We start from the raw sequence: 144179 nt of genomic DNA on the forward strand, positions 1-144179 counted from the left end.
TTTGCTGAGAATATGACATTTTAATTGGTTCCTCACCCTGCCAGCCTTCTATCTTTTATGAATTCCTGTAGTTTGTAAAAACCAACCAACAAACAAACAAAACCATCATCAGACAAGGACCAGTTCCTTTAAGTGTTTATTTGTGCAAGGTGGGCAGGGTGGTGTGACTGGCTGATGGTCAAACATCTCACCTGGAGCACCGCACACATCGCTGCAGCGCTGATAGTCGATAGCATCCACAGCAAAAGTCAATGAGGTTGATGTACTCAAAGGCAAGCCCTAGCAGAGGCCATACAACCAGACATAAGGCTAAGCTCTAAGCACAAACTACTGCATCAATTTGAGGTAAATATCAAGGTTCTTGTTCACTGCAGCCAGCAGAAAAATCATATTTTCTGTGAGAGTATTTTATGTCTCCTATCAAACCCACGTGGACATTTTCAGCTTTTATTGTATCAAAAAATCAAAATTGAAACATTTTACTCCTATTTTTCTTTGAAACACAGACAAAAAGCATGTTTTCTTAAACATAAACAAAGGAAGGAAATATTGGCCTCCAAATTTTTCATCTAAAAGAAAAAAATGCAAAAGCATTTACATGTTAATAAAAGCAACTCCTTCTACTCGTTATTATACTCCTTTCTCACTCATGCATATTACTGTGATCCAAGTGGAGAACGAGCAGGCTTTCAGACCTTCCTTAGCATGCAAATGAATCATTGGCTTTTGCATCACCCTTTACATCTGAAAGCAACTTGCATGCTGCAGCATAACCTTGTTCAGAAATACTGGGGGTCTTCCTCTATTCCTTCAGCACAGCCAGGCAGCATTTTCCATCCCTGATGTGCAGGACTAAACCTAATCCAAATGGCAGTAAAACTGAGACAGGAGAGCAGGCGAAGATAAGGAAATAAATGAAAATAGATGCTTTTTTTATCGATACGTGTTTCAAAAAGGAGGAATTACAGCATCTCCCTCCAGCTGTACACTCAAAATCAGATATGAAGGACTATCTGATTACTTCCTAAAGTGTTGCCTGGGAGAATTAAGCACAGGCCATGGAGCAGATCCTCTGCATAGGCAAATGACTGTACGCTTTTACACCAGCTGAAAGACTGGTCCTTCTGCATCCCATCTGTCAAATATGCACAGATGCAAAACAGGTGCCTGCAGTCCTCCAGAGCAGGTACATCCCCTTTCTCCCAGTGGTTTTTTATGAACCCAGTGAGTTTCAGTACTCGATTTAGCTCTTTTCCAACTTCATTTCATAGAGAACAGAAGATGGTTTTTGGCAGTGACACTTAGCTGAACTCTGCTTTGTGTGCAGTTAGATTTACTTCTAACACTTCTGAATGTCGTTGCACGCATTGTTGCTTTTGTCCCAAACGCTCTTTTTGTTGGTTGGTTTTGTATTGAAATCACAGTTAAGCCATTCAGCATGGTATTTTCTCTACAGAGTGAAAAGTGTGTGAAAGCAGTTGAAGGTCACACGTATTATAACAAAACAAAAGAGAGAAATAATAGGGCATCCATTCTGAAGTCCTCAGACATCCAACATATTATTGCCTCAGTGATTTCAGTGCGGATAAGAAGACTTGCAGAGGGAAGGAGGCATCTTAATCCAGCTGCTCCTTTCAGCATGCACAATGAGAGGGATGCAGGGGTGCTGCTCCCCAGAGCCTTCCTGCTATTCTGTGTCACACACCCAGAGTGGTCTCTAGAGAATATACCTCTCTGCCAGGGTACCACAGAGGCAAAAGTTTAGTTTGTGGGTATCTGCAGTGGCCCCCTGGTAGGGGTCTCGCTCAGAGGGACAGAACTCCTCAGCTCATCTGTCTGGGCACCGCAGCCACCAAGTCCCGTTTTAACTGTACAAATGTTCTTACCTGGGGCCCATGACCAGAGCTAAATTAAATGGCTAAACAATCAGATTCCTCCAGTAAAGAGATGGCATTTTCCTCCACCCCAACAAACAAAAAGCCTGGGAATAGGGCATAAAACAGAAGAGAAAGAAGGTAGAGATATGTCTCATTACAGTTCCGTCCTCTCCCCAGGTCCCCAACACCTTAGTCAGGAAGAACAGCCTGCATTGTCTGAAGTGTAATGAATTTATGTCTGTGTGCATCTTCCCAGCCTGTCAGTGTACCAAACACTTTTCTCTTTTCTTAGTAGTTTTAAGGTTTTAGTCCTTCTTTATTTTTATATTTATCCTTCAGTAGCACAGGCCAAGGTGTAACAGCTTGAAACAAAAAAAGGGTAGATTTACACTAGCTATGAGGACACATTTACAATGAGGATGATGAAACAGTGGAACAGGTTGCCCAGAGAGGTTGTAGATGCCCCATCCCTAGCTAGAAACCTTCAAGGTCAGGTTGGACAGGGCTGTGATCAACCTGGTCTAGTTGAGTATGTCCCTACTCATTGCAGTGGGGTTGAACGAGATGACCTTTAAAGGTCCCTTCCAACTCTAATGATTCCATGATTCTGTGATTCTATGATTTGGAAGCAGACATTTAACACCTTTGAAGCTGTGAGCAACACAGGTTTTAAAACATTGTCTTTACATCTCCTTGTAATTATAATGATTTTTGTACTGCACCTAGTCACTGATGCTGGTACAGGAACATATAGGGAGGCTGTGGTACAAGTCAGGCAGAGAAGATCCTGCTGAAGTCTGGTTGTTTGGGGTGGTAGATAGTCTATCCAAAGAAGCTGTGCAAAACCTCTAGGCATCTCTAAAGACATTGGAACTCACAGATGTAAGAGTTAAGAAGTGCTCATGCAATTCAGAAACCCTCCTGCAGCATAACCCTACAGTTCAAAATAGAAGGGGAACAGAGGGTTGAGCCTTTGATCTACCTGGCCAGGGAGGGGGCACAGCACTTGTCAGTCACTGCAGCTTGTTTAGTAGCAATGGGTTCCCAAACAGCCCTTGATTTCTGAGTCCTTGTCTAAGTTTGCATCTCTCGTGGGCACCATTTTGCTCTTCTGCCTGACAGTCTGAACACTGGTAACAAAGCCCTAACTAAACATCTAAACAGTTGAGCGCAGTCATTAGCACCAGATTTTTTAATTCCTAAGGCCAGACATTCCCTAAAATAAGTAATATAATTCCTTTGGAATGCAGGGTCATAAGATAGCTTGCAGACCAGAAGAATTAAAGTCACTTTCCTATCTATACAGCATCATATATATTGCATTAGCACAGTGCTTTACCCAGGCTAATAAACCCAGCTCTGCTTTGGAGGTAATAAACCTGCTGGCTGGAGTGCAGCCAGTCTCATATTGTAGCTAGCCTAAAAGAGGTACCAAAGCTAGCTAGTGACAGAACAAACTGAGTAAATACTTGGGTGCTTAGCCTCTATTGAACTCTATGCTGCTGGAGCTCCAGTGCTCTCAACACCTGAGCTAGCAAGTTTAAAGCTTACTCAGATATGTATTATCAGCTACTATGACAGAATATTAATTGTGACCTAGAGCAAAGCAGGAGACAATAAGATTCTCCTCCTTTTTACCTCCCAGAAGGAGAGTTATATATGAGACCATTTGTCTGAGTATATATGGTCTTGCTGTCAGGACTGGCTGGCAGAGTGGCTTTGTTCTTCCACGCAGAGCCCTAAATCATCAATTCTGGGTCCACCAAATGAGAGTATTTCAAACAGGGAGTGTCAATATTAATATCTCATTTCATTGTTTCTAATCAGCTAAAATTATTTGGTCAGGGCAAATTCTGCTCTCTATTATCCTGGTGCAATTCATTGATTTCACAATGGCCAAGTGTAATTGTGTGCAGAATTTGGCTATTAATGTAATTTTAATAAAAGTTTCTTCATGTATATTTCATAAATCTATTGTTTTGCAGCGAGAGTTTTCTAATCAGAGAGAAGATATCTCTAGAGATTGTTGCTCATTTGGTAAGGTAGGCAATAGGTAATAAATACCACTGCATTACAAATGTAAGTGAAAGTGAAAATTGGAAGTTGCTTTAAGATGAGAGTAGATTAAATATGGTACATTTGCTTAAGTATCTTTATAATGTAACTTGGCTTTTCATCTTGATCTTTGGTTAAAATGACTCTCTGGATTTAACTCTTCATACATGCTAGAACACCTCTGCACAATTGAATAAACAAGACTCTTAAATGCATATTGTGCCAAAACCTTCCCTCAGCAATATCTGTGCATAGGAATTCATAACAGGATTTAAAATCAGAGGTGAAGGTCACCTCTTTTGTATCACAGGTCATTACATTTCTCTCCCGTAAGTAAATCCAGTAACTTTACTCAAATTAAAATATTTCAGCCCCCTGGAGACCTAACTGTTAAGTGCTTCAGACAGAAATCAGCTGAAACCGAGGTATTTGCAATGCTAGATAACAAAGAGGTGCAGTACTCCTGTACAGCAGTAAAAACCCAGAGTCCCTGATGCTCTGAATTAGGGAGAAGCCACCTTTGGCTCTGAGTGGGTGAACCTGACATGGTGGGCAAGGATCAAAAGCATAAGGGTTGTCTGCACATAGGACCAGTGCCCAGCTCTGCCCTGGGGGAAAGTTTTGCTGACCTTGAAGACAAAAATCTGTTTGCTTGTCATCTATCTTAACACGGGTCTGTAAGTGTTAGTGGGAATGCCTGGCTTTTTCTCCCTATGGCCTCCACAGAGATGAAATGACTGGGGAATTTGTCCATGCTTCATGGTATTTGTCTAGCTTGATGTTCTCCCCAAGTGCTAGCAATCTATGGAACTAGTCCAGGAGTCCTAATTCCCTATGTGCCCTTAGAAATTGCCCTAGTCTTATTTAAAACCCATTGCTACAAAGTTACATTTTGTTATTTATGGATGAGCTCGTCTAACTTCGGAATTCAGATGCAATGCTTCATTTGGTGTGGGTCAACAAGACTAAGCCCTTCTCTATCACTCCCTCCCAGCTAATAGAATTCCTTTCTCTAGAGAAGCAACTAAATCTAGTTGCCTCTCAACCACTTTTTCAGTAAATAGAAGAGGGTAAATTCTGCTGTTATCCCTGTTAGATATTCCACATTCTCCTTTAGCTGAGGATATCTCTTCATAGTACCCCTAAAAATGCTCTGTACAGAGGAAGGATCATTGCACTAGTTCTGCTCAGCTATCCCTTCTTACATATACAAACCCATCTTTTTTTCCCCCACAGCATTATATAGTATTCTGTAATTATTCAGAGTAAGTCCTTAACACCCATCTCTGACAACTTAGGCTCATGTACCCCAACGTAATTTGCTTTCCAGGAAACAGTGTTTCATCTGGTAGGTTTTGCCTGCTTTCTGAAAGGCAAGAGTCTAAATTCAGGTGTGAAAGAAGCCAAGAAAATGACTCTGAGGATTCCTTTATGACAGAAAGATTGCAATTAATTTCCTGGAGTTGCTGAGAACTGCAGGAATAATCTTGCTTAGTGTAATTTGGAATTTGAGAGAAGTTCCTCAGCTCGGAAGAGTTTGCATTCTCTTCAGCTGCTTAGTGTTGTCAAAGGGTTACAAATATGGGCTAAGGGAAAAAATATTGTTATAATACTTGCAGTTGCAATGCTGAGACATTTAGGGCACTTACAACCTAGGCACTTTTACATCATCCATGTGATAGATATTCAAGACTGTTCTCAGGTACCATCCAGAAAAGCCTGTTATTTTTGTGTCCTAGGGAAATGGCAACAGAGTTTACATTATCAAATTGTCATACAAATAGATCAATTAGGAAAACAGAACTTGCATGCCTAGAAAGTGAAGGATAAGTAAGCATAAGAGAAACCTTGAAAAAGGGACATTTGTACTGGATCTAGCAACATGACTGACCACAATTAGCTTAGCAGAATATCATATATCATATAAAGTGCCATATTGATAGGAGAAAGTACTCAAATGTGTCATGTACCACACAGGAAGGGTGGGACCAAACTGTGAAGTGCTGTGAGATATAATGTTCAAGGTGCAACACATGACGAGCCAGAATAGAAAGAGATGACAGCAACCAGACAGCAGACCAAAATAAAATAAAATAAAATAAAATAAATGACATGCTGTCTTTGATCCTGTTTAGAAGAGGAAAGGAGCCACACAGTAAAGCTTGCATGGTATCACAGAATCTGCAAGTGTAGGAGAGATTGCTTGTGAGAGAGGACTTGAACCTGAAAGTTTGCGTGCAGCTCTGCCATTAACTTCAGCTAAGAGTTCAGTGCACAGAGTGACAAAAAGATTAGGGTCAAGATAACTCAGTAAGTAACTTGAGGACAAGCAAAGAAAAATACCGTTGGCCAGTAACAACCTGCACTGTCCTTCTTTGCATTGCATTAGCTCACAAGCTTTGGAGATAAAGCACATTTTTAATGAAGCTTGAGTTTTATATAAGGTTTTACTATCTTCCAAAAGTAGCCACATCTTTTCGAAAGGGTTTTAGGATTGCTAGGGAAGCATCAGCCCAGTTCTCTGTAAGAGGCAGAAGAAGGGAAGCAGTAATCTTGTACATGAAAAGCAAGTTTTAGAGGGATCAGCAATGTTACTTCATCTCAAAAGAGAAACTCTTTTTCAAAAACTGAGTTGTATTAAACAGTATATTAGCTCTTGAAGTCTTTTACTAGTCAGAGATTTTGCAGCACCTGTACAGGGAGATGGGGAATGAAGGACAAGCATTAAAATACACGTTTTCTAATATTTCTAATATTTAGCTTCTTCTGTAGCTGAGCTAGTAACCCACATTTTTGCTGGTGCTGCTGTAAAGGAATAATTCTCTACAAAAATTTTTTTTAAAAAAAGCAAGCATCGTACTGGAAATTATGAATAGCTGAGTCATATGTAAGGCATATGAAGTAAACCTCACACTCTGCTTAGCACCTGGTAAAGAAAGCCTCAAGGTAATGTCGTGTCAATCCCTGGATGTTCAGAGTTCAAGACAATGGTTGGCTAACATGAAAGTCTACAGAGGAAAATAAAAATGACCAGAGGTCTAAGTCCATCAGGGAAGATGGAAAGATTTGGGTCCATTTACTCATAAGGACTAAACAGCCACCATTTTCAAACAGGTAAAAGTTTGCTGCATAAAAAGGGAAGGGATAAACTGATCTCTATGTTCATTATAGGTAGGACAAGATGTTATAAGTTTAAACTGTTTCAAGGAAGATTTAGACCAGACATTAGGAAAACCTTCCTAATGTTAAGGATTGGATGAGGTATATGGGGTAGTCTCACCACCAGGATTTTTAAAAGGGATACATTAAAGAAAGAAACATTTATTCGTAGCTGATTTTGCCTTGAGGCTGAGGATGGCTGAAATGGCCTGTCAAGGTCATTTGAGCCTAGATGTATGAGCCAAGATGCTGCCTATGAAGCAAAATATGACGTATTTGCTTTAAAACCACACTGCAAAGTTTAAGGAGAAAAACTTCACTTCTCTAATTAAAACTGTGAGAGTAGCATGAATAGGAAACATACTTGGAGATTTGGCCTATGTTAAAACAACTTCTCTAGTGCAACCTTCAAGAGGCATTTTAATTACTATCAACAGTAAATATTTCGGCCACTATCTCTCTTTTGAATGTGGAAGATGCAGAAAACCTCATTCTCCTTGAGGCATTTATGGGGCACTGTTTCATCCCTGTTTATTCTCTGGATGGAGTAGTTTGTTCTGGTGTATTAGTTGATTAGCTTTAAAAACAGTTCTTTAGAGAGAGGGGAAAAAAAATGTTCTAAAGCCTTTTCTCTTTTTAGAGGGACATACTGTTCCAAATTGCTTGCAGCTTTTCTCTCCATATAATGATTATGGAGTTAAACATTAGTGAGCCTATATAAGTAGAATAATGACAATAACTAGAGCAAGGAATGAAAATGTTAAACTAACAAATAAAGAGGTCAATTACTGAAACAGATGAGAAGACAGAGGGCAAATTCTAATAGCAAGACATAGCTGGCACAATGACTAGACCACAGGCAAAGCTTACTGAGTTTGGATTCAGAATGCTAAAGCAGCAACAGTGGAAAACAGAGGACTCACAAAACAGAAAGAGCACAAAAAATAACTGGAGGATATATATGAAGGCAGAAGGGAAAACGGTGCAAGTGAAAAATGTTATGAGACAGAAAGTCCAGGAAGAACAAGTTTACCTGAGGATGAGGAATTGAAATGAGCAGTTGCAGGATCCCACTCAGCCCTCCCAAACAGCCTCTGCTGACCCAAGTCCCTGAAGACATAAGCACGACAGCAGTGCCATGGTTCCTCAAATCGCTCAGAAAAATGAATCTCTGTGCATCTACATTTTCTTCAGAGAGGACGAAAATTTGCATGCAGCACACATGTCACTGACAGGGCTTCCAGACCACCTTCTAGTCTCATTTATAAGGGATCTGGGGACACTACCCTTTCCTAAGGCACAGTCTCAGAGCAGGCAAAGAAAACCAACTGCTGTTGAAAATAACATGGTGAGGCTCGTGCTGTGCAGGGTTGATTGATCCCAATTCAGTTGGTGATGGAAGGGAGCTTCATGGATAAAATCATTCCATGGCTACAAGGGATCTCTGAGTTGTGGTAGCAGGAATAAAGTGAAGTCCTTTGGTTTTATTTAGGTTAGAACAAGCAAGGCAGAGAATGCCTGAAGGGCTTGAGTCGAAAGGCAAACTTTGTTAGTTTCTATTTATTTTTACCATTTAATATCTAATGCTTCATAGCTCTTGTGACATTTCAGACACATGCGACGATTCCACTAAAAGCTAAGCCCATAGAAGTAGGCCAATTTACAGCAGCTGAGGAGCTCATTCTTCTAGGGACTACTACTGAGACAAATCATTTTGATTTTTAGGCTTTCCTCCACCAATCAATATTTTTATTGCTTTACTTGAGATAGAAAACAATCATATAACAACAAAAGTTGTTGGTTTTTGTTTCGGATTGTTTGGTTTAGATTTCACTGTTTTGTTTTGAGCACAGTGGGGTATCTTCTCCTAGAAAATATGAAAAAGAGTGGAAAAAAAAGGTGAAAAACATTGAAAACCAAGGTTGTACTCTGAAAGGAAAGAAGGGAAAAGACTTCAGTGCACTGCAGATAGGCTGATCCTCATAGTGAGTTTATTCAGCCATCAGAGGCTGCGTTCTCGTCCATGCTGCTCTTTACATGTAAGGACTTGTATTCCTGCACAGTCATATGCTGCTGATGATGAGTCTCATTTTGCTTTCTGTTCCTGGTCTTGATTCATCCCGTATAAGAATTTGTGTTCCAAACCAATTGCATTGATATATCTATAGCTGTTACAGGCTAAGTTGCTTTCCATCAGAAAATGAATATAAGCCACCCAGCAGGATTAGAAAGCACAGTGACATGTTCACTGGAGTCAGCTACCCAACTTGCCCTATCCACAAATTTCTGGTTTTGCACTTCATATGTCGCAAGCAAGTGAGGGATGGGAGTAAGAGCAAATTATATAATCATGTCCCTCTGGCCTGGTGTCCACAGTCCAACCTTAAGAATTTTTGTTGTACTTTTTATCACTAATCTAAAATTATTCTCTCTGTCAAATCTGTTCTTTGAGGAGATTTTCAACATATCCTCAAGGTGGGCAAGTCTTCTTTTTCCATATATATCCCATTTTGCTGACATCACAGGCATCAATATCTGTGTAACATTTGAAGGAAGATTAAATTCATTTATCAATTTCACTATTGAATTCTTTGAAAGGAGACGGGTCTTTGTGTTCAGAAGCCTAAAAAAAAATTCCCAATTATTGCTTCATTCCTTTTGAAATTTTTGGCAGGAAAAGATTAACACAAAAGAACAGATTAGTTCTCCAACATTTATAATGGTTAGCTAAACTAGCTTTACCTACGTAGCCTCATGTCCAGTAAAATTGGTTTAAAATTTTGTGCAGTTAAATAATTGTAAACATAATGAGTTGGATCTATTCCTGGTGTTCTTCCTCATTACTTCAATTTACTAGTTCAATTTAAAAAAATAAAAGGGAAAGATGCAGAAGCTTGTGTAAATTTTGCAACAACTTTTTAAAGCCTGGAATATGCAAGTGATGGAGTCATGGAATAAAGCTCCCAGACAGAAGCATCTATACAGAATTACCAGAAAGACAGTATGGTAGCACAAGACAGATCCCAATCAAAGAGAGCCCAGAACATCCCTGTGCTGTCAATCAAAGGCAGGGTTTTCTAATCTCAGTTCTGGTATGCAGTGATTCTCTTACCCTGAGCATCTCTTTCCTTCATTTCCCTAACTATAAAATTATAAACTGTCAGGATTAGTTATTGCCTACAGAGGGCCAGTACCTTGCTAAGTGTTTATGCACTTTTCTGTTGAAAAAAAGGAATCATATTATATTTGTGATGGACTGAAAACCAATAAGCATTACAACATTCTATTGTTTTATACTTACTTCTTAATAAATATTTCATCTGCTAAGATATTGCTCTGACAGCCTTAGCCATTCACCAGTTTGATGTCCCTTTGTAAAGACTGTACTGTTGACACAGAATCATCATTTCCCTCTTCATAATCATATTTTCATGCCTCATGTCATTCCCACCTGTGGCTTTTTAGTAATTAATGATGTTGCAATGCAAATTCTAATCAAGCTGCATATGTATTTTGTTCATTTGTTTCCTTATGGGAAATATTTTAATTTCCCCTGGCCTTTATGCAGCAGCTGCATGTCCTTCTGATTATTTCTTCTGTTGAAAAGTGGTCAAATTGTTGTTAAGGCCAAAAATCAGTCCAGCTGTAAGCACATGAAACTCTTTTGGCCCAGATAGTCCTAATCCACGTGGCATCCAGTTTTATTAAAAGTGAGGCAAATCATAGGATCCATGAGATGTGCAGTAGCAGCAAGAAAGACAGAGGGAAATGAGAATTTTGGGGCTACCGAAGCAGAATGTTGTAGTAGTGGGTGTTCTGAAGATTACAGCAACTCTAGTAGAGAAAACAAACTTTCCTGTAACACAATGTTGTCTATTGCAAATATACCTATATCATACCCTTTTCATCTATGTCTATGAACTAGATGAAAGCATTAAAAGTAGAGTTTTCTCATTAGCCTACAATTAAATGTATTTTGAAAGGAATTTTAATACATATATAGCAACTTGTCTGATATTTTAAACCTCTGTTTTGCTGCAAACAAAGACAGCCATGCAGCTGAAGCATAGGCTTGGGAATGGGGTTGTATACTAATATCTGTCATGGGTTTCCCATTTATTTTACCTCAGTCATATGAATCTTTCTAGGACATATTTTAGTCTTATGTAAAATGGAAAGAATAGCTTATACAAACATTGCAGGGAGTCTGGGAGGTCTATTTCTTCAAAGCTCTTTGACAATCTCTGATACAAAGCACTATAATGCTCTAACTGTTGCTTTTACACATATCTTCTCTTATACTTCAAAGAGCGCTGAAGATGTATCTCCATTACTGCTTAATGGCCTGTATATTTTTTTTTTCTCTTGTAGCTAGGAGCGGTGTTTTAAATTAAGTTCAAAACACTGAGAAAAAAACATCTTCCGTGGCCTTCCTGAGTTGTCCACCCTGCCTTTATCTTCTTTCTCACCTTCACACAGTTTCCATATGTGAGGTTTCAGCTCAAGTGAAAAAATATACGTGAACAGTTCTTGCAAACTAGTGACCTATCCCAGACTCTCATCTGTTCTGCAAACCTTTTGCATCCAGAAGATGGTAATGAAATAAAATCTTTATAGATGGAAAACCCCAGGTTTTAAATTTAACTGAATAGGAAAGAGGACTCGTGCAATTCATTCAGGTGGGCTTCTGTTAGTAAATAAACAACTATCGTGCAATAATGGAAACATAGCATGTGATCCTATAGTTTTCCCCCAGAATAAAATTTTCCTGTCTTCAGATCTTAACTGTCTATTCAGTTTTAACTGTCATGCTCACTTGTCTGCTTAACTATGGTAATACATACACTGCAATAATTCCTGGGCACTGAAACAGAAATACTGTAGCTTCCTGTCTGTAAGAGCTGCTCCCAACACTTAACACCAAATTTCCCTTGCAGAGCTACCTTAAAGGTTCCTCCCAGTGAAAGCATGGAAATTCAGACCTGTTAGTGCTCACAGCCATCTAAGACAGGTGGCTCAACTGAGAACATCCTTGTTCCATCCTCCTCATGGCAGTATGGGAACTTGGCCAGACTAGAAATTGAACAGGCACATCCAAGGATATGCTGCTTCACAAACTAATAAATGCTTTGTTGCTTCTGCAGCGTAGATTTACTGTAGGCACCACCAGTCTTTGATTCCTTCACCTCTCCAGAAATCTTCTGTGTGCTATTTTCCCCCTATCCTTTGTTTTAAGGACTTGCTGCAATCTTCCTTCCTGTGTACCAAAGATCTGTAATTCTTTTCTTCTATTGAGTAATGGCTTCTTTACGCTTCTATATCCACTCTTCAGCACCAGGATCCCCCATTCTTCTTCCATGTCCTTATTCACCTGCTTCGTCTTCCCCAGTTCCAGTGCCTTTAAGGATCGCTTCATTACTCTGCACCCAGTACATCAGGGACCATTGCATTTTCTGCATTCTGTATGGGGTTCATGTGCCTCTAATTTCCACCTACGTCTCCATTTCTCATTATCTGTTTCCTGTCTATGAGGATAGCAGAGTTTTGAAATTTGGTTGGGACTGACATTTATGTAAGAAGATACTTCTCCACAGACTTGCTTTGTAATCTGGAGAGAACTTCGAGTTTGATAATAGTGGGTGGATTTACACAACAGATGCCAGGTGGATGGTGTGCCACTCATCCTGTTTTCCAGTTGCCTGTCACTGAAATCAATCGAACTCTGCTCCAGCCACCTCAGACACCTTGTTCCTGAGCTTTTGCAGTCAGTGGGATACAACTCCCAAAGAGTGTCATGTTATTTCCAAAATGAAAAAGAAAAAAAAAAAAAAAAAAAAAAAAAGCTGAGGGCACATTCTTACTATCTCAGCCAGCTCTCCCACCTCTGTAAGTGCATGACTAGATGACTAGTAATGCTGCTCTACAAGTAGATGACGATTTAGACTGTCAGTTTGTTAAGTAGAGCTTGTGAAGAACCGAGTATGTAGCTAAGCTGTCCATAGCAATATTAACAAACAACTACCTTGCTTTGAAACTATTCAGTGTATGTTTTTTCACAGCTTCTCTGCAATCTCTGCTGATTTCTAGTGTATTCAGTGTTTCTAGAAACTTCTGTCCTGCTGGGAGACCTAGAGGATCTAAACTTTAGCTCAGTAGCTCTAAACCCCAAAATGTGCACTCAAACAGGCACGCATGTATATACAGACACAAGGGCTCACATTATAAAAGAGTTTTTATTCATTCTACAGAGCTCTGTCATCATAAATGATCACTAGCACTTAAGAACACCATTTACTTTGTGTATGGATGAACAGAAAAAGTCTTTGGGACAGCAAGATCACTTAACTTAAAATAATACAATGAAATTTTTTTGAGTTGTAACCTCTTTTTTAACTGAAAATAGGACTTTAAGAAAAGCACTTAATTTCTGTGTCATCATTTCTCTCAGCTGTACAATGGAATAATAACATTGCTTTATCTCACTGGGATTCTGTGAAGAAAATTCATTATTCTTGTGAGAGCCTCTACTACCAGAGATAAGGGTTGCAGAAAAGCCTCTCAAAAACCAGTTGCATTTGGGCTTATCTTTGGTCACATGAGTAAAGTTAAATACATTCATAAGTGCTTGCTGGCTTTAGACCTAGGTCAAGACAGGTGCAATTAAGGCAAAAATCCAACATTTGAAGTTCTTAAAATGAAAAGGTGATGTTCCAATTCAAGAAATCAATCACTCTGAGGTTAAGAAACATTGCCTACATTTTCAGAATCTGCCTCTCTCTGTACATCAGCTAGCACAAAGGGAGAAAACACATTCAGAAAACAGCCTATGGCATTTTCATGGTGCTGCATAGACTTATTAGCTTATTGTGAAGAATTTTGTTAACACTAGAATGAGGAATTCTGTTCAATGCTCTATGGCATGGTTTTGATATGTACTGGTAAGGATACATCCTGCCCCAGGCTGCTTTGGAGATACAGAACCCTTCACTTGATGTTGCAGTTAAAGGCTCAGTCTGACCCTGTGGGAAATACACGGTTACTTCTTTTAAAAAAAAAAAAAAAAAAAATATTTTTTTTTTTTTTTTACATAAGTAGGGATGGTATCAATGTTCTTCAGCAATCTTCATCACACAGCTTTTCACAGGAAGAACAAAAGGTAGAACAAAAAGTACAGGTTGTCAAAGATGCTGTCACTTGGAACATATTTCTCCTGAGCTGTATCTGAAAGGGGAGATAAAAGAAAAGATACTAAAATATTTTATGTGTGTTTGAGATGAGCTCAACGCAATTTCTGTTGTTTCTCTGCTAAAACACATCACTGACTAAAGCAACATAAAGCTCAAAATGCCATCTTTGAAAACAGTTAGACAAACACTACTTAAAGGCTTGGTTATTCGGTCATTTTTTAACATTGTTTTAGCTTGCCAAACTCAAGAACTGTCTCTCTGCCATTCGCAGACTCTGCCTCTTGCCCCCTTGCCATTTACAAGTGTTTAGACATCTATGGCGAGTTCTCTTCTTTAGTTCTGCTATAAATAGCAAGGTTGGAGCAATGAATGTTCACAAATGCCACTGTAACACAACGGAGTAACGCACAAGGACTGTACAACTTACAGAAAAAAAGAGCCAGTCATCCTACAAATTCATCATTACTATGTGTCTGTGCATCTGATGGGCAAGTCACACCTCAGTCACTGCTGCTCACCCCCAATTTCTCCTGGGCTGTATATAGCTTTCGCTTTATATGGATGTTATGTTTATGTCTCCTTCTTGGCTAGCAGCAGGCAATGGGCGGCAGTCTGATCTGCAGGCTGAACTTCAGCGTCGTAATAGTCACAGTGCCTGAGAGGAATGTGGTATCCACTGCAAGAGGCACTGCTGGTTACAAGCTGTTGCATCTGTGTTTCATATCTGCAGTCTACTTTAACTTGTGTCCTACTCCACACCAGAACTGCCACAGTTAAGGACATTACTTTGCAAACAGTAAAAGGCAATTTCATTTCCCAACATTGATTCCCTTTTTAATCACAAGGAGCAAGAGAGCAGGGATCCTCCAGGAGTTTGTACTCATACTCCACAGGCATGACACCATGCAGATAACAAGCGTCCTATTCTTCTCCCTAACTGGAAGCGTCTGGTCTGAGCAAGTTGTCTGGCATCCACCTGTAGTCAGCAAAGAAAGAAAAACACTGAAGAGACTGATTGATCCAGTGCTAAAGCAGGTGTCTCAGAAAAGCAGCATGAATTGCCCTCTGGAGCTTATCTCCCCCCGTTAATTATAACAGTAGCCTGGAAAACTGGTTTAGACTAGAAACTGGACTTCCAGGCAGCTTAAATTAGATGAGCTGACTTCAAGCCCTGGTTGAAAGGAGACTACATCGGAATCCTATTCTCTCTGCCTGTATCAGGCTTTCTGCTGTGCAGAAACTTCGGGCAAAGCCCTGGCTTAATTTAAGTCCATGGCAACACTCTAACCAGATGAGGATTTCCCCCATCTTACCTGCTTCTGATGCCTGCACTATTGTACTCGTACAAAACTACCAAATGGGATTCACTGCAGTAAAACCCTTGTCCAAATATTTCACGGTATAAGAAAATAAATACACATTTTGGAGAGGTACAAAAATTTTGTTTCAAAGCTTTTAGCAACCTTGCATTTATTTTGTAATAATGTTCTTTTGCTTGCCATAAAATAATGCCTCTATTGTTAAAGTGGCTCTTTTTTCACCAGATGCCATAAAAAATCGAGTGAGTATTCACCAAAACCCCAAACACTATTTGTAACACTGAAACAGGCTGTGGGCAGAAATGGGGTGGCTCTGGGTAAATTCCCAAATACCAAGTTTTGACCCAGTTCCTCCATGGCTTACTGGAAAAAGCTGTTGTGTAAGATCAATAGGGAAATTGGGAAACCACGAGGGAAGCCAAGAAAGAACCTCAGACAAGACACCTCTCAACAAACACTTAGGGAATTTACAAATGCAGGAAAAGGAGACGACAAAAGATTTCTGTGATAAAATATGACTCTTTCTGCAGAAGGGGGTAGGATTTTCATAGGCAGGTAAGGGAGGGAGACAGACAGAGGTTATAGCTCTAACCACAGCCATTAGGGCTGACAGCAAACAGGAAGCCTATTTAGTAGCTCTGTCAGAATTTGTCAACAATCCAAGTAAGATAGACATGCAAACTGGCCTTTGTTGTTTTAAAATCCTCTTTCCTTTATGTCACCTTCTGTCTCTGCTGACTTACCTACTCCCGCAGCCTGGGACTGGGTTAGCCATCAATCCTTACCTCAGCTATGGTCCTGCTGCCCATCATGCACTTTTGTTGCATCGTGGGAGCTGCACTAGAGCTGCAGGTGGGATTCACTTGTCTAGATGAGCCCCCAGCGGGTCCTTGGCACTGGCATGCTGCAGCACTGTCCTTCAGTCACCCAGAATTTGGACACCTCAGGTCATGAGTTTGCATAGATCCTCAATACACTGTGAAGGGCATCCCTGGGAGGGAAAGGGATGAGAGATTCAGCTAACTACAAAGAATTTTTTTGTAACTATATATTAATACATTAAATACACATATTGTGCAAATATATTCCTGTGTAGCTGGAGGTATCAAAAAAGGATAATTGTAGGTAACAATATTTCATTCAGCCTCAGTGCATACTTTGCTCACCAATTTCAACCTGCCTCTACCTCCCCCCCATTCACAGTAACTGAACATGCTTCAAACATTAATGAGTCAATGCTCAAAACAGCCTTGAAAAGGGCAAAATAATATCAGCCCCATCTTGTTGTGGCAGAGATGAAGTCACACCTGGGTTTCCCCTAGTTACTGAGACAACCTGGAGGATATGTGTGGTTTGATATCTTTGTCTGGGTGGTCAAAGTACCCACTTGTTAGAAAAGCTGCTCCTCAGAATATGTAACTGGGCCTTCACTCAGCTTTGGGCACAAACCAGTCAGAGGCATGCTTTACTGCAAATGGCGGGAAATTATTCTTTCCTGTTAATGACTCCGTACTGCTAGCTGTATGCATTCAAAAGTCACAAATTATCTCTACCACGGGTTCCAAGGAATAACACTAGCCAAAAACACCCTGAGATTTTTTAACAGTCTCATGAATGTTTGTTTCTTTTATTGAACTATGAGTTTCTGAGACCATAGGGTGCACTCAGGTCAAGTTATCAAAGGGTTTCTGAGGTATCACGAGAACTATAAACCTGTGCTTTTAAAAATGAAATATGAGATATGCCCCCAGAATCTGGGACTTAAAGTTAAAAAAAAAAAACAACAAGTATCATGAGACTCCATTAAAAGCAGGAGCTGACAACACTGTGACCCAGAAGTGACATGGAAGAGTCAGCAATATTTCTAGGTACGGTGAGACATTGTTAACTTCTGAAATGCCTTCTAGAACAATCCGGGACCAAATTAATTGCTGACATAAGTAATTTCACCTGAATAAGGTGAAAATTCACCCAGATAAGGAATTTTACCAGTCTTGTCTATGAAAAACTTTGGCCCTGGGTGTTTTTTCTCTGTCCATTTGACTGGAGCACAGGCAATTTTCATATCAGCAGGGCATCTTTTCTGAAAAAAAAGAAGGAGCAAACAGATTTTGGAAACAAAATTATTACTTGCAACTGTGACAGATACCATGGTGACACTTACAAGAATTTTTCCTATTAAGCTTTAGCAAGTGCTAGTGCCACAATAAATAACCCTTCATATATGGAAGCTTCAGAAGGAGCAAATAAGGAATAATACAAGCAATTCTAGAAGAAGTTTAAAAAAGAATTATATCACTTCAAACTTAAACCAATAATGTAATAGAAAAAAAAAGTAGCTGAACTATATGGAATTACTTACCAGGTTATCCTCATTCCTAATCTATAATTTATATGCACATTTATTTTACATTTCTGTAAAAATAATTAGATGTACTTGGATTCCAAATGAAAAATATCAGATTATATAGATTATATATAAGTCAGCACAGAAGTGTCTGAGGTTAAATTACACTCCCAGTGAGATGTCTATGAATCTTTTTGATACCCAGTAGTCAATAGGGGATTTTCCTCCCAATTTTCTATTCTACTGAGGCTTCAATTCCTCTTCCTCTGAGAAATTTAACTTTGCATGGACAGGAACAAAAAATGTTGAAGGTGGAAAAAAATGTAAAGTCAACCTAAGTGTTTTCTGTACAGATGAAATGTGCATGCAGCTGAGTTTACAGAAGGATTTCATAATATCAGGACCTACAGAGATCAAAAGTAATAATAAGGAGTCTCTCAGAGTCTGTAGTGGCATGAAAGGATCATGCATTCAGCAGAAAATTTACATTCTGTTTGTTGACATCTTGTAGATTGAGCTATGCCAGAGGGATATAAATCAATGAAGATGCTGTTGTAGTATTTGAGTCCATTATTAATACAGTCCAGTACATATTTATATGAATGAGTAAAAAAAAAGGTGAATAACATGTTTAGGTTTTTTAATTCTTTGAGACAAATTCCATTCCCTACTGTATACATACATACGGTTTATATTATCTGAATGTTCTCCATTTTCAGCTGTTCCTACTCAGGCATAGATATGTAAATAAACACTATATATATTCACTAGTTAAGATGGCAACTATATAACAAGAATCTATAACTACAGCTAGAATCTCCCTATATAGGAACACAGGTTCCCTGTCCCTGGGTATCTCCCTGGTGGTCCTTTAATCTCCCTTCTAAGCAGCCATCATTTCAATCCTTAGATGTGTTCCAAGGCTGAGACAGAAAAACAAGTATAAGCCATGTGGTGTTATGGTCTAGGAAAATATTCATTATCTCAACAAGCAATAGTTCTACAGTGAAGATACAAGTTGGGTTTCGAAGACAGAAAAGGATAACATACTCAAAACATGCCAAAGTATAAAATATTCCTGGGCTAACATGCTAGGTTGCTATATTTCAGGGGGGAATTTCCACTGATATATGTACAGAAACAAATATCTAAATCCTTTTGAAGTTAACTATAGGATTCAAGAAGCAACTACCAATGTCAGCAGCTAAGATTTCCTCAGTCTACAGTAATGTTTACAGATAGAAAAGAACAGAAAAAAAGAAAAAAAAGAGAAAACTGAAAGTAGTGACTACTGGATGCTTGTATCCAATGGAGTAAAGAATGAGTTCATGTAATAAAGCAGTATAAAAAGTTTTCAGTTCTGGAAGGATGCCCCTGGAGAATTTAAGTAAGCAAGAGTTCAGTCCTGAAGGCAGAACTTTCATGGAAATCAAGGAGGACCTGGTGTGTAGAAGGCTTACAAAAACAACAAGTTACCAGGAAGAAATGAAAGACCGCATTAAAATCCTCCACATTTTCCAACTCTACTGTGATTAAGAATCTCTACACTTACATGAAAAAAAGAAGGAATATGGAGAATAAACTATCAGATGGACCAAACTATTATAGGAGGTTAAAAAAAGTCTATTATATAAGAGGTGGGAAAGCAGCCAACAAAAATATAGTCATTTAGTTGGAGAATTCTGTAGAATAAACAAAACAGAGAAGTAAAATATCAGAATTTATCAGAAAAATTAAAAAAGACCTTTACAAATACATTGGGTGAAGGGGAAGATACTGCAGAGAAAGAGACCTACAAATACATAAGGCCAAACAATAGATGTGTAGAAATGTCCAAGAAGATACCTCTTTAGACATCAAAATAAAAAGCTATTTTAATGAATTGAATGGATGCAAAGTTTTCTGAAGCATACTTTGAGCACCACTGTATTACATGAAAGAGAGGTGGGGGCGCAGCAGGTCTCAGGCAATATCAGGACGGTTCCAGACAGGTTAGCAGGGAAAAATAGGGTGATTTTCTACTCATATGCAGAAGCACAGGAGTAGACATGTGGAACACAAACACTATATTGCCTGCGTCATCGCTTGTTATTTAAAAAAGCATGGCTCTATTAAAGTCAATGGAGCTGCAGCAGTTTAAAACAACAGCGGTTTTCTCCCTGTGTAGCAGTATGGTTGAAGGGTTCCCTTATGTCAAAGAAAAATACATTTCTCCCTCATAGTCCATTGAAGAAACATTCCTAGCATAACCTATCTCCTAAAATCCTCCATGGAAAGTGGAGAAACTTAGTCATAACTGATGAAAAGAGGTTCTCCCTTCAGGGGAATACCTTGAGAATGCGTGTGAATGCATGTTCCTCTTAATCTCTTCTTTTTTTGAGACATCTTTTTTTAAGGTTTTTCAGGTGAGACAGGTGTATCACAGGTAGGCCACGTACCCAAGGCCCAGGGAGGAGCTTAGCTAACTCCATGAAGCACAAACTGTGCCAGATACATCAAGCAAGGCTCATTTACAAAAAGATAGGGGACCACAGCTCTGACGAATATTTCTTCCCTGGATCTTGATTGGCAGAGACAAACTGGGAATCCTGTTGGGCAAATAAGAGGAAAAATGTCCCATGAAAGTAGCATAAGACTTCTACAAAAATAGCTGAGTAAAAGTATTCCAAAATCGAATCTAATAACACCGCATAGAAAAATCTATTCTACCAGTCTGGAATTCAAAGTATCATAAAGCTAGGGAACTGTGCAAGCAACATTAAACAAGACAAGCAAAATGTAATCCAGAGCACTTGTAACAAAAGCATAGAATAAGGAATGGGAGAATAAAAGTGTGAAGGCAGCCTAATGCTTCCACAATTAATAGATCTACTTAAAAAAAAAATCAATTCAGTGCAAAGTTAGAAAGATGTCAGGAAGGAGCAATTATTCATGGCTAATTACTTTTTAGAGGATGATGACAATGGGTTAGTTTTCTCTGGTATTGATGAAGAAAACCTCTGGGGAAATCATTTGCAAAGGTTACCAAGGATATGAATTATTCTCTGGTATGTATGAAGTACAAGAATATGAAAGAATGAGTAAAATACTAGTGTAGTGAAGGTCATCAAGACAACTCAGCTAATAGCATAAATTACCGCTTTAGAGATTCAAACATGCCATCAATATGTCTAATAATGAATGATCTTCTGGAAGGGATGATTTGTTATGAACTGTTCAGATACTCACCAAAAAAGAAGACTTTAAAATAATTTGTTTCAAGAGAATATAGCAAAAGACAAAATTACAGAATTCAGCCTGTAGTTGTCCCTGTGAGTGAATTAGGGGGGAAAAAATACCTTCACACAGGAGAGTACTGAAGACTATTATCTTCCTGTAATGTGGGGTTATGTAGCACATCCTCCTGTCCATTCACATGCTGTCCTCTTCCATTCGCTTCCCCATCCCTCTCCAGAACAGCTACCATAGTCTTCTCCATTTTGTCTTCTCTCTCTTTTGTGCTCTCTCTTATCCATTGTTGTGGCTTCATTGTTAGCTTCCTCTTCAATATATCTGCTCACAACAATCTTGCCTATACTAGTCTCTAAGATAGCTAGCAACAGCTTTATCTTCTAGAAAATTAGCCTGTCTCACAACTCCCCTACCCCAGTGGACTCTCCAGCCTAATTTGCTCACAGCCCTTATTAGTTGTTCACATCCCTGCTCAAAGTGCTCTATAACATTTGAAAATCTGATTATAGAATCCACAGCACTCATTATAAATTCTCCTCCTCATCTCTCTCTCCTGCCTTTAAGCTGCCACATCACCACCTTTGCCATTTAGCCTGTCCATTATACTGCTACATACCCATTTCTGTGGAGCTCTCCCTTCGTGTTTTCATTTGTTCCGATCCTGACTTTAGTAAGTAGGATAGCCACACATACCACTGTCACATTTATATGCAACCTTCATACATAGCTGAGGGGCTAGATATTAGTTATATTAGCTACCAGTTCCTCTATAAATGCTAGTCTGATTATGCAATTAGGCAGCAGTTCCTAGACTCTAGGTCATGAACATACGTGAAGCCTGCATACATTACAAGATGTTACCAAACTGTCAGCTCTTCTAATAGAAGACAAAAGAAAGTTGGGGCTTTTCAACTTCAGCATGGATTTATTTAAAAAACACCAGTCCTATTATCAACTGTGTATAGACTTCTGTTATAAGACAGTTTGTAAAAATACCCTCCCTGTATTTACAAATACGAGTGAGCATGTGATACTGTTCTAAATGATGGGATTAACATTCAAATTATAAGGCACAAAGATAAACAAAAGGCCTAGGCTGTCATTTTCATACATTTTGATTATCAATGCTATTTATCTTGCAATAAGCCACTTGCCTCCAGACATGACTTGAATATGTCATCAATTCTTTCCAAAACATCTTTGCTATAAGGGAGGCCTCATCCCCCTTATGGTAACAAAAAAAAAAGAAAAAGACCTTGTGAGGAAGAAACAGGCCAGCAATAAAGCCAGGGAAAGGAGCCTGATGCACTTTTGAAAGCCATTGCTGTGGAGAAGACTGAAGGCAAGGAGACTGCAACTGCCTGGCAGGCAGCGCAGGGAGAGGAAAAGTGTTTCACGAACAGCTCACCTACATTGGCAGCTAATAAAATCAGTAGAGTTAAACTGGCGTAAAAGTAGCATGGGGAGAACCAGACCTTTGTAGCAGAAATAAAATTGTGTTCAACCTGATGAAAGCTGATACATTTCTTGTCATCTAAAATCATGGCCTCCTTAGGGCTAGGCTGGGTGCAAAGGGCAGGAAAGTTTTAATGTAAATATTTCCTCTACAAGCAATCGGAATCAAACAGCGATGAGTGAAAAGGTTGATGTCCAAGAATAATAGCAAAGGTTAAACCTGCTTTCCTGTAACAAGGATCTGAGACTGCATTTTTCTGCCTCTTGGATCTGGTCTGATCACCGATTCCTGGGAAAACAATGCTGGAATGATGCAAAGAAGAACCACACTTGCAGAGCAGTCATCATTTCAATGCTTTTGAAGACATCTAGCATACAATGTTGTAAACACACAAAGAACTAGTAGGAAGATCAATAATAAATCAGGCGGTAAGTACAGAATTGATCCTTTTTTATGCAATTACAGATTTTAAATAATGCCATTTGTATTAATTTTTTTTGTTTAGTTCCTCTGAGCCACTGAACTGCTAGTCTCTAAGAGTATTGTTTATTCTCTTTAGATTGGCAGTCATTTAAAAGGAAGGAAAGAAAGAAGGAAGGAGAGAGAGAAAGAAAGGGAGAGAGAGAAGGAAGGAAGGAAGGAAGGAAGGAAGGAAGGAAGGAAGGAAGGAAGGAAGGAAGGAAGGAAGGAAGGAAGGAAGGAAGGAAGGAAGGAAGGAAGGAAGGAAGGAAGGAAGGAAGGAAGGAAGTCCTCATGTGTATGTGTATGTGAATGTGAATGTGTTTGCAGAGTCATTTGGACTTCATTAGGTATACATTCATTAGGTTCATTAGGTGAAAGTGCCATGGTCCTAAAAAGAAAAAGAATAGATTTTAGCATATCTAGATCATCTATTAAAATGGTATCAAAAGTTATAAATTCCAAAGTATAATGTTTGACAGTAAGCTGTCATAGAAGCAATAGATTCATTATAAAAATGCTAGAAGTGCATACATCTCATTGACTGTTTATCATTAACTGCATGGAATGCTGATAGGAAATGTCTAGCTATAATTTATATTTCTGATGACTCTCAAATCTATTACTCACCTTTCTCCAGTTTTATAACTCCTCTGGACAGAATAGAAATTGAACAGGCAGAGTAGGTTCTGGAGGGGAATATTCTGTTGTTGCTGTTCTCTATTATCTCATCCCTCCAGCCTGAGCTGTCCTTCACATGTGATCAGACCTTCACTGCCCAAGTGTTTCTCAGAAAATAAGATTTAAAAATGAAATATAAAAGGAGAAGGGAGACATTTAACTTACGTCTCCATTTCAAGTCTTGCAGCAATTTGACTCTAACAATTAAACACACTGTGGGTAAAATCTTAAAGGAGCAGTCAGTAGTGGCACTGGGAAAATCTCTGTTAAGGGTAACAGGAGTTTTAAGAGTATAAAGACCTGAAAATTAGTCTCTTGGAAAATAAAGAAAATAACTGTGAAATGTTCAGTAAACCGAAGACTCATTTATGCCAAGATATGGGTTCAAGAAAACTGATCTTGTAAAAAAATCCTTATGTCTGAAGAAACACCATAACAGAATCAAGGCTAAAACTTGCATATGAATCCTTTTCAATTAACAATCAGAGATTAAAATTCATATAATTTTGTACAGAACATTAACTTCTCTTTTTTTTAAAAAAAAGTCTTGTAGACATTAGATCAGTTACCTACCTGGTAATTGCAAAAGATTTCAGTGAAGTTACAAAAGGAAGGGTTTATTCTGTTCCCCTTGAAACTAGTGTACAGGTTTGTACAGTTGAGCTTTAGAAAGCTACTAGAGCAATGGAACTTGTTAACCCTCCTCCATGCAGCAGCATCTAAACCCAAGCTCTGGAAGCACGGGCTTGCTACACAATTTCCCATGGCAGACTTTATTTCTCTTTTATTAACTACAGCTATTGCATTTCTTCCTTTTGCAGCACTTCCACAAATGTTAGAAAGGGGACAGGCAGTAATAGCAGAGCTAAGAGGAATATTTTTCATGTGAATACTGGTTTCTGATGTAGCACAATTTAGCAAGAGAAATCTGCATTGTCTGCTTTTCCCAGAGGAAGAAAGGGAAACAATTCTTCTCGTTTCAGGCCCCCATGTAATCTGATCCAACAGTTAATCTCAGAATGTTCCTTACATGATCAACATTCAACAATTCACTTTTATACAAGATGTTCGTAACAGTTCATGTAAAAACAATGTATGATAAAATCTTGGCAGGTGTCTACTGTAAAGAATGCCCTTGTTCTGTGAAGGACTGGGTGAGTGCAGTTCTGCTTCTGTACAAGATTCAAGCTGCATCTTGAATATTTTGCTTAAGAAATTATAATTTATATAAATATCTCCTGGCAGATCTAATCCAGAGTGCTGGATTTTACCTTGGAGAAAGTTGAGACTCTAGAACTGAAGTTCACACACATACACACATTTCTAGAAAAAACTATCTACACAAAAGATTGGCTCTTCTCCTGCAATAATATGATATTATCAATCTAACAAAAGATCTAATGTAACCGAGGAAATTTTTGTTACGAAGTCTCCAAGATCAGTCACTTTCTTATAACTAATACTGTTATCAAAACAGATTTTTTGTAAAACAGCATGTTATCCTGAAAATCTTCTATCTTTCCGTAAGTAGAATAATAAATGAAGCTTTCACTCATACCGATAGCTTTTCTGTGATCTGATGGATGGGAAGGATGGATCAGGTAGGTAAGAAAGATGTGTTATACAACTGAAATGCCCAAATAATGAAGACACAAATGTTAAATTACACTATAACTGCCTAAATCAAAGCTATTTTCTTTACAATATAAGAAAGGTTTAAGTGAATGTCAAATGTGAAAATAACTAGGCAGGAAAATTATTATTCAAAAATTGTGTGATGGCAGATTAAATCACATACCATAGTTAAGAAGAAATTCATCCTCAGTAGGTTGTGCCCAGGTTGCTACTGCTAACATTAAAGGTCCGAAAGCTGTGTTCTATCTGGAGCTGAGACATATAAAGGTGATATGTATTTTCCTGTCTCTTGTAACTTACAGTCATTTGAAAAACAGCCCTATTATTTTTGTACTTCCAGAACACGGTGATTATATAATTTCTGCTGTAGTTTGCATGACATCCTACCTGAAGTCCAATAAAGCCCACGGGACTTTAGTCAAAGGCCCCCACACAAAGAAAGATTGTCCATGGACTTTATGCAGCATGAAACACAAGTGCCTGATATGCACAAACCTGAACAGGAAAATAAAAAGGGCACTGGCTATGCAAAGAGAGAGTACTTCAGATTAAAAAAAAAAAAAACAAAACGTAAAACAAATCGGAGTGAGGAAGGATGAAAATGGAAAAGGTGCAGGGGTAACCAATGAAAAGACCCAGCCAAGTGCATAAGGGGACTGTAATACACGACAGGAAAAACTAATTATGTTGTGTCATTAGGCTGGACTGAAATAGGTGGAAGCAGGAAGCTGCAAAGGAAGATGAAAATATTGGACTGTTCATCATGACAAGGGGCTTTGCCGCAGACCAGAGCAGTAGCTACAGGGTTTCAGGAACAGAAAGAGATAGCAGTGCTTCAACCTGGCAGGGTTGGTGCTCCAAGAACCACTCCAGCTGTGGGTAGGACTGGACAGAAATTTCTTAAGTGAGGCACCTTTACCTTTCTGGTTATTGTATCAGACTGTCAAAACCATCTCCTAACCTCCAAGGGGAGTCCAGGTCAGGTGAGACCCTACCAGGAGCATCAAGCTCCAGTTCAGCACCCTCACTTGGTCCAAGAAAAAACACTACTCAGATTTGCTTCTGCTTCTCTCTCCCTTGCATATATGTCTCTTACTTATTTATTTCATACCACCATAGAGGATAAGGGATCGGTCTTTTTCTTTCTCATAAAATATTTTGAATAGTCCGATTTTCATTCTGATACAAAAAGAAAACAGTTTTCAAAACGCTAACATTTTTCAGAAAGCAGTATGCAGGGAATTTTAGTCAGCCTGGAGCCTCTGTGCTGGAGAGAATAGTGGTGTTTATCAGTGTTGGTGGGAAAAAAGAAGATGGCTTCAGGTGCAAGACAGAATTGGGTATCATTGCTGGAGGCCTGGTTTGAGTTTCATCTTGGGTAATTGGACATTTTCTGAGGAGTTTTTTTTCTTTTCATCAGAGCAGATCCTATTACAATGACACTTGGGGGAAAAAAAAAAATCTGTCCAGGTCACTATGTTTTGCAGGACTAATCATTACAAATCACCACCACCCCTATATCCAATAGCCTATCCAGTCTTCTTCTGAATACCTGCCACAGAGCCCAGTGCAATGCCATTGTAAATTCACCTCCTCCACAAAACATAGTTTTCCTCTCTAACCTGCAGGGAAATAGCAGAATTGCCAGACAATCAAAATACAGGTTTTTGAAAAGGTCAAAGGATTCCAGCAAAATACTATATTTCATGTAGTGTACAAACCATGAAAATGTTGGTATTTCATTATTGAAGAAAAAAATTGTAACAAAAACAGAATCTGACAACATTTTTTTTTCATATTTGGGACAAAAGACTATAACAAAAATGGAAGCAGGCAGCCAGCTAGCATAATCTGAATATTTTTTTTTTTTCTTTTATAGTCATTGTGTCTTATGAAAAAACCTTTAAACAACCTGAGTCTTTAGTTATCCAGCAGATCTTACTCTTTTCCATGGCAAAGCTACCTCACAGAGCAAATACATAGGAAAAAATGCAACTTGCTGTCCAAGACCCCATTCAAGCACAAATGAACCCAATTAACTAACTCTTTTTTTTTTTTTTTAATCTCCTTCATATTTCTGGGGCACCAAGGCTATTATGCTTGCTTATTCCCATATAGTTTTCGCCATAGCAGTAATGTACTCTACAAGGCATTGAGCCTGTTAATCAGAAGACCTTTCAGAGCCTCCTTAGTTCTAACAGTTATATTGCAGGTAAGTAAGCAGCCGAAACTGCGTAAATTCAGAAGCTGCAGTAACTCAAATAGCCAATCTGGAGTGGGAGAAAATTGAATGCACAATTCTCAGCAGCTTTGTCTAGATGGAGAGAATGGAATTATTCTTCAAGTATTAGCATGTGCCAGAAGAAAGCATTACTTAGGACTGAATATCAAATGTCTAATTGCAGCACTGAACCGAATAATTTGAAATGATAGCTATCTAAAGCCAAATTGTAAAGTGAATAGTGAACAAAGCAATAAATAATAAAATTACACATACTATATGTGATTGCTCATTGAATCAGATTGCCAGTCATAATAAAAGCCAAAAGTAACAATCATTCTCATTACTTCACAAAAGAGGAAATGCCATTAACTATTTCTAACTCCCGTTATCAACATATATTATGAAAACAACATGGTAAATCTGCTTTTGATTAACTGGACCTAACCTTAACCTTCTTCCTTTCTTATTCCTAATGGTGGGTTTTTTTCATACTTTAAAGATGGCTTCATCACTGTATTGATTGTGCATGAAATTCTTTGGTCTCTCACAATACTGGCTGTTTCTACTCAGAAAGCAAGCTGCAAAGCACACCCAAAAGGAAGGAGTACAGGCACTGGGAAACAGGAGTGTCACTTGGGGTCAGGGAAGGTGGTCTCAATTTGTTCTGGTAGATGAGACTGCATGTCTCCTGTGAGATCCCCCCCCAGGGATTTGGATGAGCTACAGATATTTGGCTATTTGCAATATCTATCTATCTATCTATCTATCTATCTATCTATCTATCTATCTATCTTTCTATCTATCTATCTATCTATCTATCTATCTATCTAAATATACATACATGTGTATACACATAAGGAACCCAAACTATGTCTCAGTTTGGGGGTCATCCTTTATTTGTGTTAGGTTTGAAAATGCCCAGTTCCAATGCTACACAAAATGAATAGACTAGAGATACAGTTTTCACTTTGTAACATGTGTAAATGGAATGCAAGTTTATTTAATTCTTTCCAGTACAGCAGCAGGGTAACTTGTAAGAGGATAATTTTGTATTTTGCTGTCTGAGGGCTTTTTCTGTATAATTGTTAGTATGTGTGGCAACTGATGTTCCAGGCACTGCGAGTCTATTGCTTTCCACTGTTACAAGCAATGTCAGAGGAGGTTCATATGTACCTTTTCCTGTTCTCACTGCATTATTTATCAAATGAATATGAAAGCAAAATGTTGATGCACAGAACAATATGTTAAACACTCTAATGTGCAATGCCAGCTTAACTTCATCAACCTTCCAACATGGGTCAAAGTTCAGGTTCATACTGGTTTAACCAGTATTTACCAGTCTTTCTTGTCCTATTCTAGTCTCTTTTTTTTTTTAAAGCTTTCCCAACTTTTTTTTTTTCCCTATCCTTTGTATTCAGCCAAAAAAACTATCCACATAAACTCTTGGTCATATATTTTATTTTATAGTTAATGACAACCATACCCAAGAGATTTCAGCACATAGGCCCTTGCTCCCAACAAAACTAGAGGCAGGTTGAATCTATAATTTACTTCTAACCTTGCCTGAATAGTGCGTTTTTAATGAAGGGCTTTCTCTAACTCCCTAATATTTATCTACCTATTTCGTGACATCTCGTATCTACTACTAACTTGGTTTTACATTCAGGTTACTTTCTGAGCAGTTCAGGATAGGATACCAAGGTCGCAAGGACTTAATGGACACCTTAAGTGAACAAATCACATTCTCACTCCTCTAATCATACCCTACAGTCAGGCTTTCAAAGTAGTCTAAGGGCATTCTCATATCATATAGGTTTAAAACCCCATCCCAGTCTTGAAACTTCAGCAACCTGTATTTCTCTAGCGGTTGTAGCGCAATTCCTCTTTCCCATCTGTCCCTGCTTTACTGAGTCCTTGTACCACCAAAGAAAAAATCCATGAGGACCAGGGTCTCACTGTTACAAGTCTTGGGGGTAAATAGAAAAAGGAATCACTGACCCAAAGACTACATTGCAGAAGCCCCACAAGAGAGCAATTAAAGCATGGAAGAGATTTGATCATCATTATAGACAATTATTTCAGATGATTTGCCTAACAGTGCCATGTGTTTGGGGGGCTTCAAGGCAAGTGAAGAATAGGCAGGAGAAAAAAATACCCATTATATATTTCTCTACAAAGTAAGTACCCATTCCCCATGGTGCCTGTTAGTTTTAGCCCAAAGTTACTGCCTCCAAATAAAAGGTCATAAATGCTCCTGTGTATAGACTTTCCCAAATTGCAGATTTTTTTCTATTCTATCCACATACAGAATGAGTGAATTACATACATTATGTAATTTTTACATTTAGCTTACAGAGATAAATTTGGTTTGTCTGGTTTTGGTCCTTTCTGTGCTAATGCAAATAAGCTTTCTTTTTCTCCATACTGCTTCAACAACTGCACACCAAAAACCTGATACCATGTTGTTGGCATTCAGACAGTTCTGAGAAATTCAGATAATACTGCTGTTATCTTCACTACATGAACTTATTCCTCTTTAGGTCCTAGGCCTCAGTGAGATCTAATTATTATTGGCATAAATTTTGCCTGTGCAATCCCAAGATGCATGTCATTTAAAATTGCCAGTGCCACAAAAAGGCACTGACATAAAGGAAATTAGGATAAACCAATTAGAACTGAATGTTAGATTGCAAATTATTTGGGAGAAGGAACAAAGAAAGCTTTGATCATGTATTGCTTTGATAGGGACCTAAGGACAGATACGAGCTCAGCTTGGACACATTAGCACCATGTCAGTGGCTTTTATGGAGTTATATTCATTGACACCAGTTAAGGAGCTGCTACTACATAGTTCCTAAACCAAATTTTAGGTATATTTGCATTTTAGACACTTTTAAATGTGCTGCTGCCTGTGTAGGCTAAAGGCTGTCCTTTCATCATCCAACTACAGACAAAAGCAAACAAATACAGAAAAAAAATAGCTACACACAAATAGACTTAGAAAACATGGATAGAAAAATCCAAGGGGAATTCATTGCACTAGCCAGGTTTCAAAATAATTCATTAAACAGCTACCACTTGTCCTGTCACTGACTATCAGTCTGGAAATGGATAATGTTCTAAATGTGTTTGCTTTCATCGCATATTCTCCCTCTATCACAGTTGGTCACATTAGCTATGCACAGGAAGCATTTTGCAGTCTCTCATAGCTATCTTATCAATACCACCACAAAACTAAGGAAATAGATGGGGAAAAAAAATAATCACAACAGTCTACAGTTATAGCTGAAAGCATAATGCTTCTGTCTAGCAGACAAAAGTGCTTGCCCTATAATCCTACATGACTGTGGAAAACAGAACTTTAATAATCAGGTTGAGACTTGCCATTTAAGTTTACAGCAGAAAGACTGTCATATTTGTTGTTAACATTCTGAATAATCCTTAAAACCAGTAATCTGTTTATCATTTATCTTTTAATATAGCATTATTATTTCAGGAAAGCATGCAACAAGGCTAAAATGGCCTTATTCCAACAACAACAACAAAATCAATCCCTTTCTACAAATTTGATATAGGCAGGCTGTGTACTATTTGAAAAAGTTCACTGAACCATGAAGACTGGCATTTGCACCATAAAATTCAAGCTTTATTTGATGAAGTTATTGAACATTGCATTTACCTCAACTGAGGTTTAAAGCAATCATACATATTTTTACTGTCCTCTCAAGAAGGAAGCTTTGAATATGAAGCAAATCAGATTGCTACTTCTGGGAATTTCAAAGGGATCTGAGGAGGGACACAGAAAAGATGCATGGTGTTTAATGAAAAATATCTGTTCAGTTCAATTATGATACTAGAGGCTCAGCACAGTGAAAAAGAAAAAAAAAGGATAAAAAAGATTAAAAAGACATAGTGCAATAATAACATGAAAGAATTTTGTTCTCTGGCTTTCTGATTAAAAGTGTATTTTCATGTCAACTATAGGAGGAATTATGTACAAAGCCTGTTTATAGCAGCGTCTGTTTTAATTTGTCAAAGGTTTACGTTGTATAACTCCATCACATTAATTGCAAAGATTGCCTCCTCTATTGTTTCACTCTCCTCTTAAAAGGCAAACAAGGAGTATCTAGCTCCAGTGGTACCACCAGGTGTGACAAGTTGTTTTCTTTAGACCAACACCTGGCCATCACAACTTAGTGGTAACCAGTATAAATAGAAGCTTGTTATATTCCAATGTTTTCGTTATTGTTAGTGTCAGTTGAAACATTGGAGGCATCAGTTTAATGATCAAATTCAGAAGCTTAGGAGACATGTCTTCCTCATGTGGCCACTTGACATTGACACCAACCTGACTGAGAGAGCAGGTAAATAGTTTGACGATTATATTCCCCTGCATCAAGCAAAGTGTCATATAAAAGACTCATCTCTCAGATGGTTACAATTAAGTTTATATTAATTGAGTGTTGCATAGGTTTGAATTCAACACAGTACATCAGGGCACAACAAGGTCAATGTGCCTTCCAACACCCTGCTCAACCGCAAATTAAGCATATTTAGTGAGAACATGCCTAACACTCTGACAGCACTGAACAAACATCACCAGTTCTGTGGCAACCTTTTATTCAATAATGTGGTCATTTTAGAAGTCACACAGGAGCCTAGATTTAATTTGCTGATCTGACAGAGGAGATTCAGAGTCACCTCTTCCTTCTACTCTCTACATGAGTGTCCTAACCACCAAGTGACACGGCAGGCTGAGAAAGGATGGGACCCTTCCCCTGCCTTTCCCCTTGCCCACAACAACCCACCATATAGCTGAGAAGGTGTGGTGGTTTAGGCCCTGCCAGGACCCGAGACCTTGGACCGGACAGGGCCGGGAGTGAGATACAAACCCCGGGGTTGAGATAAGGAAAAATTTAATACAACAGTGCAACAATTAATAAACCAAACAACAACAATAACAATAAGCAGTAATAACAGTAAACAGGGCAAAAGATATACAGAGATATACCAACAGGATAGACAGCCCTGTCACGGGTACTCTCTGGGACAAAAACAGCACAGAAACTGTTCCAGGCTTTGGTGCCTGGACCTGAGGTCAGCATGGTATCGAATAACCGGCTGGAGCTCCCTTCCCACTGCTGGGGAAACTTAACCCTATCCTAGCTGTACCAGGATAGAAGGATCACAGAGTTCTAAATGGAGTAAAACATAGAAGAAGAGTGAAACTCTAGTATAGAGGCTAGAGACATGCGAAGACTCCTTGTGTCCACTTCCTCTTATATGCCGTACTAAAAATGTTGGATTTTCAGCAGAGCCCAGAACACAAGACACCCCCTCTGTATTCAAAACACCAAAGTGGGCATTTAAGTGCTAACAAGATCTCAGCACCCTGGTTGATAACTGAGACTCTGGGAATTCTCACAATATCACAGCAACAGTATTTCATTACACAGCAGTGCATTTTAGTTTTAAGGGTGACAGAAGATCTTTTGAAGTGATTTTTATGAATAGAAAAGGTAAGGAACAGGTGAGGATTTTGGTAATTTAGTAGTCCTCGAAGCTGAGCAGTTCACTAGAAGCCATCGTAGTCCTAAAAAGACTTTCATAGACAAGCTGCTTCCATGGTAGAGACACAAGCAGGCACACAGCAACATCACTCTTACTCAGAGTCTTTGTCCACTCTGCTGAGAAAAAGAGGACTCAGCCTGAGTGTCCACTTTATTGTCTACACTACTTAGCTGTTAGTCACTCTTTGGCACTGCACCACGTCAACTAACTCCAAAAGGAATTTTCTACTAAGAGGGTTAGTAGTAAGTAGTGTTGACAGGAAATGAACAATGACACTTCTGAGCCAGAATTCAGTCCCTGACCATCTTTTGTACCTGTTGATGTACCCAAGAAGTACCCATCAGCGACTGTGAGAGCAGAGTCCTGTGTCCCTGGAGCAGTGCCGCTGTAGGAACTTTCCAGGTGAGTGAGGGAGTGTAAATGAGCAGACTCCAGAGAACTAACAAGAATGAATTAGGTGGCAGAAGGAGGTTCAATACAAAAATTAGTAAGTAAATAGATGGAGCTGCCTGGAAACAAAGCTGAATGTTTGACAGCCTACATTGTAAAGCACCAAACCTGTATTACACCCACCCCCAGATCCAATACACCAAATAAAGTGTTCCTTCTAGCTCTGACTGTTGAGTAATCAGCTGACAGAGGCAAGCAAATGCAGAAACAGCTCATGACCACATGTACTTTGGGACCCAGAGCTCATTTTTTATCCTAAAAAGCTTGCAGAATATGGTGATGTCCTTAAAAAAAAAAAAAAAAGGTTGTTTTCTGACTGCAGCCAGTTGGAGAAACTCTGCTTTGATGTTGCTGTCCCACCATGAATTTAAAGGATATGGATAATTTACAACCTTGATTAACAATCTCAGAGCTGCAATAGCTCATCCTCTTCACATCCCATCCTTTTTATTGAATGTGCTTAAGTATTCATGAACACATGATGGTAATCTTGTTAACACTATGAAAAGCAATGACATCCTCATTATAAACTGCTTGAAAATGCTCATGATCCTTTCATCAGAATGAGCTTTGTACAATTAGAAGCCTGAAAAAGTCACAGGTGCGCAACACACAAGGTGATAAAATTGTAATTGTAAGATACAATGGCATTGTAACATTCAGGACAGTAGATTTTGCAGCTACAGACAGAAGGCAGGACACACAAGCGCTCCTTGTAATACTAATTTCAGTGCTGTGCAACTGCGCCTTGCTACAATATTCAGGCTGAAAAAAATCAAAGGTTCAGGGGCAGGTAGGTACTTCCATCCAGATCTGATAGATGTGAGCTATTTAAGGCTCCTTGCCTTTGTCACTGTGGTACAATAAAAAGTTTGCTTTCTGGGATCAGAAAGGACCTTGGGATGTTTGACCATGGTCTCTCTTGGTTTCTCCAGAGACATATTATGCTACTTAATCTTTTTATCTTTTATTATAGGTTAACAGTATGCTATGGAAATGGGTGTTGTGGGGGTTTTTTGTTATGCAAAATGTCTTTTCAGCTATGGTCAACAGGAGGTTCAAGTAGAGTGTACAGTTAGTTCTGGAGTTTCAAATATTTTCCTTTTCCTTCCTTTCATTTTCTTACTTTCATGCATCAGATCTGTATTGCTGGAAATTGAGAAGTAGGAGAGGCTGAAGATGTATATTAAAATCTGCCACATTCCCTGTGCCTACAACTCAAGACAACCAGAGGCTGGCCCATAATCACACATACATGTGCTGTCACATGCACGTACCCAGATGCATAGGAAGATAGACACAGAAGAAAGGAAGTAGATTTTAAGGAACACTAAACCCAGACAAAGGTCGGTTTGACATTTTGTGGTACAAGTGAGGCTCTGAGATCTGAATCCCATTTATCATTTTGGCCTTTCAAGAACTGATAGGGAAGGAGAGAATTTCAGCTACAGTTCAGCATTTCCACTTAGCCAGCTAATCAAGTCACCGTTAAGTGGGATAAGTGGCAATGAAGGAAGAAAAGGTACAGCAGATGTGTCACACTCAGCCTTGAAGAGTCATATTTGACTTAAATACCTTCACTGCCCTGGTGTGAAAAGGGACGGTTAGCAAAAGATTTCATTTACCTCACTGGAGACTTTCTGTTTAACAATCTCTGCAGGCAAACCGAATGAGACAGCAATATAAAAAATGTGGTCTTTTAGAAAACTGGACCCACTTCTCTGCTGTCAGAGAAACCTGCATAAGCATAAACACTTTTGGAAAAAGGTGGGGATGTGGCAAACACTTCTGCAAACATGTTGCATATTACATTTTTTGGCACTTAGCCTGCCTAGATGTACATGAGCATATAAAGCAGTGCAGAATTCAGTCCAAGCACTCCCTGTAACGAGAGTATACTTTACATTCAGGAAAGCTTTTAAGTGCATGTTTAAGGTTAAGTGTGGGATTCGTCACCCTTCCTCAGCCTGGAAGCCATTTCTAGCAACATTTGGGTGCATCTCTGCCAATATAATCTGCTAGAGCTGGGCACATTTTTCTTCCTGTGAATGAACTATTCATATCCCCAAAAAGCAATTTCATCCATTCCAAAACAATTTATGAATTCAACATTAATTTGACAAATAGTTTCATCTGGGAAGGCTTTCTCAGACTTAGACTGGCATAAAAAAATAACTGAAAGAGCCACTTCTTTCCTCCAGTTGTCACCAACCCGGGTAGAGAAAACAGGGAGTTCTTAAAATGGGCTCAAACGCCCAGCTTCTATCTCTAAAGTGAGGTTCCTAAACAGCACAGGGTAAATTATCTAAAATTATGGGCTCAATATCTCTTCTTGATACTGTTCAGCTTTGCACAAACTGCTTATGAAATTCCCTGGAACGGGGGCTGGAAGCCAGGTGTCAGATCTTTTGCTGGCTCAAAGATGCTGCCGAGTGGTCTGCTGCAAACCAACATCCAACGAAGGAAATTAAAAAAGAAGAATGAATGCTTCAGTGTACCACTACCCTCGTTCCTAAAATTGGCCTTCTTAGATATGTAGATGTTTCACGCCTCCTGTCAGGACCATCTCCAAATAGCGTAATTGAATTCTGTTATCTCCTTTGTTTCTCACATCTGTCTTCTTCTTTAGTTATTTATTTATACTCTTTTTATCCAAGCTGGTAGGCTTGGATCCTAAAGCAAACTCTGCTGTCACTGACCCTTGCAAGGGGGGTCCATTTAATCAAACAGAACTAAACAAAAAGTACAAATTTGGAGTAAGATCCGTAGTTTGCCAAGGTAGTAAGGACCCATAGATAATTCTGTGATGTTATTAGCCATTAAACAGCTGACTACTTCACTCCCTGAGGCTGCCTACTTCACTGCCCTAATGGTCACTAATTCATTTATATACCTAAGGTCCCTCCTGAAGGCTCATCTGGATTTATTGTCCTCAGTCGTTAAATACTAATACAGAGTGATTCCATTAGGAAACCAACAAAAAATTTTGAGTGTGGAGCTGGAATAAAAATGCATAATAGTTAACACTAAATCACAAGTGAGAGGATTTGTGTTTTACATGTCTACCAAAACAGCAGATATTAATGTATTTGAGTAACTATTTTAAAAGGAAGCCTTTCTAGTGGATTGGTGGAGTTTGGGATTTAGGGTTTTTTTCACAAATTTTAACTTAACCTGGAAGAACTGAGGCTCCCAGAGAAAATGAGTTGAAGACATAAAATCGTCTCTCTGACAAGTAGTAAAGAAGGAAATATTTCCTCTGAGCTGATTCAGGGACACATTATGCCGAGCACCCACAGCAGCTGCTGTGGTCATGTCCAGAACAGAACCTTTTCTAATCACCAGTCAGCATTGGCCCTAAGATCTTTTGCAACAGCCACACCTCATCTCAGGCTTAAAGTCAAATTGTACAAGATGATTCATTCACTGAAAGTCTGATAAAAAGAAAGTGGTGGTTTATAAATATATCTATCCACTGACTTTTGTCTCTTCCTTTTTAAAGCAAGCATATTTTTCTGTTTGGAAATCTGGAGTCAAAGGCAAGATGCATTTCAGATGTAATAAAGCCAGCAGGCCTAGGCTCAAGAAGTTTCTCAGGTGAAGAAACCAAATCTGCTTATACAAAGAAAAAAGTCTTATCCTGCAGTGTCAGAGTAATATGTTTTTCAAGTCCTGACCATTATGCATTCCATTTATACCACTTCTTTAATCAAAGCTGAACCTGGTGAATTGCAAATGCGAACAAAAACATTAAATGTGAAAGGCCAACTCACTCATCTATATTTTTTGTCAAAATGACAGTTTTAAAATTACATAGGTAAAATACTTCACTAAATAGGGTTATAAATGTGTAATTCATCATGGCAGAACATTTTTATGTGTTTTAAAACTACTCTTTTATTTTAAGAGGTGAGGACGCAAAATGGTAGGCTCATTCTTCATCTTTTCATTTTGCAGTTTATTTTTGACATAGCAAAGATGCGGTACAGTTGGAAAAGCTCTTGGAATGGTATTTGTACCCCTCTCTGTCTAACTTGTTGCTTACTGGAGAGCATATTTCAAAAGTGAAGATAAATTCCCACCCTGGTTAGTGTATATACATACATACCACAAGCCTTTTACTAGGTAAAATACTCATTACTTCACAAAGGCCATATGTTGTTAAAATAAGGACACTATTCCCCAGCCCCCCAATCCTCTAGTAAGGTATTGTGTAGCTGTAGCAGGAGAATCAGATATCCCACTATTTATGGGAATTCCTGAGTAATCACTTTGCAGCATAGTGTCGGGTGTACAGTTCCCCGTGGCCATGGATTTGTTACCCCCTTAAACATGAATCACTGGGAAAACTTAGAGGAAAAGGTAAGCATTAAAGCTGAAGAAGTAATGCAAATGCTTTAGTAGAAACTCCCATTGCTTCACTGTAATTTGCCTGAAATCCTTGTTCTTCATTGCAAGTGTGAATTCACATTACTGAGATCGCAACGAAGGATTAAGATAAAACTCCTGGCACAGAGTCGGGAAAGAATAATATCATTGCAAGGTCATATAGAGAGGAAGATCGCTGCATCCAGGTAGTCTGCCGCATATGTTCTTTCTGAGAGACTGGCAAGAACAGAGCTTGAGGCAGGATGAGGAACTGTCACAGAGAGAAAGAAAGAAGAAAAGAAGATGTGATCTGCCTCCTGTTACATCCTTGGGAGATGGTCTCCAAATTCCACACCAGGACTGGGTCAACCACAAAGACACTGACCCAGAATTATGTACCTCAGGTCTAACATTAACCCCAGTGCCTTGTGGTTGGTAGTTCAGAGCATCTCACCCATGTGATTGTGAACATCTGTCAAGGAAGCAATTTCTTCCTCCCATTAAGATCCCTGGGTGTGAGATTGAGGCCACCATGGAGACCTGAGGAATACAGTTAACCAACTGCTGCACTTTGATTTCAAGAGTCTTCAGCTGTATATTCAGTCCCCAGACAGCCCCACTCCCAGAGGGCATTTACCAAAAAAACCTCAGGTCCAAGAAGACTGTGAATCTTCATGCCCCTTGCTACACAGAGGACGATGATCTCAGTGCTGCTTTTCTGAACCCACTGTGGGAAGGCATGATAGCCAGGTCTTTGAGAGACCTGCTGCCTTTCCTGAATCAACCAATAGTTTGCTCCCCGCCTCGGTTTCCCCTTAGTCAGGATTTGATCACAGGAGTGGTTTCCTGTGGAAGCAACCTTAATCTGGACTGACAATCTCAGGTGGACAGGATTTTCACTGTAGGCAGCAAGACTTTTCAAAGTAAATAGGTTGACATCACATGTTTTATTATGAAAGGAAAACAAAAATATTTTTTGTGTGTTTTCTGATGCCTTTTTACTTACCTCTGGTGAAAAAGCAAAACAAGCTGCGATGAGGGAGTTGCATAAACCCATAATTTGGCAGCCAATTAGTCTTTGATTTAGACAGTTGCTTTTTGAATATTTTTTTTTAATGTGATTCCTTGCAGCTGAGAAATTTACATTTTAAAAAGTGCTTAATGCCAAGACAGTAGTGGAATCCCACATTTGTCAAAGAAGTAAACTGAGACGAACCCAGTCCTTGTTAACATCCTAGGGTGGTACTGCTTTAACAGCAAATGAAGGAGAGGAGGGGAAGAATTTTTCCTCTGCTGATAAGAGCCTTGTGGAGACAAGCAGAGGAGCTGGATTCCTTGTTGCTTCTTTGCACTGGCTAGGATGGGACATACACAGATGTGCACAGCAGAGAGAAATACCTCCCACATAGCTTAGAGCAACTGTGCAAATTTGTTACCAGAGGTGGAGACAGGACAGTCTAGAGCATAACAGAAAGGAGGACAGTGAGACTGTGACCTTCTCCTAGTGACTGTCCAGAAACGCTGCAGATGCAGGTGTGAGATTTGAGCCATCTTTACATCTCCAGAAAAATCAAGGTAGCCTCTAAATTGAAATAATATCAGTGCAAGCATTTCATTTGCAGTCTGGCTACAGTCAGCTCTTTGGGCTGTGTACAGATCTAGTGGCAAGAACAAACTGCAGCTTATTTCATAAATGCAGATGCTGGAGCTTGCCTCATTTTAAACACAGTCATGTCAGAACCACACTGCTTTGTACTGAATACAAAAAGAGAGAAAAAATACTCACTTTCACTGTAATGAGACCAGTTCCTGGAAGAAACATCAGCCTTTCTGAAACACAGGAGAAACACCATGCATGTTGAACCCTGCTAAAAATAACAGTTTCTGAGTATGCAAGGCTATCCAGAGTCAACAAAAAAATATGGCAGCTTGTATATGGGTGTGGAGTTTGAGAAAGAATGGAGTTAGGGGTCTGCTGAGTTACAGTGGACTCACACGGTACATTTCTACTTTCTTTTTTTGTTTCTTAACTGTTTTAGAGGCCTGACACTAGAACACTTCCAAAGATTGGTCTTGCTCAAGGCCATGGTTCCGCACAACTGGGGCACATAGCACAGAGAGAGCACCTGGCCTTGTTTTCCACGGCCAAAAGTTTTGGGGAGAAAGAACAAAAGTCTTACAGACATGGAGATAAATACCTTACTTAATTAGTCTGTCAGCTGCTGTTCTCACATGGCTACTCTGTGAGATCAGGGGAGAGACGTGTGGTCCTTACAGCAGCCTGGGTGGGGTCACTGGGAGTCCAGGCTTGAGACAGCTCCTTCTGGGGACTGTGAGTGCTATTTTTCAGGCTGGGCAAGGGAACCACTAATCGACTCCTGCTCTGGTAGAAGTTCAACAAGGGCCGCTACAATGGCTGGGGCTGGAGCACTTGCCCTGTGAGGAGAGGCCAAGGGAGCCAGGCTTGTTCAGCCTGGAAAAGCGACAGCTTCGGAGGGAACATACAGCAGACCCCAGAACCTTTGAGGAGGTCATCAAGAAGACGGAGACAGGCCGTTCACAGCAGTGCATGGCAGGAGAGCAAGAACTTCTGAATATATATGAGGAAAGCATTTTTCACTCTCAGGCAAATTAAGCAGCAGAACAGGTTGTCCACTGCAGGCTTTCAAGACCCAACTGGATAAAGCCCTGTGCAACCTAGTCAGACCCCACAGCTGGCCTTGCTTTGATCAGTATGTCAGACTAAAGACCTTCTTAGGTCCAACACAATATGGATGATTTTATAACCTACCCATGAAATTCCAGAAGGATTTTCTCTGTCTCAAGCAGAGAGCAGCACCAGAGAAGTGCTAATAGCCCTGAAGCAGAGCTATCAGCTAGGGTTTTTTTCTAGATTCCTTCACAGAGATGGCATGGGATTCACTTCAACTACCAGTGACATGTTCAAAGTTAGGTGTCCAGTCTCAGCCAGCCAGTCAAGGTGAAGAATGGAAAATTCATGTTGTCGTAAGACAGGGCCTGAAATGGGGGCATGGATAGTCACCACCACTTAGGAGGTGACAGTATCTCTTATTTAGAGAGAGGAGGCTTAGATTAATAGCTTGAGCATGTACCTTTCACACAGCTAAAGCTGAAAGAAATGAGCCCTATCCTTAACCTGAGGGACATGCTGGCTAATCTCATACTTGCATTTAATCAGGGTACTGAACTGGCTTTGACAGGAATTGCAGGAGCTCAGAGCCACTCTGAGACAGGGATGGTGTTTGCTAGAAGTTTAAAAAGCACAACATGTGAGGGCATGACTCCTGCTATGATCCCCTCCAGCAACCATCTGCAAAGCAATGCCCTGGTTAAGCTCCCAGATTTAGGCACAGGAACATCTGTGTGGCAAGTGAAGGGAGAGTTAGAGAATGCAATTTCAGTGAATTGGCTGGGATGGGATTTGCCGGATTAGCACAGCAGGTATAACTAATTGCATTTATCCTGCCCAAGCAGCAGGCATCAATGTAATGTGCCTGGAGTTGTTGTGCACTCTATGTTTCTCATCCAGGTTTCCCCAATCCATCCTACACACACATCCCTGAGGGAATCTGTCTGCTCTAGGTGTAATACGCTGGTCTAACCTCTGCTATCCTTCTGCCAGACCATGCAACTCAGGTTCCACTGGAGTCTCCTGTAGCTTCATGAGCTTCCAGAGGTACAGGAGGGAAAGAATTATGTGTGCTCAGTTCTGTTTAAGTATATAAATCAATTTCTTCTGGGTTCTTATGCTGACCATTTAGGACCCATCCAAAACAGAGCTGTTAGTTGTCTGCAAGAAGCATAACGTGGTCTGTAGGGTGCAAAGACAAAACCTTTGCTCAGATTCTTCTGATCCCAAAAGTACCCACACACAATTTTACATCAAACCTCCCTCAGTGCCTAAAGATCTCTGGGTGTGCACAGATAAACCTTCAGTTCTTACAGCACCGATGAGCTCCATCTCACGCCCAAGACCAATTAGCATGCAGAAACCCACTCTAATTCCTCTTCAGTTTCATGTTTTTCACCCAACACACCTACACAATCAGGGCCTTTATCAAGCACCACGGTTTTGACAGCTTGTTTTGCAAAGGCAGCCAGAAGAGGAGGTTTCTGTCCCTGCCTTTGCACACTATTTCCAGCAGGCCTAGATCACAGAGGGGGAACCTGCCTCCAATCCCCACCATTGCTTGAGGGGACTCAAGACTACAGTGGCCTCCCAGAGGAGACTATGAATAAGCAGGCTTTTATACTCAGGTGGTTGGCTGCTTATAGTCCTCAACATCTCACTGAAGGTTTTCCACTGTGTAGGAAATAGTTAACTTCATAGGTGCTGGGAGCAGAAAGAAATTGAAAGCAGGAAGCAGCCTGGCATGCAGCCACTTAGAAGAGCACCAGAACCTACATCCCTCAGGGGATGCACTCATGTCTCTGCTCTGACCCTAGTGATGTCTTTTCTGTGCACCATCCACAGAACAAGTGAAAAGAGAGCTCCCACACTCAAGCACGCAGCATTCAGGTGTTTGCAGTACCTCTGAGGAGCAGTGAGATGTGGATTGCAGTCTCCCCAGGGAAAGGTGGGAGCTGAGCGTGGGCTGTTGTTTCTTGGGTGACTGCACTGGGCTATTACATAAGAGGGTGACACAGTTTCGACAGTATAACTGGATTTTAATTTTTTTTTTTTTTTTTTTTTTTTTTTAAAAAGTGAGACCTGTATATCACTTTGGGAGAGAAAGGTAAAAATACTTTGTAAAATACTGAGTTCTGGGCTCCAAGTGGATGGAGGCACCTGATGCCATAGTGGTTTATTAGGGGGGAGAAGATTGATTCCTGGCCTCAGATTGTGTCTGTTGGCTGGCTCACAGTGCACTGCTTGAAGAGATAATAAATAGCTCAGGTCCTGGGAGCAACATCACCACCCAACCCTTTGAAAGCTAATTTACCCAGACAAAGCATCACATGAGCTCTGGCCACTGCTGTTGCTTTGGAGCTAGCTCAAGTCTCTCTATGTGGAACTATACCTGCACCATCTAGACATACCCTTTTCTGGAGAGTAAGTTCTGGGTGTGATTGTTAGGATCTTCAACATAGCTAGACTGAAAACTGTTGCTCCATGAAAAATGGTTTTCCCTGATTTCAGGGGAGCCAAGCCTACTTTCCAGATTTCTTGCACTGGAGAGAGCACAAGCATCCAAAAATTAAATCAGTGATATGAGGTGATAATTTTCTTTGCACCCCTTTTTACTCACCTCTGTAAATGAATTTAAAAGGTCTCGCAGAGACCAAAAAATTGATGGTTTTTCAATCTTAGACTGAAAGCATCACAGAAGTGTCCCCATCATATGTTTTTAAATCAAGAGATATTTCTCTATTTTTGCCTTTTAAATATTCTTGTATGTTAGAATATTTTTTTTATTACCATTGAAACTCTGACTGGAAAATGTTTTTAGAACTCTGTTCTTATTTATATTTTTATTTCCTTTTTATTAATAGCTTTAATAGGCTCTTACTTTCTTATTGTAATTTGAAAAGATGAAACAAAGATTTTAAGTAAAATTCCTTTTTTATTCAGCTAATAATTTTTAGGTTTGCATTATATTTTACATATAAAAGGCTGAAGAAAAAATATTTTTGCAAGAAGCAACACAGAACAGTAAAGCCTTTGTTTTTCCATACATAGCCCAAATCTGCCACCTACTGATATAAAATAGAATTTAACGGCACCAGCTATCTCGATTTTTTCCTCTGGAAAAAGCTTGCTTACTTTCCAGCCATGCTAAACCAGTGCCATCTAGTGGCTATTTCCAAGACTACGCAGGCAAAAAAAAAAAAAAAAAAAAAAAAAAGAGTCAAATATTTATCAAAATATCTATTGCTCCTGGCTGCACAACAAGCTACTTAGCCATTTTGGAATAGATTCAATAGGCTTAGTGTCCTGCGACTCCATACAAATCTTTACAGCTATCCTCTGAGGTGATATATAAACCTGTACATTCATTTGTAGTTTATTTTAACAGCAACAAAAACCAAGACATTATGCATATTGCTTTTCAGGTTAAACACACCTTTCATTCTTGCTTACTTTATACTTCTGGTTTGTTTCTACTTTTATCTGTCCCTTATTGGATCACCTAAGCTTTCAAGGATTTTGAAAGGCTAAAAAAATATCGATTGTTTTAAGCTTGCTTTAAAATATAGGAGACCTAGCTCTTTCTTACAAAAGCAAATATAATTTGTAAAGTCAAATGATCTGTGCTTTGTAGTATGCCACAATAACAAACAAAAGACATTAAAAATATCTACAGTTTTGCTCAATTTCATATTTCTTCCACCATTTGAGGAGTATTGCTTCCAAATCACAAATTCATCTTGTTGAGCTCAGTAAACATAGAGTAATTTTTATTTACACAGAAGTCTCACACTTTTGGATGCATAGTTAAAAACAGGGAAAAGAGGCATCACTGTAGGCAAGGACTGCTCCTGGGACTCAGTACCTAAGTGCTTGAAGAATCAGTTAGTCACTCGGATTTTCTGATACTCACCTTCAAAATTGCTTTTAACAGTTAGGCCATCTTGCTTGAGGGCAAACAAATTCAGATTCAGGGCTGATGATACAGGTCTTTTAAATGTGCTTTGGTAATGCTTCCTTGTGGAATCAAATCTGAAGACAGCCTTATATACATGTGTTGATTTAGAGACCTATGAAAAGTTCACATTACTCCATAGTGTGCCACTGATCAGAAATAGAGGCTCACTGCTCACAAAAGGATGATGTGAACTCTATTCTACATCTGAGACAAGAGAAAACCCTTCTTCACTGGGTATATCTTCCTTAGCTTTAGGCTTGCAAAGAGCCAGATGTTCACATCTGATCAGACCACCTGAGGGTTCTTCTACTAGTTAAGAAAATAAACAGGTGGTTTTGACGCATGTTTCTTTTAGAATTTAGATACCTTCCCCTTCAAGGTGAAGTAGATTGACCCACAGAGATGCTTACTACCTCCCATCAACTAGATGGGAACATCTAGACAGTTGCAACCGATCAGGTGAAAAATCTCCTTCCAGATAGAGTTGGGCATAGGCCTAATTGTTGTCAGGAAATAACCATATTATTTTTGCTCTTACCACTCTCTCAGCATTAGTCTGGGCTGGTTGAACTGCTTTGCAAAATCTTTCAGTGTTGTACATGGGGGATGTTCCTGGAGATGATTCCTTTGAGATAAACACTCCAGTTAGATGCTAGACAGGAAATCTGAAGTCTTTATTTTAGGAATCTATTTATCTGGACACTGAAGGTATAACACATCATAGGTCCCTCACTAGGAATCACTCAACATGTTGAATGCCCCTTGGAGCTCACTGGAGAAGTCAAAGAAGCCTACAAAGAAAAAAAAAAAAAAAAAAAAAAAGCATTTTTATTTTACCATTAAAAATAACTTTCATGCAACATAAAGCAAAAGTGCATCTTTAATTCCATCATCAAATAGAAAGACATTGCAAACTCACAGGACTTGACAAAACTGTTTGTCATTTAAGCAAGTGCGACACCTTGATAACACAGATTATGTATGTGTATGTGTATTATGTATGTGGGACAAGAGATTATGCGGTCATGTGCCTTCACTCCTATGGAAAGCCCATCAGCATTTCCAAAATCCAAGCTGCATACGAAAAGGAATTAGTTTGCTCTGCCTCAAGGCAGAAAAGGAAACTGTCCAAAGAGCTCACACCAGGCAGGTAGACTAATACAGCTGCAGCATGGGGAGTGAGGACTGTTTTCATCCATCTCACAAGTCCCATCCCAGGAAATACTTTCACTCTGAGTGACAGACACTCACTTGAAATCTGTCATGCATTTGTTAACACCAGTGACAACAATGCCAGAGCTGTTTAAAATGTGGTCCCACAAAGACACATCCCATGGGCAGAACTATCCAGAATGAACTGGTGGAACATACTGGTGGAGAAATAGAGGTGAACCGGTGATGCAATCTGAGGAGAAGGGATGTCTGTACATCTAGTAGTAAGTAGTAACAAAAATGTGAAGAAAAAAAACATTCATGGCCTGCATGCCTCAAGTGATCACACAGTGTTCCATCAGAAAGTTGTCCAGAACGTATGCCACTAAGCTATACACCTAAGTGCGTTATGGTTCTGTCCAATACCAGGTGCTTAACCCTGGCATATAATGGAGATCTGTTCAGAGCTCCAGCACTTCCAAAATGCTTGCCTGCTGCTGTGAAGAGTGCCACAAGACATCTTTCTGATAGACCTCTTCAGCTAGCCAAGGTAATGCATCTAGTTTGCATCTCTTGAGTGACCCTCTAGGAGCGGCGCATTTTTAAAGCAATATGCCAACAGAAGCAGGTGTCTGCACAATTTTGGAAGGAAAACAGCTTCAGCCTGGAGGATCTTAAACCCTACATCCTTGGAGGGCATCCCAGGCACTATGGACTGCCCAGCAGTAAGAACTGAGCACAAGGGATTGACCTCCCTAATTGTTGAAGCTGCACCACTGGATGGGTAAGAATGCAAGTCTTTGGACAAGAAAGATAACAAGCATTGAAAAGCCTGGGTGCATAACCTGAGTAAAACAGTGGTTTTCATCCCTCTACTTCCTTTCTTGCCAGCCACCACCACCATCTTGTCTGATGCTCAGTCTCAGAGCTTCCACTGCAGTTTTGCTGCATGTTCAAGCAGCAGCTGTCATCTTCACCTGTGCCTCCACCATGACTGCGAAATGATGCCCATAAACTTTAGCAAGACCTCATTGCAGTTTATCTTCAAGATCCTCTCAAGCTTATCTTATTGCCCCTTTGTACTTCTCACTTGACTTTATCCACCTGTTTTCTCCTTTTTAGATAGAGAAGTGTTTGAGGGAGGGCTGTCTCTCTGCTCTGTGTTTGTATTGCAGACAGTCTGTGTGAATCCAAGTCCCTGAGCAGAGCTCCCAGGAGGGGAGTATTTGATGAATCAGTAGATATATAATCGTCATTCTGGACACTAAGGAAACATCAAGTTCATCCATATCTGTTGAACACTCTGAAATGAAAAGAAGGTTGGCACACAACCAAAGATGAAGATCTTTCAAAAATTGATGTTACCATCTCTCTTGTCTTCAAAGTAGTTTTGCATGAAATGGGGAGGATCAGCAACAGACTCCATATAATTTTGCTTGGGGCCAGTTTACAAAAAAAAAAAAAAAAAAGGTGAAGCATCACAAAGCCAAGTAAGTCAGAGTAAAGACAAATCATTCCTGTGGTGAGTAGCTCCTTGCAGAATCAAAATTCATTTGGAAGCATCTTAGCATTGAGTTTTCAGGGCCCCATGTTGATAAATGAGACTACCATCAGCAAACCCAGGGCAGGAGTTTTATAAATGTTCACTGTTCCTTCTGTTTATTGAAGCTTTGCTCATGCATCTAAATGACAGAACTAGAACTTGCTTGCCATTTCAGGACACTGCTGCTTGCATTTCAAAAAATACTTCTACAGTGACCTTGATCAATCAGTTTTCCACTACTCAGTGCTTTTATCTAATGATAAGTATTGTGGAGAAAATGTAATGGTACTGAATCAGTGACAAAATTACTACTGCCTTTCAGTGAGTTAGGATTTTTTCACGGGCCTCTGCTAAATTCAACAGGGAAAGGTAGTACTGGCAAACAAAAGGGACTATGACTAATTCAGTGTGACCCAATCTTTTGTTTTCCTGTGTCAATATGTTTCACTGTTGCTACTTTTCCTGCATCAATAGTTACAGGAAAACCCTCCTTTTCCAGCTTTCTTACCTGAAAAACATTTTAACACATAAGGGAATACTTCAATGACGCATGTACATAATATACTAAATGGATGATGCAATGGGGTGTTTTGAAATAGATTTGGCATGTCAAATATTTTTAACTGATTAATTTTTTTCCCCTGGTGTAATGAGTTAGGTGTTATACAATTCATCACTTTCCATGATTCACTGAGCTTATATAATACCCATTTGCATAGCACTGCTTATTTGAATACCAGTTCCACCCCTGCAACAAAACCTGCAAATTTCAAAAATATTTGTTGTCACACTCATTTTTTATCAAATTCATCTGATCTAAATAGGACTGTATGAAGACAGGCAGCCTAATAGAAATATTTATGAGAACTAGTGATCACAAAATAATAGTTTAAGGTGTGTTGAATTTTAATTTTGCCAAATCTTACCATAGGTGAAGATATACAGCTGAGACTACTTCAAAAATTTTAAATCCAGCCACCTTCTTCACCAAGAGAAAAGTATGAAAATTCTTTTGCTTTCCCTGAAAAAAAACCTGAAAGTCTTTTTCAAAATTTTTAAATTAAAATAGTGTCTTTTACATTTTAAGTTAAATCATAGCATAGTCAAAGTTTTTCCTTTAAATTTGGATTCTAATATACAGTTCATAAACAAAAAATACAGAATTACTGTTATATTTTTAAATCTCAAATTTAAATCTCAAAATGAATAGTGAAGCCACTGAAAGGTCTCTGTTATACCAGAAGTTGAGATGATGGACTTGGACATTCTTTTATTAGACATCTTCAGCCAGTTTCTCTGCCATCTTCAGAAGAGTCAGGGAACAACTGCAATTATCTTCTCACACCTCTCTAGTGCAGGTGTGGTCCAGAGGGCAAATCACGGAGGCTCAAACAGAAAGCCAGTGCCTTCAGCTGCCACTGATTGACTTCTGCTAATCTATACGGTACATGCAACTGAAAGCCCAGACAATTACCCTGGAAGAGATGCATAGTTTCTGAGTCTTGAGTGTATCTCTGTCCAGCACTGACTCCCAGCCTTCAGGTACACCAGGCCATTTGAAGTTATCCTGGAGATCTCTATTTCTAAATATCTTTTGCATCTTCCCAATCCAGTGCTACGATTGTGGAGAGAACTGGAAAAGCCCTCTGCAGAATTTGGACAATTCTGTCTAAATCAGGACATAGCTAGAGATGTCCTATAGAACCTCACACAACTCAGACTCTGCTCCTTGTCAGGGAGCCCCTGCAAACTACTTTCCAAGGATGAATAGGTCATATCTCCCAGTGTAAAAATCCTTGCTCTGGCCAAATTTGCTAAGAACTCTAAACTATGTCTATGCTACCAAACTAAAAAGGAACAGGAAACACTCTCAACCCTAAGGTCAAGGATGAAGTTCACTCTGCTTTGGATTAGCCTTTTGCAATCAGTCTTGCAGAGAACTGGCTGGAGCAATCTGAGACAGACAGGGAGTAAGCTAATAAATGTGGATAAATGAGGTTTACTTCCTTAATTTGTCCTCAAGCACTCTTTTTAAAATTGATTTAGACTCATTTCTAAAAGTTGTTCTTGTTCTTTCATCAAGCAAACATGGAAAAGGGACAAGCATCTTACCTAAATTAATTTCAGGGTCAAGTTGTATTCCCACTCATTCAATTTGAATGAGCACATCAGAAGAACATGTGTTTTTTCATATGTAGGACATTGTAGGGAAGTGTTTTGAGGCACTCACAGATCAGGGCTAGACCTCAAGTGTGAGATTAGCAGAATCTGCCTCCTTGCAGGTCCTGCCGGGGTCATGGCATGTAATATGTGCTGAGATGTCCAGAGCTGTCAAAGCTTAAGCAACTCCACAGATGCTCACCAGCAAAAATTTGCACAATACCAGATTCAGGCAGAGGAAGAAACGATCTAAATTGTAGATGCGACTGCATGTGTACCCTCTGTGAGTCTGTCCCTATGCTTTCACATTGCAAATACTGTAACCTTCTTCCTGCTCTGCCTATTAAGATCCCTAATTATATTAAAGACTATCATCACTTATTCATGAAAGCATCTCTTTAGCACATCCAAAGTGACTGATCCCCAAGGTTAGAGTTAGATGACAGAGAGGGACGTGTGTGTTTTCACAGAAGCACTCTTTAAATGAGTTTTCTTTTGTAACTTTTTCAGCAAGCAAGGTCAGTTCTATTGGTCTTGTTCAGCTGGAACTCCTTAGCACTAGAAAATTAGAATGTGTAATCTATATACTTTGCCACCTGATCTCCAACCTGAGTATGCTACCTAGCTCCAGTGATTTTCTTTAATAAGGTAGAAATGTATATAACAGTTTTAAATATGCAGGGTAACATTTCCTCCGTCTGTAATTATGTAAATCGTTATAGAGTTGTCTCTGCATGACAGAAGTAATAACATCTTATAGAGACCCTGTTAAAACTCACTGAAATCATCTACACAGATGGATATGATTTTATAGAAAATAAAACACGGACACGTTAATTAGTTACAAACCACCACTACCATCTCCTAACAAGCTATGTGACACGGGCTAAGGCGTGTACTGTATAATGATATAATTTTGTTTTGTTTGCAGTACATAACTGAAACACTCTCAAACAGTTAAGATCAAATGTAACAAGAAAAGTCACAAGCTGTTATTATTTTTCAAGATGTATGAGAAGTACCATATATATTTCACATATACTCTTGATTTTAAAACAAGCAGTACTGTATCCATCCTTTAGCATTTTCTGGGATGTTTCTTTTTCTCCCCTCCTTTCCCTGCTTCCTTTCATTCATCAACAGTGGTGGAGCTTGTCAATTTATTCCCATTTTGCACTGTTCCTCAACTCCTCAACTGATGGTTCTTTATCCAGGATTTAAGCACAGTCCCCTATTCAGGCACTGTATATAGCTGGGGCTACTTATACTTTCCAAGAGACCAGAAGATTCATTTTTGATACCTCTACTTCCACATGTATGTTTTGAGGGTTCTTTAAGATATGCAGGAAGCATCCCAAGCTCCCACACACATAGTATATTCATTTAAAACAAACAAACAAACAAACAAACAAACAAAAAGTCATAACTCTGTTTTTAAAAATCCACTTCATTTTAATTTAGTAGCAACATTTTAGAAGGAATTTCATGACATAAACATTTTTATAAACACTAGCATTAAAAAAAAGCATTTAGAATTTTGAAATAGGTCCCATGAGTCCCATTTAGAGCTCAGTGAGGTGTGAGTTGGTACCTCACACCTCTTCTTTTAACTCTAGCTTCATTTTTTCTATGAGACAACTCATGGTCCATCACAAGCTTTAGAAAAGTGCTAAAGCAGTCCCCTGATGTCAGTGTGAAGGAAGAAGAGACCTGCAATGGCCCCTTCCTAGCAATGGTAGAAACAGCATCTTGCAAGGAGCAGGGACACTTGCTGAAGACATAAAAACTAACCACAGGAAAACCTTCTCCTTTTCACTATACCCTCAGTAATTATATTTCCCTCTTTGCCCTTTTTAGACTTGTGGACCACCTTTTCCCATTAGGGGAGAATACACTCAGGGGGTTCTGGAAAAAAGAGCAACTGGCCTATGGTTCAGACCTTTCTGTGACTCCATGCCCTATCTGTTCACTCTCTCACCTGGAGAGGCTATAAAGAGGAGGCATAGCTGCTTCTTCATTATGGCCTTCAACTTGCTTCTGTTACAAGATGATAAATTCACAGATTCTCCCACCCTATCCCTTTGCCACCTGTCTTCTTTACCCATCATAAATTTGCACAAGCTTTATTTGTTACCATACAACCCTACACATTTTAGAGACCTGCATATTTCTCTATTTTCCCCTTTCTTTCCCATTTTAAGTTCCCGTTTCCTGCACATACCTCCTCTAGCCCATCCCTAGCCAGACTAGTGAAATCTAAGGGCACTTCATTTCACAGCTGCCTCCTAAAGAACTATTTAAATGAATATGACATGCCTATCCATGCAACAAACATTCACACAAGCACAAATACAAAGTACAAATACGTATCAAGCACAAGTAAATGTCCTCAAAATGCATGCAAATAATTTCTACATTGACTGAATTTTACCTGCACAGTTTTCAGAGCCATTCAGCAAGTTCCAGGCTGTGAGGAAATCTTCACGCTTGGAATGTGCTCCTTGTACGCCCAACAATTCAACAGGAAACGTGAGCAGAGGATAGAGGTAGGACACTAATGTCTGGGGACAGGCTGTTTCTGAGGATGAGATGCAAGAAATCTCTGCAAAAGGAGAAAGTCTGCACAGCAGGTGCTTGTTTTGCTCTCCATACCACATAACAGACTGAATATTCAATGAATGAGAGTCTTGAACCTGAATCTCCTTGATCCCTAAATTAACCTGGTAACTGAACCAGCTTCTCTGGTCTACTAAAATACACTAACTATTTTTACAACTTTTAGGAAGATAAATGCATATGTAACACACCTATTAAAAAACAAAACAAAACAACAAAAAAACCCCAAACCAGATATTTCTCTCCAAATTACCTAGTAACCTCATTGTCCAGTCACACAGCTGGGATGTGAAAAACACACACACAAAAAAAAAAAAAAAAAAAAGTCACTGTGGAAAGAAAAGAGTTCTGTTTGGTTTTTAAGGCACAAAATTTCATGGGACAGGAAAATCGCTTCTCACAAAGATGTATTAAAGCTGCCCTTTGTGAAGTAAAGAAAAATCCCAGAGGTCAAGTGGAAGAGAATATGCCTCTAGCTTCAAGAAAAAACCTACACACTTAATGGAGATCTATTGGAGGACACAGGAGTCTGCTTCAGAGAGACAAAGGGTATAAAGAAAGAGCAGTCTTTATAATGAGAAGCCTCTGTTCATTCTCCGAGTGTCAGGGACTTTACCATTGACGTGCTATTCCTCTTCCTTCTCTGGCTCATTCAGGCCAACTCCATTGTGCTGCTGTTCACAGCTTTAATAGCTATCTGCTTTGGACATCATTAAAAGTGTCATGGCTTGAGGCTGACCTGTTTATTAATGACAGAAATCCATAAACAAAAAGTTCTATTTTGCCTGGAGCCTTGCTGTGGCTTAAAAATGTATCAGAGGACTATTTCTGCTTTAAGTTTCTGATTGTGCCAAGTTCCATTAAGTCACAGGAAAATATAACTTGCACATTGCAGTGGTTATTCAGTGGTTAAGGGGTTCCCCACTGCTCATGAAAAGTCTTTCTATAAGTGCCCTCTTCACTATAAAACTTACATAGCTCCAAAGCTACTGATGCAGCCAGCTGGAGTAACAAGCTCCCGAAAAGTGGCAGATTTAAAGAAAGAAATAGTGTGTGGTTTGCTAGAGGCAAGTTATTTTAATATAATGCAGGAATGACAGCTCTCTGTGTTTAATCATGACACTTCTGATTTTCTCCTCAGCACTTGAATTTCACACAATTTAGGAGATTTGGGTAGATGCTATTTTATATTCCCCCTCCCAGCTGAGAGTACCTGCCAGGTTCATGTTGGGAGCCATATTGGTAAGTTTCCTAGCTATTTTAAACAAAAAAATAAATAATTGCATGCATCAGGGACAGGCCTCAAAGAGCAGCTGATACATGTTTCCAAGAACAGGTGACTGCTCTAGCATTTTCAGCATGGTTAAGACACATCAGTTTCACACTGTCATCCTTGCCTATCCAATATATCACTTTAATTCTTTAAAATATTTCTGTGATGCCCCTCAAATATAAACACACCTATTTATCTAATAGCTACTAAGAGCAAAGGGACGTAAGAGTCTAAGGCTTCTGTTCTTGAGTTTCCCAGAATTTATACTGCTAATCACTGGACTTCATCGTGATCTGTTATGCCAGGTATAATATGTGAGCATCATGGCTTGCACACCAGTGTATGTACATTTGTGGATCTCTGGATGAAGCACCTGTAGGGTCATTAAAAAACAAAATCCCCCTACATTTGGGTGGCTAATCAGAAAGAAAACAAAATGTGTTAAAAAAATTTTAAAAATTAGTGTAAGTTCCTCCTCCTGCAGCCCTTAGAACTGAGTTTGGGTAAATGAGAGTAAGTATCTCACTTCACCGCTTTCTGTGTTGTTTTGTCTCAGCTAGACCAGCTGAATAGACCAAGAGCTCTAATTAACATAGAATAAAACACTATGATACTTTAAAATCTCAGATGAATACATCTTAAAACCCCAAATTCATTACTTCATGCCTTTGAGGCAGAGCAGTGAGCAATCCACTCAAGCCAGAATGGTGGTAGTCTGCTTCTCGTATGCAGACCCCTGGTGTCCATGGTTCAGTTCTCAGCAGGGACAAATTACCCAGTATGACATGACCACTTTTCTTTTTGATCAATCATGCTCCAAGACATGAGGACATTTCTCATTTCTTTTTAGGTTGAGTCTATCAATTCTTTGAGATGTAGCATTTCCAGACTTCCATGAAGCATTCTATTCTCAGCAAGCCCGACCTCCAGACTCCTACGTGTACTGTCTACCTGCATCTCTGTTTTCAGGGGAGCCAGTCCCTTATTTCTATATCAGTTCAGAACTCTCCTTAACCAACTCTTACACTTTTGCTCAGAAGCATCATCACAAAATCTTTGTTGATTCTTTCTCTCACCTCCCACATAAAAAACGAATGTCAGATCATGCTTTCCCTCTATATCCAATGCCAGAATAGAAAAACCATGATCAAGAAGCCTTGCACGTTACAAAGGTGGGGTCCATATTGCCTATCCTTAGTCTCCTGCAGTGCAGACCTCTTCATCTGAGCCTGTCATTCTGGCTTTTCTTGCTAGACAATTATAAAAAATCTTTATTTAAAGGACAAGATCCATCTGATACATTTTTGCTATCAACTTCAAGATGAGATGCACTTTGTATTTCTCTCCATTGTTTTTAAAGGCCACAGAGGCTGACTAGCTCCAGTACCAACATGTACATTGTAGAAGTCTACACCCAAACCGCGTGATCAGAACATCCAGGGTCAAATGTGGGGCTTGAAACGGAAGTACAATCCTGGGAACACAATTAATTTACTGTCAGGGGAAGAGGAGATAATGGAAGGTTTGAACAAAGTGGCTATTTGGGTATGTGATTCCCAGTCAGGGTGTGGGGCAGTGGATAAGGACAGAAACAGCATGACTGAGAGAAGTGAATGTGAGCATGAGACAGCAAGTAAACTCATATTTGAAGCTAGAAATTCACCTTTGTCCAGAAATTTAGAAGACTGGATGACATTCTTTCTCTGAGAACAACAAAAAAAAATCAGAAGTCAATACAAGAATATAATAGAATGCAAGAAAATACAATAAGACTTTTATCTTAATGAATTCTTGTGAATTTTGAAGTCTGACTTGCAAGTTACTCTTTTTAATTTTTGAGGCTGGTAATACTAACATGTCTAATAGCAAACTCATTCAGTTTAAACAAAGCAATATATTGTTGGCAAATGAGAAACAGGAAGGAAAAATAAAACTAAAGGCAAACAAAAATAAAAGAAATCAAAGTCCACATGCTGAGAAGGAAGCTATCCAAAATATCGTTTGCCTGTCACTGAGCTCAGATTGTAAAATAACAATGAGAAAGGCTTAAATTCTCTCTGCTCCTGGCCCTCTGTGTTCCATCATATAACAGAGAAAGATGTCTACATCTCATCATGGGACTCAACAAATTTGATACATGTAAGCTTGTAAGCTTATATCTTCAGTTCCAACTCAGAGGAAATATTCTCTTGCACTGGTGCCCTAAAATGGAACAAGTACACAGATTACCATTTCCAGTCACCATGGCCTTTTTTTAGCACAATTCAGGCTTGTATATCTGGTGCCAAATCCATTCTAAGCAATAGAATAGGAGGGAGACTAGACTGCAGTTGTGAGACTTATTGATTTGTCTTTCATCTCCTCTTGCTGTTCTAAAACCTAACATCAAGGAAAATAATGTTTTTCCATTCAGCCCTGAATTCTGTCCTCTTAAAACTAAGCTGCCTGACTACTCTTTGACCTGCTCCTGCATGAGGATAACAGCAATTAAATCTGAATATCATGGGTTAATATCTAGTCATCATGTGAATGTAATTTTCAAATTAACACCCAGGATAAGACCAGCCTCAAAAAAGCTTTCATACTGTGAACAAGAAAAAGATGTTTAGTTCTTAGACTCTAAATAATCAAACACCATCGACCTTAATGTCAATAATGCTTTTTTATTTATTACTTAATCTGATTCCAGCCAAACAGGCTGACACAGAAAGTGTCTATTCACTTACGTTACTGAAGGTTAATATTGCACATGGGACTCACTTCACCTGACTTTGGCTATCTAAAAGTCTGGCAAGTAGTCTCAGGTAGCTACCTAAGTTTCATCAGTTCGACGATCTGGAAGATTCATCTAATTTGTCTTCAATATTTACGTACTGTTCTCTTGAAGAATGTCTACTCCCTCGAGAGGGAACTTGAGTGACTAGCTAAGATTAAGCTAATCATAAGGTGGCTAATGTTACCTGAGATTAATCCCTCTATACTCAAGACAATTTTCCCACTATCTATCAAATTCTCTCATACCCAGTTTTTCCCTTCAAACATAGGGCAGCACTGGGCATTTTTAAAGCAAGTCAAGGTTATGCAGTTGGTTATGCTTCACTAGTAAATAAAAAATTAGATAACCTGGACTTCACCACAAGTCTCTAGCTATAGATATCTATGATCTTTCATTCGTATCCTTTAATCACCTTATTCATGGCAGTTACAGTGTGGATAGCCTCGTTCTCAGTCAGTTCTAGTGACACATGATGGTTGGAGCTGTGGTCTAAGTGGTAGCTGATGAATGTGAGACACCACATACTATTGATAAAGCACAAAGTAAGTCCCAGACTGTTCTGCTGATTAAGGATACCAATTAAACTCAGACACCAGAGTGAAAAGAGCAGGCGTATTTTACTAGTGATAACAGTGTAATACAGAAAACATGCAGTAAAAAAAAAGCAGAATAGTGCACTTAAAGCAGCAAACAGGAAAAACAGGGTAATGCATTAAATCATTACTACACGAGAGAGAGAATGGAGATTAAGAAAAATACATCACCACTTGCATACATTACCATCACCCAGACCCGCAGTGGCTGGGAGCCCCAGTTACAGCGAGGGTTTGGGGAGCCTGTCCCGGCAAGGGGGAAATCCTACGCGGTGCGTCCACCCATAGGTGAGGCTTCCAAAGTCGCTGTGAGTGGGTCCAGCCTTATATACCAGAGATCGACAGGCCAGAATAGCTGGCACCTTTGTTTTGAGTGGAAAATTCCTGGTTTCATTCTCCTGTTGGATTCCACCCAAAGCCTGGCCAGGGCTCGGGGTGGGGGGGGGAGGGGGGGAGACCAAGGGAGTTTCTAACAAGGCCAGATACTTGGGTTCTCAGCCTTGAACAAGGCTGAACAAGGGAAGTTGGATACATTGTCTCCTCACTCCTGATTATATTTTGTCTAAGCTGCATCTTTCACTAGCGAGTTTACATACTTTGTTAATGATTACACACTAAGTTAGCAGCTTCGGCTTGGGGCCTGTTGTTCAGGCTTCAGTACTTCAAAGCTTTAGCACTTTTTACATCAGCATAAGTGCATTGTTATAACTTATAATACCTACTAGCACAATGGTTATCAGTTATAAAATATACAGGATTCATCTATAGGTCAACTCTGGCTTGGGCCAGTTGTCCAAGCCTTAGCACTTCACAGACCAAAGCTGATACTTCTTCAGAATGGTTCCTGATACTTGCAATGCAGTTATAAAAATTAGCCTGATAGTTTTCTCTACTCACACCACACACACAGATTGCTATCCAGTTGGTTGTTCATAAATACCAAGATCTTGATTTAGTTGCCTGAACATAGGAACTGGTGTCATCTGAGATGCCTTAGCATGTCCACAGCATCCAGACAGAGATGGCAGGTATGACACAGAACTTGTAGGACACCCTCTGTCATCAATACAGAAAGCTAGATGACACACAGAACATATAATAACATATTAAATGGCACTAGGCACCCATATTCCAACAACTGAATTGATCATCAGGAGTTGGATTTTATTCAAGATCCTCACACTTAAATGTAGCGTGCAAATGTGAGACCTGTCTAAGTTTCCATTAGAGGAATAGAAAGTACTCAGTATCCAGCAGAGCCCAGCAAACTGTCTTCTCACCCCAATGTAGAAGGTGGAATTCAGTCAACCCTACCTTTAAAAGTTATTCATCCCTTTCTGAAGTCCCATTTACTATGAGGATGTTTGTTAGGGTTCTTTTGTGCATATAAAAATTTTCTCTCAGCCTCTGGAAAGCCTGAAATGTTTAGAAGGTCCAAAACCCTGAAGCCTGTATAGACAACAGCAGTACAGATGCAACTGTTAAAGTGTGCAGAGCATGAAAAGGTGATTTTCAAGTACAAATGTTTTAATTCAGTGCAAGCAGGAGCAGCTCTTATTTAAAGATAGTGCAGTCCAGCCTCACCAACCACAGGATGTTGAAATAGAAATGTCCTGAGGTCCTTCCCAAGCTGAATTATTCTGTGATGCTGTGCTTTCATGATACTGGCAAATTCTAAGCTCTTGGCCCAAGACCAAAGTCAACACCACACTCTGGAAAAACCTGTGTCTTTAACAGCTCTCCCTTTTTGATTCTGTGTCTACGAGTGGAATGAATGCTTCAGAATTCATCTACTTGTCAATATATAGAGAGACATTAAGAATTACTAAACCTTCCAAAAGTCAGAATCTGTATTTAAAATTCTCTCTTTCAAGTCCATGACCAACTGCATTCATGTTCACTGTACTGCAGCTCAATATACAACCAGCAGACTACCTCACCAAATGAACAATTGTGAGAGGTAATAACACATTTGAAGCTTCCACACGCTTCCAAGAGAAAGTTATTTAGCACAGTTGTCACCATAATTTTGATGCATTAGGAAAAGTCATTGTTCAGTGGAACTCAGAGTCTTGCCTTCACCTATGGAGAAAGATGGCCTGCTGCCAATTTCTGTCTGCTGCCTGTTGAATGATACAGAAAGACTGGCTGACTCACAATCTTTTTTTTACCTTGCCTTTTCTTCTTTATTTAGGTAAATGAATTCTTTAATTGTTCCTTTCATTTGAAAATAAAGATAAAAAGGAAACTAACAAAGGTTCTCTACATGGCTAACTTTGGAAGAAAGCACTGGGGCACATTCGTGGATTGCTTTAAATGAATTCATATATTCTGGCTGTGCTTTACTCAACTAGGCATGGATTAATGTTATTTTATTCATACACTGTAGTGTCTCCCTGGAATTCTGAAACATTTTTTAAATGTATATTGCTAAGTAGATGAGGTTTGTAAGTTTTCAGCTAAAGCTGTGTAATACACATTAATTATGCAATTACTGTCTTGGGTCTGAATTTATATAGGCAATCAAATTACTTAGCTCTTTCTGCACCATTATTGACCAGTACACTACAGATGTACATTATACATGCATGTAAAATACTATTATAAATACATTAAAGGCAGAGCTTGCAGCATTTCCTATTCTGCTTGCATAACACTTCCTAATATTAAAACTTACTTTATTCAACTTAGAAAATTTTGTTTCAAATTTTCTCTACCATCTTAGCATCAAATATTCCAGAAAATCTGACAAAAAAAAAAAAAAAAAAAAAAAGAATAGTCTTAGAATAAAAACAGGGGAAAATGTGCGGGTTTTGTAGTCCCAGGACAGACCTAGTCTTCTAACAAGAGTCAATAGGATGCTACTTTAATCCTAGTTTATATCCAAGATATGGAGATTTCTGTAGCTTTCCTTCTCAAGCCATAACCCTTTAAATGTGCACAATCTCAATGCTATGACAAAAGTACACAAAGACCTCAGCAATAGCCAGTGTTCCTCAATGTGTTACAAACCCCAACTCTCTGCCCTGCAGTCTGCCACTGGTATTTCTAACTTCTGCTTTGTGCTGCATGAAAACACTGGGATGTGTTGTCACTCAAGTAACCCTACATACAAGTCATGTCCCACGTGTACCTTGTATTCCAAAAAAAATCTGATCAATCTACTCCCAAGACCACTAACTCTGAGGCTAGACCATATCTCTCTTATCTCATTTTATCAAACAATAAATGCTTATTTTTTAATGATTATTAAATGTTTAAATGCTTGTTTTTTTCATTTGAATGAGAAGCTTCTTACTGGGTGGTGGGATATGTGGGTTCAATTTCTTCCTAGCAGAGGAGCCACTGAACTCACTGACATCCAGAGCTCATCCTATGCTTTCAGCTAAGATCTGTCTGTTAGGCAATGCAAGAACACCACAGGATTAAGCTCTGGCCAGAAGCAAAAGGAAAGGATAAGAAAAACTCGTTAGCCCTATCAAGATTGCAATACTTCCAAGCAGTCCTTTTCACTTGCTGATGTCCAACACTGAGATGCTTTTGTAGCTTAGGCTCTTCTAAGTCAGAAAGCACCTGGAAAAGTATTTAGAATACTGCAGTTCTAAAGGGAGACACCTCAACTCAACCAACATCTCACTGTAGGTGCAAAGGTACCTTTTGAATTCAGGTCTAGTCCCATGTTTGGACTGAACTCAAAAATCCACAGTGTTTGGGCCTTTTGTATCTACTGATCTTTAGCATTTCTGTACCTGTTTGAGAAAACATCTGAAAGGTGAAAAGCCACAGACATCAGGAAGAGGATGTTACAGTGCAGAGAATGAATTGCAGATAAAGGACATTTTGTTTTGTTCCAGACTATTCTGGGTAGTATGCGATGAGGACACAGAAAACAGGTTTTCAAGACTCAAAAATCTTCACTTTGTATTATTTACCTGTCAAACATAGGGTAAAAGTTACCAGTGTTACAGAAACCAGTTTTGAGGTTCTGTGGTAACATCTGAAAATGAGAGCTAAATGCACATGTCCTCACTCTACACACCCACATGAAAGCTATGTCTAAGTGGACACGCTTTTGAGAAACTGAAGCTGGGCTCTGTCCCGGTGTAGGATCAAGCATCACTAATTTATGTCCTATTACACAATAAGACTACCCAAATTGCAAGAAACATTCTGGGATCTACAATTTATTTTGGCTTTCCTGTTTTTCTTTAAAATAAAAGGATCCAAATGCATACAAGGTAAACTCTGGGGAAGAGTGGGGACATGGAAGGAGAATCTGCAGCACCGCTGTGAGCCCTGGTTTCATTTGCCAAGACATTTTCTTTTTGCAAACCCTTTCACTCTTTTTGAGAGAAACAACAGGTTGTGAGCAGTGTGAGTACTCTGATTCTTTGTTTGCCCTCGTTTGTAAAGGTGCCATAAAAAAAAAAAAAAAAGAGACAGAAAAAGAGGTCAGGATTCCCCTGACTGAATGTATCTGTGTGCTGTGTGTATTAAAGTTAGCCATTTGGGCTCCCTAAAATAATCAGTCATGGAAAACAGGCACTGCTAGAGCATGAATTATCTTTTCCAAATTATGTCTCATCTCAGGCATCTAAAACTGGTCAGATGACCCTCTCGTGTGACTAGAAAGGGAGCCTACAGTGACTAGTTCAAAATATATCGACACAGCAGAGACCTGGGCATGGTTCAGTTCACTCTAACTCTAGGAACTGGATTCAGTTCCCCAAACGTTGGCATCTGAGGCCAGTTTAGAGGCCCTAGGGTATCACAGGTATCTGCACGGAGCTGGCAGACAAGACACAGGATGTACATGAGAACCATGCCCTGCTGAAGTGGCAGCTGGAAACCAAACAGGGTACCTAACTTACCTGAAGTAGCATTACCTGTGTGCAGGCAAGTGACTCAACCCAGGAGTCCTCCACCTAGGTACCTACAAGTATGATAGGTGTATAAGCTTCTGTTAAATATATCTAGTTAACAGATCTATAGCCATAAAGTCAAATGTCTATGATCAGTATAGTCAAGAGGACTTGTTATCCTAGAGAAGACCAGTTCTCACTGATGCTGCTTGGGATGGGACTGTCCTGAGAGTGTTGTTTGCCTAGTCCTGCAATCTACAGTCCTGCTTCCTTCCCACTTTGGTACCTTCCTTTCAGAGACAAGGGCATATCAACACGTACCTGCAGAGTTCTGGAAAACCTGGTATAGAAAAGGTGGGAGGACAGATCATTCAAAAGGGTGTAGAAAGGGCATGGTGGCACCGGTAGAAGAGCAGTTTTGCACAGACATGGTGTCACAACCCAGCCTGGGAGTGCAGAGAGTTGTTAATGGCTCTGTGATCCCTTCGGGTTAAACGGCTTAAACTTTGGAAAGGATAATAAGCAATGTAGTTATAAATCTATAAGAACGAAAATAAATGGAAGAAAATAAAAAGAAAGGAGGGAAAGAGAGTCAAAGAAATCCAGATCACCAGTACAGGTTCCAGTGTTGTCTCCGGTCTGGTAATCTTGGGTGGTGGGTGCCCACAGATCTAGCTTGGAAGGTGAGTGCACACAGAGCATTTTTCTGTCGCCTTTTAAGTTCATCTTACCAGCTGATTAGCATACTAGACAAAGATAGACATGTATTCCATGAACTCATTTCCATAAGAGACAGACAAAAGGTGGAGCATAGGTTCTGTGTGTGTCTTGAGGGGGAATGGGGTTTTTGTTCTCTTGAGTCGGTGGTCGCCATCTCCCCCTACCACCTTTACCTTTTTCTTAGTTTTTGTTTCTTGGGCAATTATCCAGTCATTAGCTCCATCTGGTGTCAGTTGTTTATCCTTCTTATCAATCTTTTAGCTCTTCTTCAAGGCTATAGTTGTAAATTAAAGTGTAGGCCTTAACCCAAACTTATGGTTTTACTCAGTCTATGTGTCCTCCCTTTGAGGCTTATCTAAGGAATCTGACTATACAACTGCGAGGGAGCATAACTGTGCACCCTGTGATACATCCTGTGCTTCCCTAGGCAGATAGCTCGTTCCTTAGAATAATCACAAAGGCCACAATTTGTCCTTGAGGTTCTCTGTGTCAATTAATGTTTGAGGCATTAATTTGTTCTGTTCCTTACACATGGCCATAGGGATTGAATTTCATGTGAATAAAACATGATCTACAGATGAACTGGTTTAGGACTGAAGTTCTGGATGCTTTTGCCAAACTCTGGCAGGGGCATGGATTCCAGGTCTGACACCAACCTCAGTAATCTCAGAGGGCCAGAGTCATAGAATCATAGAATCTCTCATGTTGGAAAGGATCCATAAGGATCATCCTCACAGGACTACCTAAAACTAAACCATATGACTAAGTGCATCATCAAGGTGCTCCTTGAACTCTGACAGGCTTGGTGCCATGAGTTTAAATGGCTTGGTGCCATTTAAAGCTCTGGCTTTAAATTTTAACTGACCAAATAAATGACCCTAGGAGTAGAGGTTGGGGCATGGGGGCATCGACTAAGCCTTTTTAAGGAACATTTTAGAGTTCAGTAATGAGTTAAGCTGCCAGCACAGATATAGCCCTGAGAGAAGGGAAGAGAAACAGAGAAAAAGAGAAGGAATACATACGCAACTAAAATTCATGTTTTCGCCTTTCTATTGTGGTCAGATTTCTTCTCGATTTTATTAAAAGTAGAAACAGGCCAGACAAGGATGTTTGAAAACTAACAACTTCTCGTGTGAATGGAAATGCTAGTAGAATTTCCATCATATTAGGATGACAGTCAGGGTCTGAATACCTAAGAATCATTAAAAACAAAGAAATTCTCTGCTGAGGAAGATCTTTGCCTCCTATTCAGCACATGGCATAATGAGAATCTTGCTCACAGAGCCACACTTCCTAAAACTAGATTACTTATAAAATCCATTGCTCCCTTAGGTAAAGAAAATTTTAAAGCTTTTCAAATGGCAGAATTAGCAAAGCTATTTGGTAGTGTTTCTCCTCCTAGGAGACTTCTCTTCTCAGCTGTTGCTTCAGCCTGGCAGCCCAGATGAAAGAACAGCCTAGGACAGAACAAATGAGGGACTCTGCAGGCGGGGGTAAAAAGATCATTTTCACACCATTCACAAGAATTGGATCCCTCCACTGCACAGGGAGCTAAAATTAGCCTTCTCTACAGGCCTTCGACTTTTCAAGCATTTCTAACATCTCACATACTAGAATCGTGCTTTATGGAGCTGCAAGAACCAACCCTACTGAAATTTTACTTGCATTTCTGAAGAAAGAAGTAGAAGGCTGTTACAATGCTAGCTTTTTGTCTGCTTTTTTTTTTTTTTCCCACTAGCACCTTGAAGAAGTTCCCTCACAGCAAGGTAAAACTTTGATTTGTCTCTCCCTCCCTGCTTCTCATTGTCCTGACTCACTGTCTCTCCACACAAGTAAGATATCAAAAAATCATGAAGATTTGTTGGAGTAAGTTGCGATCAAACAATCGCATTTCAGATCTTGGCAGAGATGAACTGAATACCCCATTCAAAGAGACATTTGCCCAGTCTTAAAAGAGCCTTAATGAGAAGATCTATTAATCAACAGTTAACGAACATTATCATAAATATTTTTGACAAAATGGTATGCGTGAAGGTTCATCTATTCTAGCAGCAGAAGCAAAATCAGATTAAAATCTTAATTAAAATATGAAGAAGAGGCTTGTCATGATCTTCAGCACAGTGGAAGATTGCTTTTTTGAAAATCAAGCTCTCTCTTGCTGTCACATTACACTATGTTGTTAATGAGCCCTTTCATTTCTCCATGCATAGCAATATATTTAATCTTAGCTGCATATTTTAAATGATTGATGTTCCCCTAATTACATTTTATGATATATTGTGCTGTGCCACCTCTAATGAGTAGCAAACATGGCATTACCTCACTAGTACTCAACCACAGAAATCAATAACTGACATTTATTCAATGAACTGCAAATTGTGATTCACTAGCTTCTCTTTGTGTTGAGTAAATTCAAACTGTAATTAATTTTCATGCACATCACAAATAGCAAGTGCATGTATGGGCTAACTTTAAAAGTGATTTCCTGCTTCCCTGGCTAATTACAACACAGCAGAAACTCTCAAGCCATCATTCAAAGGGCTGAGAAAAATCAATAGCTTGATAGAAGCCATCTCCTTAGATGGGTAGAGCACAGTCATTGTTTACGCTTTCGAGAATACTTCAGAGCCAGTTCCTAAGACATGAGGTTGTTCCCGTCTTCATGAATGAATGTGGCATCATTCACAAATAATCTTATCTCCATACATTTACTTGTGCACCTACCAAGAAACAAATATCCCACTGTAAGAAATATATAACTGCCTTTTAGGCTCAGTCATCAATAGCAAGGTCTCCAGCCATACCGCTCAAGTTGAAGAAGGCAAAGGCAGAGACTAGGAGAATGAAGAACATCCCACTGTAGAAGATCAGGTTCAAGACCATCTAAGGAACCTGAAGGTGCACAAGTCCATGACATCTGATGAGATGCATCCATGGGTCCTGAGGGAACTGGCGGATGAAGTGGATAAGCCACTATCCATCGTATTTGAGAGGTCGTGGCAGTCACATGAAGTTCCCAACAACTAGGAAAACAGAAACATAACCCTAATTTTTTTAAAAGGAAGACCTGGGGAACTACAGGGCCATCATTGTCACCTCTGTGCCCAGAAAGATCAGAGTTTCCACCTGGAAATTGTGTTAGGGCACCTGGAAAATAAGGAAGTGATTGGTGACAGCCAACATGGCTTCACTAAGGGCAAATTGTGCCTGACAAATCTGTTGGACTTCTACAATGGGGTTACAGCATTGGTGAATAAGGGAAGAGCAACTGACATAATCTACCTGGACTTGTGCAAAGCATTTGGCACTGTCCCACATGACATCCTTGCCTCTAAACTGGAAAGACATGGATTTGATGGATGGACCACTCGGTGGATAAGGAATTCACTGGGTGGTCACACTCAAAGAGTTTCAATCAATGGCTCGATGTCCAAGTGGAGACCAGTAACAAGTGGCGTTCCTTGGGGGTTGATACTGGGACTGGTTCTGTTTAACATCTTTGTTGGCGACATGGACAGTGGGATGGAGTGCACCCTCAGCAAGTTTGCTGATGACGCCAAGCTGTGTGGTGAGGTCAAAGCACTGGAGGGAAGGGATGTGCCATCCAGAGGAACCTTGACAGGCTTGAGAGGTGGGACTGTGCAAAACTCATGAGGTTCATCAAGGCCAAGTGCAAGGTCCTGCACATGGGTCAGGGCAATCCCAAGCATAAATACAGGCTGGGAAAAGCATAGATTGAGAGCAGCCCTGCAGAGAAGAACATGGGGGGTAGTAGTGGATGGAAAACTATGGGCCAGTAATGTGCGCACACAGCCCAGAAAGCCAACTGTATCCTGTGTTGCATCAAGAGAAGTGTGGCCAGCAGGTCGAGGGAGGTGATTATCCCTCTCTCCTCCACTCTCACGAGACACCATCTGGAGTGCTGTGTCCAGCTCTGAGGCACCCAGCAAAAGAAAGACATGGACCTGCTGAAGCAGGTCCAGAAGAGGCCATGAAGATGATGAGGGGACTGGAGAACCTCCCTTATAAGAACAGGCTGAGACTGTTGGGGTTGTTCAGCCTGGAGAAGAGAAGGCTCCAGGGAGACCTTATAGCAGCCTTCCAGTACTTAAAAGGGGCCTACAGGAAAGATGGAGATGGACTCTTTATCAGGGGGTATAGTGATAGGATGAGGGGTAACGGTTTTAAACTGAAAAAGGGTAGATTTAGAGTAGATATAAGGAAGAAATTCACTGTGAGGTTGGTGAGACACTGGCACAGGTTGCCCAGAGAAGCTGTGGCTGCCCCCTCCCTGGCAGTGTTCAAGGCCAGGTTGGATGGGGCTTTGAGAAACCTGACCTAGTGGAAGATGCCCCTGCCCATGGCAGGGGTTTTGAAACTATATGATCTTTAAGGTCCCTTCCAACCCAAACCATTCTATAATTTTATGATTTTTCAAAAGACAAACATTGTCAGGTGTCATCCAAAACTAGTTCTGAGAGAGCTGACTTGCTGCTATTCACAAATGATAGTTTTGCATGCAAGCAACATCAAATTTGCAAAATCTACTACTTGCCCCTTTCAAAACTCCTACCTGAGGCTTTAGTTAGCTTGTGATTTCTCTACTGAAAATGTTCACTCAAATCAGAGGACAGTACCAGGGGATTTTACAGCTAATGCTCTGTTGGCATACCAGTGCAAGGTCAGAGGTGTAAAAATCAACAAAGCATTAAAGCTGAAGGCTCTGAAATTGATTGTGGGTCACTTTAAGATCAGTGCAGTCCTTTGCACAAAAGCAGAGCATCATTTCAGGGATAGCTGCATAGTTCAGGATCTAAAACTGCAGCCACCAAGAGCCTGTGTTCATCTCAGTAAACTAAAAATATCTAGGACTGATCTCAGGCTCTGAGGCCAGCTGGTGTAAAAGGGCCTGCCTCCACATGGAGTTCAGCTCTCTTGCTTTCCAGAACAGGCTGATCATATGCAGTGTCCCTCTTGGAAATGCCTGTGGCCTATGTTAATTCCCAAACAGTGCCCAAGGACTATGTGAAAGGCTGCTACCAAGTCTGGGCAAAACTCTGCCAGTGACTACTCTGACAATACAGATGGTCAAGTGCCAAGCCCAGGAAAACACTCTGACACCACCTAATTCACCAGAAAGATGTAAGCAATGTTTCTTCCTACAATGCATCACAGATTTCAGCTTTTTTTCTCTAAACAGCTCCCCTTCAGCTTTAAGGCATCCACTTTAAACCTCTGAGGTCAGCTTTCTGCAGTAGATACCATTTGTTGTTACACCCTTGGAAGGGTTTTGTGTGTATTACTTATGCTGGATTTATTGAGATTATCATGGAGTGAAAAGACACAATAGAATATACTACATTAGCATACCTAAATTTAGTTGTAAAATGCAACCCAACTTCAGTCTTCAGTAATTACTGCCAGTGTTAACCTGGTGTCCCGAAAAATGACTGCAGGCAGATGATATGTGATGAGAACTAATCTGACCAACTCTAACATCTTATTCACACCTTTGAATTGACCATTGCTCATTTCTCAGACTTGCATCAAGTAGGCTTCCGCTTCAGGCCTGTATCTGCAAATAAATCAGTATTTTCTTTCTCAACCCATACAGCAGAGAGTTATTCTTATCTCCAAGAAAGAGACTCTTGGTTCCTCTTGGCATCACTTGATGGAATCAAGGAAAGGAATCAAGAAAGACAAGTGGAGAGGACAAAGTAATGGTGAAGTAGAGTTATCACCATGATTTTAAACTAATCGGTTTGAGTTTCTTTTCAACTTTGCCTCTATCTTTAGCTTCTTTTATAAATATCTCAAACACAAGGATGCCTCAGGGTTGGCTCTAGAGTAATTGCCAGAACCCAACTCTAGATCTGAGAAACAGCAGAAGAGCAATCATCGTAGACACATTTCCAGACAGTCATTGGCTTTTCCACCAAGGTTTAAGGCAGATGGACAAAAAAGTAAAACTACCAAAACACAACTTGCACCCATGATTTATTTTTAGGGAAAAATCCACTTTGATGAAAGTTTTGACACACTAACTAAGCCACAGTAAAGCCCCTTCCTGGCCTCCTCAAATCTGGTTGAGCTGTGACAGAAGAAAATTACAGAAATGTATTTCCAAATATCTTTCAGCTTCTACAAAATATAAAACTAATGTGAAGGTATGGAGTTAATTTAACCTACCCTGGGCAAATGCAGGTCTCTATCAGCCTTGAATGGTTAATCCATAGACAAGCCTGCTAATGAGTCTGCTATTCTATTGAGGTTAATGAGCCCTTGAGCATCTGGTGAAGGCAGAGACACTTAGCAATTAGTGTCTTTTATTCAAAACAGCTGACAGAGTAGGCAGCAGTTGATTCCCTGCTTTTATTATATCGTTGCCATAGTACCTAGCATGCCAACTCTGAGCCTGCATGCACTGGTTATGTTGGTTAAGAATGAGTTCCTTCACCTTTATGATAAGTCCAGTGACATGGACTTTATGGAGTGGATTTGAACTACAAAGTCTCCTTTCAGGTCTTTATGGCTTGTATACACAGTCAACAAATCTTAGAAACGAGCTCTTCCTCAAGAGAGATCAATTCTATTCAGTTCAACCATCAGAGGTCAAATGGGATAGCTAGCATATCGATACAATAGGCAGTAGAAAACTATTTTCTATGCCCTATTAGTGATACTAAGATATACAAAGTCATGCATAACAGAGCAGTATTCCTTCCCAGCATTCACTGCTCACAGGATGTGCTGGCTCATAGAACAAAAAGTACATATGGGAAATGCAGGATTTTAAATTGCCTTTGTGCTACTGGAGGAAGCTGTACCTGAAAAAAATTCATTTGTAAGGAAAGAGTTGGAGGAGAAAAGAAAAGAAATACTATTATTCACCCTTAATGGATAGAGAAAATTAGGTACAGAAGGAGGTAACCACATCATCCATTCTCAGCTACTTTAGCATCTAACTTGCATGCTCCGAATTGCCCCCTGAAGGATCCTACTTCTTGTCACTGGCTGTACATGGAAATTGCCAGCCTTACTTATTACCTTTGGTCTCTAAATTGTAGCTAAGATAAATCACCACAGCAGCCAAAAGTGAATGTTATATATATGCTTCAAATAAGCCCAGGGTTCTGTTCCAGAGTGACAGTTCCTTCCTCTGGGATGACTCTAGTAGCTCTTAATTCTAGTTATTCATCCCACCCTCCTCTCAACACATGAATGTCTCAGCTGGGACACTGCAACTGCAAATGAGGCAGCAACTGAACTGTCATACTTCACAGGCTTGTTCAAGTAAACTGGCTTCCCTTAATAAACTAGGCTGACACCTGTGACAATCAAATCTTCTTTAATATTTATATAGTGGTAGAACACATGTTATCAGCCAAGCCACATTATCCTTGCCCTGGTCTCTGTTGTACCATACAGGTTGCTAACATTCACATAACCTATAAAAGAGGGTCCATATATGCACACTTAGAAGAAGACTGAAAACACTAAAAAAAACCCCTAGTCCATTTAAAAGTAATATAATTTTCACAATGACTTAGAAAACTATGTTTAATGGGGGACATGAACCAAACTTCTGACTCTAGACAAAGATTCAGGTATACATATATTTTCGCTGAGAAGCAGACTTCAGACTGCCTTGTTGTTTGCTTGGGGAAGTTTTGGTTAGGAGCTGAGTCTCAGAATTTCTGAAATTGTGTATTGCCCTACTAAGCATATCTGAAGTTAAGAGCTAGCATTTAACTCCACGGTTTTAATTCAAGAATCGTCTCAACTTTCAAAAAGCAAATCTAAAGTGCCTGTTTTAAGTAAGTACACATAATGTAACTAAAAGCTAAAAAATAATATCATTTAGAAGAATATGCAGACAAAATGTAGCTACCTCCTGGAGTGCTTTAAGCTATACAAGTAGTGCATAAAGAGCATCCTAACTCATCCATTAAAATAACTTACTGGTCCCAGATCACTGATAATTTATATTTTATTTTGGATATTTTTCTCTTTTTTGGTGTTGTGAAGTGCTTGAATTATGTCTTTCTGTTGTGAAAAGCAATTCCTTATAAAATAATCCAAGAAACTACAAGAAGAAAGCATGCATTTTCAAACAGAAAATCTTTGCTCTATTCCTTCTTTATTTAGCTCAACTGTAGAGCTCTCTCAGATTATCTTCATCAGGGTCAGATGGACTAACAACAGCAGTTTGTTGTACAGTACCCAATTTTAATTAATCTTCTTTAACTAAAATCTCTATTAAACAGCTCTCAAATTTTGCTTTTCATTGGAAATTGAGCTAACCTTATTTGAAATGACCACAAACATGTGCTAGATTAGTCCTTCAGCATTTTCTGAGAGCAAGCATTTTGAGGTAGGACTAATGTTATATGGTATAGAATATACCTTAGGGGATTCCCTTTGGGGAGTTCAAGTCAGCTGTCCTGGCTGTGTCTCCTCCCAATGTCTTGCTCACCAATGTCTTAATCACTTTGGGGGCAGAGTGACTAAAAAGAGAAAGCTTTGAGGCTGTGCAAGCACTGTTCAGTAATAGACAAAACATTTCTGCATTATCAGCCCTGTTTTATCCACAAATCCAAAACACAGCCAGACCCTGTACAATCAATAATTGCCATAACTTAAAGTAACATTTGATCTTGCTGGATTTTATTTACACATCTCAGCTGACAACACTTTCTCATAAACATGGACAAAAGTACCCCATACATTTTTATTATAGTCTATGATATCTTTTCATTGCTCTTTCAGAATGATGTTCCTATTTCAGAGGCACTTAGGGGTAAAGCGTTCTGTGAAGGGTGATTTAATCCTCTGTGCTGTCTTGACAGGCCAGTTCCTAAGTTGATCTGCCCATCATTTAGAAATCTTTCAGATACACTCTGCAGTCTTTTAGTTTTAGGAATATTCACTTGATAATAACATTCTTTCAGCTTTGGCTTCTGGGGATGAAAATTAGACTTTCGAAAATGATGTATGTGCTGATAAATTGGCACTGTAGAATATGTGATCCTGTAATCATTTTCATAATGCAGGGGAAGTGTTTTCCTTGTTTTCAGCTGTTGGGCATAAGAACTGTGATAGCTCTCTGCATCTTTGTATGTCTTTTCCTCTGCAGAGGATATGGTAGCTGGAAAGGAAGCAAGATTTTGAAGTCCTTCAAATTAATATGAGCTATTTTTCTAGAATTCAACAATATTATATGTTTTACTAAATTACAAATAATATATTCTCATAGCAACAGCTGATTTTTCACAACCTTATCTTGGATCAGCAATATCACATTTACAATAAGAAGATCTTAGGTGTTCTTACTCTACCAGAAAAGCAATTTAATATATTTACAAATAAGTATATCTACATTTCTTTGTGCTGATTTTGCAGGAGATAAGATATATCCTACAATTATGCTAGGATCCTAGATACTACGCTAGGATCCTACAATCACCTGTATGAAGTGAGCTGTAATAAACATATACCTATGTAATGCATGTGATTCAACACTCAGTAGTTCAGTTGTTCATATATCTCGTTTGGTTTTTTACAGTGCACACGCATATGACATGCACACATGGACAGATACACACCAAATATATCTGGAGTGCCTGATGATTTCAATGTCTGCATTTGCTGCTGTTCAGCTTCAAGAATTAACAAAGCAATGCTCAGCACTTTCTCACTCTCAAGCCTCTCTCCAGCATACCAAACAGAGCATCCAAAAACAAAGCACTCAGATGCCAGTCAGTTTGGGGTTTGACAGTGTTTAACATGGGACTGAACCTCCTCTGTGATTTCATGTCTGTGTAACATCACTGAGATGTTTCACTGGTGGTTCAGGGACACTGATGACTAGGGGGTCAGTCATCTCTACTTTTCAATCTATTCCTGCCTGCCTTCATCCAGGGGCTTTGGAAAGGAGAACGATCAGGTTTGTTTCAGTTTGTTGCCTCCATTTATGTCATGCACTCCAAAACTGAGATGTTAAGTTTTATACTTTCCAACCTGGTTTTCCATCGTCTCTGAAGGTGGTTTCCTTAGCCTTTCTCCACTGATATCAGAATGACCGTAATTAAATTCACTGTCTCCTTTCCCACTGTCCTTCACACTCAATTGGTCTGGAGCTGAATGGGCACTAAAACCAAAAGGAAACCATTAAAACTTTCTTTTTCAGGCACCGCAAGAACGTGAAGTACAATATTTCCAACTGTTCATTTGGAGAAATAGGCACATTTATCTTAAATTGGAAGCAGACTTTTCCTCCAGCTGAAGAGATGAAGGATGAAAAGAAACAAGAACTTGACTCTCCTAGAGAAGAAAAACATATTTGCTTATTCCTTTGCATAGATTTAACTTTCAGTGTGGCACAAACAAGAGTTTCAGATTAAAAAAGGCTGAAGTGCAAGAACTAAAGAAAAGTTCAGTAGTAAACATAAATACAACGCAAACACCTGTATAGTACTTAGCTGCGGTATAGCCTGCATATTTACAGTATGAACAAATCTTTTTCTCTCAGTTTACATCTGTTTTTCTCAGTTTACGTCTTTGCACCTCCACAGTGAAGGGTCTGTTGATGGTTGCCTAGGACAGGAATGGGGCAGAGTAGAGGAAAGCACGGCCCAGGGTTGATCAGGCAGGAGCACTCCCTTGTGAGCTCGTCTTGGCTACTTCTGGCATACCCAGGGCAGACTGTGCCAGCAGGACATTTAAAGCAAAAAGGTTACAAATAACCAGTCCTTCTCTTCCCCCTCAGCTTGACTGATCAGCAAGAATCTCTTGGGCAAATTTTGCAAGGTTAAAAGACATCGGTTAGTGACAGTACTGCCAGCTAAGGATACAGTTAGAAGAGATTTGCAGAGATATCAAGGAGGAAGGGTTAAAGCTAAGCTATGAGGTCCTTTCTTTAACTGGCTCTGAGCAAAAATGTTAATGGGAAGAGCATTCATTTAAAGTCCCAGAGAAGGAAAAACGCAAGGGTGGTTTTAAAAGCTAGCAGCTCTCTCACACGCCCAAACAGCACGTGCCAGTGCCCTGTTTCTGAGGTGATCACCAAATTCACACTGTTTAACATTCTCTTCAGAAAGTAGCAAAAAATAACATCCATGGAAAGAGCATAAAAACTGCAGAGAATCTTTAGCCTACTAATTTCAGAGAGGACTCTCCTGCTTGTACTGGAACACAAACAACCGATGACCAATGTGACTGAAGAGACTGGTCACAGCTAGAAAGTGGCAGAAACTTAGTCCTATGAAGTGATGCCAAAAGGAGTTGTGCAGCCCCTCCGCATTTGTCTCGCTATTTCTGAGTCAGCCTGATTTTATGCACCAGTGCACTTACTGGGAAGCAGTTGCTCTGCTCCACTTGTCGGTCTTTGGTCTTAGCAACAGTGGCAAAATTATCTTTGAACAAAGACTTTTTATAGGAATCATGAATATTTCTTTATCCTATAAGCTCTATACAGAAAATCTCCCATCTGTGAATGATTTGATTTTTCAATATGTCTTTTTTACTCCATAAAGGCAGGAGGGCTCTTTTAGCCCACCAGGGCTGACAACTACTGTAGCATTTCAAGATACGCTTTTGACAATGATGTTTTAGCAATTAGGGGTCACCAGCGCATGACTTATCTCCTGGTCTTACTTTTTCATAATCAAGCGTGAGGCAGCAATGTTTTCTGCTAGCTCTTCTGGGACTTTCTTTGGTTCTCTCCAGCATTACACTTGCTCTGGGCATCATGCCCCTGCAGGCTGAGTGCCATAGGCGCAGGGTCATCCTGTTATTTGCTTGCCTGTGCTGTGACTGACCATCTCTGAACAAAGCAGCGTGTGCTAATGAAGGACATCTGGAGTTTAAAGAAAGACATTTTCTGAGGCAAGATCAACATTACACCCGTGAAGTGACAGGCAGCCTAGAGCAGACGCTGTAGAGGTGTCCCCTGGGCCATCAGGCATTGACCTGATGTGGGTCACACACCCTACAGCTTGCCAGGCCTGCTTCAGTCTCCGGGGAGGGTCTCCCCATCAGAGCCCCGGAGCAGAGACCTGCTGCCTCGCCACGTCGGGCGGTCCGGGGAGCCCCCAGGACACCCCAGGCTGTTGCCCCGCTTGCAACACGCACACACACAAACGGCTCGCCCTCCCTTTTTTTAGGGCGACTCGGCTTCTGGAGGTGTCTCTAATTCCCCGCTTGAACTACAGAGGGAGCCCGGGGCTCTGCTTTGGAGCGAGCGGAGGGGCTGGCGGCGGAGGGGGGGGGGGGGCGGCATCCGCCCCGCGGCCACCAGCGGCTCAAAATTCAGCCTAGGTGCGACCTAAGGCTGCTTTCCTCTCCTCCCCTCTCCTCTCTGTGAAAATGTAACAGGACAGGACCCCCAGGCAGAGCCTGCCAGGAGGAGGAGGGCGTTGCGAGCGTGCGGAGTTGTACACCGCAGATCTAGTTGCTTCCTCGAGTCTTCTCCAAATCTCATTCTACGCGTTTCATATTCGCTAGCTCTAATCCTGAAACTGCCATTAGCATGTTTTGAGAACAAATGAAACCACAGGGAGGGTGCTTCAACCTCCCCGAGTGTCATGCGGTGAGCGGTGAGCAGGCTGGTTTTAATGGGAGCATAAACTTCTGTAAGACCTTGAAAACTTCTGCTCCTTTACTCCTTTGCTTTCCCTACGAGGTAAACAATTTCTGTTTGATTCTATCCCTGGTGCAGACTCCTGTAAAACCTGAAAACAATTTGCATTTCTCAACTGTCTGCACATTTTGTAGATTTTATGTCAGTATGCTACAATGTGCAATAGCTTCAAGATTTACACACCAGGAATTGGAACCATTAATAAGGAACTGATATATTTGAGAAATAAATCTGAAGGATAGAGTTTGTGGGGTTTTGTTTTAATTTTATAATCGTTCCTTGCAACTGAACCAGGGTTAATAATCGAAACCAAAAGCGTACAAATGAGGTATGTCTCAATGTCATATTATCTCATATTCTTATTAAAATCTTTGATATTACATTCTTTTGTGATTAGAACCAGAGGGTTCAGCCTGCTAAAAAGAAATATATCAGTTAGAATACTCATCTCTTTAATAAAGTGTATTCCAAGAAGATAATTCAGGTTCACACAGAGCTAAATATGCCATATATTCAGTACCCTCATGGCAGGGTAAAATATAGTTGAGATTACTAAAGCACAGCAGAGTAGGAACAAATCATCTTTATCAATTCAAAGCCATCTTTTTTTTAACCTGGTGGAAATTAAGGAAGAATCAGAATTAATTGATATCTGGACTAGATGGAGAAGATGATTTCTCAAATTACATCACCTTAATCTTATCTCTGATCTTTTAAGCCTTTTCTACCCAAAGCACCTTTTCAGGCACATGCTAATCTGACAGCGTTACAAGGCTGCAGCAGGACAATATTTGCTATTCTAATGATTTATAACCAAATACTTTGCTTATTAGCAAAGGCTAATACTAGATCCATCAGTCTGGACACAAGTAAATTAGCCATTAACTTTCTGACACCTAGCATAAAACAACCAGTTAGGTCTGGCCGTCTAAGTAATTAATTTAAAGTTCTCTTTGTGGACACCATGGGGATTATAAGGTGGGCTGAAACTACTCATGTATCTCAGTTGACTAATTTATATTAAATGCCTATTATTTAGACTACTGAAGCTAGGGAAAATTGGCTCCCCATCACAATAACATAGCTATAGTAGGAGCCAGTTCCACTGGCGTGGAAGTACATAGGTGTCTACTCCTACTGATTTCAGTGGGAGATGCCTTGAGGCTCCTACATAACACTTTTCATCTTTAGATCATAAATGCTTTTACAGAGGAAAGCAAGGACTTTATTCCTAATTTATATATGGGGAAACTAAGGTACAAAGAGAAATTGAGTCTGTAAAATCCTGCGAAGATGAAGAGGAATCAAATGATCACTCTCCTTCCAAGACAACAACTGAAGAGCATCCAGGGGAACTGACATACTCATGTTCATCTGATTCATGACTCATGGTCCATTGTACTCAACTCCTTCACTTCTCTTAAGGAGAGATGCTTCAGAAATACCTACTCTGCAACTAGGCTTCAATTTCTGTGTTTGCAGCCTTTCATCTATTCTGCCTATTGGGGCAGAGGGTGGGGGGTGGCCAGGGTTTCTTGTGTTCAAGCCCGTTCTCTCTGCCTGGGCTGATGGTAATTGCACAGCCAAACTGAAATGCTGATACATCTACAGAAAGAAAGTGTACATATCTCTTTTTTTACCTAACTAAACCAAGTCTTTTTTATAATTATGATCCCACAATACTACCTACCTATGAAAGTGCTTGTAAACTGATCATGATTTTAGCCTGTCTTTCTATATTTAGTTTGCCTATACTTTGGGGGGGGTGAGGGTGGGGGTGGTGCTCTTTTGCCTCTTCCCTGTCCCTTCCCAATCCATTAATCAGTTACAACTGCATCTGAGAGTCAAGTAGAAGTCCCAAAACATTATATTCTTACAATAAATAGGGACTGGAAGGGTGGCTTGAAAGCAGGGGAAAGGCTGTGACATGGGCACATACGTTACTATACACCAGAGAGTGAACCTGGAAGGGAGCCATTATGAATGCCTTAGCTGCTGGAGAAGCCTCAGTTGGTGCTCACTCCTTATTAGGCCCCAGAGAATCCAACTTCATGGAATAAAGCCTTAGGAAAACAGGCTTCATTTGCTCTGCTGCTCATGAAGTTGACTAAATTGCCCATCACTCTTTGAAGCTGCCAGACAACAATCAAAAGTTTATCCTTGCAGCTTGCTAAACCAAACTTTGGTTGGTATGATCCGCTTAACTCCACCAGCTGTAATGGAGTCATGATCTAGTCAGCTCATCTGTCAATGCTCACAGGGTTTTGGTCCCAATATACCGAGCAGTAAAGGAGTGAGAGAGGACTGCATTGTGCTTCCCCAGAGCCAGTTGCTCTACTGCTTCTCTGGTGGGTCCATATTCTTCTAGATTTTTGTCATCTAGCAAGTGTAATCAGGTTGGGGGTTTTTTTATAGCTTGGTTGATCAAAGGAGATTCTGTGTAAATAGAGTGTGGAGACTGGAAATGGATATCTGCTCCACTTCCCCCTCCCCCAAGTAATTTGAAGAAAGGTCAAAGGTGTCTTCATCAAGAGAGACATCATTAACAGAAATCTTGCCGTTTTATGTATGTTATGTATTGTTTCTTTCTGAAATCAGAGGAAGAAGAGCTGTTAAAAGATGCACAAAGTATTTTCATCCATTTTGCTGCCAAGGCAAGTTTATTTCTACCACATATTTGCTAGCGCAGTGGTACTCACATGGCAGTGCTTGGAGCTGCTTTTGTCACAACCATGAAACATCACTCACTCTGAGCAGTGACACCTTCTGCTCCTTATTGGCCAGAACAAGGTTCCCCCAGCATTTCCAGTGGCTATTTCAACCAAGTAAATTTAAGTATTTGTCTACAACTCACACAGCTGCTTCTTGTCTTTTTATGTTTGTATTTTTTATCTTTTTTGGTATAGCTCCAGCCAGGATCAAATCTGGGAATTAACACATACTGTGCAGGACCAGACTTCAGAAAGACCCCAAAAGACTGCATCAAAGAGCAGTACAGACCACAGGGGAAATACAATGTTAATAAAAGCCTTCACCTGGAAAGTGAGCAAATACAACATGGAACAACAAGCTCCTTAAGTGCTACCCCAAAATTACTTTGGGGCGTAGCAATGACAGTATGAATTTTTAAGAATAATACCTGGCAGAAATGCATGTTTTATCAATGAACATACTAAGCTAATCATACTCACAGGAAACTAGTATTGGTTGCCTGTGTGTCTTTGAATGCTTTCTGGTTTATTTAAAAATGTTTGTCAGTCCTGAACTTCACATTATTCTTGTTTCTCATTATCAGTTAATTGCCATCATTAATCATTGTTTTCTTGATTAAAAAGTAACAGTCAGTTCAATACCATGTGATATGGATGACTAATCACAACTCAGGAGTAATAAAGAGTTGAAATAAGTGCTCACCAACAAGTTGTCATCTGTAATTTGTCCTCATAAACTAGTTGGCAAATACTTATATGCAATGAATACTTCCATACAAATTAAGATGAGGTTGAAAATGATTTATAAACAGGGAAAAATAGTTGAATTCATCTCATATTTCATTTGCAATAAATAATTTGGACAAATACAGTTATCAGAGGGGGGAGCAGAAAACCTTTATGTAAAGTGAGTATCTACAATGCAAATGAGTTGAAAATCACTTTTGCTATTGCTTTATGCTATCAAAATTTTAAAGTGCCAGGTGTCGATGTAATTTCCCTAGCAAGACTGTTTCATAACTCTAATAGCATTCCCTCTTCAGAAAGTCTTGTCAGAATGTTCTCCTTCTTAATTATTTCATTGCTCTTTATACCATTCCATCTTTCCCTCATAATCATAGGGTGGTAGATGGACTCCTTCATCCAGGCTGTCCTGCCTATTGCTTCAGTACACTTGGCTCCACCAGTATTAAATATGTTTTGAGCAGGATTCATTTATATTAAGCCCTCATCTGTGGCAATTCAAGATGCCCTAAAATACCCGAGAGTCTCAGAGGGGAATGGCAAATGAGACACAGAACCTGTGGAAAACCTGCTGCTTGTTGGAGAGGAGCTGGCAACCAAGCACAATACCTTAGGGCTTCTCAAGTGGTAGTAGACACCTGCATGGGGGCAACTGATTAGAAGAAGAGATCTTTATTGCCTGTAATGAATCCCAGGCAACCAACCTCGCCTGCATGTGGAAAGCATATTTACAAACCTAACCTTAAGTGCTTTAATCTAGAGCTGTACTCAACCCCTAGAATTAGGTGACATGAAACACCCAGAGCGACTGCTACCTCCATGCCATTGTCTTGGTTTTTTAAATGCAACCTAATAAGCATTCAATATTTGTATTTTCAAATATGTTCAAAATTGTCCATTTCTTTACATTCATTCACACCTAAACTAGACCTCTAAATTCACTGACTACATGCTTTTTTATTTTTCCCCCAAACAAATCACTCTATTCCATTTTTTTTCTTGACTATACACCTGCACTCAGAGTCTTTTTTTTTACCTCTATCCACATGCAGCCTGAGCATACTTCCCTTCCCATGCTGGCATAACAAGGTACTGTGAAAACAAGCTGTTTATATAGTCTCTTAGAAAACTAATTAAGCTGTTTACATAAGAGTACGGGTAACGATGATCCGGATGATACAGGGTGCGCATCTCTGAATTAGAAAAGGAATCTTCCAAAAGCTTCCACAGTCTGACTAGGCAAAAGAAAGTACTTTTGCTTGTATGGATCCACAGAATAGCCAAGAATCTACAGCAATTCAAGAACTCACCTGAGTATTTTGATTTCATAACAGAGAGGGATCTAATCCAGCTAACTTGGATGCCTCACTTGTACCCACAATTGCCAGGTGAAGCAGTTTTTCTATGGGAAGTTTCTATGTTCCCTGGAGAGAGGTAGGTGCCAGTTAAGACCTCTTGAGGAGGAAACCTGCTTTCCCCAGAACAGACAACACAGGTTGCTGACATTGTTCTGCCCCTGAAACTCTCAGGGTTATTTACCTCTGCCCTTGGGGTATACAGCACTCTGTGGAAACATACTGCAGCACAACTGAAATAATCACCTAAAGATTCTGTGTGAATAAATGCCTGAATCAGGAAAACTGTGTTCCAACTTTCAGTTGGGTCCAGCAAAGCTTATATAAAGGGGGCTATTACCATCTAGGTATCTAGTGATTTATTTCCTCTTAATGCATTGGTTCTGTTATTTTCACCACAGAAGCAGCAGTTAGATTCTACCAGCAGCAGTTAACCATATTTGTGGGGTTTTTCTTTCTGAGCACAAGTACATGTGCTTTGATACATTTACCATGGCAGAAGTGAAAAAGTGATGTGACATCTTGAAATTCAGGCATTTAAATAAGCATCCTTGCTCTGACATGTTCTGTTCTATAGAGTTTAAATTATTATCACAAAGTATTTATTTTATAGTATGGTCTTTCTGAGAGGAAAAGTGTGTGAGTGAGTGTGGGCACAGCTGAGAGTGTGTGAGTGTGTTATGTGTAATTTGTCTAGTTGCATATGCAAAAATACTCCCAGCACAGGGATTAGTAATACAATCCAAAGCGTAAATCAAGAGATACAAATAGACAGAAACCATCTTGTCCACTTTGAATAGCTGCTATAGATGATCTTTTTGTCGGCCTACAAATTACTCAAGTGTCTCTAAGGGGATGAGATATATCATCTTTTACTATTAGCTATTATTGTTACATGCTTGAAGGGATGGACCAGTGTGCTTCTATTTCAATTACTCAGGCTTCTTTACTGGATATGAGCTGATTTTACTCTATAAGAACAAATGCTGTTATTACATTTAATGATTAAAATCCTGGTTGCTCTCAGCTAAAATATAAATCAGTAGTTTGGAAGAACAGGCTTCAGGCTAAACAAAATTGCTTTGGGAGACCAAATAACTCAGGGAATTACCAGTGGGCTATTCAGGCTTTCACCCCTATATCAGGTCACTAATTGGATCTAGACCAGGTTCATTGTAGTGAGCTAAATCTGGAACCAAAATTATTATGTCTGCTGTCCAGCCTTCAGTGCCTAGTGGTCTCCATCCAATTCCTAGAAAGTATTTGTACCGGGATGGGCATAACAGGGAATGACTCACCCATCCATGTTAGTTAGCATAGTCTGAGAAGTGTCATATTTTGGAGATGCCTATTTTTCTCCATTAAATAGAGGAAGTATCTAAATTACTAGCTCAGAGTTCAACTATTTATGTTTAGATATCTGAAATTAAGGAGAGGTACAGAGTAGCCAGTTGATGAGGGAAATTTTGTCATGTGCAGAAGTTGAATAAATATTTTTCTCTGAATTTCTAGCCTCAAAATTCAGAAACTCTTTTCATAATAAGAAACAAACCCAACTGTGTACAAAAACCAGTAATACTGATACTGTCTCATCATGAAAAATAAATCTGGATGCTAGTAGGATGCAAATATCAGACATAGCCTTTGGTTTTCATTTTACTTTTAGGCTACATTTCAAAAATCTAATGATGCATGGTAGAGATGAGGGCAGAATATGCCCCTTCAATATGAGAAACACATTTACAACAGGAGGAGGGTTGGTCTATAATATTAAGAATTTATTACTTCTTTGTCTGTTTTATCAGCTGATACATCCTATTTTTCCTCCTTCAATTCAGTACAGACTCTTGAGTCAGGAAGGGCCCTGCAGGACTATTTTATCCCAGGGGAATGCCAGAATTTCATATCATATCTCTTCAAGCTCCTTCTGATTATAATTGCTTTGTGATGTCATGCAAAACGTCCTCTCTAGTTTGTATTGTTCATATGAAGCTTTACAGGAACTAGCCAACTGTTTTGTTACGGGGTTGTTTTTTAAAACTATCAGCTATCAGTAACTTTGCTTGAAAGCTTGCATCTTGAAGACACACACACATTTCGTACTGTGGCAAACAGGTTCACTGGATAATCTCAGCTCTCAGGGTGAGAAGGGGGCAAATATCCATTGAATGATACTTCAGTGGGAAACATTTGGTCAATGGCTCGTTTCCTCTCCACAGTCTAAGTCTGCTACTTTTCCCTGCCAGATGGTGTGTGAGATTTATTTCTGAGCTTCTAGACAGAGACAAGGCATTTGAGCTGCTTTGAGGCCACATCTCTTCTTTAAAACTCTTCTTTCAGAAGTCTCTGCTGTAAATTTTGAAGAGGAAATCTTTTAGAATTCAGTTTGCTCCGTGTTCACAGAGTTTTTTAGTTGTCTTCCCAACCAAAACAGCTTAAAGGCACAAAACCAGGGAAAATACATAAGCAAGCGCACATGCACAACTCAGTAGCTGGATTGTAGACATTTACTTCTGAATGAAGAGGTCCAGCAATAAGCAGCATCCTATTCTAAATAAATAGAGCAAGACAATGCAGCTCTGCACAAACATGACAAACTTTCCTCAGGACTTCTGACAGCAGGCAGCTAATTACTTTGAAAAGAGTGGGTTCTGTCTCATAACTGCAGCAACACAAATGCATCTCCCTTGATCCCAACATCAAGGTAGAGCTTTGCATTTCCGATATTTTAATTCAATACAAAGCAGCGTTTTCAATGTTATTTATTTTTTTATGGTGGGTGGCAGCTTGTTGGGTTTTTCTGCAATCAGTTGTAACAGCAGCAGGGTTAAACGAAGTATATAAATAATAAATGGTTTCTCTCACCTAGAGAGGGATCTGCCAATTCTTGCCCTCCTTTTAATTTGGGAGGGGAATATAATTTAAAAGATGACAGATTCTTTCCCATCAAATCAGAGAGGAAGGAGGCCTCCACAAGAACAATGGCTGATGCCACAGCATGACTACCTGACAGGCTTGAAAAGTGACGGTAAAGTTGCCAACACAACAAGCCTTTTATCTATGATGATAGTATTTGAAGCTTGTGATTTTAATCCAAGGAATAGGAAGACGTATATGATGTCCTCCCACCACCTCTTTTCTTACTGTTTTAATTAACATTATTTTAAAAATTATAAATATTCACCAAATAGACATCCCGTTTTTTAAAAAAAAAAATCCTGTGAGTTACAGGAATATCATCACTACATTGCTGAACTTGGCTTATTCTTAACATAAAGATACATAGCTCTTTTTTAAATTTCCGTGCCTTTATGTTCATTTTCTGGGTAAACCTTACATGCAGTTAAATTTCTTTGGAAGCTTACTCACAGGCCCATTCAATTACTGAGAAGGCTTGCTGCATGTGTTAATACAGCCGAGGTCACCTTTTTATGTGAGTGACAGTCTCAGGGCTTTCCTGAGCAGGCTGTAGCCTTCAGCACTCAAGGGGACGATCTCAAGACCCAATTAATACCTGGGTTGGGGTGTTCCAGTTACTGGAATTAAGTAAATTAAATTCTTTCGCTCCTCCTGTGTGAGCAACAGGCCCATGTTGACAGCACTCGTGTGCATTTGGCTCAGGCAGTTTCGTAGTGCAAGGTTCGGCGGCAGCATGCCTGGGCGACTCGCTCCAGTCAGATGCATCAGGTGCTTGGGTTCCCTTCGAGTAAAACACGAGGTGATTTGGTTCCTACATTGCGGACTGCTGCGACAGACAAAGCCAAAGAGAAGGATGCATTTGAAACATTGCCCCTTGCTTAGACTAGAGCACTTATCTCAGACACAGCTGTCTGCAATTCAGAGCCTGAAACCTGATCCTGGCTTAAACTTTTGGATTTCCCTTGAGGAGAAGGCCTCTGCAACAGCTCTCTTTTGCACAACATCTTATCCAGGAAATGGTAAAGCTGAGTTCAGTGTCTTCCTCAAACTAACAGGGTTTGAATTTATAACTCCCAGAAGTATTGGAGGGGGCATGAACTGCCATCTGTAGGCTCACCTGGGTAGAAAGATGCCTTCACATCTGTTCAGGCTGAATTTTTGTGCAGCCAGGTGTGCAGAATTCATGGAACCCAAAGGAAGAACAGCAGAAGAGCCTGATTCTGTACCTGGGAATAGGGACGACTGTGTATCCGGCTGCGGTTACAAGATTCTGTGTGCACATCCCACCCTATATCAGCACTGGAGGAAAAAAAATCATCCAGGGAAAAGAAGAGATTTTTTCCAACCCCTCCTGAGGCATCTAATGTCTAAACTGGAAATATGCTCTGTCTCACCTCTTCTGACCCTGTAATTTTTTCACCCCTGCTTTAAACAGGAGAGATACAGGGGATCTTCCTAAGAATATATCTGATTTATAGCAAGCACATCCTTCTTAGCTGTACAATCCCCTATCTTAATCTGAACAATGTGAACGTTAATTGATATCCTTGGTCTTCCACTTTCTAACCAAATGCTCCACACAGTATGTAATGTATAAATGATCATTAACTCCACAATTCTTTAACTGAAAATTTTATCTTGGACTGAGCAAGCTTAGTAATTAGATCTTATGAGAGATGGTATACATGCTTTCACAAGTGGTCTAAGCCAATATATAGCCTCATTGCTCTCAAAAATAGTAATTTTAGCTTGTGCTCCATATTTCTGCTCGTTAGTATTCAGGTAAACATATGGTTATCATCTTGCTGATTAAGCTGACTGTACAGCCACAGAAATGCCTGTGTTTGCACCGGGAAGGCATGTGTCCATGTGCCCATGACTGGAGGCGGAATGAGAAGGAACAGACTTCCCCTTGTGGCACTTAGACTGGCTTAAACTGCCTGTGGCCCATTATTTGCTGTAAACCTGCTGCGCCTCCATCATAAGAGGTAGGCACCAAGGGAGTTTGCTCAAAAATAGCAATGACATTCTGAGGCATAAGCAGGAACTTCTCAATCAAGCCCAAGCAGCTTAGAAAGGGTTTTCTCTGATCACTGTCCTTTATTTGGGCTTCCTACATGGTATTTTAAGTGCTGGGAGCTGTTGTCTTGAATTTGAATCCTCTGTGGAATAGGACAAGTTAAATGGGATTACTGGCACACTTCATGCATGGCAGTATGCTGCACTATCCAGGCAACAGGAAAAATATGTGAAATATTCCCTTTCCAGCCTTAAAAGTAACAGTTCTCAGGATTATCTGCGATTTCTTTTACAATAACATATGAAGAGCATCACTGAGTTAGACCAGAGACATGTTTAACCTAGTTCTTGTTTTAGACAACAACCAACAGCAAACACCTTGAGGAAGACATTAGGAAAGAAAGAAAAAGCACATCAATAAAATAAAAATAGAATAAAAGCAAACCTTCCCTGCTTCCCTGTGTCAGCAGCTTAGGGTCTTCCTCAGCTATAGATTATATCAGAACCTCATGTTTAATAGACATTCTATTGCAGCTTGAGTAGGCTGCAATAGATGTTTCCCCCAGTCATATTTATGTCTGGGCTCTCCCAGTGTGCTGTGCCAATGAGTTCCATAATTTAATGATGTGAAAATACTGAATTTTCTTGTTATAAATTTCCCAGACAACTTCACCAGGTGTTACAGTAAGTAATTATTATCTATTCATTTTTTCTACAGTATTCATTTTTTTCTATATCCTTTTTCCCAGTCAGTACCTTCCCAGACTGCAGTATCTCATTCTACAAAATACCCCCTGTGAATATTTTCTACCCCTTTTATCCAGGGGTGATGATAAACATTATTCATGAGGAAAGAGAACTGTAAATGATCTGTAACTGAATCTCACAATCAAGAGCCCTACCCATTAAACTGCAAACTCAGATTTTCTTTTCTGCTCTTTTTCTAGTCCTGTAGCTCTTGGACAGAAATGTTATAAATGCCAAAGGATTTACCTCTTCATTTCTCTTCAACACCCTGAGTGTCTATTTGTAGTTTTGTCTGGGATCCTCCTTTGAAGTGAAACAATTCATTTTCTACTAAACTTGTTTCCTCCTGCTCTTAATCTTCCTGGTTAAGACCTCAGCAGTGGCATGAATGAGACTGCATCACGTTCAGTCCTATGTCCTATAGTGCTGATTTACATAGCTCCAGCTATTTCCAGCTCTTTATTTTAGATACTTCAGATATCAGGGCCACAATGAGTCCAGCTTGAACATCAGCACAGAGGGGCTTTACCCTGAACAATATGAGTGCAGGACATTGACGCTGACAATCCTGTGTGTGGAAGCTGCTGTGGCCTCAGTTCAAGAACAGAAAGAGCCTTTCAGGAGTGCTGGCTACTGCTTTTTTCTATGAGACAACATAGATGTGAATCTCTGAAACAGAAGGGTGAATCCAAGCCTAAGGATTCTAAGATTAGTGCTCCAATCTCAAGGTTGTTTCTACCTTTCTGTTCACTATATTTAGTGTGAAGCCCATCCTGCCAGCCGGGTGGTTCAGATCATGTCTGACAGACTGAACACAGGGATGCAAATATTTACAAATCCTAGATAGGCCAAGGCAGGAGATGGTGACCCAGAGCCTTTGGGCATCTGCGCAAGCAGAATTTAAACCACTGAAGGAAATAGGGGAGCTCACAGCTTCTCAGAAAGATAAACTCAGAGGAGATTGAGGGGCAGCTGAATCCCTCTGTTAAGAGTTCAGTGCTGATAGTCCAAGTGGCATTTTTGGTGTCTAACAGCTATTTATTTCTTTTTCCTAGAAACTCTAGTCAGTTTAGGACTGTACTTACATGAAGGGGAGGGAGGCATATATGCATATGCGTACCTAATTACTATTCACATCAACCTATTGAATATACATTTTATATTTGTGTGCATATGGTGTATATACATGTATAAGTATATATGTATATGCATATATACATGTGGTTTATGTGCATATATTCATTAATATATATGTACATGAATAGAATATACTTTCTCACTTGGGTATCTAAGGCAAGATTTTCTGAAAGGAAATTATACACCAAAATCCTGTTGCCTGTCTCACTCCCTTTGACTTCTCTGAGAACTCAAGACTTCGCCAACAAATGTGGTGAAAAACCCCTCTATATTCCATTCACAGGACCTCCAGCCACATCTTCCTGAAGTGGTCATCTGCACCTTTTGTTCTTTCATTTTCTTTTTTTCCCCTACTTTTTCTTGAATTTCTCTACAGATATTTTAGTAAGATATTATTTCCTCATTTCTCATCCAGACTGTTCTTCAGGTCTTTTACAGAACATTTGCATTTGTGGTTCTGATTTCCACCCAACAGTGGCAATTTGGATATAAACACTGAAAGGACAGAGACGGGAAAAAAGAAAATTGCACAAATGAGAGGCGATACTACATCATCTACTCTGGGTCTGCCATTCCAGCTGTCTAAGCTATGGACTTCATCTCCTTATGCCCTGGAGTCAGTGCAGGGAATTAAGCCTCTTCCTGAGGGAATTCAGGACATTTGCTCTGGAACTGCCTACCTCTCTATTTTCTGTATGTACAATACCTGCAAATTTGTGCCACTTCACTTAGACACCTACAGTGAGATGCATAAAGAAGAGATTGACATTTTTTAGCTGCCTTGATGACAGTAACTTTTATTCTGAACTGAAAATCCTAGACTGAAAACAGGTTTAATTAAAACAGTGCAAGCTTGTGTGTAAACCAGCCCTTAGGCACCTTCACAGAGTCATATAAATCAGAGCCATACAAGACACGTTATGTTCCTGAATGCATCTGCCTGTCAGAGTGAGCCCACCCATGCAGGATATCTTGTAGCATTTTATTCAGCCTAGTTTTAAAACCCAAATCATTCCGCCATTTATTCCATCTTGCACAAAACACTCAGAGCAAATGCCCTGCCTTCTTACGGTCATTTAAAAACCCTACAACACTTCACATAAAATTTGCTACCAGCAGTGTCCTGCTCAATTTATAAATGAGATAATTGCAACACTATTTAAATTCTCTTTACAGTTTCAGCTGAGTGCAGTGCATTTCTTTATTACTAATGTTAAGATTTTATAATAACACTTTGAATTTAGGTGTGACTGCCACAGAAATCTAAACATATTGCATAGGGAAGTGGGTAGTATCACTCCTTTGTTCAGGAGTGGAACACTGCTGCCATGACTCTGTGGAGCTAGAACTAAATATTGGGTCAGCAGTACAGGATTATATTTGCTCTAGACTCAAAGACTCAACCTAGACCAGGTTATAATGGACCATTATGAAGTAGCAGCCATGTTCCACTACTGCCTGCCATGGAAGAATGTAGTTGTGAATAAGCTTAACCATTCCCACAGGAAAACTAATAACATGGAACAGATGGGAGACGACAGACATGATGTTTCCTTTAAATTCTTCATTTGGGGGAACATGTCAGAGCTGTTCTCCCCATCCACGAAAAACCAGCATGGTCAGCTTTCCACCATCATGGGCCCAACAGCCATTTGTCTCCCAGGAGATCTGCCAGGGGCTGGAGTCATCTCACGGGTGGATTTATGTTCCCCTTCAGCTTCCTGATCTCCCTCAGCACTCAAACACAGATAGGGAAAAAAAAAATACATAAACCAAGAAAGGTAGAAATGCCAAAGGTACTTTATCAAGTGCAAGTTCCACAGGATTTAAAGTATCTCTGTTCAGCAACTGGTGTAAGCTCATGCAGCTTACACCATCAGTCCCCGGGATGGACCCCACCTACTTCTCTACATCCCTTTTTCTTGCACAGAACCTGACCTTAAAGATTTTACTGGTGGGCACATTTGTAGCTCTACGTACAAAGATCTACAGGGCCAAACTGGACCATACCATATGACTTATCTCACAAGAGTGCCACAAGGTTTAACTAATTTCCATTTGTAAAAGCAAATTTTGGAAAAGCAGCAGTGAAAAAAAAAAATAGCACAAAAAGCACTGTTGCAGCTAGAAAAGAAAAGCTTGCTCTGAAAAAAAAAAAATGGATGTGAAAAGTGCTGTTTCCAGCAATAACATAGTGCCTCTGCCATTTATCCTCTTCTCAGTCTTCCTCTTTCAAGGAGCAGGTGCCTAAATAGATTTGCTCATGCATTCAGATTCCACGTTTCTTTTCAAAACACTCATCATCAGGCACACAAAAAAAAAATAAAAAGGAAAGAAACCACACCTAGAGATCAGCGAGGCACTCACAAAAGAGTTTTCTTAGATAGTCAGAGAAGGGTTGCTGGAGGGGGTATTTAAAAAAAAAAAAAAAAAAAAGGTAGGATGTACTTCACAGTAGGGGTCCTAATAAAAATGGAGGCTGCAAAGTCAGAAAGGGAAGGGAGGTTGTAATTTTGGAGCATCCTACAGCACTGAACTAGCACAGAAGCTGTTTCCCTTGCAAATGCTTAGAGGAAATTATTTTTGCAAACAGTCTCCAAGCCACGACTTAAGACAGCGTGTAAGAATGCATATGTTAGATTGCAGTCACTCCAGATTTTGCTTAATTTGCATTGTAGCATATTGTGACCTACATTAAATGGTTTCCATGCACTGACCGCAAAACAAGCAGGCTCAAATGACACAACCCAGCGTGCAGACAGCTCCATTTCATTAAGAGAGCAGTACAAAATGCATGCTACAGCTTCACTGTTTGCCATTTTAGAACAGCAATATACACCTGCTGCAGTACAGACACCCCTGGGCGATATTAGCTGGATACTGCAGCACCGTGAGAGAGATCAGAGATGTGTACTCATGCCTGAAGTCCCCATCTCAGCTAACTACTGTCCCAAAGATGATACTGTGTGTTGTGGTGCCATGTGGCATATCAGATGCTGTTGCCCTGCTTAAGTGTCTCCAGTGCTTCCATTTCCCATTAGAGCTTAAAAGTGGAGGTGAAATACCAGAGCCCACATGGGCTCTGTATACAGTATAGTCCCACCTACACAGTGCTGCACATGGGGCAATAAACCTCTGTACCTAAACTGGCTCTCATGGTTCCAGCTCAAAAATGTCTATTTTTGTGAGGTGAAAAACTATTAACGGCTTCAACAGATAACAGAAAGTGTGTAGCAGTAACAACAACATCCAGATGCTAGCCAACACATCTTTTCCATAGGAACACTGCAAAGACCTGAATTGTAAATCCCAGTTTTACAGAAGAGGAACTGTGATGGCAAAAGCTAATTGATTTTCCTGCACTGTAGCATGGATATAGTAAAAATGAAATATAGTCCTTATTATGATTTTTATAATGGAAAGAAATAAAAAATAAGAGGATGTGGACGTGAATATATACAGAATAAACTGCATATATATCTCACAGGCACACACAAACAAATGAGCAGAAAATAAGCTTGTATAAGAAGAATTTACTGTGTAAATTTAGAAAATGCCAGCTCTAAAATTTCTTTTGTGACCTTCTGGCACTCTTAGGATACAGACTTCCACTGCAACAGAAAATGCTAGATTTTGCTCACATGTGAATAAAGACTATAACTAGGGGTAAATATAGCTATAAATACTAGATATATGCAAAGGGACAGAAGTGATATTACATGAATAAGCTTAATAGTAACTCTAGTTATTCCTAAATACTGACCTATACTGACCTTGCAATCTTATTGTTCTTTAAATGTGTATGTTTAAATATAAACAGGATCACTTTCTGTATTTACACAAATGTACTTACCACTTTTCTAGGCTAAGTATCTTTTGGGATAGATTGGAAATACAAGGTCACTGGCAGCTATGTGATACACAGAAAATTGTTCAGCTGTGTTATTTATCTATGTATAGATCCAAAATCTCCTAAATGTGATCTGTGGGAGAGTTTGGGTCACTTTCTTTATCCAAATGGTCCATCTGACATGCCCCTCATCACTCAGGGTACCGTATGCCAGGGAACGCTCCAAGGGCTTGGATCAGATGTTGTCAAGCCCTCATGTTCAGTTTGCTTCTGCAAGGTAAAAACAAACACCAGCATGTCCATTTGGACTCAGCTGTGGTATTTCTATTTACCACATCAACTCCAGGCAGCCATCATAATTAGCAGCCTCATGAAGCTTATGCAGCATTTGGCTTCCTCCTGCCTGTTTGCCTCTGAGCAAACGGAAGGGCATTTGGTGTGAGTGAAGCAGACAGGGAGCAGCTGGGAGAGGTGTCTGCATCACCACCTTCACACGAAAGCTCAAAGCTGCCTTTCTCCACCCCACCAGCTCAGTTTACGTGATGACACTGGACCAAATATAGGGCATCTGTGTGAATATGACAGCCATAACCAGCTCCTCTCTGCACTATCCAGTCTCCCACACTACCATGCTCTGAACATTGTAACACCAGATGTATGATTTTACAAGTTTTCCATTTCTCACCCTCAAAAAAGTTTGGTTTGGGCTCACTGTAATCCTGGGGAAACTCCCTCTCTTCTGCCGATGCTTTTTGTCAGCCATCTAGATGGGCAGCGGTGATCGGAGATCTACAGTGTTGTCCTTCAGGCAAGGAAAGTGAGAGAGGTACCAGTAAACCTTATACAATCAAAACCTCTGGAGACAGACTGCCCTGTTTCAACAGTCCAGTCTTTCTGCTGCTCATTATAGTGATCAGCTGTTCTCCTTGTTCACCAAGAAGAGAATAAAGACTTTTAATTTGTAGCAGATGATTTAGTTTCACATTTAAGAAGGTATTGCAAATAAAAGAGTAGTTGCACATCGGAGTTTGCTGCGTGGGGAGGTTGTGAAATCTAGGGTTTATAATAGCTGAGCAATTAAGGGTTTGTAACAGCTGAGTAGACAATGCTCTGTTACCAACGGTTTAGGTACACCTGACCCTGTCTTACTGCAGAGAGTGGCAATAAGCAATCTTTTTGAGGACCTTTCCAGCCAAACATGTCTATTATTTTGTCATCTTCCTGTATGTGAGCTTTGTTTAGCTGATTCTGATGAATTTAGCATGAAGTTTCAGATGTGACACCACCCACCCCTTGTTCCACAGTACATTTGAGAACAGAGTCCAACCCAATTCAAAGTCACTACTAAAATAAAGCATCTATCTCCTACGCAACATCAATGTGAGGAGGAGAAATTCCCAGTGAATGTCTCCAAACCCTCAGGGGATGTCAGAAACAACAGTAGCCCACTTTCCTTCCAAGCCCACATAAAACTCAGAGGCTACAACTCTGCAGGGAAGTAGGATGGATAGATCTGTTTAACAAGGACAAGCAGAGAGTAGAAGGTAGCAAGTAGGGAACAAGATATGCTTGCGTCAATGCAATTTGTGAGAAGTCTGTGCTGTCAGGAGCTTGAAGAACAACATATGGGGACAGCTTCTCTTCTGAGAACTGGAGGGTTAATCAGAAGACTAGTTGCAGCTGGTCAGCTAGTCCCTGAGCATTGCATGCATGAGAGTTTGGGACAGCTTTTCTGATTACAAAATCCACTGTTAACTTTCACCAGAAAATTTTACACCACCATCCCAAATATCACATGGAACAAATCCAGCACAGACATACCAAAATATTTTGTCACATAGAAAGCTTCCATCTCCTCACAAATTTCTTACCACCACCACCACACAACTTGCAACTCCGGATTCTAGAGGGATGCAGAAGCAACTGCAATCTACAGTCTACAACGTAGATATGCTTGGTCTTGTTTGACGCAGCATACTCAAGGATGAGACTCTTGCTAGGGTGTTGACCTTGAACAGCAAAGAATATTTCATACTGGAATATTTTTGTATTTACATAGACAGACACTTACAGGAGACTATGTGCCTCTGGTCTCCAGCAGTAACGTGAGAAGCTGAGTAATCCTGCAACATCTTCAAGGTGTACAATGGATTTAAACTTTAATAGCTGTGGATCATTACTTATATAAACCACAGAGTAAATAAACTTCTTATCTCAAAAGCCAATCTACTTCCCACAACTGTCCTACCACTTATAGCTAAACCTTCCTTGCAGATCCTATATGCCCTCTAGCTTCTTAGTCTCTCCTCCCACTGTCTCTTTCCCCATATTTCTTCAACAGTGCCTCAAGGTAGACTAATTATTTTTCCTCAAAGCACATAAAGACATAATGATGACTTCACTATATCCAGAAGTGGTGCTACAATTTCTCCATCCTTTCCAGGATGTTATTAATAAAAATACATTCTTCTACTGTAACCATTATGCCACTGGCTCCTACTTGTGCTTCAGTCCACTGTGGTAACAGGCTGATATAGATACTGTTCCCAGGACAATGAAAGAACAAGGGAAAGTTGTGAAATGGAAATATGAAAAAATGGAGTGTGTGAAATAACTTCTCATCAGGAAGAAAAACAGATCCTTCCCTCCCCTGAAAAATAAGGCCTTAAAAAGATTCCAGGATCTGGGCCCTAAAAGGAAAATTCATGGAGATTTTTAGAGCCTTAAAGTGATGTCTGAAACGTCAGAACTTTTTATGATGACAGTGAGTCCTTGCAGACTAAGAAAGAGTGAGTTTTCTAGTAGATGAGATTGTCAGGCAAAGCTGGGTTGGCAGCAGTAACTGGTTCCACCACAGGTTTGGTGACTGCACATCAAGCCCACAACGCTGAAGCCAAAGTCAAGCCAGGAAGTCAAACCAGCAAAGCAAGGTCAGGATCAACAATATATAGGGACTACAGTTTAGCTAAGGCAAGGACTTAGCTGCAAGGACTGAGTTTAAATCATAAAATCACAGGATAATTTGGTTTGGGAGGGACCTCAGGAGGTTGTTAATCCAACCTCCTGCTCCAAGCAGGGTCAGCTATGGTGTCAGAGCAGGTTTCTTGGAACTTCATCCAGTCAGATCTTGAAAACTTCCATGGATGGAAACTGCACAAACTCCCAAGAAATCTCTTTAACTGCTGGACTGCCCTTATGGGGAAAAAATTTTCCCCTTATATCCTGTCTGTACCCATCTGGTTTCACCATAAGCTTGTTGTCTCTCATCCTGCTCCCCCACACCATTATGAAGAGCCTGGCTCTGTCTTCAGTGCTTCTCATAGGTGCTGGGGGCTGCTGTGAGGTCCCCCCACATCCATCTCACCTCCAGGCTGAACTAGCCCTGCTCCTTCAGCTTCTCCTCACAGAGGAAAAGCTTCAGCACCTGACCATCGTGGTGGCCCTGCTGAACTTGCTCTAGTTTGTCACTGATTTTCTTGTACTGGGGTTCCAAAACTTCTTGCTGTATCTAGATGTGGTCTAATGAGTACTGAGTAGAGGGGGATGATCACTTCCCTCAGTTTACTGACTGTTCCTGGTCATACAGCCTGGGAGGCTTTTGCCCTTCAGGGCTCACATGCAGCTTGCTGTCCACCAAGTCCTCCTTTCATAAAGTTCCTGCCAGCGAATTCCTCCAGCCTGTCTAGGTCTGTCTGACAGCTCTGCCCTTGAGTTTACTGGCTGGTGCTCTCCAGTCTGGTGTTATCTGCAGGCTTGATGAGTCCATCACTTTCCCTAAGTCGTTGATAAAGATATTATACTGGTCAGGTCTTAGAACAGAGCATTGATAAACCTCACTGCAGATGTGGTGGTACAGAGAAGAGCCACATGGGTCAAGGAACTCTGAGTATCTCCTGTAGATGATCCCCAGCTTGGAGAATTGAGGAACTGGCTGACAACCAAATGACAGGCAAAGAAGGAAAACAGGGATAAACAAGAGAAAAAGCAAAAACGCAGAGGGGCAACAACAGCCAAACCTGTGTGAAGAGAAGACATCAGAAATAAACAAGCAGAATGTGTGCTTGAAGAGATAGTCAGCCAGTACAAATAGAAACTCACTCACCATGTCCAGGGGCATTTGTACCATACCTGATTCAGTTACCATTAACTCAGTGCATATTTGACTGCCACCATGGCTTAAGGATGGGTGTGATTGCCAAGAATTTCTTAAATTTTCCTGAGAACACTGGTAACTTTCATTTAAAGGTCACCATTTGAATATTGAAAAAGTAGTATAACAGTAAAGATAAATATAAAATAACGGTCTTGTATATACAAGTCCATGTATTGATATAGAGGCTGACAGAACATTTCATCTTGGAAGAGCAGGAGCAAATCCTCCACTGGTCACAGGTCCATATAAGCCATTTTTATTTCATTGACTTTACAAAAGTCTATGTTTGGGGTAAGCTCATCATTTGGAACTCCTTTTACAGTCAGTAGATATAAATGAGCCCATCCAAAGTGATTTATTAGAGCAGTCTTAAATGCTGAATCTCCTCTGAAGACTTCAATTTCTCTCCTCAGTTTCAGTAAAGGGAAGGTTATGTGTCTAGCTCAGACTTAGCTGCCTAACTCAGGGCAGAAAGCAGTAATCCTTCCTCCTGTAATTACACAGACCCCTGGGGATCCCACCTGAATCTTGTTCAGAACAGGTGATCCTTGTGTGAACAAGATTTTTATTGCATAAGACTGTAATAGGATCTAAATCTTCCTGTCTGTTTTTTCTCATTGCCTTTGTTTGACAGACACTGTTTTAAAAGATTAAGTCTTAGATATAGTGGGGGAAAGAGAAGAGATATTGTTGTGCAAGAAGCAAATTTAGAAAATTAACACCACAGATGTTACTATGGCCAAAAAAATATCTCTGGCTCTTCACATCATAGCACCAACGTGCATCGGTCACAAGTTGCATCCTATGGTTGTAGAGCATGTAGGAAGGCATAATCATTGAAATCACTCCAGAACCATGTTTTATTCTGTGTCAGGAGCACCAGCACAGACAGTGTATCATGCAGGAGCTCTAGGGAAACAAACTTGGGAATAGCAGGATTCTCAGGAGTCTTTGTGCTGCATGTGCCCAGAAGACCAGAAATGGCATTCGCTTGACCACATCTAGAGATCTACCACAGATGTCTCAACATCTGAACTAGGCTTCTTTTGTAGTCAATGAAGAGAAAGAGGTATTTTCAAGGAACTTCTGAGCTCACAAAAAAGCAGACATTTAATGCTCAAGTCAATTGCACAGATACAGGTATCTAGTGCCATTTCACGTGTCAGGGTGTCAGTACTATTTACATGGGGTTTTCAAAGATGACAAAGGACCTATGCTCTCCTGGAATAAGAGCTAGTAGCCAAGTGGGAGACCAAGAGCATCTCAAACTGCAGTAGGTACCACATTAATGTGGGGACATGAATTGGACTTTTACATAGCAGGGATGAAATTTACGTCCAGAGTGTAGAAGCATATTAGACATCTGAAATCAGCTGGTCACATGTAGGTGTTTCTTTCAGAATGAGCCTATTAGGTCTCTAGACTCTAATTCATTGACTTCATCAACTGTAATGGAAGCTTAGACACCCTGCTTGCATACATACACATAAATTTCAGTGTCTGAATGTGGCATTAAATCCCACTCTTAGAGTGGTATTCAGCTGTCTAAAAGCCATAAAAGATGCCATAGGACCTCCAGCTGCTCCAGAAGAACGTGTGCCTTCCATAAATTATGCATCCAGTCAGCCCCATATGGCTGTCTGAGATTCCTTCAGGCACCTCAGATTGCATTAGCCACTGCTATTTTAACAACAGATTTGAACTTGTTGCAAGTTAATGGGATGGTTTGCAACCTCAGGGTTCACACCAGGAGAATGCCAACACTGTTTTACATCCCTCAGCAAGTGATGCACCTGTACTCTGTGAACAGCTTGGCATTTCCTCCTGCACATGCACATGGGTGACCCATTGCTACGGTGAGCTGCAACAGCAGCAACAGCTGTACACTGGCAAGAGTACCTTAGGTCCTCTGCACTAGGTCCTCTTCATGCATCCACTTGCAAGGCAACATGGAAGAGGAAGAATTTGTCCCATCCCATTTCAGAAAACACCAGTATCAATTTGATACAGATATGAACTGTTCACTGGAGAGAAATGGATACTATTAGGGCAGAGTTCACTTGACCTGTATTAAACATCTTCTTTAAAATGGCAGCATTTTTGCTCTGTAAGTGCCAGCTTCCCTCCACTGACTTCCAAGGCAGTCTACATGACCAGTTCAAATGTAGATATCTCCACTGTGAACATCAACATCTGGTCACATCCCACACTGCAGGACAGAAGTTAAGAATCTCAAAAGCAGAGTTGCCTAGTGTGTTGTCCATCTCCTGTGGAAATGGATAAATGGGATCAAAAACCCTGTTTGGAAAGCCCTTAGTAGATAATCTTGCCTATACTTCTGCCGCTGCTGGACTGCCCCATGAAGCAGATCCGTCTGCCTCTGCCTCTCACTGAAGTGCTTTTATTTCAGATTTTTCAAGAATTGCTATATGAGGAGGATGACAGTTTTTGATGAAGGATTTTGAGAGACAGAAATACACACATATTATGTGTATGTGTATATGTGTAAGCTTTTTTGTGTGTATTCTCCACCACTCCACAGTCCTGCCCCATCATTTTCAACTGTCCCAAGTTATAGGACTTTCAGTATTTCCATAGGAAAGCTATTCTAATATTTAATACTTTAAAAGTCCACTCAATAGTTACTCTGTACCTAGCCCATGTTTTCTTTCAGTGAAAATGAAAATATATCAAAAGCCAACAGTAAAAAAGGAGAATAAAAAAAAGGAAAAATGTATAGAAGCATACAAGAAAGAAAGGGCTCGTGGCATATGTATGAGCTTAAAACTTCAAGAAAAAGTTAAATTAATGAAGGTAGTTCACAGTTTAAAATTAATTATTTTTGCATTTCTTTTTCTCAGAGGTTTCTCTTCAATATTCCAAATATAAATGATGGTGGGATTATTTAGAAACCAAGTACATTATAACTAAGGCCTATAGCAACCTCACTCAGCAGTGAAATTTGTTGTCTCCCTCTGATCCTCAGATTATGGAGATGAGGGGATGAATGTACATCAGTAAGATTCCCTACCGAGATAGCTTTTCACTCTTTTCAGTACGAAAAAGATCAAAGGGAAAATAGCTAATTAACATACCAAAGGAGACAAAACCCCTAGAGCTTTGTCGTTGTTGCAATCCAATAATAAACAGCCAAGTACAAAAAAGATTATTTGATAGTGACACACAGAATTGAAAGCCTTTGAAATGTCAGCTTCTCAAAAAAAAATATTTTTGGAAGGAAAAAATATCCATAATTATACAGAATAATGCTTAAGCATTGGGGAGTAACCCTTCATTCCTCTGAGAGCTTGCTTGTAAAACTACTGTGCTTAAGAACAACAGCTTGGCTTGCCTTTATCTAAAATAAAAAAAATAAAATAAAATAAAAAACACATGAAAGGCTTCAGATCCTTTCTTGAGCAAACAGTGAATTCTTTTATAAATTAAAAATTAAGTACAGTTGGTTTTGTTCTATTAAAAAATATCATCAATCTCCATTCCCAGACCAGCTTCCAGCTTTTACAGACTTGGGGGCAGTGGGACACCAAGGTTTCAAATGATGCCTGTCTGGGCTGGCTAACTGCTATGTCATGTTGTAAGTTCTAGGTGCTTTTATAGAGGCAAAAAAATACAAATTCATGTAGCAGCAAATTATGTGAAACTTCCCTGGGGAAAGTGACTGAATCAGACTACATGGATACATCAATACCAGTAAAAGGAAGGGGACGAATGCATGGGCCCAAGCATATTAAATTGTAAGCTGTTTCTCTGGCACACTTTTGGCTCAGAGCAGCTTTCCTTTCACGGTGCTATTAGGAAATTAGCACCACTCTGAGACTGTTCCCAAGAGATAGCTGGGCACAACCAGCCTGGTTTGGGGGATAATTTTAGCTGCATGGGTGTGAACTGTTACATTCACAGGGCCAAAGGATGATCAACTCTCTGTTCGATTTGCAGATGCAGATGTAGCAAATCAGTCTGTGTTAGAAAAATATTTACTTCTGGGACATCAGTTTTTAGAGTAAGGAAATCTGGGAAACACTGTGGTGAATGGCTGTTCAGCAACCAGCACAAAATATTCCACTTTTGTCCTAGCAGAGGCTGGTTTGCATGTTTGAAAATCCTCACATTTAGTATAATAGACGTGACTTAGAAGAAAGGTTAGTCCCTGCATGGATACTAGCAAAAAATATTCAGGAGTCTGCTTAAAAGACTCCCATAGGTTAAGGCCCTGGAGGGAAAAGGAGTCCAAGAAAGCCAATTGATATTCAAGGATTGCCTCCTCCAATATCAAGAGCAGTCCATCCCAACAAGTCCTGCATGGATGACCAGGAAACTCCTGGAAAAACTCAAACACAAAAATTAAGTATACATAAGGACTTATATAAGTATGTAAGTAGCAAAAAGACCATGAAAAATGTGGGCCTGCTGATGAATGGGGCAGGAGCCCAAGTGACACAGGACATGGCAAAGCCTGAGGTACTGAATGTCTTCTTTGCTTCAGGTGGGAATGAGAGAGCTGGGAGTGTTTATCCGGGAGAAGAGATGACTCAGAGGGGTCTTTTCAAGCAATATAAATACCTGAAGGGTCGGTGCAAAGAGGATGGAGCCAGGTTCACCTCAGTGGTGCCCAGTAGCAGGACAAGAGGCAATGGACACAAACTGAAGCACAGAATGGTCTTCCTAAACATCAGGAAACATTTTTCACTGTGAGGGTGACTGAACACTGGCACAGGGTGCCCAGGGAGGTTGTGGCATCTCCCTCCATGGAGGTATTCAAAAGCCATCTGAACATGGTCCTGGGTAACTGACTCTAGGTAATCCTGCTTGAGCACATGGGACCCAATGACCTCTAGAGATCCCTTCCGACCTCAGCCATTCTGTGATTCTGCAATATCTTTTCATGTGAAAGTCATTCTTCCTATGTTAGGGCTGCCATTATTGTAGGAGAAAATTGAATTTCCTTTGCTTTTACTCCACCTACTCTCTGAATAAAGGTAAGTTTCAGTTTCTGCTGGAACCATTCATTCCAATAAAGAAGAATCTTCTTCATTTCACACTGTAATTCATTAATTTATTCAGTGTATTTGTGACTCAATACTGAAGTGCTGATCTATACTCCTCATGAACACAAAAGCAACAGGCCCATTTCTTGAACTCTGTTTATGCAAGTCAGGGTTGCAAAGGAAATGAGAGGCAACACTCAAAATCTGCTGTCTGACTCAGCCTTTGCAAGCAGAATCCATGGGTGTCAATGTAAAGTGTCTATTGTCTTTTACCTTTTAGGTCCTAAAATGGGCACATCCATACCACAGTCCCTAGAGGATCACGAAGCAAGACTGAATGGAGAACCCTGGCTTTTCAGTAGAGCCTGGCCCATTTTGGCTATTCCAAAAACAAACCTGCTAGAGAGGTGCTAGCCCTCACCCTATGGGAACACAAGACACTTTCTGCCATGCAAATCTTGAACCACAGACTGACCTCTGGCTGTCTTCCTATAGCAAGGCAGCGAGGGGAACATAGTCATAAATAGCCCTCTTGGATGAAAAAACAGCATCTTTATTACCAGTCAAAACACAACAGCCACCAACTTGACTCAGAGGATACTCTAAATTAAATCACCCGAGTCCAAAACTGAACAAAAAAGTCACTTTCAGATGCCCAGTCTTCCACTTCAGCTGTGCCAAGCTTAACATGTCAGCTAATATATATATATATATATATATAAATAGCTTTCCATTACAAAGACACAGAGCAAATAAATCCCTGAAAGATGCTTAGGATTGACATTTCAGAAGCTAAATATGAACACATTGTGTTTCAGAAATAGGTATTGGTTCCTAAGTGCAGAGCCCATTGGTCTGAAGAGCCTGCAATAACCGCCTGTAGATGCAGTCAGCAGGATTGTCCCTGTTGCTATCCTGATGTACAGGTCAAAAGCATCCAAAGTCCACACCTCTGAGCCTGCCCTAACAGGTCTAGCAGCACAAGGCTTCACTGCCTTTTACCATGCTAGCAGTAAACCCAAGCATGTAGCATAATTTGTCCTAAAATTCCAAAATTACTGAAAACCATTTCTACTCTTCAATGAGGAAAATGTCTTCATGTAGCCAGCACAACTGCTAAACCCAAACTGACCTGTAACTATACAAACTGGGTCTCACCAACTCCCTTCTATTTATGGCTGAGTGGCAACCCCCTTTACAAAGTCAGTCTAGAAGGAGATGGAGAGAAACTTAGGACTCAGCTAATAAACAAAACATGTCTATGTATTCTTTGTAGACTCTACGCTTTGAACAGGCTGTGAACACATCTCTGCTATTCCAGTTACTCATTTCAGTGTGACTGAGATAAAACAAGTACCCAGTTTTAGCCTCTGCTGTTCTTCCACTTCAAAAAAACTCTGAAGATTCTCAGAACTCCTGCAGGACAGCAAAAATTCTTAATGATATTCGGTTGGGTGTCTCAATTCACCAAATGTCACATTTAAAAGTACTTTTACTAAAGTGGAAACAAATATATATTACAGACTAAGAGAAATATTGTGCCACAATGAGTCTTTGGCAAGGTACCAAAATATAAAAGGCTTCCAACAAATCAATATAAGAAGTGTTTTATACAGTGTAATATTTGTTTTAGCTATCTACAAGACACAGTTTTTATATGTCCATTATCTTTCACTATAAAACCATTAGAGAATTTAGCAATATCATGTGTGTGTTTTCTTGTCTGACTATTCTCATGTGGTTTACTAAATGCAATCCTTTCTTCAGTCGTTAATCACTAGTACCAGACAAATACTGTCCCCCCCGCTCAACAAAAATCACACATGTTCTTGTAGATGATAAAATGAATTCACTTCAGCTCTTATTGTGTTTACTTTCTCTGATTATTTTATGGAAAATGTTTCCAGTGGGAATGGGGAGAACTGTTGAGAAGAGCAACTATCTATGAATATCAGAAAACAATCACAAAAATTAAATTATAGTAGAATATAGCCAAATATTTTTACTAGAAACTGAGTTCAGTGTGTTGTGACACATTGTAACATACCACATTACTTATAAGATCAGTCAAAACCGTTCACATTCTGAATGACAAACACACACAAAGAGTTGCTTATGAAATGGAGAATTATTTCCATAAATTAATTGGGAACAGATTTCCTCATGTCTATTCACACACAGCAGCAGCTTGTTCCACAGACAGGTTTTTCTTGCTTCAATATGAGTAACCAGGAAAGAATTTGACCCTTGACAAATGATTTTGAATAACGAATATGTTTTTAAAATATTCCAATCTGCTCATGGGAAAATTCATCAGCAGAACAGCAGGCAAAATTTGCCATCTTCATTACTTTTTATTATTTAGCCATCTATTCTGTCTCTTCAAAACCTCACCCTTTAAATTCCCCCACCCCCTCTCTCTTTAACTTCAGCTATAATGGTAGAGGTTTTTGTAAAACCCTCCTGTTGGTAGCATTCATTGCATGTTAGTCTACAAAGTTATGAAGTAGAGAATGCTTGGAATGAAAATTAGGAAAATAATTCCTACAGAGGAAATGCAATGGTAATAATTATCATCTACACTAAGTTTTCACTGTTTGATTATGATTCTCAGCCAGCTACCATAATTTCTCATTCAGAGGCGATTGTGGTAGAGGAGAAAGGAAAAGGCTTTTTAAGGCTTTGTGAGGCTCCCTCAGTTCCTTTTTATGTCAAGCTTATCTACACAAAAAGATACACTAAAAGAATATTGCTCAGATTGCAAAGTCAAGCACTCCAGTGCTAGTAAATGCCAAAATTATGATTTCCTGAAAACATTAATTCAGTCCCTTATACATATGCATTGTGCCACAGTCTTTAATTACTTGATGACATACTATTTTTTCCACACAGTTCTTGCCTCATTCTGTACTCATGCTGGATGGTGCTCACTTAATGAGTAAGCTATTCAACATTTTCTTTTATCCTCCGCATTCAGTGTGTGGCCCCGGTGCTTTATTTACGGCACACTATTCAAACCCTGCTATGAAGACAGAATTAATTTTCTCATGGGCTTTTCTATGGCTGTCATCACTATCATATCTTAAATATTCATTAGACCAGAGAGAGAGGGAGAGAAATGTTGTAGTTTGGTGGTTGGAAGACTCACCTGGGAGACCTGCTCTGATGCAGTCTTTGCTCCAATGAATACTTAAATAGCCTATCTCAAACAGAGCAGCTTGAAGAGGAGACACTAAGCTGCTGGTACCTGCAGACTCCAGGTTATAGCATTCATCAGAGAGGTGGGAAACTTGGGTTGAAGACCTTCCCAATCAGGCAGAAATCAGCCCCAGGCCTTCAGATGGTTGACTATAGTGTATCAGACTGTTGCTAGCTTTTCCAATGAAAGGCTACCATGGATAAGGCACTTAACTACAGGAGATGGCTTGCCGCTATGTGATGGAATGAAAAGCTGGCTTTCTTCTAGGTGGAGGCAACTCTTCATGGCTGGCTCAGGCAGTTCCTCACCAAACTTCCTGGCTTCTTTAGACTCTGTTTGGACATCCAGTTCTCTCTGTGCCCTCTACTGGTGCCCAGCATATAAGGCTGTAACCAAAACCAGATGCAAGGTCAGTTTCAGTCGGGGATCTGAGCACATCCTAGTCCATAAGGAAACTAAAATAAGCCAATTCTTCTTTAGCCTCACCTTTCCCAGTATTCAGTATACATGGTGTTACACAGCTGCAGATGGCACAAAGACCCTGCTCCAAGCAGATCAGCACTCACCTCTTTTTCCATGATGTATTTAGCAAACAAGCATTTAATGTATTAAATAGCCTCATATTATGGGCAGAAGGTGGAGGTTCAAATCCACTGCTCTTTTCGTAAGGCAAGGAACCAAAGTAGGTTCCAGCATCCCAATGCTACCTTCCTCCTTTGCTTAATCACAACCTTGCTGAACCAGGAGCAGTTTCAAAAGGAGGAGAGAATAACATCACTCCGAAACATTTAGAGCTTCTTGACTAAGGTAACTTCCTGCTAAATATAGTACTGGGTCGCATAAGCAGCTTTTTAGCTGGGCAATATATTAGCAGCTTGTTAAGACTGGCTGTAGTTGAATGCAGTTGTCTTTGACTTTGAAATTTGTTCTCAGCTATGACAGCAGTAAACATCAGTTTTTGCAACGTGAGAGTCAACATCCACCCCCTTTAATTTAATTTCTAACTCAGGTAAAATTTGATTGTGTAATGCCTGCCACCTTCACAGTTTCTTACTTCTTTGAGGGCTTAGTTTCTTAATTTCTGAGGGTTCAAATATTTCAAGTAATTTTCCTCTGCTGCCAAAGATTTCTTATAAGCAGGTTTCAGTTAGTGGTCTGTTCTTTTTTTAACCTTCCATGTCTGTTTGTGCACCATATAAAGCACTCTTAGGGATTTCAGATTTTTTCATGGGCTTTTTCCCCCTTCCCTTAAAATCATCCATTTTGGAATCTCAACTTCTCTTTTAATCATTAGAATACACATATAATTTGTCATAGAAACACAAGCTTTCCCACATCTAACACATCCCAATTTAAAATTAAATGAACACTGATGGAGACAAAAATAACCTAAAATTTCAACTTTCTGCTGGGGACTTACTGAAAAGATTACAAGAATCCAAAAATGTCTTCTCCAAAATTAACCATAAACACAAAAGCAATGCCTGTCTCATTTCACCTCAGTCTCCCAGGTAACAATCAGGTGGTAGTAATAGTTAATCACTATTAACAAGGGTCAGATTTCAAGTGGTGTCCTTAACCCTTCAATGTTTTATCTGAAAATTACCAATTCTTTGAACTGTCCAGATGGTTTAATAGGCTCTTTTATTCGCTCACATCTAATTACTTGTCTCCAGCAAATACTTGGTTTCGATTCATTAGAACATTTACTGTGTGATCATGAAGCACTAGTCAATTCATAAAACTGTTATTGAAGATGACAGTCATTAAACAATCTACTTCAACCTCACCCTGTTTTTCATTCATGGGCCCAGATTCCCTCAGCAGGCCAAGGGCTAGCATCACTGAAAGGTAAAGTCATATACAGACCTAAAACCAGGAAGCCAAAGTGTTGTACCTCTACCACCAAAGTGCATCTGAGAATCGCTACTGATTAGCAGCTAGACAATAGCCTAACAAGCAGTATGTCTGCATTTCATCAGAGGGCTCCACAAAACATATGCGGTATTGTATAAAGAGTGCACGGGGACCAGAAAGCAACCAAATATAGCACTCAAAGATACATAGTTTGAACTGAACACATGGCGCTGGCAATGATTGGCATTCAAGTGCATGCTGAGTACAGGGCTAAAGGAATGAACCAATTACACAATAAAGGCATGAGAGAAGATCAGTAGGAGAACACGTGACACGATGTATAATGAAGTAATTATTAGTGTAGGAAGGTGAGTCATGTCTGACCCTGGATGTGTGCTGAGGGATCCACTGTGTGCTGCTTCATCAAGAGTAGACAATGCTATGCTTCCTAGTTGCCCTGTGGCCTATATGAAGGATCCTGCATTACCCTTCCAGTGCTAAATCGAGCTGTGCCAGAGTCCTTATGGCATCCACAGGAAACTCTGAGCTTGGAGCAGGTGAATGTGGCCTCTGGGTGAAAGTATTTACTCAAAAAAGCCTCAGTTGTCATGGGATCCCTAAATGTTTGGAGCACAGGAGAGCCAGCTGGAGCCAACACAAAAAGAAACAGATGAGAGGAGAAGCAGTCTAAGAAATAGTAGCTCTGATTTATCCTTCTTTCTCCTCTCCATGGCTGTGCCAAGAACCTCAAGGTTGTTCTAAGTCAATCATGCTTATCTTCCCCATGCCCCATTCTTAGTTACTGGAAGAGAGGAAACATTTCATTATGGGCTGGGCTTGATAGATAATGGCTTAATAACATATAGAGTAACTACATGAAAACTGCAATCAGAAAAATAACCAAAATTGGCCATTTACATTTACCAAGCACCTGCAGTTAGATAACAACTGCGTTCAGCTCATGGGGACCATCACTCTTTCCATAGCCTCCTTTCATCACTAGCAGACACAGCTGCTCCCTGCACTGCCACAGAGGTCCTGACAACCTCCTCCAGCCCTGCTGCCATCACCACAAGGCAGCTGGGTCTGCACTCACCAGCACTGAGGAACAGGCAAGTCTGTGGGGAGAGAGGAAAGACAAAGACCTTCACTTGTTAACATGGGCAGCCACAACAGAGGCAACTGCAAGTGAGAATTTGCCTCCCCTCCTTCTCAGAAGCTGGTTGCCTGCTCACACCACCTTCATTGTACCTCCAGTAACACCCACACCATTACTGGGATGGAGAACAAGGAGAGGGTTGAGTCCAGAAGCATGTTCCAACTGTTTCCTCCACTGTGCTCTGGTGGAATCCTAAGTACATTAGTGGGTATTGCTTCCAAGCAGCTTGGAAACACCCCCTCTGGGAATTTCATACAGGCAAAGAATTCAGCAGACTTACTCATTAAACATCAGAGCTACATCTCATGCCATGCTTAAAATGTCCTAGCTCCAGAATACAGACTTCTCCGAATGCTGGGTAAGCATCCCAGGGAGTGGGATCTCTTGACCCTGCAGAGTTCAGACAGAAACAAAACCTTTTGGAAGGTGGAGGAGAGGAAGAGGGAAGAAAATGAGATATGCACTTAGTAACCCAGCTAGTAGGTAGTTCACCTGTGTTCAGCGGTACCTCTGGGCTGTAGCCTTCTCTCAGGACAACTTCCTTCTTCATTTACACCAGGGTGTGTTTAAATGGTGTTTAATCACTGATTGTGAATTCACAAACGTTATTGGAGGCAATTCGTCAATCAGCAGCTCGGGTTACACCCTCCAGAATGATGGAAGGTCTGAGTAATACTCCATCATGCTGAGGAGAGCTCTGAAAAAATCCCTTTCTCCAGAGTGCTCTAACCACTACATTATTGTGTAGAAAACTGGCAGAGATAGTACATCTTTTGACTGTGGGTTGTTTTGGGTTTTTTCCTCACAACACAAGAATAAGGTTTTTACAGCTCCAGAGATTCCAGGTCAGTGTGCAAAGTGAGCACAGAGTAATCCCCTGAATTCTGTGGCTCTGCTGCACGAGCATGGGGAAGGGCAGGAGTTCATTCATCTCTCTTTGCTCAGTATTCCCCCATTCAGTCAGTCCATGGGCAGGTTTGGATTCCAGCCCAAGGCATTTTGCTTCCCTCACATACAGAGAATGGAGTTTACATGTCTACCTGAGGATTGTGGAGTACAAAATGAGGGCCAAACACTTAGTAACATCTAGCTTCTCCTGTTAAAGCTATAATCTTTCATCATCTGATACTAACACATCATCCAGACTGTCTGAGTATGAAAAAGAATTATGTTCATATACATCTACTTTTCTGAACCATGATTAGTAATGTTACTATTTTTATTTCTTTACTGCTGTACATCTAGATCTTTCACAAACATCCTTAACTTAGTTTGTCATTAGTCTGAATGTTTCCATTGCTAATTTATGTATGTGTCTATGAACTTCTCTATTTCTCATTCATTTTGATAATGTCTAAAATATATTTATGTCTTCTTTTTCTATCTGTTAGAACTCCTGGTGGTGGGGAACATCTATGGAAGCATTCATTATAAAAATGCAATTGTCATATATATCTTTACATTTAAATGTTTTCTCTCACTAATTTAATTCATAATTATTTTCATCTTTGGTAAGTTGGCCATCTTAGGCACCCAGTTCAATGCATTGATGGTCATAAGTTTTGTTCACAAGAACAAGGTCTACCATGGCATAGAGCTGCTACAAGTCTCAGGGCCCTAAGCAGAGCAGCTTGACCTCAAACCTGCCTTATCGCTGAGGACATGTCTGGTGGTCACTGGGCTCTTAGACAAGCCTCAGTCCCTGTCCCTGCTCTGCTGGCCTTGCTGGGGCACAATGGTACAGTGCCCTTGAAGGAGAGGACACTACCCCTGCCTGCCTTGCCACCACTTTCACTCCCTTCCCCTGACAAGCAGCCCTGTCTGTGCCCTGACACCAAGATATTTATAAAGTGCTTATGTACTGCTGCGTTATTGTCCGTAATATTTAGATCCTCTGATCTAATTTCTCTTAGTGAAACTCAGCATGGGTCCAAGCATCAAGAGTGCACTGAAAGCATGTGAAGAAATGCTTCATGAAGGAAGTGCAGTGATGCCACTGACCTCAAGCATGATGGTATTTTCACAGCAGTTGATATGTACTAGGATGCCAGTGACTTTTCTTCACTGGGACTTCTTGTCTGTGTCCCTGCAGTGTGAGTAATTGATTTCTCAGGTCAGCCAACAAAGAAAACATAAGAAAACAAGCCTCATTTCAGGCCCCTTGGAATATCTTTCCACTCTTCATCTCTAGAAGAAGAAAATATTAAATTATTTATTTTTCCAGTGTATATTATTACATTCCACTGTTAAAACATTCCATTCAGCAGAGAATAAGTGTGTTCTGGTCAGCAAAAATGAGGAAACAACTCCTCCCCCTGAAGTGAGAGACACAAATTCACAAAACTTACTGGTGACATGATTTCTCCTCTTACGTGTTAGCAGAACAGAGCGCAGGATTTGAGAGTCCTGGGTTTAAGAGTCTCCTCCTCTTGGTGGTCTTTGAACACACATCTCTCAGACCCACAGCCTGGGCAATTCTGGGTTGCCCCTTTCAATATTGCTCCATGTTATTAGCAGGACACCATCTTAATGTCTGCTTCATGAAGTGGAAGAACTCTAGGAAGGAGTCTCAACAGAACATGCCTCTCCCAAAACCCTACTGGTCAGGGCTATCTAATCAACAGGGCATGCAAGTTCAAGGCCACCTTATGACTGATTTATCACAGGTAACTAATCCAAGACTCTATGTCTTTACTGAACAACCCAATCATCAAGTTTCAGAGTCTCTTGCATGTTTTTTTCCCAAGCTGCAAGAGGAGTCATCCTCTGTCCTAACAGTTGCAGCCCTTGAATGCTCAGGTGATGATATTAAAACAAGACATTATCCACGGTGGATGAGAACTACCTAGCCCTGGGTAGCTTAACAGGAGGGACTTTCCCTGGGTAGATCAGGAGAACTGAAAATTGTTTCAGTACAGCTGACGTAGTCAGTCCTAAATTGCCCAGAACCTGAGCAAATGCTGCACCCCCCTATACTGCTGAGTAAAAGTTGTTTCCTGAATTAAACCTCACACGTTATTCTGCCTCCCACATTATTCTGCCAGATTTTCACTGTTAACCCAAATTCATGACTAGTTTTAGGACAACTAAGATCATATTTTCCAAAGAATTTAACTAGTCACAAAAATAAATACCAGTTATCACCTAGGTTTTCTACTTGTTCCTCTTGAGCAAGTTATTTCAGTTGTATTTCACACTTTTCCCATTTATACAGTATGAAAGATCATACAACCCATGTAAAACAGACTGCACAGATTCTTTGAAACCAGTCCACCACCCCAAATCATTTGCACAAACTCAAAACCAGTGTGAAAATTTAATAAACTAAAAATATTTTGCAGCCAATCCATATTGGAAATATTGGAAATATGGATTGTAAGAGAAAGAGGTTTCAGACTTATTTATGTCTGTAATACTGTCTAGATGAGAAAGTACTCACTACTTCTTTTTTTTTTTTCTTGTCAACTCTCTCAGTCACTATCCTCATCATAAGCAATCCCTTCAGATTTCCCGAGTACAATGATCTCTACATCTATCTGTCATCCAGTCTTGAGTGAAGTGGCTGTTTCACTCACCTGACAGAGTAGAGTTGGTTTGCCAAATTTCCATCAGTATCACTGCATGGCACAACTCTGGGATATTAACAAATAGTTTGTTACCTAGGGCCACCCAGCATGGATTACTTTGGAAGTATGTCTTATCTTAGTGCAACAATTATAGCATTTAATAGGTTAAGGGATATAGTGTATGTTAGATTTCAAGCAATCCTTTCACAAGGTTTTCATTCCTTAGTTGAGATGCAGGACACAACTATTTAAGGATTAGCTCTTCCCTCTCTCAACACATGCTTCTTTGATGATACCACATCCTTCTAGCTTCCTCTGTGGAACAGAAATGGAGAATAGACACGCTGGGGGAATTATTAGTCTCAGCCTCCTTTATACCTTTAAGGCAATTACATTCCAAGACAAGAGTATCTAATGTGCAGCACTTTCAGCATGTGTAACTTAGGTATTTTTATGAAGTCATGAAAACCTCCAGATATATTCCTCCTCTAAAGACTGTCATATGTTATAAACCTTAAGCCAGGTTTAATGCAAGTGTTTACTTTTTTAATGTTTTCAAAGTGGAAAATGTTTCTCATCAAATATACGGACATTTTTTACTCTGTAAAGAACTATGTGAACCTTTTTTTTCCCCCTGGTGGAGAACTAAAGGCAGAATTTTATAATAACCAAGAATAATTAATTTGCTTATTTGTATGTTTTAACTTGACACTCAGCACCATATTATCTGAACTTAATATTGCTGCAGTGGAGGAGCATACAAAATAGTCTATGGAGAGTGACAACTGCCAGAGCACTACTTTAAAGAACAAATACTATATGCAAGCATCTTTTGCACAGAACCCTGGACTGGGCAGATGATGTATGTGTCATAGGGAGAGTAATTTCTGCCAGAGATGTTCCAGTAAAAGTCATTCCAAATGTATCATTCATAATCAAGACGTATGGAGGAAAGCAATTCACATATTTCTGAGTAGACATCTCTGGCATCACCACTTAAAGTGGTAGAAGACTGGGCATAATAACAGGCACAGAAGGTGCCAGTGTTCCTCTCTTAAATTTATCAGGCAGAGCTTGTTAAAAATTTCCCATCAACATGATTTTCTGAAGGAAAAGGGTGTGTCAGATAGTTATAGGCAAAAGAAAACATTTCTTTATGTATTTTTGTGCCTCAAGAGTCCTGATCTTTGACCGTTCAGCTTCACATCTGCTCAGGATTGCACTTTTCTCTCTCACAGGTAGAGTTTCTCAGAATCACATCTCCACTCCCACAGCAAAACTTCTTCCTTGGCACCTTTGCTGTGAAGCATGTCTCCACACTTCCTCTATCCCTTCACAAGCTTTCTTTTTGTCTGTCAGTCCTGCTGACTTCAACTTTGTTGGGAAATTTCCCCCAAAATTTCCCCAGGTGAAAATCACTTTCTAGCAGGTAATCCATCACTTGGTTACCTCTCCTTGAAGTGCAGAATTGAAAAATTGCTTCGGCCAGTGACACTCTGGCTTTACTGGCAGTCGTTCAAGTTTGATATAGCTCTGTTGTTATTCATACACTAGGTGCAAGAAATTTTGCTGTCACCAACTATGGATTTAATTCTAATAGTGGAAGTAAAGCACATCAGAGAACAAAACCATATCCCTAAAATGTATTTTGTAGCTGAAGACTTGCACGCATAGCAAATTCCCATTATCAAGCTGACCTAGCATTTGTATGTAGGCAAGATGCTTCCATTGTCACAAAAAACATTTCTGTGGGAAAAATATCCCTGTCTTACACACATACCCTCCCAAACAAAACCACAGTTTTCATTATGAAAACAAACCCAAAAACTTTCACCTTCCTCCTCACAAATAAATATGTTCTCAGTTACAACTTTCTGTTCCATCAGGATTTTTCACCAAAAAAAAAAATATTCTCTCTCAAACTGTTGTATCCATGGGGATTGCAATGTCATAACTAACTCTCTGAGTTTCACCTGGCATCAAACTGGAAGGGATAGTGATATGCAGGGAGTGCAATGTTGGAATAGTATTTAGTGACCACCCCAAAAAGGAGATGAGCTGCTCACTTCCCTTTCTAGCAGATATTTATAAATCCGTTTAAAGCAGAACATGTTGCCGAAACCTTGCTTGGAACGACAGAGACATGAGTAAGTGTGACAAGCCCCTCATCAAAGAAAAAAAATGTTTCAGTCCTCTGTCCAAATAGATTTCAAAAGACACAATGAGCTACCAATTTTGTCTGGAAATGGACGCAGAGTGACAGGTCAAGTATGGCTTTTAACTAATGACCCTAGGAAGAAAATGCCTCCAACAGATGATTCAGGCACCATCTTTATCCAGCTCTGCTGATACTTCCACAATCATTTCTATCTTACCTAATTTGCCCATTCTAGTCAGCCAGGCTCCGGAAAAATGAAATTCATCAGAGAAATAAAAAACAAAGCAGCACTTCCATTAGCAATGCTGGCATCCCTGATGGTTCACTGCCTAGCCTGGTGGACCCGCTTAGTCCCTGAAGGGAATGAAACACATCTGACCTTGTCACAGTCCACTTGGTGGACTCGTGATGGTTCATTTGCTACGATCTCGAAAGTGCAAAATTAAGGTGACCAACACCAAAGGAGATAGCAGTAATAAGACAGTGAAACTTTATTGTGTTGCCCGTGAAGCGGCACACAATAGAGACGGGTGAAAGAAAGGAGAAAAGTAAAGTTTTCGAGAGAGGGGAGAGAGAGATTATAGCTACCACTGCTAATCTCACGACGTCCTAAAGGTCCCGGGTCCAGATGATGCTGTGTCGTCGATCGTCATGGTCCTTGGTAGGGAAGCTTCCAGTTTTCGTTGTCCAGAAGTCATCCTTTTATGCTCAGTAACACACCTTTCTCCACCTCTGCCTCAGGGGTCTCCGCCCTTCCCAGAATTCAGTTGTCATATCTCCGCCCTTCTCAAGCAAGGCCATAGCACATGCACAGGGAGGGGCGTCCGAGGCATGGTCAGTCTTGGAGGCGGACAGCCTTCCACCAGGAGGTGTGTTTTGGTATTATAATGAAGCAAAGTTCGTCTAAGGTTCATGATTTCTTCATCGATGTTATGGCAACAGTTGCGATCCATCTTTTTTGACAGTGGCTATGCGGTTATCTCTAACAGCTCTGGCTGGGCCCAGGTACCAAACAATAGCCCAGCAGTCTTTGTGCTGCATGGCTCAGGCACTGCAGAACAGCCCAGCACTGCCTGCGCCGCACGGGTCAGTGCTCAGGAGAACAGCACAGCACTCGCCGTGCCACACAGTTCTGCATTCAGGAGCCTTGGCACCACATTCCACTCCAGGGATTGGCAAGGCCAAGCAGGCCGTTGTCAGGTACCTCACTGTCCATATCCCTGAAGACAATGTTGAGACAATGCTGATCTTCTGACCGACTCTTACGGACCTCCCAGAGTCTAAGCAGCAGCATATTCCTTTTGAAGTGAAACAGATGTCCCAGATAAAACACCTGTACACATACGTACACACACACTTGCACCTACATAGTCTGCATTGGCCGACTTTCACAGGGCTCCAGCCACCCTGGCTCTGCCTGGAACATAAGCAGGATGAACATCCAACCCAGCCTGCTTGGAAGCTATTGTACTGCAGTACGCAGCAGCGTAGCACAGTCCTTACTCTCCAGGAGCCACTGAGGATATCTCTCCAGCTGCCATTTCAACACTGCTCAGGTCTATCAATCCTGTGGCATATCTGTTATTCGTCTGCAGATGTCAGGGATATCCTTGGGTATCTAATATGGACTACAGCCTGTTTTTCAAGCATCTGTATCACTCCCTTGGGGTAAAATTCTATCTGAGACTAAGACATCTAAATTTAGGATCAGGATTCAGTTGACTAAACAAAAACATGCAGTGCCATTTCAGGCAGCCTACAGTATCTCAGACAGTCAGGTCAGGCATCCAACAGCCTCTCTAAAGGCAGGAGTGTCTATGTTTAAGTACCTTAGCTGTTTACATGTGACCTGTACATATAAACTCCCATTATAGTTAGTGGAGATCTTGACTCCATTCAGTTTTACACACATATACATGGAGTTACATTTAAGATGCCCTATAGTGTGGAAGACACTCGTGTGGAGACGAGGTATGACAGAGGACCTACAACGGAGCAATAACTTTACATACTGGCAAGTGAAAACCAGGGAGGATATTTCAGGGAATCTGAAACATCACTGAACCCATGTGTGGGCTTCTGAATTCAGTTGCCAGTCAGTACATTCAGCAGTGCCTAGAAAGTGACTCAGATAATGCTGAAAACCTGCAATAGGGCTTTAGTAAGATTATAGCAAATGTCTTCATTTAGACACCTATATTTAGGTATCTTTACCTGGAGCTGAATCCCACCTTACTGATTAGACAGATGCAGTCAGAGCAGACACAGGATCAAATCTGTCCACCATTTAAGTCTGCAAGCCTTAGTTCAGAATGTCAGGAGAAATTCTGGGTTACTACACTGCTCAACACACTTGGACAGCTAGGCTGTAAGGTGTCCTTGTAAAGGGGAAAATAGGATGATATACTTTCAGGGTGTCAGAGCGGTATGGATACAGACACTGAAGTCCCAGTCATTTAAATGGCTTTATACAGAGAACTAGAAATGAAGATCATCCTAGCAATTGCACAGTGCTGACCACTTATGTGGTGACCGCACCACTTACCGTAGTTGACCACACAGTTAAGAGTAACTAATAAAGCAGATCATCCCAATGATCAGCAAAAATTACTGGTTCCGTATAATTTTTCATCTTTAGTTGTTTAAAAAAATTTTCAGTTTATGATCCAAGTTTCAGGAGGACATAGTTTCCCATCCTTTTTGTACTTTACTATTAAACTGCATAAATTGGAAGTCACTGCACAGGTAACAAATACCTCAACTTTACAACAGTCCCCACCATGACCTATATGTGTGTTCGTTGGTGGGGAACTGGCTGACAGGCCGCACCCAGAAGGTGGTGGTAAATTGTCCTTTTTCAGACTGACAACCTGTCACAAGTGGGGTTCCCCAGTGATTGCTCTTAGGTCCAACTTTGCTTAATATCTTCATAAGTGATCTGGATCATGGGATCAAGTGTACCCTGATGGACTTTACTGATGATACCAAAGCCAGTGGCAAACTGGACACTTCGGAAGGGAGAGCTACCCTGCAGGAAGACCTGGATAGGCTGGAAGAGTGAGCTAACAAGAACCTTATGAAGTTCAGCAAGGACAAGTGTAAGGTCTTGCACCTGGGAAAACGTAATCCAGGAGGTCAGTACAGGCTGGTACCTACCTGGCTGGGGAGCCGCTCTGTGGAAAGGGATCTTGGTGTCCTGGTGGACAACAAGCTCAATATGAGTAAACAGTGTGCTTTCAGTGGTTAAGAAAGCCAACAGGATGCTGGGTTGCATCAGCAAGGGCATCACCAGCAGAGATAAAGACATTATCCTGCTCTACTCAGTGCTTGTCAGGCCACACCCGGAACACTGTGTACAGTTTTGGTTCCCACTATACAATAAAGATGTGGACAGGCTGGAGAGGGTCCAGAGAAAGGCCACAAAGATGATCAAGGCACTGGTAAGCCTGCCATATGAGGAAAGGCTGAGAGAACTGGGTTTGTTCAGCCTTGAGAAAAGGTTTAGGGAAGACCTTATCACCATGTTCCAGTATTTAAAGGGTGGCTACAAAGAAGATGGAGACTCCCTTTTTACAAGGAGTCACATGGAAAAAATGAGGGGTAATGGGTACAAGTTACTTCTGGGGAGATTCCGACTGGACACAAGAGGAAGACTTTTCAGAATGAGAACAATCAGCCGTTCGAATAATCTCACCAGGGAAGTAGTGGATTCCCCAACACTGGACACTTTTAAGATTCAGCTGGACAGGGTGATGGGTCATCTTGTCTAGATCATGCTTTTGCCAAGAAAGGTTGGACCAGATGATTCTCGAGGTCCCTTCCAAACTGGTGTTCTATGATTCTATGGTTCTGTGATTTAAACTTGGAAAAATGGAACAAACTAGTCAGAGAAGATACTAAGTCTGCTTATTTTCCATAGATTCCATGGAGATTCAGGTCAAATAAAAATATGTCAAATAATTATTCTGACCTCTTGCAGAGGAGAAGCCAGATAATTCCACATAATACTTTTTGTCAAGAAGAAATTACTTCTTCCATTGTGGTGGTGAATATTATCAGTGGTTTGAATAGGAGAGCACTACAGCTACACTAGAGTTCCTACATTATTATCATAACTGCCCATGGCCATGTAGACACAGGGAAATATCATCATTTATAACATCAAATCAACAATAATAATCTGGTTATTTGTAAGTTTTGTGTTGTTCTTGTTTATGACCTGAATTTACAAGAAGTCTGAGGTTACTTTCCTTCTTGCTGGAGTTCGCTGCTTCTGGGAATGTTAAATGTTTCACTGCTATGTGGAATTTTGTTTCTGCAAACTCTACTGTCATCCTGTCATTGCTGCCTATGTGCCTTACCTTTAGGTGGTGGGTAGATCTATAATCTGTTACACTCTGCAAATACACTGCTAGCATACTGTCACTTCCTAGTCTACTTTAGAAACCTTTCTTTCAACAGTAGCTGACAAGGACTGGGCAACGAGTCAAAGCTGTTTCCCTTTGGGGACCAGGAAGGCTACACCTAGGAGATGTGAAAGGAAAAGCCAAACCGTGTTAAACTCTGGTGTTAAGAGAACTAGGAGACAAGGAAAGAAATAAAGAAGGAAAAGCTGGAGTTAGTTATTATTAATAACCAATGTTTATCCCCAAAATCATAAGCATGACAAATAAACAAGCATATATCCAGATTAGACCTTTTTTTTTTTTTTTTTTTTTTTATAGTAGCTAAACTGTGCGTATTACTACAAAGGAAATTTTTTAAAAAATTGCACTGAATCTTCTGAAAAACCTGAAACAGATAGTGTTTTGGTAGTAGACCTTTTTACTCTATGTTCATTATGAAATGAATATATTTATTGTTTATTAAAAAAGGAGATTATCTGCCTTACTGCCTAGGTACTTTAGGATCTTCACAGCAACCTGTTGTCTTTCAGGCCTAACCTTGATAAAATATGCTAATTTTTTTTACCCACAAAGATTTGTGGGTTTGCCAGCAATGAGAAAGGCCATTACAAATCTACAGATAAACACAGATTAACTAATGGGATAACTGAATGTTCATAACCAGACTAGACAAGGACTGCTTTGCTTATCACAATTCAGCAGCAATTAGCTGGTACATTTCTAAACACAGCAGTGATCTGAAGTAAACAGCTAGCACCACATTAATTACACTGGAGCCAAAGACCTGCTAAAAGGACTTGTGAAAGTGCTATCCTTCTTGTTAGCTGCCAACCCCAACAAGGTTTTGGTCAGGTTGCCAAAAAGACAGAACCCACCTTTCCCCGATGTGAAGGAATCAAGGTGCCCCGTTATTTCATAGAGGACTGCAAACAGCCAGTAGATGGTAGCAACTGTCGGTCACTAGTAACCTGAGCTGGCTCTTGCCGACAACTTAGATGCAAAAAAACTGCGTTTCATTATCAACTGCATGAGCTATTCAGCCTCCCAGGAGAAAAATGTATTAGCCTTTGCTATAGCTAATTTTAATTGATAGATTAAAATGTTTTCAGAAATAATGCTGACCTATATATGGACTTCTTAAACTATGCTGTCCCTTTAAGTCAATATTCAGGGGAAAAGTAAGGCAGAATTGCACTGATAGGGTGTGTGAAAATAGTCTGACCTGATGGAAAGATAAGGAGAAAAAGACTATCTTGACTATCCATGGTTTTGGAAGAAAGAAATTTAATAGAATAAGAACAAAAGAATTATTACATATGTGTAGAACTTTCAAAACTAAAGTCTGTATACACGTTTTCAAAAAACCTGTCAAGTGTCTTAAACATTAAGTATCTTTATGTGGTGGATATATAAAATGCAATCATCATGCTATGAGGAATACGTGAAAGAAGCAAATGCCTCACTGTTGCAAAAAATGCAAATATTTCTTTTTAGAGGAATACTTTCTGGCCTGTGATAACTGTTACTGATAGAAAATTATTAGCTTGAAACTGTAGGATGTGTCTTATAAAAAGAATTTGTAAATTTAATAACATCATTTCTGCATAAATTAAAATATTTTAATAGAATGTACTTGCTAAATAGTTGAATAAATGCTAATTGAGGGAAACATCTGCTCTGAACAAGAGCATTTACCACAGGCAAAGTGCTTGTCTGCAGTGGCAGTTTGCATGAGGAATAACAGAATGCAAAGCCTCAATCTGTATTTTTACTCTGACAGTGAGTTTAAGGATATGGCATGTTGAGATTGACATGCGTTGTGTCCCTGATTTCCATACCATACTTGCTTAGTTTTCATGGGAAAAACTGAAGTAGGTGGGAGGAGGTGGGAAGGAGACATTGCAAATTATAAGGGATGACACTAAAAAGCTTAAACTGGGATATTTAAGACAAGTTGTACCATTCTGGGTCTGTGTTTTCTTTGTTATCACTGCTAATAAAGGATCTTAGACACATCTGTGCACCTCAGTTTTCCTCAGAAACACCTATGTCATGCTCACCTGCTGACTGTGAAGAAAGTACAATCTGCTTAGTGGACCTGCAAACAGCTTTCCATCAAGAAACTGGCACATGATGCAAATGCAGTCTGAAGACCCTCCATCAGCCTTCCCAGGATGGGATGGTTTTGGAGAATTGCCAAGTAATATTGGTTTGGATTTTTTTTTTTTTTTTTTTTTTTTTTTTACTTTTAGAAAAAACAGCATCTCTGTCCCTGAATAGACCCAGAGAGCAGAGCTGATGAGTAAGAAGGCTGAGAGCTGGTGTAGAAAATAACAAGGCTCTGCCTGCCATTTTCACATCCCTTCTAAGCTGTCTTTAATAAGCATTACAATTAGCTTCTGATAGCTGCTTGGAGGCCTGCATGGAGCAGGCTGGCTTTCTGAGTATGGGTCTTATTAGTGAGTTGTCTCCCCACAAAACTGCCTTCACAAGTGACACCCTTCTCAGCAGTCTCCGCGGAAGCGAAGGATTGAACCCATTCAGAGACTGAACAGCCTGTAAAGTCCATTCCCTAAAGGACACAATAACAAGAAAATAATATAAAGGAGAGTGAAGGAGAGAGGACAGGACAGCATAGAAGAACCTGCACTGATGCTAAACAGAGCATAATTGTCATAAGGGTGTTTTTTCAACCTCTGAGCTATGAACCTAATAGTTTTCTCTTGGAATAAATATACTTCCAGCTAGTGTTGGCAATAAGCAATTCTCATGTCAACATCTGCAGCTTTTACAAAAAAAAAATATATAGCCTCCCTTTAAAACTTTGATTTATTCTCCACAGTAAAATAAAAATATGGTGTAGCTGAAAATAACAGCAGCCCGCGGTTCTCAAATACCCGGTAGAAACAATTTGGCTGACTGACCCCTTGCCTGTGTTTCCTGATTATAGTGTCACCAAAATCTAGTTATAATGATATTTTCTTTATTAAATTATGGGCTCCTGGCAGGTATGCTCTCTTTTGTAAAGGACAAAGAGTAGCATGCATGATCTCAATGCAGTTAAACATCTAAGTCATCTTTAAAATACACTGTGCAGAACAGAAACAATACCAAAATGAAAAACGTACATGCACTGAATCAACTAAGTTTAAAGCAGAGGCTGTTTATTTCATTTTCTCTTTTCATTATGTTATGCTCTATGTTATGCTATTTCAGACATCATCAAGGACTACTCACAAAATTCTGCATTTATGGAATCACTTTTTTCTAACCTCCAGCTGAGAAAATGCCTTTTAGTTTTGTTTAAATCTGATCATTATTTTCCTTCCCATTCTGAATATGTACTCCCTGACACAAAGTCTCTCAATAAAAAAAGCGGATAGGTAATTGCAGTGTTTTGTTTGAAGACTTATGGTACATGATTCAAGGTTCAATTCTACTAAAAGGCAAAACTGACCAATTTCCATTCTTTATCTGAAAAATCAAACTTGTTCTCCATGTGTAATCTCTATTATAGAAGTATCAAACTGAATATAAAACGAGATTTTTCCTACCGATGTCATGTATTTCATAACATTTCTGTGTTGGATCTACATATACAGACATGTACATACATATAGCCACATCCATACGTACTACAAATGCTTTCAGCAAAATTACAAGTGTTATATCAGCTAAGATCTTGACCTATAGTTTTGTGTAATGCAAATTCAATACTCTGAAATTGCAATGATGCAGGCACTTCTAATAGGAAATAATTACGTTGACAAGCCCGCTCTGAATGGTAATGTAATAATAGTCTCATTCTGAGCTCTGTAAGAACAGTCCTCAGGGGAAGATCAAGGATTCACAGCAGCATAGACAAAATGAAATTTTACTGTCCCAGGAATGAGCACAATCCTTGCAGTCTCACTACTGGGTAAAGAAATGCAGTTTCACAGTAGTTCCGACACTCCACCCTGCTGCAGCCAGTTGCTGAGAATGCAAAGGAACGGGCACGGTGGAGTGTTTATAGTAGGGATGGCCATGCAGGCAGTGGGATCATGGCTACCTACCGATGGGGACATGAAGGTCCACCAGTCATGGCATTCCCAGTTGCTCAGGAAGGACTATGCTGACAGGAGCAATTTGCCCTGCCTTGGGTGAGACAGTATAAGCCAAGTTCAGAAGTGCAGTAGTCACTGTGACACCAAGAATGTCCTCCTCATGCTTTCCCTTGCTTTCCTGGCATGATTTTTCAGCTGCTATCCCATTCCTGGACATGGTTGATCATGCAAAAAGTGCCCCAGAGCAGCTCTGTAGAAGAACTCTCTAGCAAACTAAAGTATCTTGACCAAGAGCAGAGTAAGCTCCATCTCAAATGAGAGCAAAATGTGTAAGTATGAAGCTTTACCAACCAAGTAAGACAACCAGACAATGCCATCTGACAAAAGTGGCCAAAACCAAAGCACACACCAACCCTGGAGAGATTTATTTCTGCACTGAATCATCTCACTTTCTTATCTCCAACAATGACCTAAACCAGAGCCGTGAAAACAAGCCTTCTCAGGCCTTCTGAAACGTTTGAATCTCAGGGTTTCAGCTCAGCCTGACCCTTAGTGAAACCTTGACATCTGCAAATACAGGCCTTTCACATGCAAATAGAGGGGTGTAAATAGGGAGCACAAGCATTTTGGAAATGCTTTGACGTACTGGGCGCATAGACCAACTTTCTTTGGTCACTTCTTTCTCTGCAGTTAAGAAATGTTAAGACATATGCCATGCAACGTTGTCAGGACTTCTTCCCTTCACTATCCATGCGCCTAATGATTTTGATGAAAACATATTCAAAAGGGTTATTCACCAGTCTCCCTCCAGGCTTAAATATTTTCAACTCAAAGGATGCTAGAAAGGGAGTGATACTCTGCCTAGTCCTTTTCACAATACACATCATCCAAGCAGAGGGTGTGTGAAAAAACATGGACATGCCTGATGTTATTGTAAGGCTTCAGTGTTAGCATCCTGTGCTGGGAAAGGGCCCTGCTTAAATTCTTCTGTGGTGATAAGATTTGCCTTTGCATGCAGCACATTTCCAGACCCTCTGCCTCTGTAATGGCAACTTCATGACTTCACCAGATAACACAGATTTCCCCTCCACAGAATCCTCTGCTACAGTGAGCACACCCCACTCTCTCTTCAGGTGACAGAGTGCTAACATGACCCCGGGCTCTTTGTATGTTGCTTTTATCTTTGCTATTTTAAAACTGAAATTTCCAAGGAGCAGATTCCAGGCACTTTTAGGGCCTTGCTAAAATCTCAGTAGCAGTTATGATTAGTCCGGATAACTTTGGTCACATTTAAGTGGCTTCTCCTTGGGTATCAAACTGGCTTAAGTTACTGTTCATCTCACCCACAGCTGGCTTCCTTGGTTAACGCGTGGTTCCTGTTCTTCAGTAACTCTTACCATCTAGTTAACTGACTGTTACTGAAATGCTGGTTTTAGCCCAGAAAACACGATGGACTCTGATTTTTAGCTAGATGCTAATTTTCTTTTATGCAACTCACAGCAAGTATAATTTCAGAAGTTGAAGATCCTTAAGCAAGTCAGTTTATTTTTGTGCTTTTGATATTATCAGATTTATAGTCAAGTCACTAAGGACTTAAATGACTACAAGGTCTTCTCTGGGGAAAGTCTATCAGAAAGAAAGATATTCTTGGAAGAGTTTTAACCTTTCCAAACCACAAAAGCATTGTAAAATTCCATCTTAAGGCAATATGTGACTGACAGTTTTTCCATTTTATTGCAATAATCTTGCAATCCTGCTTTACTATACATCTTAATCTTCCACTTTCTTCAGCAAGATTGGATTGAGATCACCAGCATCAATAAAGAAGCAGGAACAGCATCTACTTATATTTATCAGGAGGAAAGAATTTCAGCTGACAGTGATGAAGAAAGATTAAATTCTTGTTCACTTTCAGTCTGGTTCCTGGGGATTTTCTGATGTATTTTAATCTGATGGATTTTCCAGGACCTATAAACAAACTAAACTAAAAATCAAAACAAAACAAAAAAAAACCCAAACCCTGCTTAACAAAGTTTTTCCTTCAATTCACTGTATAAATCTTCCTCATACACTTTTCCTTACTTTCTCATTTCCAGGTTAGAGATCAGTGCCTGCATTCTAGAAACAAATGTTTTTAAACAGCACTGTAAAATATGGAAGTGGCCTAGTCACTTGTTACATGTCTGTAGTGATAAGTGACCAAGTCTTTTATTGCTGTTTAGGTTGGCAAAGAAAGCTATAACATATCCATGTAGAGGGAATCATTTCAATTTTGATTTAGTAGGGGAAGGAAGGAAAGAAGGGAGGAATTTGCAAACATGTCTATGTGTCTCAAGGGTTTAAATCTGGCTTACTCTTGCCATGCAAACCAGTCATAAATCTGAAGAAGTACTAGACAACATTAGCTGCAATACTTTACGAACAAACCAGTTTACTGGATGCAGAAAGCATACGTACCTTTAGGGGATGTATACTTCTGTTACAGCTTGGCATGTCCTGACCCTCTCTTCCTCCTGCCAGCTCTGCTGTGACTTTGTGGAGCTGGTCAAAAAAATACGCAAATTTTGCTAACACTCAAGTTTAAAAAATATCATGAAGATGTCTTAAAAACATTTTGTTTGCTTGTTTTACTATGCATCTTTCCTTCTCCATTTCACCACAGTTTCATTTTCTGTGGAAAGTTTCTGCATTTCCTTTCAAGTTGTTTTTCCTGTTGATGTACTAATCAGGCATCCTGTCAAACTCTGGATGTATTCCCAGGAGGACTCTATTTCCCTGGTGTACATGATCCTGAAAGGATGAACTGGCCCAATAATTTTATGTTCTTATGTTACAGAGCACTTACCACTGAGGTAGATAGAGCAAAGTACGAGGGAAATGTAGTTTTACTGTTTCCATTTTGCAGAAGGGGAATTTAGGACAATATTAAAGGCCATCTTAGAAAATCATACTCTTGAAATAGCCTAGAGATGTGCAGTACTTGGCTTCACAGTCAAGCCCTTACAGACAACAATACTTCTGTTGGTTTCACTGGTGCAACAAGCGATAGATCTGACTGAATTCAGGAGTTAACAAAGTTAGGGAAAACTCAATCTGGAGACAGTGGAAAAGCAGGAGTTTGGCTCACCACCACTTGCTACCTCATGTAATCACTTTCATTTCTACAGGGCATTGTATAAATATGAACATGCAACAGTGAAATATTCTGATCTGGAAACATTTTGCACCGACATTATGTAAATGCCAGACGGAGGAGATAGTGGTTTCCTCATGGCCAGAGTTTGTATTTGGGGCCTGAGAATGTCTCCAATTGCTTTAGCAAGCAGTTTGAACCACTAAAAGTGGATCTACAGACCTCAGGAGTTGGTGCAGAGGTTCTGGCATCCCAGTAAACAGATTTCTGAGTATTTCACTTCGTAACAGTTCTAGTCCGGCTCTGTGGACTGAATGCCCATGCAGCTTGAGTGCAGGAGGTGATATCCTCAGCCATCACTTCCAGTTTAGTATCAACCTAAAAGACTCTGGTTCATGAATGCTGAGTCAACTTCATGATACAAATCAAACCTCAGAAAATGGGAAGTCTCCTTTTAAGGTTGAGAACTGTTGGAGATTCCTAAGTAGTAGAAATAGACCCAATATACTAATTCTAATAATGTACTTATAGTAGGTAATGCCTATCACACCAATGACTCCTTCAGTGGTATTAATTGCAATTTATTATGTATGCATTCATTATGCCCATTCCCTCAGATGTGGTTGTGCTCTGCTTGATACAGCACCCAAGTGCGGCTCAATTTTCCTTGCGCTTTCTGGTGCCTGTATTTATCATTTCAGCCCCTGGCATAATTAGATTCCCTGTTGGGAATTACTGCTTTAGTCAGAGATTGCTCAAAGTAGCAATGATCCACCAATGCTCTTTCCTTTAGAAAAATTTATTTTGGGCTAAGCTTGGTTCTGCACCAGCCAGAAATTGCTCCCAGCTTGGGTAACCTCACTGCAGCCTGTGGAGGACAGGATCTGTTCCATAGCATATTTCCAGGTTATCATATTAATATGTCAGTTGTTGTTGTTCTGATTTGCTAATCACTATGCATCAGCAGCAGTCATTAGGCTTGTGTTCATCATCCCAGATGAAATCTGGCAATGCTCAAAGTTCTAGCTTTCACTTTTTTCCTACAACTTGATAAATGGCACAACTCTATGTGAAACTCTCCCCTCCTACATTATTTTTTTTTAGATATTGCTCTATTCTATACATAGGATGATTTCTATAAGAACATAAAGATGCAGCTCTAACAGAAAAATTGCTTAGGAAGTTCAGAGCATCTGAAATCAGAAGATGAGAAGCGAAATCATTCTGCAGACTTAATTAAGGCTTTTGCTAGCAGCAAAAACTATAATGCAACATGACAGTTATTTGAATGATTTTTCTTAAGATGACTATTGCTTTTCATTATCTAATTTGACATTAAGGTTGGTGCTGTGTATCTAGCATGCAAAACAAAAATAAAAGTTAATAAAACACATGCTAGAAATAGAATACAAGTTCAGAGGGAGTGCTCTGGGGGCCAGGCCTTTCTCACGCTTTGGGGAGAAATACACTACCATACCCTTGTCCTAATTTTTTCAGTGTAGTTTAGAAAAGGCCTTATGGCTAATATGTCACATCTAATATAATTTGCTATTTCTGCCTTGCATTTTATTGAACCTTACTTTTTCATATTATAACCGCTCTGCTAGAAGGGCTATAGATAAAGTTGTGTCAGCATTTCATTAGTAACACTGGTTTTCAGTGTTTTTCAAATCAGACATTAACACAATTCTCATCATTCTCTTTAGACAGGTAGATATTTTTAATTTAGGTGTGAAGCATTTGGAATAATTTTTTAAGAAATAGTCTGGCCCACTTTTTATCTGAAGATCTAATTTTGCTCCTAAACAGGGAAAGTTAGCAGTATTTCAACTGAGTCCTGGAGCTTAAACAACAGCCCAGGCAATTTCTTCTTCTTGCAGAATGTCTTCTTCCCAATCCTCCTCCAAAATATGCCAGAAGACTAATAAATAATAAAATCTGACCTTTGCAGGTGCTGAGTGCATCCACCTTACACAACCAGAGGACCTAGTGGACCACTCAAACACAAGAGTGTGCCTTCCCTGGCAGGGAAGCTGACAGGGACAGGGAGCTGACTCTACAAAATCCATCAGTCACACAACCGACAGCACAGTCCAGTCAATTCAGGCTTGAAATCAGATATTAAATGCAATTGTGCCTTTGTGATAATATTTGAAAATAAAACTACACTTACTCTTGAAGCCTTGACACTAAAAAAAGCAAACTATTTAACTTAGTGTAGATTTTGACTGCATAGGAATACATGACGAAATCTCCTGGGAGCTTTACTTACAACACAGCAAAAAAATAAATAAATAAACACAGTAATTCTCCCTTGAATTATTGAACAATCGAATTGGTTAATACCCTCAATGCCAGCTGCACAAAGAAAATAAATAAGGAAGAATGTTTTATGAAAAGAATTCCTGTCTCAACTGTGTGCCCTTCTTTTGAGCAATGTAGATGCTGAACTGAAATATTGATTGATAGGTAATTAACAAAATATATCTAATTTATCTGATGATTAAAGATCTAAGTATCTCTTTTAAGTGGATTAAAAGGAATTCAAATATAAGTATTTCATTTGTGAAACTGTATTGCTTAAGTAATTCTGTATTAATTACTTGCAAATGAGGTATTTTTGTTTCATATGTCTTAAACCTCGACAAATACCCTTAATGAATTAACTGATAATGAGTGTCTTTTTAAAGCAGATCAGATACTAATTTGAAGTAGCTTAATAGGTTCTTACTGCTAATATTGTCATTACCTATTGCAAGCATCAGCAAAATAGGATTTTTTCCTTTTTTTTACTCTCTTCTTTTTTTTTACTGTTTCTACCAATGCAATAGTGTTAACCCTATGGTAAAGAGGAGGATTTCCTTAATCCATGTTTTCAGTATGAAATTTTAGAGGATAATAGCAGAAAGCCTTTTCATTTAATAATGATTAAAAGAAATTATGACATTTATTCATGTACAAACTAAAGAAAAATACTGTGTTCCTATGATAAGTTTGGAAAAGAGGCACTAAATGATAGAGCAGCTGAGATTGGAAGGCACCTCTGAAATCATCTTATGTGACACCCTGCTGAAAGCAGGGTCGTCTTAGTTTGGGTTGCTCAGGGCTTTATCTACTTGAGATCTGAACACCTCCAAAGACAGAGTCCTTAAGTACTCATGGAGCATTGCAAAAACATCATCTTCCCTGTCTTTCTCCATGTCTTCCTTTGATAGCTTTCACTAGCCACCCTACTCCTTCTGAAGCAGACCTAGAGCTCTAGAATTCAGTGTCCAGACTCTTCAGATGTTCCTTTCACCAACAGTTCCAGCTCACCTTTCTCTCATCATATTCTCTGATATTTCTCCTCCAAATTTCACTGGTTTTCTCCTGCTTTCTGTATCATTAGTAAGTTCATACTAATTTCAGTTTCTTTAACTAGAAGTAATGGTTTTCTGACATCTTTCACACCATTTAGATCAAGGTCAAAATACCTGTACTTTAACTTTCTAATGCTTCATTCAGACTTTTCATTAGAGTTCTCTTCTGGTGTTAAACCACCACATATTTATATTGACCTTTCTTATTCTCAAAGTTACATTCTAATTTGCAATCAGATCTTGATTTAAAATGCCTGCAGTGATATGATAAAAACCCCCAACCTTCCGGCTAAAAAATCAAAATCTGAATAACATTATCCAAAAAAGTAAATATTTTGATGAAACACAGTGATGCTGGCACACAGAAGTTAAAAATCAGATGTCCCATGCTCTAGTTCATGGCCATACTTCCCATTACCTAAATGTCTACTTCAAGACAGTTATTTAGTCAGCCTTGACAGTTAGTAGAAAGGTTTAATTGCCTCAGAGAGGGATTCAGCCATCTTACCATGATGCCTATCCCAAGATAACACAAACTACCTGCTGCATATGCATATCCCTCCCTGTCTCCAGTCTCTTTGAGACCCTACTGTATGTCTCTGCGCTTTGAGTTGTATAGCCATTGACTTCCAAAGAGCTTTAGAGGGTATTTCTGACAGGAAATATCTTGTATCATCAAGTATCTAACACCATGTTGTTGGCTATTGTACCTAGACACAGCAAATGCAATCTGTGAAACAGGCTTGGCAGAGCAAATATGTGTGAAAGAAGACAGAAAATTCATTATGCGCAGTCAGTGAGACATAGAGAAGATGGAAGCAAGGCCAAGAAAGAAGGGAAAGGAAAGGTGAAAATGCTGAAGGAGAAAAAGAAGTATGGCTGATGCAGAGAAGAAGCATGGTCTAAGCGAAGAAGGATATGGCAGCAAACAAGTCTGAGGTGTGCAGAGTGGCTTTTAGATTGAGAGAATAAAATAAAATTCATCCATCGATGGATGACATGACAGCTACACATGGAGAGAAAGATGGGTAGCCAGAACAAAGAAACAATTAAACTAAATATGTCTCTCAATTATTGCTAATTATCAGTATGTCACTCCTAAGGGCACCACTGTGATTACACACAAAGATGAGATACATTGTTTAGCACAAAAAGAAAGAGATGAAGCAAACCTGTTCATAACTGATCCTATAATTATAAATTCAGCATATCTCAATCTGTGTCCACTAACAAACTCAGCCAGAAAGTCCATTCAGAGCAGACGATCTCTGAGTGCAGTCAGCCAGGCAAGATGCACTAGTGGAAGGTAAAAACAGGACAACCTGCCCAAGACCACTGCCTGGTATGATGTGCATCCACCCTCTTTCCACAAGAAAGTGAATATAAATCTGCTGACAATAGATTGCTTCTCTTACTCATCTTTCATAAATTCCTTTACAGGCAGGATACAGACTTTTAGGGATCTGTGACACAAAGCTACTGATTGGAGACAAGACCTTTATTAGGTGGCTCACAGGCACCCTGTGGAAAGCAACATCTAATTGAATGGTGCAAGAGAAAGAGGACAGGACAGACTATCAATTAATTTTGTATTCTCTCTTTGCCCCCACATTTGCTTCAGTGTGATCAACAAGGATAACCCCCCCACTGCCATGGGGTTCACACACTGAAGGACAGGACTGTATGCTGCATCTTTATACTACTCACTGAAAGCTGGGCTACGTTTAAAGAACATGGTAGAAGGGAAAGAGAGCGTTCAGTCCCCCCCTCATATAATAAAATCAGTTTAACAACGCACATGCTCTCTCTGTTAACTCTTTACTATGTGAGACCTTCTTCTGGAGGAGAAGATTCATTTCCAGGAAACTATAAAGCTAAATGTGATACTTTTAAAGGGGAGATTTTAACTGAACTTCTGATAAGAACATACATAAGAACCCCTTTGAGACTGATCTTCCTATGATTCCATTGATGCTTTGAGTGTTTTATTTGAAATGTTAGACATTCCTTAGACAGAACTATGAGGTTTGGCTTTTAGCAAGACAATCAAGGTTTTATGCTTTTAATCACCATCTGTTGTTCAATAAATGTCAAATTGTTCCTAATGCTGTCTTCTAGCATACGGGGTTTTAATTTGATTTTGTATTCTGTGTTCATTACTGGCAATTGAGGGCTTGTCATATAAGATTTTGATTTTTTATACTGTCATGATTCCAGTCAGAAAAATATAAACAGATGCATTCATACACAGACACACACACATCTGTGTATGACTTTTCAAAGCTGTAGAAGAATACGAAAGCGTATGAAATTGTTCTGTCAGTGGTCACAGTGACTGTAGTCTCCACAAAGAATATAAAAAGAACAAGATAACAGATCTCAGGAAAACTGTTGAGAAACATCAGGATTGTCAGACTGCATCTTTCAATCAGAAAGATCAAAAGACATTTTAACAGAAAATACTCTGTATGTTACAGTGAGGTTCACGGTTCAACCAGGAGGACTCTGTCTGAGCCACTAAAAGAAAATAAATCAGTTGTTGACTCAGAAGGTGGTTTGGATGTCACAGCAAAAAGTCAATATACTCTGAAACACCATGCAAATCCAGACTGGTTGGGCTGAGAGTTTAGATATGAGAAGGTTTTCTTCTGATCACAGCAGAGAAAGCAGATGTGAAAACGAACTTCCTTTGATGAGCTTCTGCAAATGTCAGCAGAAGAAGAAGAAATTCTATCCTGCTCTCTGATCCAGGATAACAGGTCATCTGCCAGCAACTGGTTAAATAACAGGAACACACTGCTGTCCTGAAGAGTTTTACAAATTCTTTACAAAGAATTTTCTTTGCAGTCATCCAGGAGAGATGAAATACCTTTCATCTGTCAATGTGCTGTTAACAATCTGAGATCTACATGACATATCTGATTGCTTGGGTCAATTCTCAAATATTATCCAAAACCTTGAGTAACCATATGTAAAGCTAACTGGGACAGATTCAAGGTCAGAAATACAGAAAAAAAAAAAAAGGTACGTCACTGTAAAAAGCATGCTAACTAGTCAGGCTGATACTGTTTAGATCCTCAAGAGGTATAAACTGATAAAAACAGGTAAGATGCCTCATGCACATAGACAACAAGACAGTAAGTGGCCACACACAGAATTCGTGAGTGAAGCTGGAGATCAGTATCAGGTCTAATTCCAGAATTCAAAGTCATGGCTGTAAGTCAGAATAGGAGGAACCTATTGCTGAGCTACCAGACCTGAACAGGACCTCTGTCATCACAAGAGGCTGTTTAGACTAGTCCCAGCACCACAGAGGAACAACCAAGTTTGTGTTAATTCTCCATAGATATTCATCCAGCCTTAAAACCCTTCAAGACTCTTTAACATCCCCAGACTCTTCCATGCTTGACTGTCCTTCCCCTTCAAAAACCTTTCCAAGTCTTGATCATACTGCTCTCTTTCTGTACCTTAAGCCTGTCCTATGTTCTGCAGACATGTAAAACAGCTCATTTGTTTCCCAGCTGACAGTCCTTTGCCTATTAATTTCCCCCTCAGTGTTCTCAGCACCATCCATCCCCAGAAAGGAAAAAACACTGATAGAATTGGAGCTGTTTCACCCACTTTCATAGTTAAGACATGCTGAAGTTGGCCAGGTGGGCCATTGTTGGGGTAGGCAGCGGGTCTGCTGAACACCAGACAGAACCGATGAAGTTTGACCTTGGCCAGATCATCCCGTACCCGTGAGAGGCCTACGTGCAGGAAGGCATACCACACAAGAACAAAGAACTGAGTAAGCTAGGACAGGGAACATTTTCTGCAAGAGATATGGAACTGCTGACCACAGACAAGAAACTATGTGAATTATGTTCAGAAGCAAAACTTTAAGAAAGCTATCCAATCATGTACCGTTGCTATGGATTTAGCCAATTGTGTTAGAGCTTGCAGTAGCTGTAAAAGATATATAAAGTATGTAGAGAACAATAAAGTGCTTCTTTTGCTTCTGACTTGATACTGATTGTCGCTTGACCGTCTCTACCACGACAGGCCATGGTAAGTAACAGTTGTTCATGGTGAGGTAGAAAGAAGCACCAAGCATAGAGCTAAGAAAATAGAGAAGTTTCTCAAAGATAGCCAAACACCCCAGCTATTTACTCCCTGACAAACATATAACCGGTCATCAACTCAAAAGAAAAGGTAGGTGATATGCCACAAACCATATCCAGGTGACAATAGCCTTTGCGCATGGCAATAGCATCAGTAAGGTGACAAGTGTATTGTATACACCGTAGAAACAGCACCACCGGATAAGACTTCATTCTTTTCCCTGACTTTTTAGCTAAGCCACAACCACAAACTAGTCCAGGGTCCATTTGTACTGCTGCAAAAGCCTGTCCCAAGGACCTTGTTGGTATATTCAGGACATAGCAATGTCCATGTTGCCTCACCTCTCTCAGCCACAAGCTGTTGGTGGTTCAGAGGGCAGAAGCCAAGGCCTACAACATTCCAGCAATGCTGCTATTTGACCTGCACGGCTGCAGACTCGAACCGTGGCTAAGGTTTTGCTGAAAATTTGGACCTAAATTCCAACCCAGCACCTATTTTACACTAAATTTTCAGAAATCTTTCTGTGATGGCTAAAAACAGTGATGGCTTGTGAAATGAGAGGTAATAAAGGCATAGATGGGAAATAACTGGGGATGGGGGGAAGGAACCGCTATTACTGATATTGTATAGGAAGAAACAAAAAGATTTTAACTTGACCTGTATATTGGGATTTGGAAAAAGTATTGATGTGAGATAAAAAAAAGGTTATACAATGCCCAGTGGCAGAGGAAAGAAAAAGGACTTCAGGGGGGGTACTAAGAGCTCCATTTTGTCTGCGTTAAGCTTACACTGATGGTTTCAAAAGCATAATTGCTTCTAAGATAGTCAAATTATGCATTATGAATACATTATCTCATGCATTTAGACCTCTTTTTCTGCTGACAAATAATTCACAAAACAATCCTGTTTTCTGTAAATGTGTCTACTTGAAGCTCAGAAATTGGTCTAAAACCAATCTTACAACACTGAGAGAAACACCTCAGCTAGTTCAGCTACATTACTAGGTCAGATAGATCCTCTATGAGACACTCTTTCTCACACACATATACACACACAAGTCAGTACGTACTATCCAGTGTCTATATTATGGCAGCCTCCTGAACGTTTCTCAGCTTACAAGAGCAATTGCCATGGAAATGTTGTGACAATCCCCTCGAGGCAAATGAGTGGTCTACACAACAGCATTTCTGAGCTCAAGAGGTCCCTTTTCAAGGCTATATTGAATTGAGTAAGTCACACCATTACGGAGGCAGTCTCAAGACTGGCAGTGCAAAACTATACAGTGATTTGCCAGCCTTAATCGCTTTTCAGCTCTATGCAGCAGCCCTCTGGAAGTCCCAAGACATGCTTTTCCAACACTTGCGCAGTATAACTGAAGCATCCATTGTTAAGGGGCTGTTTTCAATTTTTCTTAGCAGTCCCTTTTGTAGCAGGGTCAGCTTTTTAAGGACGGCTAACACTCCTTCAGTGTCAGAAGGACCCTGGGTTCCAAGAAAAAGATCCCACAAAGTAAAAAGAATTAAACAGATTATTTAAATAAAGTAATATAGCATTATCACAGCTCAGATTATTTCTGCCCTCGTTCTTCAGCACAGCTAACCTCCTCTACCATTTCATATAGTTTTCAGGTATGAGTCTTTTAGGGTTTTAGGATTCACTTTATCCTTTCCATTCTTTACCTCTTCACATTTTTTCTCCTCCCAGGGTTTCTCTGTCTCCTATCATTTGTGTGATACATAGGTATTAAAAATTACTGCATATCATGACCTGCCATGTACCATCATTCTCCCACTGCACTAGAATTGATATAACCTACCCCAGTTCAGAGTATTGTCCTATATGGATGCATTTTGTATAGGAGAGACTTAAGCTATCAGCAAATGCTTCTAGTAGATCAAAATTCAGGAGCATTTGAACTAAGTAAGGGGAGCTTGCTGGTTATATAGACTCAGCTGCAAGTCCTAGATTCATGTTTGCTTACACTTTTATCCACCTCCCAGAATGGAGGATAGTCTATGTCTCAGGCTCAGAGGCCATCTCTCTCTGTAAGGGGATTAACTGCTTATTAGAAGTGTGAGAATGGCAATCTGGGAATTTAGGAGACTTGCTCAGGGACAGAAATTACATAACATAAGCAGGAACATGACAAGAACTTCAGTTTATGGTATGTGTCAGTGCTGAGTTTGAGGGAACATGCCCATAGGAATGATACAATTTCATTCTGCCTTGACACATTTGCTAATGTGACCAACAGCACAGAGCATTATGGTGACAACGCTGATGTGGAAATAACCATTCCTCTAATAGCCAGGCTTAAAGAATTCATTTCCCATAATCTGACAAATGGTCATTTCCACAGTCATAGCCCATGGCATGTACATGGAGGGCTTCATAATCAAAACACACTTACAAACACCCTGCTTATCCCTGTTAGGAAATTATATATACTTTCCCTGTTTTAAGGAGAGGAATAACAATGACAACAAATGCGAACAACCCGCCCACAAGGAATTTGCTCATAATTCACTCTCGGTATCTGCCTCCTGCACTGTCAACAGACCAGTCGCTCCTCACCAAGTGGCAATGACTTCCAACATCACAGCCCAAGAAAGACCTGCTTCCCCCTCCCCCTTCCCACTCAGCAGAGATATGCAGCAGACCCCTCCATTGTCTACAAAGCCCCCCTCTGAGGTGGGCAGACCTGAGACAGCCATGACAAGCTCCATGGTCCATGTGCCCTCCACCCACACTCATAGAAGTGTCTCAGCTCAGCACGTCCAGCCTCTGCTTAGCCAGCACCAAACTCCAACCATCCCCTGTTGCTCTGAGCTGTCATATGTCTGGTTCCACTGTAGGCAGACTCATCTTAAAACCGTCCCTCTCCAGACAAACACAGAATCATCAAGGTTGGAAAAGACCTTGAAGATCACCTAGTCCAACCATTAATCTAACACTGACAGTTCTCAGCTACACCACATCCCTAAGCACTATGTCAACCCGACTCTTAAACACCTCCAGGGATGGGGACTCCATCACTGCCCTGGGCAGCCCATTCCAACACCTAACAATCTGTTCTGTAAAGAAATGCTTCCTAATATCCAGTTGAAACCTTCCCTGGTACAACTTGAGGCCATTCCCTCTTGTCCTATCGCTTATTACTTGGTTAAAGAGACTCATCCCCAGCTCTCTACAACCTCCTTTCAGGGAGCTGTAGAGGGCGATGAGGTCTCCCCTCAGCCTCCTCTTCTCCAGACTAAACACCCCCAGTTCCCTCAGCCGCTCCTCGTACGACCTGTGCTCCAGACCCTGCACCAGCTTCATTGCTCTTCTCTGGACACTCTCGAGTCATTCAATGTCCTTTTTGTAGTGAGGGGCCCAAAACTGAACACAGGAATCAAGGGGCGGCCTCACCAGTGCCGAGTACAGGGGTAAGATCCCTTCCCTGTCCCTGCTGGCCACACTATTGCTGACACAAGCCAGGATGCCATTGGCCTTCTTGGCCCCTGGGCACACGGCTGGCTCCTGTTCAGCCGGCTGTCAATCAACACCCCCAGGTCCCTCTCTGACTGGCAGCTCTCCAGCCACTCTTGCCCAAGCCTGTAGCGCTGCTGGGGGTTGTTGTGGCCCAAGGGCAGCCCCCGGCATTTGGCCTTATTGAAACTCCTCCAGTTGGGCTCAGCACATGGCTCCAGCCTGTCCAGGTCTCTCTGCAGAGCCTCCCTACCCTCAAGCACATCAACACTCCCACCCAACTTGGGGTCATCTGCAAACTGACTGAGGGTGCACTCGATCCCCTCGTCTAGATCATCAATAAAGATGTTAAACAGGAGTGGCCCCAACACCGAGCCCTGGGGGACACCACTCGTGACCGGCCGCCAACTGGATTTAACTCCGTTCACCACAACTCTTTGGGCCCGGCCATCCAGACAGTTTTTTTACCCAGCAAAGCGTGTGCCCATCCAAGCCATGAGCAGCCAGTTTTGCCAGGAGAATGCTGTGGGAAACGGTGTCAAAGGCCTTGCTAAAGTCAAGGTAAACAACATCCACAGCCTTTTCCTCATCCAATAAGCAGGTCGCCCTGTCGTAGAAGGAGATCAGGTTTGTCAGGCAGGACCTGTCTTTCATAAACCTATGCTGACTGGGCCTGATCATCTGGTTGTCCCGCATGTGTTGTATGATGGTACTCAGGATGAGCTGCTCCATCAGCTTCCCAGGCACCAAAGTCAAGTTGACAGGCCTGTAATAGAAACATTTCTTATTATCCTTGATTGCTGAAGCCAGATTAATTTCCAGCTGGGATTTAGACCTCCTGATTTCCGCCCTGCATAGCCTCACAGCATCTTTGTAATCATTGTGAGTCACTAGCCCCTTCTTCCAAAGGCCAGAAACTCTCCTTTTCTCCCTGAGTTGCAACCAAAGCTCCCTGTTTAGCCAGGGTGTTCTTCTCTGGCATCGACTTCTCATACAGCACCTGGGGACAGCCTGCTCCTGTGCCATTAAGACTTTCTTTTTAAAGATTGCCCAGCCTCCCTAGACCCCTATACACTTCAGGACCATCTCCCAAGGGATTCTGTCAAGCAGGTGCCTAAACAAGACAAAGTGAGCTCTTTGGAAGTCCAGGATGTCAGTTCTGCTGCCCCGTCTCCTGGCGTCTCTAAGAATAGAGAACTCTATTATTTCATTATGGCAGTGCACTAGTCAGCCTCCAATCGCCACATCCTCCACCAGTCCTTCTCTGTTCACAAAGAGGAGTTCCAGCAGGGCACCTTCTCTGGTTGGTTCACTCACCAGCGTGTTCAGGAAGTTATCTGCCACGCATTCCAGGAATCTCCGGGACTGGTCTCGTTCTGCTGTGTTGTATTTCCAGCAGATGTCTGGGAAGTTAAAGTCTCCCACAAGAACAATGGAAGTGATCATGAGATTTCTTCTAAGTGCCTATAGAATATTTCATCCACCTCTCTGACCTGGGTGGGTGGCCTACAGTAGACTCCTACTACAACATCTGCCCTGTTGGACTTCCCCCTGATTCTAATGCAAAGACACTCCACCCTGTCTTCACTGTACCTGTGCTCAAGGCAATCATAACAGTCCCTGACATACAGCACCACCCAATACCTCTCATTGTCTGTCCCTCCTCAAGAGCCTGTAGCCATCAGTTGGCACACTCCAGTCATGGCAGACATCCCACCATGTTTCTGCAATAGCCACTACATCATAATTTTCCTGTTGCATCATGGCTTCAAGCTCCTCCTGTTTGTTACCCATGCTGTGTGCATTGGTATACATGCACTTCACATGGGCTGATGTCCCCATCACCTTTTCACATTTAGAGGTCCTAAGTCCAGCCTGAGCTTTCACAGAAGTTACCACAGTTACTGATCCATCAATATCCCTTGCATCTTTGTTGTGCTGCATGTCTCCATCCCTTACCTCCCCTGGGATAGCAGGGTGAGGGTCATCGCTGGCACAACAGCCCACAAACTCTGGTAATCTTCCCTGGGGCTTATGTCTGGGAGTTCCAGTTTTGTCCCCTTTCCCCTTCAAATCTAGTTTAAAGCTCTCTCGCGTAGCTCCACTTTCTGACTATAAACAACATGCATGAAGGGGGAAGTGGAAAACAGTTCAGACTTCTGTGACTAAGCTTGGACTTGCTCTTTTCTGATGTTTCAAATTTGCCTTGCCTGCCCAAATCCAATATTGTTCTTCCTGAGAAATCCGTTGCTAGTATTACAAACTACACTAGCAAATAAATGTACACATCTCATTAATTACTAGAATGACTGCAATGAAACTGCTTCCTCACGTCTTTCCGTCCTCTTTCTTAGCTCTGCACATGTAATTTTCCACTCTATTGTACTTGCTCTGAACTCTACTTTGAAGAGCTTTTCCATTTACTGAAATACTAAACAGTCACAACAATTTATTTGCACTTCTATTGTGCCTGCCTCCCCTCAGAGAATATCAGCACAAATTACAAACATCAGTGATTCTAGCCTCCATTCATTCCAGCAATATAATCCCCAGCCTACAGATGAGGAAACTAAAGCGTGACTTGTCCAAAGTCATATAGCAAACTCACTCCAGAAATCAGTGGTGTCTTGAGGATGCTGAAGGCCATGGGTACTCTAGTATGTGCCGCAGAGACACTCTCTGTACATACAGTGAGACCAGCTCCCTGAGCAGGAGGTGTGCATTCACTCCATCTGAGTCTCCAGACTTGCAGAGCCACTGCCCAGAAAGTCTGACCTATTTGGCTGCAGGGTGGATTTTGAAGGAAAGGCCCAGAACCTGACCCATATGGTGTCATAATTTAAGACAGCACTGCTAAAAACAAGAATTTAATTCCTGCACAGGTTCCCGCCTGCAGAAGTTTTAGGCCACAGTTAAGGAAGTGGTGTGCACATCAATAGAAACATTTAATTTCAGTTTCTTTTCCTTCTGTATGTGTCTATAGTCTTTCTACACCTGACTCCCACCAGCTGGCCGGAAACAATGTCGTCAGGCTATTAAAATAGAATCTAGCTTGCTGATCTTGGCCCCTAAGCTTCAAATATTAGGCTTATGATGAGGCATTCCTCCTAAACTAAGTGTTTTAATCCCTACACAGCAAATATGGAAAAGTAAAGGCCTTGATCGGGACATGATGCATCCAACTTGGGTGACCAAATATATATGAACTACATAACTTTTTAGAGTTTTTTCAGAAATACTCATCATTCACAAATATCGACACAGAGGACACCCATGTAAAAACATAGTTAATTACTATAGAAAGATCATTTAACAAGCAGTTTGAAATTTAAACTAAATATGTAAAGTAGGAGGACTAGACCTTGTAAGCCAAGTTCAGTTTCTTTTTGTTTTCAATTCAAGCAAAAAGTTCAAAATTATTTCTTTAGAAATTAAAATCAGTTTCCATTCATAGTCTTTTCGGTAAAAATAATTATATAGCCGATCTTTTTAACACAAATATTGTGGGAGCTGAATTTTCAGTCATTTTTTTTACCATGTTGAGAGTCACAGAGAATGATTTATCATCTTCTTCTTACAACTGAATTCACACTGTGCTAGTTTTATAAGTTGTGTGCTCACACACCAGACTTAGAACTATCCTGAAAATGCAGGTGAATAATAGATTTGATAAACTATGTTGTTTTCACATGATAGAAACTATCTAAATTTGATTTGCATTTATTTGACATTTCATTTGAAAAAATAGAAATGAAACTTTCAAAATGGCACAACATTTCATTTCAACATTTTCAAAAGGGATCTTTTGCATTTTTTATTTTGAAATGGCTTTTTCATATCAAAATTGACCTCATTTAAAAATAAGGGGATTCAACCATATATGGAACATGTGGTTTTAGTTGACTAAACATTTTAGTTATGCTAGTAGGGAGAAAATCATGTTATTATCCACCCCTGTATCTCCTGCCCACCCCCCACCCCCCCCCAAAAAAAAAAGAGAGAGATGCTCCAGTTTGGTGTGAGTTGAGCTAGGGTTTTTTAATCACAATTTTTTGTCTCAGCCCTCAAATTGTAAACTCTACTACTCGTTATTTGCTCTTTAGAAAGAGACTATGGCAACTGAGGGGCACACATTCAGGGATTCAATTGCAACAACTATAAGCACCTAGGGCCATTTGAGAAGCCCTAGAAGAGGTGCCCATGACAAAGGGGCTACAGGAAATGTTCCTCACTAGACCAGATATATGCAAGGCAGTATAACCTAAGGCACTTCAAATGGCCCTAAAAATAGCAGGGTGGGCCACAGAATTAAACCCCACATGTTTAATTTAATCCCCTTAACATGCAGCAATACTCCAGATGTTATCTAGCCTACCTAATTTTACTATTTCATGTTTTTCCTTAAGGAGCAGGTGAATCAGAGTTGGTCAGTGCCTAACTCTTTCTATGGATAGTGCCTATACAACTAGCTTAGAGTAAATACATCTTACAGATTGATAAAGATGCATAAAATAAATTCCGTTCCATCTGATTCATGTGGCTTTGCAGTATAATAGCAAGTGTGAACTTCAAATATTCACAACAGACTCATCACACTGAGAGGACCATGCATGAAACACAGCCAGTCACAAAATTTCATGAGCTATTTGCTAACAGTTTGCAAAAAAGTAAAAGTGAGTTCAGTTCTATAATTAAAGCATCCATGCCAAATAATTTACTCTGTTAAAATAAAACAACTCTTTATAGCGTCATAGGCAGCACTTAATTTCACTTGTGGAAGCCCAGGCAGTGTTCTAACTGGCACTTGGGGGATTCACATTGCCAGCTTTAGGCATCCCAATGAGATGCCTAAACTAGGAGGCCAATTTCCCTGGGCTCCCTGCGTAATCTACAGAGAAAGAACAAAAGGAACCGATTTCCCTAAACGCTACCTAAATCTCAAACAGCAATCCATTCTGCAGTCTTTAGACCCCTCCCAGCCCTATAGATGATTAAAATCATTAATAAATTAGATTTTGGTTGTTCTTACAAGGGTATTTAAGATATCCTGGAGTATCATGACTATCAGATAGGAAGCATAGACGCCTCTGGAATGGCTGTGGGGGCTAGGCGTAGCACCTTAGACAGCTCTAGACCTACACTGCATTAAGGTCTAAGTGACTTCCTACTTCACCTCAAAATCCCCAGTTTATCTTTAATTACCCATGCAAACTGAAAAGGACCTCTGTTTTGACGCTAAGCATTTACTGACTGCCTAAAGCTCTATTTCAATCCAGGATTAGTCAGACAGGTGACATTCAGGAGACTAAGTCTCTTGGAAAACCTCAAGTTTATTCTGGTCTGGCAGAAATTCCATGGGAAGCCAAACGTCCCTCTTGCTGAAAAGGCTTTTTCGTGGCAGCCAAGAAAGGTAATGTAACGATTTAACGGTAATATTTGAAATTCTCTTCACTGTGTTTGGACTTGTTCCACCCACAATTGCCTCCCCCTTGTCTGGACTGAACAATCCCCCTGATGTGACTATGGAGGTCCTTGAGATGTGCACCATATTTGGGACCAAATAATGCTATTATCATACAAATGATGCTGAAGAGCTGCCTCTGTTGTGCAGGCTACACTGAAAAATGAATGAAAAAAAGATTAGATTCTGTGAGATCCTTCCTTGCAGGAACAATGTATTGTAAAGCAGATTTGCTTCATTTCCTTCAAAATCCCTCAGATAATGCAGGACAACGCTTTTCAATGGTTCCCACTATAAGCACTGCGTGTCTAAGTAAATGGGAACATGGTACACTTCAGAAATCATTGTAAAGAATTACTGTTTATCTGGATAAGGAAGGGTAGTCTTGAGACCTGATTATGCCTACTGATCCAAATGCATTGAAAACTCTGTTCTCATTTTCACATTCTTCAAGTAGCAAAACTTGACATCTGTGCAAAAACTGTCCTGCTGAACAAAAAATATGGCTGCTGGTGCAACTAAAAGGGCTGGAGTTTGTTGCTAATGAAACTTTCACCACATTTTTATCTGTCCTTCAGAGGAGTTTGTGGTTATTGTTTTTTTAAAGTTCCCACAGGAAATCTCAGTGGTTTTATCTGCACTTTGAGGGTCATGTAAAAGGTTGGGGCGTGTTTGAACACTGAAGAAATTATTCAGAATGCAGATTTGTAAACAAGAGCGATTATTTACTCAGAACAATTGAGCCCAGGCATAAAAGCCAGGAAGCACATATACAGTGAGAGGGCTAGATGCCAACTCTCCGTGCTTGCTGCCTATCTGGGTTTCTGAGCAGCCGTATCTCTCAGTCAGTGACACTAGTGAGGGATGAGGATTTTCAGCATCTCACAGGCTCTGACTGCTGCAGGGCTGTTTGCATGGACCATCCTGGGGTTTGCATGCTTGCCACAGTTCATGGAAATATGGCAATGGGGATTTATCACCTTGCACCTGGACCTCTGCTGTAGCCTTAGATACATGGCCCTGCTTCTGACTGCTGTTATTTGTTCATCTCTTTAACACTAGAACTGCCACAGTTGCAGTTATCCTGTATAACTTGACAGTATCCTGGCAACAATTTTTGTTAAAGGGCGACAATGCTGAATTTTCCTAACAGCCTTTCCATCCTGTAAACCTCACACACATGCACAGAACACAGCTGATATCTCCCTGAAAGATTTGTATCTGTTTCATGTAGAGAAATGCTGAAGTCAATCATTTGGTCATTTGTGTAGGGAAATCAGTTGTCGACCGTAGTAGGGAGCAGGCTGCAAACAGTGCTGTTTTCATTATGCACAACAAGCAGGTATTGAAATGATGGAGCATTCAGCTCTGCCTCCTAAAGATTCCCCACCACACAAAGCAGAGTAATATAATTGTTAAGAATGGAGGGGTACATTTTCAGAGTGCTTTGCTCAGCAGTTTATTCTCCTGACTCTGATTAAAGTTAATGGGAGTCATGCAGCTGAAACCCCATGGATTGCCCATGGTTTGATGACACAATGCAGCTGCAGACGAAGGCAGGATTGTGAAGAGTCAGGTACAAAATGGCAATTTTTGCTCCATTTAACCATCATCTCTTTTCCAGCTCTCAGCACATTAACCACTTTTCCGCTGATCATGTCTGCAATCTCTAAAACTAAGCAATGCTCTTTGGAGCACCCTGTTTCAGCAGTAAAACTAAGACCTTGTCAATACAGCCACTAGTACCTATGGTAACACCTATATTGCATTTTTTTTCCCAAAATAGACTTTTTTTACAACATGGGCTAATGCAGGATTGTTTTTACCCTGTTGGAAATTACTAATAATTCCTCACCAAGGTACATGAAGGAATAACTACTGGGAATGCTCCACAGGTGCTACTGCTAAACCCTGTTCTGTGCATTGTTCGATTAACAGCATTTTTCATTGTATGAAATAAACTTGCGTGATTTATAGGTACAAAATAACTATTGGCCAAAAATATATTGTGGACATATTTTACAAGCTGTAAACATGCACTATTTATTTAAAGGAAAAATATGCTAAAAGCTTACTTAATACAGTATTTAAGTGCCAGGAAATTTTGATCAAACGTTATTTCTATTGACAACTAGAAGTCCGGAAACTCCGTGGTCTGTCCTTTTTATCTGTTCATCCCCAAATCCTTTCAAAGCAAAGCCATTCAAACCCCTCCTTTCTCTTTTGGTAACATCTCAGTATTTACACTATCACTTTTAGCCTGTTAATATCATCTTCAGAGTACCTTGGACACACCACTTAGGACATCCTGTCCAAAATCCCACCATAGGCTGGCAGTAAAAAACTTCCAGCTCTTGTTTTCCAGATATATTTCATACTGAACTCAGTTTCCAAAGCTGAGAAAAAGTGTATCCATGACCTGCCTGTGAGCCAGAGAAATCCCCGAGCTGGAAGCTGAAGCTATGCACTAAGAGAAGATCTATACTACTAAGTAATGGAGGATGAGGAACCATGTTGGACTGCTGATTACCCACATGGTGTTTCCTCACTCTCTGGCTCTGCACTGAACCTCTCTAACTACATTTCTTCAAGACTTAGCTATGAAAGAAATGGGAGCTCTCTCCAGTATGGACTAGTGTCAGTCTGTGCCACTTGGACTTTATTTTCCTTGAAATATAGACAGTGCCAGTTATTTTTCTGAGTGTTGCGAAAATGGATTTTTAATGAATCCACAATTCCCTTCCCAGGACATGAATATGTGCACTTAAAAAGATTTATGAATCTAACTATATTAAAATGCTTTTAAGAAAGCTAATTTGCAAGAGAAAGGAGTTCCTTGCTCATACTTCTCCATATGGAAACATGAAGAGTTAATACTTGGATAAGCAAAAAATCAACAGAAGATCAGTCTTGTATCTTAAAATTATTATGCTGTGACCATCACCTCAGATCCTGGACATCACTCCAAAATATCAAAATAAGAAAAATAATTGCCATCCTCCTTGAGCCTGATTCTGTGCCTGTAGATGCACCTCTGAATCTCTCTGGGCCACTTCTCTTACTGCCAATACAAAGGGAAAATCAGAAATTAGTCTGAGCTAGGGAAAAGAGAATACACTTCCCATCTCCCACAAACACACAGTTAAAGCCCCCAGGCTCTCAATCAGAAGACATCAAAGAATCACTTCCAGAACATAATCCGATTCCCAAAGATTTGCACTAAGAAATCTCTGCAGGAGCTGGCAATGCCAGAAGCAGTACCAATCCCCATCCCGGTTCCTGTCCTGCATGACAAGGTGCAGTGTGAAGCTGCACAGACTGCACCCCAGAGTTTTGAAGGGAGTCAGGTTACTTGAAGGGAGAAGACCCCAGTAGTCAACACAGAGACAAAAGCCCAGATGTAAACATTTTGTCTGACCTACAGAATCCTGACTGTCCCCCATTCTGCAAAGCTGCAGATTCCTCAAGGGGAGGGAAGCTGTAAAAGGAATGCTTTTCAGATAAAGAGATCTTTCACCACTTCCAGCTGACATTTTCTCCTTCCCGATTTATAAAAGCATGGAATTTAGCATGAATATTAAGAGTATTATTGTATCTTCCCCTTCTTCACATTGAGGTTTCCATGCTAAATTACTGTTAGTGAAAGACTCTGTAGCCCGCAGATAAAAGCCACTATATGAAGAACTAACCATTATTATTCCCATTTAAAAAGCCAGACAAATCTCTTCACCCTTTAAAACACACCAAAAAGGGAGATGCAGAAAATGTTAAATCAAGGTGCATTTGATCACTCCAAACTTTCCTGAGTTCCAAAGACGCAGCATCTTTAACGTCACTGTTTCTTGGGGATATTTTTCATCGCAATAAAATGATTCAGCAGAGAATGTTTCCATTCAAAATGTTTCAAATTACTTTCCTGTCAAGTGTATAAAATGTCCTGCATTATGCATAAGAAGGATTTGTACCTCAGCTTTGCTAACATAAACAGTATTTCTAGCATAGGCAACTAACAGAACAGGTTAATGCTCTGGGGTTTATTCATAATACAGGTGGTAACAATGGTAATAACCGGTCTAGTGGAAGGTGTCCCTGCCCATGGCAGAGTGGTTGGAACTAGACAATCTTTAAGGTCCCTTCCAACCCAAACCATTCTATGATTCAATGATTTGTGCAGCTTATGTATGTGCTTCCCACATAGACATCAAGAACCTGAGTTCTTTTATGCCAATCTTCCAAACACAGGCAATGGCAGCAGTCCTCCATCACCTCAGTCTTTCCAGAGTCTTCTTTGACCCTCCCTGATTACAGATCAGGAGATAATTGAGTCACACAGATGCACATAAAATTAGCCAAGAACCCAGTAGGTTAACAGAAGTATGGCTCACTAGGCAAATGCACAAAAGGCATTCCCACATCCAGTTGCAGAGTGCCCAGCAGTGAGGAAATTGCCTGTCAATGTACCCACACCACACTGCACAGAGGAGTTTGTCAGGTATTTCTAAAGAAGCTGGGTCATTTCTGTGGCACAGTGCTTGCACTCTGGAATCAAGTTAGTCACATTAGCATAGCCTGCTAGCCAAGTGCTCATGTTAGCATCATGCTAAAACAGCTATCCTGTTTTTCAGCTTAAAGAAGTTGTCTATACTGCCAGCAGAAA

Source organism: Athene noctua, chromosome 1 (assembly GCF_965140245.1).
Source record: "Athene noctua chromosome 1, bAthNoc1.hap1.1, whole genome shotgun sequence".
NCBI lineage: Eukaryota > Metazoa > Chordata > Aves > Strigiformes > Strigidae > Athene > Athene noctua.